Source organism: Taudactylus pleione, unplaced genomic scaffold, assembly GCF_031769625.1.
Source record: "Taudactylus pleione unplaced genomic scaffold, aTauple2 ptg000179l, whole genome shotgun sequence".
Taxonomy (NCBI): Eukaryota; Metazoa; Chordata; class Amphibia; order Anura; family Myobatrachidae; genus Taudactylus; species Taudactylus pleione.
Window position 1 is genome coordinate 3,604,667 of NW_028284581.1, and position 144,179 is coordinate 3,748,845.

At 45.1% G+C, this 144,179-nt stretch overlaps 1 protein-coding gene across 1 annotated transcript; it reads left to right on the top strand.

Moving 5' to 3' along the window:
* Positions 1-9,838: 9,838 nt before the first annotated feature.
* On the top strand, positions 9,839-64,887 carry LOC148519877 (protein kinase C delta type-like). The gene is made up of 10 exons (XM_088475824.1): positions 9,839-10,079; positions 17,265-17,353; positions 31,767-31,937; positions 35,120-35,211; positions 36,973-37,035; positions 39,352-39,481; positions 60,254-60,409; positions 61,841-61,969; positions 62,890-63,147; positions 64,617-64,887. The coding sequence occupies exons 1-9, from the start codon at positions 9,839-9,841 to the stop codon at positions 62,920-62,922; spliced, it is 1,104 nt and encodes a 367-aa protein (XP_088331950.1). The 3' UTR covers positions 62,923-63,147; positions 64,617-64,887.
* Positions 64,888-144,179: the final 79,292 nt, after the last annotated feature.

The window sequence follows — 144,179 nt, forward strand, 5'->3', positions numbered from 1 at the left end:
TCCACTTCTATAAACTGTCACTTTAGTACATTTACCCCTAGTAGTGTGAGTGTGTTGATGTGTGTGCTTGCTAACTTTTAGTGGGAACGTCTCACTGATCTGGTCGTCTTCTGGACTTTTACGCCACAGCAGAGAGGCAGGTGGTCCCCCAAACCCAAACAATAAATGACACAATTAATAAAATAAAGTCTGTTTTACAGTTTCCGGTTTTCCTTAAGCAAAAAGTGATAGTGACAACATATCGCACAATATTACACAGGATTATATATTTATGCATCTCATAAATATATACATCACAGTACCGATAATCAAAATTTGCTATCTCTGGTCAGGGCCGTAGCTAGGGTAGTGAGGCCGGTGCCATCGCACAGGGCGCCACAGGTCAGCGGGCGCTGTTTGGGCCTGTCAAATTTCTGTTTATTATAATTCTTGCTTGTAGCTTCCTCTTATTTCATCCCCAGCATCTCCTGGCCTCTCCTATCTCTTCCCTGGCCCTTCCCCATGAAGCCATGGCCCATGGGTGCATTATGTCCCTTTGAAAATTGAGGGGGGGCGCCAATGCTCTATCTGCACAGGGCACCAAAAAGTCTAGTTACGGCTCTGTCTCTGGTTACTAAGTCATTTAAAGTTTTTACAGCTAAATAGTGGTGATACTAGCAAAACCATGACAATGTTACAATGTCACCTATTAAGTATTTTAAACATCCATCTTAAACTTGGGATAAATAACCGGGGTTAACTATTACATTCAAGTATAAATAATACTTTAAATAGATACACTCTTTCCCATAATCTAATCCCATTAGTCTTCCATGGCCAGGCTTTCGGCGATGCACTTAAACAAAAAAGAATCTTGTTAATTGATTTCATACATTTGGTCAGAGTTCCCCCTTTGCTTCTCCGATAACAGCTTAATCCTGTTATAGGGCCTGATCCACTACGGATGACTATTGTGATAACGTACCCAGACGGACGATTGTTGCGTACTGCGTATGCGAATGCATCGCAGTGCGTGTGCATTGAACTGCGATCGCACAGCGATCACACAACTCATGCAAAACCATTGCAGAGTGAGTGACGGGTGGTCAGCGTTTGGGGGTGGTGATGGAAGTGGTCGGAGAAACGCAGACGTGCCTGTCCGTTTGAATGCCGTTACATGGGTGTGCATAAATTAGCCACTGCATACGCAGCTTGAGTAGTTATTGCGTGCAACGCGGTTAGCAATTTCTGAGTAATGGTGCGTACACACGGTACGACTTTTATGAGGGATTTGAGAGATATCGTTCATATCGTTATTGTTCATATAGTTTTTTGCAGTCACCAACCTGAAAACGACCAACGATGCGCGTTCTTGCATGAACGATAACTATATCGTTCAATCGTTAATTAATCGTTTACTAAAATGTCTAAAACGACCAGTGATGCGCGCTTCTGCTAGTCGTTTTTGACATCTATCATCGTGCAAACATGCTGGACAACCTGACGGTAATGTCAGGTTGAGCATGTTAGCAGATGATTGATGTTCCTACACTGAACTACAGCTCGTTCAGTGTATTCACATCACAGACTGACAAATGACTGCACGATTACAATGTCGTAATCGTGCAGTCGTTTTCATGTGCTTATAGTGGATGGGCAGCATTTAGCTGCATACACACAGTACGATATTCATGAATGATATGAATGATAATTTTATGGAGTGAACGACCAACGATGCACGTTCCCGCATGTACGATAACGATATCTATGATCGTCCGTACATGCAGGCCAACTTGCACGATATTGTCAACTTTGCCTGTTCAGAGATGTGGCAGGATGACTTCACTGAAAGATATCTTTCAAGTCATTGGTGGTACAGATCGTGCCGTGTGTACGCACCATAACAAATGTCCCCCTTTTAACTGTAGCAACCTAAATCAGTGTCAAGTGTTAATTTGTTAACCTCTTTAGGGCCAAATTAATGTTAGACGTATATATTTTTTTATTTCTAAATTTAATTGATAGCTGTTATTCCTGTAACCAGATTTTTAAAATGAATAGAATGACCAATGTTGTTAAAAATTTTGATTCAAAAGTAAAACATGAATGCATTTAAAAGTACGCATAAATGTTTAAAAAAATATATATATATTGCAGTATTCCTGAAGAGGTTAAAAGTTTGTGTTTTTACAAACGTATACCTGTGTGACACCCTAACAGAGTAAGTAAGGGTCCTTTGGTAATGTGTGCAATGTGCAGACTACAACCAAAAATCATTATTTGTGTAGGCAATGCCATTAGCACAGTGTGGACAAGTATTTTATACCATTGTGACATATTAAGGTATGCAACCATTACATAAAACAATTTTGTCACAACCATATCAGTGTATATTGTGTAGTGTCATACTTAAAACACACTGATATGTAAAGTAGTATTTTTTTAATTAAAAGGCCCCCTGAATTATAACTTTACAAATCATGCGTACATTGTGGTGTTTTACTTAATTGAATGAAGTCCCTACTGAATGCACCTGTCACCAAGCACAGATATATTTTACACGTGCATTGTTAGGTGACCAAAATTAATAGGAACAGTATCTTTTGCACAGTACAAGTATATTTACTTTGCATTTTTGTTTCTTTTTCAGGTCCTTCTCGTGTTTTGTTTCCACCGCAGCTCCCCATGCCACCAGCACCTCCGGTCCCGCCAACTCCAGTGACGCTGGTGTCATATTCGTCAGGGGAGGAGGAGGATGAGGACACCAAAATCCTCCCTCCTGTGGAGCTGACAAAACCCATGCCACCGCTACAGCAGCCGAAACCGCCACCACCCACCCCACAGGCCGCTGTGCCAAGTGTGGATGAGCTGGCAATGTCCCTCCACACTTTCTGAGAGCATCAGCTCACATTTATGGCAAGGGAGACGCACCTGCTGGACTACATTGGGCGGCAGTTCTGGAGGCTGAACCGCACAACGGTGGTGGCGCAGGGATCCCCTGCAACATTAACAATCGTTTGCAGAAGCTCACCTAGGCTACCCGTGAGCAACCACAGGCCACATGTGAGCAAACGCACGCAGCAAACACAGGCATTTGTGGCCCTGCAAAGGGAGATGGCCGCCCAAAGGACACTGAGGGAAGGGCCATTGACCTCAACCGGAAGCTCTCAACCAACCAGCCATAAGACTGTCTTGTCGGTGTTTTAAAAAAAAATTGTGTGTCTGTCTTCGTTATAAAGTAAGTTAAGTTGTTAGTATAATTTGGTATTCTATATTTGTTAATGTGTTTTTAATTGTAGATGTAGGTACACTATTTAGTGGGTACATTAAGGTAAATGGGTTTTTTAACACTTACATGTAGGTACACAGGGCCTGATTCAGACCCGCTCGCGAGCGCATAGCACTCACAAGTGGGTCGATGATGGGCCATTGCGCACACGCGGCATGCGTGAGCCCCGGAGCGTGTGAGAACATCACTCGCTCTGGGGCTCGCTAAAAGACGGGGCGGCTGTCGATGTTGATCGACAGCTCGCCCCGTTTTGTAGGCGGGTGGATTTATTCCCCCTTCATTCCTACTTGGATGGTAGGGAATGACGTTGGATGGTAGGAAATGACATTGGACACTGGACATCTTTACACTAATGTCCAACGTCATTCCCTACCATCCAAGTGGGCATGGAGGGGGAATAAATCCATGTGGCGAGCGAAGCGAGCCACCGTGCCCCCAGCGTGGCGAGCGCAGCGAGCCCACAAGGGGCCGAATAGTATTCCCTGGTTACGCTACTTACGTATCTTCACTATTCAGTGAAGATACGTAAGTAGCGTAACCAGGGGGCCGCAAAGATACGGAAGTACCGAAGATTCTTTATGTAAAAAACAAAACAAAGTAAACATTCTCCCTTTGCAGCGCAGTAACTAGGTATTTGAAAGTTTGTAAGGACCTCTGTGTACTAGCCATTGGTGAAAAATGTATATAACACATGTAATTTTGACAAGGAAGATTGGCCCCCTCAGCTCTGGGCCCCACAGTAGCTGCATTTATGGTAGTTACACCCATGCCTTCAGGTGCACCTTCAAAAAATTTTTTCATTTAGGAAATCCTGTTATATAATTACTGTAGATCTTGATCTCTCCATCTTATAAATGTATCCAAATGATTTTATCGTAAATACAAATCTGTGAATCTAATGGATGGTGACTTAGGGGCCTACTTATCAAGCCAATTTTTTATAAAGTTATGCAGAAACAGCTGTTTCGGCATTATTTTATGTATTTTTGCTATGTACTAATAGCCTAATGCAGGACATTCCACAGGAGATTTCACAGAAATCTCCTGCAAAAGGCTTATCGGTGTAGATCGCAGTCCCCATTATTATCAATGGGGACTACGGTCTGACCCTATGTACCAAACTCCAAAAAGCAAAGCTTTTTGTAGTTTGGCCCCATAGGTTTACGTCATTCTTATGGTGCATACACACGGTCAGATATGTCAGATGAACAATTGAATGATTTGCAAACGATTGAACAATTTCAGCCTGTATTAAAATGAATGAAATCGACCAAATCTGACTGCAAACACATCAGATGTCAGATATTGTTATCTGACAAACGGGAACGCGCATCGTTTATCGTTGCCCACATGTCAGATTTTCTTTCAGATATGAACGATTGAACGATTTTTAAAATTGTTATCGTTCAGATCTGAAGAAAAATCTGACCATGTGTATGCACCAATTGATGGCCGCTTTATGCTAATGAAAGCATATACGCAGGAGAGGGATCCCGGCTAAAAAATCTGACACTGTGCACATGCCGAGTGTCAGATTCCCCGGGGGAGCCTTCCACAAACATGCTAGGGACATAGGAGCTCATTCAGACCAGCTCGCTGGGAGCGATTTTCGCACATCTGCGCATGCGTATAATTCTGAGTGCGTGTGCGCAAGTCATTCGTTGCGATCTGATTTTGGTAGCTCGCAAGCCACTATCAGGTCACTGCTTTGAGTGACAGCGCTATTTGTGGGTGGTAACAGGGGAAGGTGCTTGTGAACGGGGAAGTGGATGTGCGAACGCAGGCGTGTCAGGATGCCAAAACACCTTTTAAAGGGCGTGCATAATTTACAAAATAGCGTCATGGTTCCACATCACCTGAATGTATTTCAGCCAACACTGATCGCAGTGCTTGCGGCAGGCTAAGGCAACCCCAAGGGCAACAAGCAGCTCCGATGGCTCTCGATGGTCCCGATTAATCCTTCATTTCCCAGACATGACGTCTGTTGCGAGAGGCAAGGGGGCGTTTTAGACACTTGCGAGCGCACTTTGCCGTAGCTCGTTAAAACATAGTGGGCGTCCTTACGCGACGCAGAGCGAGCACTTCATTACAATATCCGGCCCCATTTTGCCAGCGAGCGATCGCATCTTGCGAGCGGGTCTGAATGAGCTCCATAACGTGCAGGAACAGCGTTTATTGTTACTGCTGTCTCTGACAGTTACATACTACATAGCGAGGGCAATTTTGTAAAAAAGTCAGTCACTACATCGACTTAATAATGATGGCAGTGCTGCGATTATTAATACATAGACCCCTTAATTGTAGAATCAAGGTGACAGACACATATTAATTGCAGCCAATCATCTCAAGTTCTAACGGCACAGCCCAGCACAACTGATATTGATTTGGATTTTTTAATGTAGAGAAATATCAAAAGAAAGTTTTCTTTTCATAAAAGTCCCTAATAACCAACAGTTTATATAATGAGAGTGACGTCTACACAAACATATAATAGTAACTTATATGGAAGAAATATTTCCAAATCTATAACGTGAAGATATAGACTATGAGGGGATTCTTTAGGTAAAATTAAAACACACAAATTCTTTCCAGAACGCCTGCCGTAATCCAGCCTCAGTCGCAATTTGTGCGTGGACGGCAGATGTAAAATGCACTGGCCGGTGAGTGGCTCATTAGTATAGTTTTGCAATTGCAAATCCGTGATCAAATGCAGCTGAAATGGCATTTGAGTCCACATCTGAATTACGCCTTATATACATAGAATTCTTAATCTGGTTTCTTTCTGCAACTGTCGTCTCTGACTTTCCCACTCGTCTTTTAATTGTTCATGCTGTTAGGAGTTGCCGAAAGTGGAGGGAACAGGTACTAATCGCCCGGGCTTGTTGGAGAGGCCCAGTCAGGGCCCAACTCAACGCCACCACCCACTGCCCTCTTACATGTCAGCAGCCCAACACTCGCTGCTGTGTGCTGGGCTCCAGTGGGAGACCAGGCAGTCTCCTCTCCTCTGCATGTGTGGGGGAGCGATCACACTGATTGCCCCCCCCCCCCCCCCGGATTTTCACAACGCCCCCCCCTCCCCAGCAAGCAAATAGGGTTTATTATCCTAAGGGGGCGTGGCCATGCCTCCTGCGATTAGGCCATGCCCCTCGTTAGCAATGGGGCCAGGGCCAGCTCCCTAGGGCCATGCATGCCTGGATGTGTATGGAGTATGGTTTGGAGACTGTTGCACTTGGTATATCGGGTGTTTGTGATGCTGCCTACCAGTAGTTAATAAGGGTCCAGTCCCGGTTGTATATGGGTTGTTGTTATACCCAGTGGCATAACTGAGGGGGGTCGAGCAGGGCGTGTACCCTGGGTGCCGTAGGACCGCTCCGCCGGCCATGGTACCGGCCTGTCCTAGTTAGCCAGTGTAGAGCCGACCGCAGTGAGTGCGGTCAGCACTACACATTTACACAGGATCGGCGCTAGGCTTCCCTGCGCCCAGCGCCGTCCTGTGCTGCACAGCTGAGCCCCTTTCCTCCCCCTGAGCGCTTACCCAATAGTGCCAGATGGAGGGTGGGAGGCGGCAGCGATGTGTGTGTTAATCAGCAGCCAATGAGAGACAGACAGACTCTCATTGGCTGCTGCGCCTACTGCAAGAGCCGGGCTGGAGCTCACTCATGAGCTCCGCCTTCCGGCTCCTGCAGTGGGTAATGGGAGAGACGTCATGACGTCTCTCCCATAATGCAGAGTGCGCCATCCTGGGAGGACTGAAGTGCGGATGGCGGCAGGGGCAGTAGCCGAAGCCGGAGCGGGGATTCAGGTAATTTTTTTTTCTTTTTTACTTGTATTTGTCTGCACTGCACCGGGGGGAGGGGGGGGGGGAGGAAGGATTACTACTGGGGGCACTTCTGGGGGGACCTCTACTGGGGGCGACTACTGCTGGAGGCACTGCTTGGGAGGGGGGACCACTACTGGCGTGGACTACTACAGGGGGCACTGCATCGGGAGGGGGACCTCTACTGGGGACTACTACTGGGGGCACTATATAAGGGGCTTACTACTAGGGGCACAAAGGGCACTGCACTGGGGGGACCACTACTGGGGGCACTACATAGGGAAGATGTTTTACAGGGGGCACTGTATAAGGGGTACTGGGTAGGGGGGACCACTACTGGGGGCACTGTATAGCGGAGACTACTACTGGGGGCACCATATAAAGGGCACTGCATAGGGGGTACCACTCCTGGGGGCACTGCATAGGGGGGACTACTCCTGGGGGCACTATATAAAGGGCACTGCATAGGGGGTACCACTACTGGGGGCTCTGCATGGGGGACTACTACTGGGGGCACTATATAAGGGGGACCACTACTGGGGACACTGTATAAGGGGAACTAATGGGGGGCTGCATAAGGGGGACCACTACTGGGGGCACTTTATAAGGGGAACTAATGGGGGGCTGCATAAGGGGGACCACTAATGGGGGTACTGTATAAGGGGCACTACTAGGGGCCTGCATAAGAGGGACCACTACTGGGGACATTGCATACTGGGGGTACTGTATAAGGGGCACTACTGGGGTTAAGGTGCATATGGAAAGGAATGTTCAGAGTGACGAGAAAGAGGTGTGTGTCATGTTGACACGCCCCATTTTTAAGTGACCACGCCCATTTTTGCCACGTTCGACTTCGGCGAGCGCACATGGGGGGGCTCCATTTTTACATATTTGCCCTGAGCTCCAAATACCCTAGTTACGTCACTGGTTATACCATTTTGCTTCCAAGGTTGTGGTTTCTATGTAGAGGGAAAATTAGGAATAAGATGCTCCTACCTGTATTTTTCACTGTTGTTGCAAATATTTATAAGCATTCAAGAAACCTGTATTTGCATTACACAACTTATCCGTTTCCATATATCTTATAATTATATTATTCTATATGAAGCAGAAAATATACTGACGTGGGTGGGGGCTGGTGCACACTTAAGAGAAGGGAGGATAACAGTATGGCAAGTACAGTTTCTCCAACTGACTCTGGCCTACTACGGCTGCGTTTGTGGACACAGACGCGTCTCACTGACATGCCTGGGCTGCTACATTCCCAATACATCCATGAAATGGACATTTTTTGTATGCACTTCTACTCCCTCCCAAGAAACCCCCATAGCTTTTCTGCCTCATTTCTGATAGCGCCTGTACTGTTGGCAGCGGCATCTATGTGAGTACACTCTATGTAATGCATGCACCGTAAGCCTTTGTATAAATCTTCACTCATGCAGTTGCAACAAATGGTGAACTCCGTAAACTTCAGTATTGTGTGCAGAGGGAATGTATCTTGCAGGGGAAAGTGATATCAGCGCTAACTAATTTTATTTATATGGTTCCACAAGTAGTACGCAGCACCTTACAAGTGTAATTAACAGACGCAGTTCAGACATCACAAAATATAAAGCGCAAAAGACTTACAATTCAAAACAATGCAGAGCATAGCAGTATACAGGTAAAATAAGCCTTACTGTGCATACAGTCCACATACCCATAAAGGGAGCACCGGCTGAACACCCCTAGTCCAATGCCACTATTGGGAAGAAGTAGAGGCTGGTATGCATGTGGAGTTGGACAGCACATGAGGGCCAAAGGGCTTCTTCCCAGGGATTCTGTGTAATGCACCAGTTTTTTTTGTTACTATAATAAAAGCAGAAGAAACAGCTTAATTTAATAAAGATGAAAAACTTGCTACTGTAGATATATTGGAGACTGTTGAGTGACAGAATTTTTAGTAATAAAAATATTGAACTAAAATCCCAAACAAGTCTAAGCACTAATAGGGGTAGTTTGTACAAGGCTCTAATCTTAGTATATAAATATTAGACCTAATCCAAATGCCTTGAGAGCAGCACAAAGATAGAGCCATGTAATGGAACGCACAGGCCCAGATCGGCTGATGAATGGGCACCTTCATCCCTTACATAGAATAATACTCTCACATACTAGAAGAACATGTATATTTGTTTCATTGCAATGTAAATTTCTAGCTCTGCAGTCAGACCTCAATGTGCAATCCTTCCATTGTGGGGCATATGTGTTTGATCATGGGAGCCTATGTCATGTTACCGCACAATCTCACAGTCATTCACCAGACTATCTGGCTAGTAAATCATACCCAGGGTAAGGGGACACTCTGGACAAGTTGAATCATGTTAGGGTATCAGAGGACAGAGGGGGGATGATTCTCTTTTCTGTAGGGACATAATGCTGATTGAGGAGAAGTGATGACTAGTAAAAAAAATGAATATGAACATAGGCACCACTTCCAATTTAGATATAATTACATTGCATATTAGATGGGCTCCATCTTATATACAATTAGTAAAAAAAATTAAAGACAATCTACAAATTCTTCTAATCTCTAAAACACAGACCCTCTCTCATAGTAAACACATTATAGTGTATATGGGGGAGCAGCAAGACTGGTGAGATCACATGATGCCCGTGCGCTGGCATCACACACCTGTAGCCAGGGCAATGCAGCTGTTACTTTCAGAGTGGAGAACGGCAGTTGGAAGACTGAGCTCATCCTACTACTGGACATGGAAGCTGTTGGAGGAAAAGCGCAAGTGAGTGAGAAGATGGCAGGAAGACGGGCTCTGAAGAGGAAGCCGAGTGAGCCCAAGAAGACAACAAATCGTAATGCTGGTCATGGCAAGAAGAAGAAGCAATGGAATAGAAGAAGATGGACCGACGACTCGTCCAGCTCAAATTTGAAGAAGAAGAAGAAGAAGAGGGATGAGAGCAAGACGGAGTCATCAGACTGTAACCAGCCAAGATCAGGTAGAGAGGGGAAGGTAGTTCAATCAGGCCAAAAGTTTCTCAGTATAGGGCAGCTGTAGATCCCCTGCACTATCAGTCAGATTCAAATTGTAGCAAGATGTCTGTTAAAATTAGTTATGTTACTTGGCCAAGGTTGTATATGTTACGTGTTATGACATAATCAATATTGAGGGGATTTTTTTTAAAGTTTCATGTACTATGGGTGACTTAATACAGTTAAGGTACTAAAGAGACATTTATAAAAGGCTGGAGAAAGATAAAGCAGAGAAAGATTCAGTGGGAGATTTATCAGAGTTTGGAGAGAAGTCAAGTGAAGAGAGATAAAGTACCAATCAGTGGTGGCTCCAGAGGTGGGGCTGCAGCACAGTCCAAAATTCAAATAGGGGAGCCACACCAACTACCAGTGAGTCCCGGACAGCGATGTTTGGCAGCGTGTGAAATGGCAGTTGGTGTGGCTCCCCTATTTGAATTTTGAACTGTGCTGCACTCCCACCTCTGGTACCAACCATTAGCTCCTAACTGTCATATTTCAAACACAGGGCCTAATTTATCAATGAGTTTTAGTTCTCACAATGGGCGGAATTCAATTGTATTCGCGGCCCGCATCTCCCGTCTAAAGTGACAGGAGATCGCAGGCCGCTATGCAATTGTCCAAGATTTTCGTGCGCCCATAGAGGTCAGGTTTAGCCGCGTAAAACAGCTAAACCCTACCAAAGTGCTTCGCGCGATCGCGAAAAGTGATGTTTGGGTGCCCAAACATGTCACTTTTCGCACATTTCAGCTCTCATCCCTCAGGGGCTGCGAGCTGAAATGTAGCGCTGGCAGCTCATCGTGCCCGACAGGAGCAAGAATTGAATAGCTCCGTCGGGCGCGATAGGGGCTAGAAAGAATTGAATTCCGCCCAATGAGTAATAAAACTCATTGTGTATGATAATGGTGCTCCAGCCAATCAGCTCCCAACTGTAATTTTTGAAACAGATGACAGTTGGAAGCTGATTGCCTGGAGCACCATTATCATGCCCAATGAGTTGTATCACTCGTTATGAGAACTAAAACTCGTTGATAAATGAGGCCCACAGTCTGTAAACTGACATGAGCTGATTAATTGGTAATTTATCTCTCTTCACTTTATGTGTCTCCAAGCTTTGTAATAAATCTCCCACATAAATGTGGTGTAACTTGTAGCAGCCAATCAGATCCAACTGTCATTTTTTTTAGTTAAGTTTGAAAAATGAAAGCAGCTTCTATTTTGCATAAAGTACTCATCAAATCCTCTTCTACATCTCTATTGCGTTCATTGCATCCAACTGAGCAGCTCATCCAGTCAGCATTCTTCCACAACCTGCCTCCAGCTGTTAAATATGATTACTAGAATTATTACTATTATCTAAATAATTATTGTGCAAGGTCTGTCCCATCACTGATATGCATGCGCAGTTGGAGTAGTGGCCTGCACCCCAATGGTTCCCAGGGCTGCCATCATAAATTCTGGGGCCTGGTACTAACAAAATAGGCAGCCCTCCCCCCCATGGAGCTATAGCAGGGGTTTTGCCTAATTTGGTGCGTAAACCCGGGATGACTTAGCATCGGGAGGTGGGTGGCACAGGGCAGGGAAGACTGGACAAGGGGTGGCAAAGGGCAAGGAAAGCTGGTTGGTCCAGGGGGGCAAAGGGCAGTAGGAGAGGGGCAGAGAAGACAGGCAGGCTGGCTGGACATGGGGAAGGGGGTGCAGGGCAGACAGGTTGGCTGGCTGGAGTAGGAGGGGGGGCTCAGGGAACACTGGCTGGTCTGGGGAAAGGCAGGGAAGTTTAGCTGGCTGAACTGGGGGGGCGCAGGAGAGACTGGCTGGCTCTACTTGGGGTAACAGCGCTGGCTGGACAAGAGAAGAGGGGGGGTACAAGGCAGGGTCAACATACCTGCGTTCTAATGTCCTGAGAGAGATTGGGCCCATCTGGCTGCTGCGAGGAATGCACCCTGTGGCAGGCAAGGAGAAAGACAGAGCATCAGCGCCGCTGCAGCTTTTGAACTATGCAGCCGGCCGTGAGCCAATCAGCTCGCGGAACGGCAGCCAATCAGGAGTGGCCGCTCCTGATTGGCTAATCAGGAGCTGCTGCTCCTGATTGGATGCCTTTCCGCGAGTCAATCAAAGATCACGGCCAGCTCCAGTACATGATGGAGAAGAGGAGAACCTGCTGGGAACAGCGTAAATATGTAAATATGGGGGCGGAGGGGCGGTATAGAGTGGGAGAAGAGCGGGAGCGGATGGAAAGGAAGTAGAGAGGGAAGCGGATAGAAAGGAAGTGGGACTGGACTAGGCAGGGAGAGGAGCCAACGATAGATTGAGGTGACGGCATATGCCATGTCCTATTACTAATTATTATTATGTTTTCTACTTCAGGGTCCATAGGGTATCCACAGGATACCTTGGGTATAAGTGATGACGTCAGGCATTGGGCACCATAGAGTTAAAGCTTTCAGCCTCCCAGGATGCACTAGGGTCCCCCTCCTATACCCCGCCCCCGAGCCAAGGCATCTCAGTTTAGTTTGGTGCCCGGCCGGAGTCGGATGCACCTGTTAGAGGGGGGCCATGAAGAGCCCCTGAAAGTTTTCTTCAATGCAGCTGTGGCTGCACATCTGGAAGTACAGCATGGACAGTCAGTCCTGACATCCATGCTGTCTTCCCTACACCCCCGCCGGTACCAGAACGCCGGTACCGATCCGGGGATGCTGGTAGGCATCTGGGGTCACAGCTAGCGGTGACCCCAGATGTTTAGGACCATGGCCGGATTTAAGGGGGTTAGCAGGTAAGCAGCGGGGTCCCGCGGTGGGTCCCCGCTGATACATGGTCCAGAGTCCCCAGGCAGGGGGCTCCCTGGGGACTGGCTGCAGCGTGGAGCCAGGTTCTAACCTGCGCTTCCACTACCCCCCTGGGACAGCAGGACCGCGGCAGAGCGGTAGCGCTGCGGCATCCCAGGGGTTAAATGCATGCCAGGGGAGCGCGCCTTCCCTGTCTCACAGCCGGCGCCTCCCACGCTGCACACAGCCCTCTCTGCACACGCCGACTGGCCCTGTGGCAGCGCTCCTCCCCCAGGCCAGCCTCCTCTATGCTCCTCGGTGGCCATCTTCTAGAACGCATGGTGAACGCTGCTGGAAGTCTGGATGGAGGCATCGTGGTCTGGGTCCCCCCGCATACCTCTCCTCCGCTGTGGTCAGGTCTGCGTATGCAGCGCTGTGTCCTACCAGACTCTGTGTCTGTGTAGTTGATTTATCAGCGCTGTTAGTGCAGGAATTGATTTTCTTTGCATTGTATGTGACTGTGCTAGCGCTGCTGCCTGTACTTTTCCTTTCTAAAACTGTCAGCCTTATTACTGTCCCTGCTCTTTCTGCTAAAGCCCTTGCGGTGCGGTGCTGCAGGGTGGTCTCTCGCTATACTAAAAGTATTGGTGAGAGGGGTCACATACTTTCCACCATTATGTCTGAGAGTGACTTTCCTCTCCAGCTTCAGTGTACTACGTGTAAAGTACCTATAGCGGAGGAGGAGGGTAACGTGGAGGGCCTATGCCGGAAGTGTTTTTTATTGGCGCAGCCAATTACGGTCACAGCACCGGTACCGGAGCTGCCCTGGGCTTGTTTCGCTCAGGCGCTTACAACCTTAGTGGGCCAGTTAGCTCCGCAGCCCGTGTTCTCACAGATGGGATTGTCCCAGCAATCAGTGGTGTCGTCACCCATGCAGGGTTTCCCGAGGCAATTGGTGGGAATGGTCTCTGCACCCGGACGTTTTTCAACTACTGGTGGACAGGTGGGGTCTTCCAGAGATCGACCTTATGGCGTCCCGGCACAACAGCAAGTTACCGGTGTACGGGTCTCATACAAGAGACGAAAAGGCGTCTCTGGTGGATGCTCTGTCAGTCCGGTGGACGTTCCGGTTCGCGTATCTGTTTCCTCCGGTTTCCCTTCTTCCGCGAGTGATCCGGAAATTCAAACAGGAAGGAGGGACGCTCCTGTTGGTAGCTCCCGCATGGCCCAGTCGGCACTGGTTCTCAGACCTGCAGGGTCTGTCCGTGGACAGTCCTCTGCGGTTACCACTACGACCGGACCTTCTGTCACAGGGTCCTTGTCTTCACCTGGACCTGACTCGGCTGCCTTTGACGGCGTGGCTGTTGAGACGGCCATGTTGAGATCCAGGGGGTTTTCCAGCTCTGTAGTGCGAACCATGCTAAGAGCTCGGAAACCGTCTTCCGCAAGAATATACCATCGCGTGTGGCATACGTTCTTCCAATGGTGTCGACCGAGAGGTTATGCACCGCGGGAGTTTCGTCTGTCTAGAGTGCTAGCCTTCCTACAAGCGGGACTAGACCATGGGCTTCGCCTTGCTTCTTTGAAGGTGCAGGTTTCTGCTCTGTCTGTCTGGTTTCATCGTAGGATTGCTACAATCCCTGATGTGCGCACCTTTATGCAAGGTGTTCTGCGAATTCAGCCGCCATTTGTTCCACCTGTGGCGCCTTGGGACTTGGCTGTGGTCCTGAGGGCTCTCCAGGGACCGGCGTTTGAACCACTGGGCTCAGTGGATCTTAAACGGCTAACAGCTAAGACTGTTTTCCTTCTGGCCATAGCTTTGGCCAGACGTGTTTCTGATTTAGGGGCTCTCTCTTGTAGACCCCCTTTCTTGATTTTTCATGGGAACAGGGCAGTACTACGCACTCGACCTGAATTTCCTCCCAAAGTTGTTTCCCGGTTCATGTTAACGAGGAAATAGTTGTACCGGCTTTTAACTCACCTGGCCTTTCTGTGGGTGAGGCCACTTTGGATGTTGTGCGGGCCTTAAGGACTTATGTTGACCGCACTTCTTCGTTTAGGAAGTTGGACGCCTTGTTTGTCCTCTATGGCTTCCGTAAAAGGGGTTGGCCTGCTTCAAAGCAAACTTTGGCAGCCTGGATCCGTATGGCGATTTCAGAAGCTTATCTTCATGAAGGCCTGCCGGTTCCTCCTTCTGTGAAGGCTCATTCCACTAGGTCTGTGGGTCCTTCGTGGGCAGCTCGACGTGGTGCTTCTGCAGTCCAGATCTGCAAGGCGGCCACGTGATCCTCTGTCCATACCTTTGTGAGGTATTACTCGTTTGACACCTTTGCCTCACAGGATGCTTCCTTCGGGCGGCGGATTCTCCTTTCAGCACAGGAGCGTCCCCACCCTTAAAGGATACTGCTTTGGGACATCCCCAAGGTATCCTGTGGATACCCTATGGACCCTGAAGTAGAAAATATGAGATATGGTAAGAACTTACCCTTGTTATCTCTATTTCTACGAAGTCCATAGGGTTCCACAGGACTCCCGCCCTGTCGCACCTGTGCTGCAGATGGGCTTTGCTCTGGTCACCGTTTTTTCCGTCTCCCTTTGGTGAGAATGTGATTCTTGTGTGTGTCCAGATCTTTTTTCTCTCTCTTCCTTCTCCTCCTCCGGCCTATGGCTTGGTACGAAACTGAGATGCCTTGGCTCGGGGGCGGGGTATAGGAGGGGAACCCTAGTGCATCCTGGGAGGCTGAAAGCTTTAACTCTATGGTGCCTGATGCCTGACGTCATCACCTATACCCAAGGTATCCTGTGGAACCCTATGGACTTCGTAGAAATAGAGATAACAGGGGTAAGTTCTTACCATATCTCATATTTTATTAAGTGCTGACATATTATGAAAGTGCAAAAGCTATTACATTTCCCCCTAAATGTGATTATGTTTTTGTTTATTCTTTTATGAATCTATAAAATCTACTTTACGTGTTACAACTTTATATATTTTACTATGTTTGATCTAACGGAAGATATTTTAATATGAACAACGCAAATGGTAATCTAAAAAAAGTATACAAGGAAAATGACACATGGCATGAGATAATTTCAGGTGCTTTGTAGGATATTTTGGTATCTTATAAACACATTTTTAGATTGTACTATACACTTACACATAATTGTAAGTTGCTCTTTCAGTTATACCCCTTTAAGACATATGAACTGGGAAATTTCTTGATCAGACCCGGGAATTTCTCCTGTGCAAATTCCCGGGTATTGGGTCGATACCTCCCTTTCACACTATAGCATCCAGACATAAGCAGGATTTTTTAGTTTTTAATATTACCTGCCTCTCCTCTGCTCTTCCTAGTCTATCCCCTTTCCGGCTGCCGCTGATGATGTCATCATCATCCAGCAGGCAGCCGACCAATCACTACAGGCATTTTATTTTATTATTATTAAATTATTTAAATGTGCCCTGGTGGTCCAGCGGGAGTGCTGTGGCAGAGACCCGCCGGCGGGTGTCCCCGGCGTCTGGCTCTGGAGGTGGTGAGCAGCAGCGCTGAGCGTCCTATAGGACGCTGTGCACTGCCAACTCAAAGCAGCAGCGCTAAACGTCCGCACTGCCAACTCAAAGCAGCAGCAATGGGCGTCCTATAGGACGCTCTGCGCTGCCAAATCATTGTTTGCTGCAGCCCAGCAGTAGTAAATTCCCGGGTAGCACCATTCAGACATAAGCAGGGTAATTTCCCGGGACTTAAGTCCAGTCCCGGGAAATTCCCTGGTCAATTGAAGGGTCAGCTACCTGGGAACGTGTTCCCGGGTGGGTACCTTTCAGACATAACCGGCAACCCAGGAATTTGGCCAAATTGCTGGGATTCTCAGCATATCTGAAAGGGGTATAAGCTGCTGCAATTATGTTGTGAATTGTAATTTTATTTAAAAACAAACTAGAAAAGATGCTGCAGTCTTTAATATATAGTAAATAGTACTATTTTTGAAATATTAATTTCATGTATTACGTTTATTAAGCAAGGTTAATTATAAGAAAAAACAGCTAAGTAATTTATATCCAGACGGAGTAGTTTAATGATTTGATGGGTGATTAAATGAAACGAGACAATGTATATGTACATACCTAGGCTCTGGGAAGTTGTAACAATTAATAGGTGAATATGGATTGTAAAGAGATAACTGGGAACATTATGCACATTAAAGGTGGAGGTTATTATACAATTAGGCCTGTTGTATCCTAGTAACTAAAGGTGTCCAGCTACAATGCATTTTATTTAGTGGTCCCAATGAACCCACTTCTGTAATAGACAACACCATCTTTGCTGTGACCTTATTATGCATCTTGTTACACAGTAAATTAATCATCTTTTCCTTATTTTACTCCACAAGGTCCAAGCAGCGTCTCGGCAGCCTGCCCCGGTGATGTCATCGACCGGTTCACCATCCACCGTGAGCTGGGCCGGGGCGGCTTCGGAAAAGTAAGTTATATTACTTCCAATTTGTTCTGAGGGTTTATTATGGGTATGTATTGTATCTTATGCATATGCACACAGATATATTAGTCTGTGTATAATAATAGGTCCTAATCCTAATCAGAAACTAATCCTTCTGCAAATATGTGATTATTGAACCATTAAGGTAGTTTTAGCTGTGCCATAATAGACAGCTCTCTGTAGGTCATTTGTTCTCAGTTATTCCCCAGGGTTCCCCATGACAGCCTATTTGCTTTTTGTACCCCAGACATTTGCCAAGCAATACATTTGTCTATTATTATAAAATTGGCCCTTGATAAAATTAGGCCATGATGTTTGTGTGATGACCTAATGACACACATGTGCACATCTCACCTAACATGCACAGTACATGCCCCACCTCTCACTGCACACACCATGCACATTAGGTGTGACCTGAGAGTGCACACTACAGCAACGTGTCAGAAAGGGACTGGGAATGTTGGCATGGATGTATCTATGATGGGTGCAGGGTATGCAGTGCATACAAGCCCATGGATGATACTTGCCTATCCATCGGCATCACTAAAATCACAGTGGAAATGGCACTAGTGCTATGTTCCCAGAGACTAACACATGCACAGTAGACTCTGGCTGATTCTACTTTGCATATGTACCGGCGAGGAGGGCTGCATGGAAGCAGCACATAGCTAGAAACTGAAGAGATGGACCCACTTTTCTTAATCTGTACCTGTATGAAGGGTAATGAGACTGGAGAGGGCGGGGAATACATGGTAGTGGACCAGTAATGAATATATTGGATAAAATGTTTAGGTTCCACTAAAAATAGAAAAATATACAATAGAATGAATTGGACGAACACACCTACAAAAACACCTACACACACGCATACACACACACTTATTTCTTGCATATTACAATTTATGAAAAATGTCGAACTGACAATAAAACTATAGACCACATACAGAGCTTCAGGATCAGACATTTTAGTTTTGTTATCAGGGCCTTAGGACACTCTATAAATATTATTTTTACTAAAAAAGTGGAAAGGGGTATTTTCTTACCCTCATCACATTATTTTAGTATCACCAGTGGCGTATTTATATAGGGTGTACACAGCCCCTGTGTCCAGGGGGGCCCACACACCGCACACCCTGCACCCAATGAAATATACTCACCTCTCTGTTGGGCCGGCACTGGCTGCAGCACTGCAGAATCACCGGGAAAATGGGCACCGGTGATTTGCACATGCACAGTACAGATGTTTCGGGAACGTTGTACGCGCGCCAATTTTCCCGGAAACCTGCACATGTGCAGTAGACCCTGTCACAATGCCAGAGTCTACTGCACCGCCGGAGAGGAGGGGGCCCGGTCGAAGCTTGCACATGGACCCCCTCCTCTCTTAAAGTGGAGCCTGCACACGGTGCTCCTTCTGTCTTTAAGCGCTTCTGAGTAGCACATGTATTAAAGGGCTTTTGGAGCAGTTTTCCTGAAAAACTACTCCAAGCCCTTCAATCTGCATATTTTTACTAAGCAGATCACATTGCCCATACTTGTTATAGGAAATGTGATCTGCTTAGAGTTAATAAAATTAAATTGTAAAAAAATACCAGAGAAATCTCTTTGATAATAACGCCATTTTCCATGCTTTCCCCTGTTTCCCTGACTCCTGCTTTGCTCTAACTGGCGGTAGCCGGCACCTGTAATCAGCTTTACGGTCTATATAGACCACAAGCTGGTAACTTCAAATAAAAATAGTTTAAAAAAACAAACAAACACTCCAGTGAGGTTCTCTAGGACTCCAGTCAGCTGGTCTCTGGGCTTCTGCACTGTGACCCCCGATCACCGGGCAGGTAAGTGTAAACTGAACAGGGGGGTGGGGATCGCAAGGGGGAAGGCGGGGGGGGGGCTTTGGGAGCAATCACGTTCACAAGGGGGTGTAAACCAGCAGCGCATGCGCTGACACCTTGTCACTGTAGTGAAGTGTAAAAGGTAGATTTGCATTGCCAAAGCTTTATCACAAGCTCTGACCCTGCATACAATATCTGATACATCCTACTGATGTATTCAAATATCGCAATGCTAATTTGGGTGATATTATCACAACCCTTCTGCATCTTAGATGTGGATTGTGATAAATATAGCCCTTACTCTGGTGCATGGGGCTAGAGATCCCAGGACACTACTTTCCCTATATGTCCAATTATCACCTGGATGTTCCACACTGCCTCTCTATTCCAGAAAGTGCTTCATGGTACATTACAGCAAGTACCCCCATGTTGAGAACCACTGTAATAGGTGAATGTAAATGTAAGAAGACTGTGTACATGGGACTCTATTACTCTAGAATTCAGCAGTGACTTCTAAGGGAGAATAATTCATAAATTATATGTCTGTATAGTGTATGTCAATATGTCTAATGCTGGCCATACACGCTGCAATTATCGGGACGATCCGCCCGATACCGGCGGATCGCCGCGATAATTGTAGCGTGGGGGGGGGGGCGACCGAGGGTTAAATATTGCTCGTCGGGCATGCTGGATTGTCCAGCATGCCCGTCCAATGCGATATTTACCCGGTAACTGTCGGCCGCATCGGGCAGTGTATGCCCAGCGCGGCCGGCAGACAGACATTTCCTGTGTTCTTTCCTACGGAAGGAACAGAGAAATGTCTCCTTCCCCGGGGGCGGAGCGCAGATGTCGGGCTATACACTGTGAGATTTTTCTCACAGTGTATGCCGCGGACATCTGCGGCTGGCAGCCGGCCAGATAAAATGTCTGTCGGTCTGACAGACATTTTATCTTGCCGTGTATGCCCAGCATAAGTTATGTGTTTTACATGTTAGTGACTAATAAAAATTATTTAGAAATAAAAACATTGTGTAAATATTTATTGTATGGTTTGAAAATCCTCTTCTTTGGTATATTAGGTACCTCCCAGCAGGGGCGGATCTATACTTTTATCTCAGGGGGGGGCGTTTTATTGTTTAATCCTGACTCCTCCCCTCTCTAGCCCCAACTCCTCCCCTCTCCAGTCCCGACTCCTCCATCACATAAATAAATGTATTTAAAATGTATTTGCTTAATTTTAGATAAAACACTATATGCCCGCACACCTTTATACTCCTGCTATTTACATGCACATTTTTATACCCCTGCTATTTACCAGCACACCTGTATATTCCTGAATATATACCAGCACCTCTGTATATCCCTGCTATATACCCGCACACTTGTATACTCTTGTTATACACCTGCACACCTGTATACTCCTACTATATACCTTCACATCTGTATATCCCTGCTATATACCCGCACACCTGTATACTCCTGTGATACACCTGTATACTCCTGCTTTATACCCGCACACCTGTATACTCCTGTTATACACCCGCACACCTGTATACTCCTACTATATACCTTCACATCTGTATATCCCTGCTATATACCCGCACACCTGTATACTCCTGTGATACACCTGTATACTCCTGCTTTATACCCGCACACCTGTATACTCCTGTTATACACCCGCACACCTGTATACTCCTACTATATACCCTCACATCTGTAAATCCCTGCTATATACTCGCACACCTTTACAATCATGGAGTGTAGGCTAAAATAAGCAGAATGTGAAGAATCAGGCTTGTTGTTGCCATATAGTTTATAGCTGCGGCATACACAGAGCACTAAACCTACAATCTACATCCCCTAACGTACAGTGGTAGATTGAGTGTGTGCAGCCAGTGATGGAGATATAGGGGAGGGAAGGGGGGGCACTGGAGATACAGAAATAGCACTGTGATATAGCCCCAGAAATACAGTACACTAAATGGACAAAGCTACCACTCCACTTGGTTTTTAGATTGCTGGCAGACAGGTAGACTGGTCCCCCTTGCACGCTGGTAGGATGGTCCCCCTGGCAGGCAGGCAGACTGGTCTCACTGGCAGGTTGGACCCTCTGGCAGGCAGGTAGACTGGTCCCCCTGGCACGCAGGTAGGATGGTCCCACTAGCAGCAGGCTGGTCTTTAGATGCAGAAGTGCAACATGCGCTCAATAAGTAGCAAGAGTGAGTGGAATACAAGTAGAAATGGAAGGCACAGTTCTACTTCCACTTCCTGTGTACAGTGTACACCCTACACCAGTGTTGGCTAACCTTGACACTCCAGCTGTTGTGGAACTATATATCCCAGCATGCCCTGCCACAGTTTTAGCATGCCCTAATAGCAAAACTGTAGCAGTGCATGCTGGGTTATGTAGTTCCATAACAGCTGGAGTGTCAAGGTTAGCCAACACTGCCCTACACGTTCCACCCACCCAACACTATACTGTTTTTCATTGGTCAACTAGCCTGCCTGTCATGTAACTTTAGTCCCGCCCCCAACAAAAGACATTTCCTTGCCGGACGTCCTTTGATCAGTGCTGTGGAGACACTGGGGTTATGAATCCTGTTCCACAATCAACAAACTATGTTAATTCCCTGCCCTGTCAGCCAAAGGGGTGAGTGGGGAGGAGGAGGGACCTGCTGTGAGACGCTGCACCTGGGAGCTCTGCTCGGCAGGGGTGTACACATGCTGGCAGTCAGTGAGGGAGGAGGGAGCAGGATTGCTGAGACAGCGTGTCCCGTCGCTCTAAAGGTGGTAGTGTGCTAGGGGGGCAGTCACCCTAATCGCCCTCCTTAGATCCGCCACTGGTGCTCTCTCCCTCCTCAGTGTGACACTAACACCCCCCCGGATCATGCATTGAGTTGAGCAGGCTGTGTTCAGCCTGTGCTGTGATCGGAGACTATACCAATAGTGACCATAAATAGGCTTTTTATAATAAGTCACTATATATTAATTCTGTGAGGTCTGATTTTATTCCTTATTGTTTAAGAATACCCACATAGTTGCGCATAAAGGGTGTTGAGTTAATATGCAAAACCTTGGTATAAAAAGCTTTAATATGTGATTTTCCATATAAGGCTGTACCCCCATGGAAGACATCAACAGTGTTCATATATATTTATTGGTATGCAGAATATTTTTATCCACCATTTCCTAATATGCATATTTGCCTACTCTCCCTGGGTTGCTGGGAGCCTCCCGAAACTCGGGTGCCGCTCCTGGCCCCCCACAAGAGTAGGCAGGTCTCCGGAATAGCCTCTGCACCCCCCATGACTGCAAGTGAAAGTTGACAGTCCGGCGGGTGATGATGCGATTTGCACTGATTCGCGTAATCGTAGCTCCGCCCCCTGTTTTACAATGCTGGTAATATCAGCATTATAAAGTGGGGCTGCGATGTTGCAATTGCACCGACATGCCCCCGCAACACCTACTTGAGCCGCCCCCACACCCCCTGTTGCACCGACCTGGCAGCCCCTTCCTGGAGGGGGTTTCCAAAAGGTCGGTAAGTATGCTAATATGTAAGGTACAACAATCATTATGATAAATGTTTTTAAACTGCTTTGCTATATCTTTTGAAATTGTTATAATTAAGTTTAATAAAAGTTATGTTTTATACTCTTTCTTCCCTCTTTCTGATATTACCTAATGACTTCTACAGGATGTTCTTCCTAACCCTATAACAGCTCTATATCTCTCTCTATCCCTTTTCCACAAATATATACATATGTGCTGCCATTTGTACCCCTGACCCTATAATGTTTCTATAACTCTCTGTCCAGGGGCGTTTCTAGAGAGGAGGGGGCTCTCTTCTTCCAGGGGCTGGCTGTGCAATGAGCGGTGTGCGGCCAGCGCCGCACTTATAGACTCTGGGCACTAGAGTGTGCCCAGAGTCTATAACGCATCCACAGGTAACCGGGAAAATGGGCGTGGCGGCCATCATCCCTGTGCTGCGCATGCGCAAACGATGGGAAAATGGGTACGGCGGCCATTTTCCAGTCGTTTTTACAGGCTGAGACACCGGGGCTGACATGGTACTCCTGAGAGGTAAGTTTTATGGGTGCAGGGTGTGCGGTGCGGGCCCCCCTTGGGCCCATATGCCCCGCACACCCTGCACCCATTATAAATACGCCCCTGTCTCTGTCCAGTCAAATGTGTCCCTATTACACTAATATATACATCATACTTGCATACTTTTGAAAAACAGTTTCAGGGAGATTGAAGATAGCAGCTGAATGTGCCATTGAGGGGGCGTGGTCCACTCCGCCCAATGGGCGTGTCTAGCTCCACTTATGGGTTTATATATTCCTATAAGCTAAGCCCCCTGCTCCCCCACTGACATTAATATATCTCTGCCCTGCCACGTTTACATTAATACTCCCTCTCCCCCTGTCACATTCACATTACTAGATCCTCTCCACACACATTCACATTACTAGATGCCCTCCACACACACATTCACATTACTAGATGCCCTCCACACACACATTCACATTACTAGATGCCCTCCACACACACATTCACATTACTAGATGCCCTCCACACACACATTCACATTACTAGATGCCCTCCACACACACATTCACATTACTAGATGCCCTCCACACACACATTCACATTACTAGATGCCCTCCACACACACATTCACATTACTACTAGATCCCCTCCACACACACATTCACATTACTAGATCCCCTCCACACACATTCACATTACTAGATCCCCTCCACACACACATTCACATTACTAGATCCCCTCCACACACATTCACATTACTAGATCCCCTCCACACACACATTCACATTACTAGATGCCCTCCACACACACATTCACATTACTAGATGCCCTCCACACACACATTCACATTACTAGATGCCCTCCACACACACATTCACATTACTAGATGCCCTCCACACACACATTCACATTACTACTAGATCCCCTCCACACACACATTCACATTACTAGATCCCCTCCACACACATTCACATTACTAGATCCCCTCCACACACACATTCACATTACTAGATCCCCTCCACACACATTCACATTACTAGATCCCCTCCACACACACATTCACATTACTAGATGCCCTCCACACACACATTCACATTACTAGATGCCCTCCACACACACATTCACATTACTAGATGCCCTCCACACACACATTCACATTACTACTAGATCCCCTCCACATACGCATTCACATTACTAGATCCCCTCGACACACATTCACATTACTAGATCCCCTCCACACACACATCCACATTACTAGATCCCCTCCACACACACATTCACATTACTAGATCCCCTCCACACACACATCCACATTACTAGATCCCCTCCACACACACATTCACATTACTAGATGCCCTCCACACACACATTCACATTACTAGATGCCCTCCACACTCACATTCACATTACTACTAGATCCCCTCCACATACGCATTCACATTACTAGATCCCCTCGACACACATTCACATTACTAGATCCCCTCCACACACACATTCACATTACTAGATGCCCTCCACATACACATTCACATTACTAGATGCCCTCCACACACACATTCACATTACTAGATCCCCTCCACATACACATTCACATTACTAGATGCCCTCCACACACACATTCACATTACTACTAGATCCCCTCCACATACACATTCACATTACTAGATCCCCTCCACACACACATTCACATTACTAGATCCCCTCCACATACACATTCACATTACTAGATGCCCTCCACACACACATTCACATTACTACTAGATCCCCTCCACACACACATTCACATTACTAGATCCCCTCCACACACATTCACATTACTAGATCCCCTCCACACACACATTCACATTACTAGATCCCCTCCACACACATTCACATTACTAGATCCCCTCCACACACACATTCACATTACTAGATGCCCTCCACACACACATTCACATTACTAGATGCCCTCCACACACACATTCACATTACTAGATGCCCTCCACACACACATTCACATTACTACTAGATCCCCTCCACATACGCATTCACATTACTAGATCCCCTCGACACACATTCACATTACTAGATCCCCTCCACACACACATCCACATTACTAGATCCCCTCCACACACACATTCACATTACTAGATCCCCTCCACACACACATCCACATTACTAGATCCCCTCCACACACACATTCACATTACTAGATGCCCTCCACACACACATTCACATTACTAGATGCCCTCCACACTCACATTCACATTACTACTAGATCCCCTCCACATACGCATTCACATTACTAGATCCCCTCGACACACATTCACATTACTAGATCCCCTCCACACACACATTCACATTACTAGATGCCCTCCACATACACATTCACATTACTAGATGCCCTCCACACACACATTCACATTACTAGATCCCCTCCACATACACATTCACATTACTAGATGCCCTCCACACACACATTCACATTACTACTAGATCCCCTCCACATACACATTCACATTACTAGATCCCCTCCACACACACATTCACATTACTAGATCCCCTCCACATACACATTCACATTACTAGATGCCCTCCACACACACATTCACATTACTACTAGATCCCCTCCACACACACATTCACATTACTAGATCCCCTCCACACACACATTCACATTACTAGATCCCCTCCACATACACTTTCACATTACTAGATGCCCTCCACACACACATTCACATTACTACTAGATCCCCTCCACATACACATTCACATTACTAGATTCCCTCCACACACTCATTCACATTACTGGATCCCCTTCGCACACACATTCACATTACTAGATCCCCTTCGCACACACATTCACATTACTAGATCCCCTCCACATACGCGCATTAATTGCACTCTGAAATGGAACTCACTGACAGCCATACATTTATTGATTAAATGGATGGCTGTCAATGAGTGCCCTTTCAGAGTGCAGTTTATGCCTGTGACACACTTACCACCGCTAGTCACCACGGTGTATAATATATGAGTCTGTGACGCAGTTCACTTTAAATCTCCTTACATTTGAGGCCACCTTGGGGATAGAAAAGGCCACCCACCTGTGCCACTGATCAGTCCAGCGGCAGCGCCACTAATCAGTGCAGCCACAGCACCGCTGATACCGCGACTGTGCTAGGGTGTTCGCTGCCCCCCTGCAAACTATAAATTTGCACCCTCCTACAAATGCGATAGGCAGTGGATGATGCTGGAAAGAGGCAGTGGGTGACAGTCAATAGGTGACAGGTAGTGGGTGATGCTGGGGAGAGGCAGTGGGTGACACTGGGAAGAAGCAGTAGGTGACACTGGGAAGAGATTAGAGGGTGACAGAGAGGGAAACAGGGAGAGGGAGTGAGTGATGAGAAGCAAAGATGCAGAGGGTGACAGCGAGAGGGCGATGTGAAGAGGCAGTGGGTGACGGGCAGAGACTGACAGCGAGAGGCAGGAGGTTACAGGGAGAGGCAGTGGGTGAAAGACCGTGGGTGACTGGAGAGGAAGGGTGATGGAGAGAGGCAGTAGGAAGTAGGAAGAGAGGCTGGCGCAAACAACAGATGGGCAGAAAGGCTGGTGCAGAGGATGGACAGAAAGGCTGGGGCACAGAGGAAAAAGTCAGAATGCTTGCACAGGAAAGAAAAGAGCTGAGAGGCTGACATAGGCAAGAACAGATACCACTTAGACCACCTTACGTGTCTCCACACGCCACTTCATGTGCCGCCACCGCACATGCCTCCACAAGTCACTCAGACCACCACATGCAACTTTGACCTCCCGCTCTTACAAGAAATACCACACTGACCCTCCTCACATCCCCCAACGAATACCCCTATTATTGTCCCCAATTACTGTTTTTCTAAAAAAAAACCTCTCACCTCCTAAGAGCTCTCTGTGGATCTAGCAGGTGCTGGGTCGGGGCGGCAGCTGCTTTATACGCTGTCTAGTGGACCTCCTCAGCTCCTACTGCTGTTGCATTCAGACTCCTGCTCCACCCTCTCTTTTCTGATGGGTCTAAACGGCCAGGTGCTGCACACTAGACTAGCCTGCACACAGAAGCCCATTATGTTTATGGTGGAGGGACTGATGTAGACAGCCCCACACATCACAGTCCCCTTCATCACAACCCCTCACATCACAGCCCCCCTTTAGCACAGCTCCTCACATCACAGCCCCACTTTAGCACAGCTCCTCACATCACAGCCCCCTTCAGCACAGCCCCTCACATCACAGCCCTTCACATGACAGCCCCTCACACCACAGTCCCCTTCACATGACAGTCCCTCACATCACAGCCCCTCTCAGCACAGACCCTCACACCACAGCCCCCTTCAAATGACAGTCCCTCACATGACAGCCCCCCTCACACCACAGCCCCCCTTAGCACAGCCCCTCACATCACAGCACCCTTCAGCACAACCCCTCACATCACAGCCCTTCACATGACAGTCCCTCACATGACAGCCCCTCTCAGCACAGCCCCTCACACCACAGTCCCCTTCATCTTAGCCCCTCACACCACATCCCCCTTCAGCACAGCCCGCCTCATATCACAGCTCTTCACATTACAGTCCTTCACATCACAGCCCCCCTCAGCACAGCCCACCTTAGCACAGCCCCCTCAGTAAAGCCCCCTTTCATGTCCCTGCCAGTAGCCAACTTACCTGTCGGGTCACGCACAGCAGGGAACTGGCAGCGACAGCGAGGGATTGGCATTGACAGTTCCATTGCGTCTCTGGAGTAATGGGCGGGCCGACAATGTAAGTGCTGTCTGCCTCTGAGGAGAGGGGAGGGAAGGGGAGGAGAGGGGATGGACCCAATCAGGGGTCACAAAGGCAGCCAGCAACAGCAACACTAAACTCAGCTGCAGCAGGCAGGGAGAGCACCTCTCTAGCCTGGCGTGTCTCCCTGCAATGCTGGCTTTGCTGAGTGTGTTATGCCAGCCCTGTCTCCGCCGATGCCGCCAAGCAGTCTGCCCGCTGGTCTCAAAGAGCACTGCTGGCTAGCCGGCCACCGCTACCGACAACCCTGCAACCCATAACCCCGTGGTGGCCGGCCTTTAAGTAACATGGTGTCACGCGTCATGATGTCATGACGTCCCCATGCAGCCCCCGCTCCTGGCATTCCCAGACTCGTGTATGTGCAGTCCGAAGTTTAAGAAATAAAAAATAAAACCAGGAGTTGATGTACACCTTGCGGGGCAGAGGGAGGCATCATTAAAAATCGGGAGCCTCCCGCTAAAATCGGGAGGGTAGTCAAGTCTGAGATACATATGTGCTGCCATTTGTACCCCTGACCCTGTAATATCCCTATATCTCTCTGTCCCATCACATGTATCCCTAGTACACTAATATGTACATATGTGCTGCCATTTGTGTCCCTGACCCTGTAATGTCCCTATATCTCTCTGTCCCATCACATGTATCCCTATTGCACTAATATATACATATGTGCTGCCATTGTACCCCTGACCATGTAATGTCCCTATATCTCTCTGTCCCATCACATGTATCCCTATTACACTAATATATACATATGTGCTTACATTTGTACCTCTGACCCTGTAACCTATCTATATCTCTCTGTCCCATCACATGTATCCCTATTACACTAATATATACATATATGCTGCCATTTGTACCCCTGACCCTGTAACCTATCTATATCTCTCTGTCCTATCACATGTATCCCTATTACACTAATATATACATATATGCTGCCATTTGTACCTTTGACCCTGTAACCTATCTATATAACTCTGTCCCATCACATGTATCCCTATTACACTAATATATATATATATGTGCTGCCAATTGTATCCCTGACCCTGTAAAGTCCCTATTTCTTTCTGTCCCATCACATGTAGCATATTACACTAATATATATATGTGCTGCCATTTGTATCCCTGACCCTGTAACCTATCTATATTTCTCTGTCCCATCACATGTATCCCTATTACACTGATATATGCATATGTGCTGCCATTTGTACCCCTGATCCTGTAATGTCCCTATATCTCTCTGGGCCTGATTCAGAGCCGGACGCTCTTTCAGAGCGCTCGCTCTGAATCAGTGCCCTCCCTCTCTTTTTTTAGAGCGGCCTCCTGGCCGCTCTCATAGCTGTGGGTGACCCCCCACAGCTATAGCGAGTGGCCAAAAAGATGGTCGCGATGGTCAAGACCATTGCGACCATCGGGCTTGCGACAAGACCCTTGTGGTAGGGTCTCGTCTGCCGCAAGCCCTGGAGTGCTTTTGGCTCTATCAGAGCCAAAAGCACTCCCACTGACATCATTTGTGATGTCAGTGGGGCCGGCCCCAGACGGTAGGCGTTCCCATGGGAATGCCTCCGTCTGGGCAGCAACGCCCGCGGCATGCCCACCAAAGGGGGCGTGCTGTCACTCAACATCGACAGCACGCCCCCTCGTATCGAGACCCATAGCGATGGTTTGCCCGTCGCTATGCGGGTCTCGCGCATGCACACGACGGAGCCGGCTCCCTCGTGCGCATGCGGACTTCGCCAACATGGACCCGCTTGCGATCGCTGAGCCCTCGCGAGTGGGTCTGATTCAGGCTCTCTGTCCCATCACATGTATCCTATTACACTAATATATACATATGTGCTGCCATATGTACCTTTGACCCTGTAATGTCCCCATATTACTCTGTCCCATCACATGTATCCCTATTACACTAATATATACATATGTGCTTACATTGGTACCTCTGACCCTGTAACCTATCTATATCTCTCTGTCCCATCACATGTATCCCTATTACACTAATATATACATATATGCTGCCATTTGTACCTCTGACCCTGTAACCTATCTATATCTCTCTGTCCCATCACATGTATCCCTATTACACTAATATATACATATGTGCTGCCATTTGTATCCCTGACCCTGTAATGTCCCTATATCTCTCTGTCCCATCACATGTATCCCTATTACACTAATATATACATATGTGCTTACATTTGTACCTCTGACCCTGTAACCTATCTATATCTCTCTGTCCCATCACATGTATCCCTATTACACTGATATATACATATATGCTGCCATTTGTACCCCTGACCCTGTAACCTATCTATATCTCTCTGTCCTATCAAATGTATCCCTATTACACAATATATACATATGTGCTGCCATTTGTACCCCTGACCCTGTAACCTATCTATATCTCTCTGTCCTATCACATGTATCCCTATTACACTAATATATACATATGTGCTGCCATTTGTACCCCTGACCCTGTAATGTCCCTATTTCTCTCTGTCCCATCACATGTATCCCTGTTACACTGATATATACATATGTGCTGCCATTTGTATCCCTGACCCTGTAATGTCCCTATATCTCTGTCCTATCACATGTATCCCTATTACACTAATATATATATATGTGCTGCCATTTGTATCCCTGACCATGTAATGTCCCTATATCTCTCTGTCCCATCACATGTATCCTGTTACACTGATATATACATATATGCTTCCATTTGTACCCCTGACCATGTAATGTCCCTATATCTCTCTGTCCCATCACATGTATCCCTATTACACTAATATATACATATGTGCTGCCATTTGTATCCCTGACCCTGTAATGTCCCTATATCTCTGTCCTATCACATGTATCCCTATTACACTAATATATACATATGTGCTGCCATTTGTATCCCTGACCCTGTAATGTCCCTATATCTCTGTCCCATCACATGTATCCCTATTACACTAATATATACATATGTGCTGCCATTTGTATCCCTGACCCTGTAATGTCCCTATATCTCTCTGTCCCATCACATGTATCCTGTTACACTAATATATACATATATGCTGCCATTTGTACCCCTGACTATGTAATGTCCCTCTTTATCTCTGTCCCATCACATGTATCCCTATTACACTAATATATACATATGTGCTTCCATTTGTATCCCTGACCCTGTAATGTCCCTATATCTCTGTCCTATCACATGTATCCCTATTACACTAATATATACATATGTGCTGCCATTTGTATCCCTGACCCTGTAATGTCCCTATATCTCTGTCCCATCACATGTATCCCTATTACACTAATATATACATATGTGCTGCCATTTGTATCCCTGACCCTGTAATGTCCCTATATCTCTCTGTCCCATCACATGTATCCTGTTACACTAATATATACATATATGCTGCCATTTGTACCCCTGACTATGTAATGTCCCTCTTTATCTCTGTCCCATCACATGTATCCCTATTACACTAATATATACATTTGTGCTGCCATTTGTACCCCTGACCATGTAATGTCCCTATATCTCTCTGTCCCATCACATGTATCCCTATTACACTAATATATACATATATGCTGCCATTTGTACCTCTGACCCTGTAACCTATCTATATCTTCTGTCCCATCACATGTATCCCTATTACACTAATATATATATATGTGCTGCCATTTGTACCTCTGACCCTGAAACCTATCTATATCTGTCACACACAGGTACTGCTGGCGTATGACGGTCTGAGCAAGAGGAAGGTGGCAATAAAGATCTTGAATAGCAGAGGCCGGTCGGAAGCAGAAGAACAGAGAGCTGAGGTGGAGAGGAGAGCTCTTCATGCCGCCTCAGGAAGCCCCTTCCTTATAAGCAGCCTGCTCACTGTCGAGACCAAGGTATTACCATGAGTGTAACACTGAGCCTTGTGCTGCTGAATTAGGAATAGGTCACACATGTTACACGTATAGTCTCTGTTCTTTGTGCCTGATTAAATCTTCCTGAGGATTTTGCACAATCAATCAAGAAGTGTAATTGAAATAATTATCCAAACAATAATAATCTAGAGTATGTCAAACATTTTTTATAACTTGCGCCAATTTAGAGAACGGAGTCTACGCAGGAAGGGACACAATGGAGCAGGTACAAGTCATGTCATGAGGATATGCCAATTGAAAACTGCATGACATTTTTGTCTTCCCAGATTTTAGTGACTCCCATAATGTGTAACTAGGTACAGGTTGAGTCTCCCATATCCAAATATTCCGAAATACGGAATATTCCGATATACGGAATATTTTTAGCATGACTGAGATAGTAAAACCTTTGTTTTTTTGATGGTTCAATGTACACAAACTTTGTTTAAAGCACAAATTATTAAAACTTTTGTATAAAATTACCTTCAGGCTTTGTGTATAAGGTAGAAAAAGGAGGGGGGTTTAACCCCCTATTGTTCCTCAGCACATTGAATAATACCTGCAACAATATATGAAGACTATATGGTCATAGAAATTCAGAGATATTAGTTGCATGCACTGCGCCTCGGACGTGAACCCCTTAGTGTTAGGGGCTGCTAGTAACAGAGAAGCCGTGACGTGACCTAGCAGCCTCCCATGTATTTGCAAATGCATGCAACTAATAACTCTGAATTTCTATGACCATATAGTCTTCATATATTGTTGCAGGTATTATTCAGTGTGCTGAGGAACAATAGGGGGTTAAACCCCCCTCCTTTTTCTACTTAGTATGACCCCTTTCATGCACCTGATTAGTACTGCTAGATTGATTGAGCAGCTGCCATTTTTGTTTGTTTGTGTATAGGGTGTATATGAAACATAAATAAAATTCATGTATGTACACAAACTGTGTTTGAGCCACAAAAGTATTGAAAATATTGTATAAAATTACCTGCAGGCTGTGTGTATAAGGTGTATATAATACATAAATGCATTCTGTGTTTTAGATTTGGGTCCTATTCCCAATATATTTCATCATAGTATGCAATTATTCCAAAATACTGAATATTCCGATATCCATAATACCCCTGGTCCCAAGCATTTTGGATATGGGAGACCCAACCTGTACTATAGGTGTATTTCTAGGGCTATTTTTCAAGCCTGACACTTCACAACTGACAAATATTTTTTTTTGAAAACTCGTAATCAAAAATTGTTGATGTTTTAATGATTTGATTAAGTCAAGATCATATTTTTATAAATGTAGTTAACTATCTTATTAAACAAAAAATGCACCTAGGTGGTGTCCCCCCCTGTGTCCATTGTAACATCACCCTACAACGCCCATTGGCAATAGATCCCCAAGTGGAAAGAGATTCCCAAGTGGTAATAGATCACTAGTGGCATTACTCACCCACCCCCTAGTGGTAATAGATCACCAGTGGCATTACTCACCCACCCCCTAGTGGTAATAGATCACCAGTGGCATTACTCACCCACCCCCTAGTGGGAATAGATCACCGACCCACCAGTGTCCATATGACACTACAAATGTACAAAACTGATTTCCTTCTAAAACACCAGGGAGTGGGGAAGGTGGGTGTAGTTACATGGAATGTGACTGTATCAGTAAAGACCATCTGGCTGCGGCGACATCATATGTGACCACACCAGTTATGTGGTTGAATGACTATAACAAGAGCTGATGCGGCAAGCTTGGAGCTGTTACCTACATTTGAATGGAAGACAAAGGGCTTTATAGAGGGCATAAGGCTGGCCTTATCCCTGTATGTATCATTATGGATTTCAGTTATAGTAATTATGCTCAGTACAGTGCATACATATAACTTGTACATAGGAAACTTCCTCTTTCCTTATAATGGGGCAGGTGCAGAGGTGATGATAGATCTGTTTGCTCAGTGTATCCTGTGGTATTACACACTGCGCTGCTCCAATACTGAGTGCACACAGGTACTATACAGGTGATGCAGAGCATTATGCGTTTCATTCACTCTTACACTTACATCTCAGGAGATGTAACTGGGCTGTAATGGTCAATGAGGACGTATCATTGCAACTGCAGCTTGTACTGAGCTGGGCATAAGCGCAAGGTGCATGTTTCCAGGCATATGTTTTGCCCCTAGTATAGGACTGGTGCAAGTGTGCATTGAGGATGATGACTAGCAGCAAACCCAGCATACACAGAGGGTGGTAACATCACAAGTATATCTCTGCATATAGGCGTATATACACATTTTTCCGTGCACGCAATGTGGGAACCACTCGATTACTGCGATCCATTGATGAAGGACTATTAACAGTACCTAGAATCTCCTGGGAATTCATCTGGGGATCGAGTTTTCAGCTTTGTGGCTCCGACTTTATGGAACTCGCTTCCCCGCACAGTTCGATAGGTCTCCTCTCTAAAGTCCTTCAAAATTAGTCTGAAGATTCACCTATTCACCCAAGCATTTCACTAAGGTCCCTTGTTAAGCTTATTTTGTATTTTTGCGCTGTAAAGGCAAATGTAAAACACTTTGAGTCCTTTTAGGAGAAAAGCGCTATATAAATAACTTTATTATTATTATTATTATTACATACTCCAGATTTACTTCCATCTCTGTAGCAGGCCTAATATCTTGCATTATCATTAAAGGAGACGAACAAACATATTATGCAGCCATATTTTGGAAAACGTTAATGTCAGGCAGCTGTGCTTAGGGCCTGAACCAGAGATGTAACCAGATGAATGATTATCGGCCATCTGTACATGCATCTGGGTCACACTGTATATAAGTAAAGGTCCCTCATCGTAATCGTTCGCAGTGTGACTGACAGTTAGGATGCGTTTGGGGGTGGTAACGGGGTGTGTCGGCTAAAAACACAGGCATGTTGTGACCGTTTCTGGTGCGTGCTAATAATGGCTAATACATTTTTACAGCTTGCTTTAAAATCATTTCCCCACACATTTATAATGGGATAGAGTATTTGTCACTCTGTAAAAGAGATTGGTGATTATTGTGACTGTTGTAGATTTTGAGCACCAGACCAGGATACTGTAAGAGGGAACACTGTGCTAGACTCAATAGCAAATATGTGACTCTACTGTCTGTGTCCTCTGATAGAACATCTTTGGTTTTGTGATGGAGTACGCCAGCAGAGGAGACTTACATCAGCTCCTGTGCCGAAGAGGCTGCCTTGAGATCAACGCTGCAACGTAAGATCTATCAATGAGCAGACATGATGCTCAGAGTAATTGTGTGTGAGAGAAAATCTTAGACATAGGAGATTGCAGTGTGAGAATGAGATGCATTATAGTAATACATTGCACTGGAAGAACAGTTGTCAGACTACTAACACCATTATATTTGCAGCACTGTCCCCACTGATTACCAAATTGTTTTCTCCCCTCTCCACTCGTTAGTCAGCTTTTATTTTGTCTCTTTGGCTCTTTCTTTGTCTTCCTTTCCCTGTTCTGTAGCCTTCTCACTCTCTCACCACTCCATACTGCTCTTGACCCAAATGGCTTTATCAATACGACCCCCATTTATTAATGATTGCATTTGCAATGCGATCTGGGCCTGGCATTACCGCCCATGATCGCAATGCAAGATGCGATCATAGCACCTGGATGTATCATCCGGCACATGCAGAGACAGGGGCTTCCGAAAGGAGCCCATCCCTGCAATGTGCCTGGAGAGCTGCCGGGGCTGCTGTGCATGTGCTGTCATGCTGACTGCACATGCACGGCCACCGTTGCCAGGGAGAGTTCCAGAGAAACCCTCCGCCGGCTAATTATGCGCAGTATAGCCCATAGGCTACAGCGGCTAATGCCATCTTCAGCTGGCGTTAGCTGCAAGGCATAGGCAAACGCAGGGGGAGTTTCCGTCTGCCTTACTCCAATAGTCTGGAATGGTGCCCACATCTAAAATAAAAACATCCAGCTCAGGCAGGATGGCCTACTGGCGCATCTAATGGGTTACTGTGATCACTGGTCCTGTATATGCTGGAATTATTACACACTGCACTTTGTATGACGCTTATTAAAGCTGGTTAAGTACTAATTATACCCTCTTCATTGACAGGCCACACTAGCTCTAAAATTAAGCATTTGGAAACCCCCCTCTGGAAATCCTGCGTTTGCCACTGCAAGGGCCAATATCTGGAATGCATCACATTCCAGATGTTGGTAAATTTGGCAGCATCGCATCCCCCATAGAAACCTATGGGGGATGTGGCTGCCTGCGGGAATGGAGGGATCGCAACAGGTATTGGAGATACCTCCTGCGGTTCCTCTTTCATAAATCCAGGGGAAACTTAATATTTGCGGTTAACCCCCGAAAATGGGTGTTTTCGGAGCTATATCCGCAAATATAGAATGATAAATTGGCTCCTATATGTCCTTACTCTTGATCACCTTCTATGTGTGAGAATAATAAATCCAGTAGGTGTGAGTTATTGAGAAGATATTAGTGCAGATTTGTGTAACAGTCCTCAGCATTGGCAGATTTTACCTAGGGGCATGCAGGACTGCAGCCCACAGTAAATTCCACCACTCACAGGGTCTGTCTAGCAGTGGCCGGAAGCACTCCCTGCTAATCAAAGCTGAACATGCAATCTCAGCGGGAGGTGTTTTCTGCTCCTGTGACTAGCAGTCCAGACTGCAATTAGCAGAGGCAGCGCTCCCAATGGGAAACCACTCCCCTGCTGTAGTGTAAGACAGTCCTATCTGGCTTCTAGGGGCTGCAGCTGATACAGTCCGTAGAAGCCTGGGTGTTGATTTGGGCACATGTGTGGATTGCGAACCCGCATATGCGCACATTTCAGACAAACCCCCCCCCAGTAATGGAAGGCAGAAGCTGACACTGGTCCTCAGGATTGCTTAAACCTTCCCAATTGACCTGTAAATGAGATATAACTTAAATGTACATGACTAATTTTGTATCTGAAATATTAATGCACATATCTTCTGTCACAGATTCTACGCTGCGGAGATGGTCTCTGGTCTCCAGTATCTACATCTGAGGGGCTTCATACATCGGTATGTACAGTACATTCATTCTCCCATTTTAATAAACAGAAGGAATGTCACTTCTAGTGTTAAAAATATATTGTTTAAAAGTCTCCCTAACACATTGGGGCTGCTTCTGAGTCACATGCAAAGTGGCTGCAGCTGCGGAAGCCTTACGCTATTGTGGGAATCCGTAGGGCCAATGCAAGCGGAAACATGTGCTGCCCGCTGACCTTACACTGGCTGCTGCAGACGTCATCATTAGTATCTGTTATTGCAGCTGCTCCATGCTAAGGTTAAGAGGGCCTGATTCAGCAAGGAACGCAAGTGAGAGAACGCATGCACTCGGCCAAGGTTTTTACACTGCGCATGCATATGAATCGCACTGCGCGTGCGTGAACTAACCAGTGCGATCAGGTAAGGGTACGCAGACCTTTCCGATATTGAATGACAGGAAGTGCCGTTTGTGGGGAGTGACCCCGTGAAGGTGGTTGGACGAACGCAGGCGTGCCTGTGCGTTGGGACTCCGTTATAGGGGCGTGCATAATTAAGGCAGTGCTGTGGCATATGTAGCCAGACGACTCGATGCACGCAGGAAGTGACCAAAATCCTGCACGACATCAGGTCAACCTCTATTGTGCATATGGTTCCGATGGTTCGCGATGTTAGCGATGTTTACGCTGTTTTTCAGACTACTCATGCATTGAGTAAAGGGAAGTGGGTGGCATTGTGTAGTGCTGGTCGCCTGCATTTTATGCTGCGGTTGCCATGCATATGCATTAATTAGCATATACACACAGCAGCCGAGTGCGTGCGTACTCTCACTTGCGTTCCTTGCTGAATCAGGCCCAGAGATCCGTCAGAGGCCAGCTTCCCTAGCAGAATAGCATGGAGCTTTAGCTACATGCCCACAGCACTCCTACAAGTAAGGGTGGTCAGGTCACATGCGATCACATAGTTACCACCCGAAACACCCTTTTTTACGGTAAGACAGATCCAGCCAAGTTCCATCCGACACAGAATAGGACAGAGCTATGCAACAATTTCAATATATGCGCAGACGCTGTTTACCAGTACTCGCTGTTTGTGCCCATGATCAGAGGGCCTGATTCACTACGGATCGCTATTCTGCTTATACGCACGCAACGTAGTTGCTAATATCAGCTGTGCTATGTAAATGTTTGCATTTGCATTGCGATCACAGCCTGACATAAAGACGCCCACTTCCCCTTACTCACATCCGTATACTTAGCAACATAGCGAAACAATCAGTAACTTCAGACCCATAAGCACAGTACAGGCAGGTCAGTCCTCACTCAGGAATTAATGACTTCTGCGTATGCTATGACACCGCAGGCGGCTAATGCACGCCCATGCAACGGTGTTGAAAGGCACTGGCGCACCTGCGTCCCCCCCATCACCACCCACAAACGGCATTTCCTGTCAATCACTTTGTCATGATTAAGTGCAGCGTCTTTGGCAATTTTGCAGCAGGAGCCTGTACTTTTGGCAAATCGGACGATCATATGACCCTTAAAGTTGTTGGGGTATATTTACTAAAGGTCAATTTTGCCATTTTGGTGTATTTGTAGTTGATTTTTTAATTCGATTTTGCAAATTGGGGATTTACTAAAGGCAAAATCTGATATAAAAGTGAATCCTGACTAAAATCGAACAGCGACCAAACATTAATACTCTCATATCGACCACTACTTGATCTCCTCACTTACTAACAGTCGGATTAAAAATCGAACTGAAATCGACCACAAAACCAACAGGTGTTATGATAGTGCCACTGAAGTGTTTGCATACACTGACACTTAATTGCTCACATTGGACCCCATACTAAGGCTGAAAATCTGCACTTACCATAGGACTGGTGCAAGTTTCCATGGTGCATATAAAGATGCACCATGTGGTATTCCAGCATTTGCAGACGCTGAACATGGGCCTCTCAGTCCTTGGGCATTTCAACACACTGATGAACACCAGCAAAGGGCTTTGTAGCCAGAATTGCATAAAGTCACAGACGTACCACCCACAAAAGATGCAGAAACAGACGTGGCTGCGTCAGACTCGGGCTCATAATACAGACCTGTGCTGCTTACACCTTTACACTCCCCTCACCAACCACACATGAAGGTGTCCACCTACTTTATGGTCCTTGGTACTGTCCATATAATAGAGGACCGCCATGATCCAGCCATGTGCAAAAGGCCTTTGTCCTCTGGGAGGCGCATTTCCTGCATTAGCATTAGTTTATTCAGATGCTTAGAATGCATATCATATACTGCCTATGCTCAAACAAGTCCTTAATTAAAAAAGTGCAAAATGTCCCTTTTACAGAGATATAAAACCAGAAAACATCCTGATTGATGATGCCGGCCATATTAAAATAGCCGACTTTGGGCTGGCAATAAATAACATTCATGGAGTGTCCGGTTACGTTGGAACACGAGGGTACATTGCCCCAGAGGTGAGACTAAATAGTTATAGTGTTAAGTTGTAGAGTATATTTGTGTATATCTTCGATTTCTACTTCAGGGTCCATAGGGGGTCCACAGGGTTGACCTTGGGGTATAGGTTGGGAACCAAATCCGGGCACCACGCAGTTAAAGCTTTTAGCTCCCAGGATGCACTTGGGTCCACTCTCCCTATAACCCCGCCCCCCAGCCAGAGGCACCTCAGTTTAAGTTGGTGCCCGGCCGGAGTCGGGTCACCGTTACTGCAGGGGGGCTGCTTAGCAGCCCCTAAGCTTAAAAGAGTTTTATTTTATTATTTTTTTACTACTCTTCAGAGCGGCAGCATCAGACTGTCCAATGGACGTCTGAGCTGCCGCTCCTACACCCCGCCGGCGCTGCGACGCCAGTACAGATCTGGGGATCGCAGCGGGACCCCAGAGTCTGTACTAGCCGGGCTCTGGAGGAATCCCTGGGCTGCTGCCGGATCGACGGGGACAGGTAAGTCGCGTGGTCACCGCTTGCGGTGACCCGCGTGTACATGCAGCCTTATGCCTCCGGTCTCTGGGGACAGACCGGAGGCGCTAGCGGTGGCGGCGGGCTCCCCCTCCATGGAGGCATACCCCGCGTGTCCACAGCCCACCAGGGATTATAGCGGCAGCGGGAGCCGGCATCCCGGGGGGTTAATTGCTAGCCAGGGGAGGAAGCCTTCCCTGTCTAGCGGCTCCTCCCCTCAGCTCAGCGCGCCTTTCAATAATACAGTCTGGCGTCGCTGAGCTGCTTCCTCCGCGGGCCACGCTTCTTCTGAGGTCTCCAGCGGCCATTTTCTCTCTGTGGTGCTGCAGAACTCTTAGGATGTCAGTGAGCCCAGTCCCCCTGCGTACCTGGCCATTTTGGGTGAGTGTACACAGCGCTATAGCCTTCCCAGACACTGAATCTGGGCAGTTGAATGTAGCGACATTGTGCAGTATATTATATGTCATGCTTATGTATGTATATATATTTTTCTGCATTGTATGTGACTTATGCTAGTGCTGACTGTCTGCTTTTTCTCTCACCTGTCAGTGTATATCTATCCCTTTTCTTTATCTGCCCTAATACAGGTGTACCTGGGGTGGTTCTGAGACCTCACATATATATATTTGTTAATATCTGTGAGGTTTGTCACATACTGTTGCGTGCTGCACGTTGCCATATTTTAGATGGAACTGTGAGTTGCGTACGCTGATAATGGGTTCCTGCAGCTAATCTTAGCGTCAGTCAGGACCGGTATGGCGCTGCTTAATATTTCCGTCAAGATAGTCAGATATATCTGACCAGGAGATTGCACACGATACTGCACCCATTATTGCTATCCTGCAAGTCATAGCCTGCAGGAATTAGTGCGGAGGATTTTAACTCAGAAAGGTTTACGTATGCGGCACCATCTGGTGCCGGGCCCCTTGCACGACCCCCTTAAAGGGCGTTGTTTCTCAGGATCCTCTCCTTTGAGGATCGCCGGGCGGGCCCCATTGTCGTCACTCGCTGGGAGTTACTTCACCATACTGCCCTTTTGAACTCGGGGTATCTCGCAATTTCTTGCAATTTACCCCTGTGTCACAGACTATCGCTCCCTGCCGGGGTTTTTCACAGTACATGAATTACCTCCGATACCACATCGGTCTGTCATTCCCCTTGCAGGGATTACCACAACGGCCACCCTGGTGGATGTCGTTTTATACGAAATACTAATTGGCGTGATATACGCCCTGTGGTTACTGACCAGTGGCTCTGCCGTGAACTGGATGGTATATTCGGCTCTTTCCCTCTCACATGGGGGGGAGCCGATCTCAAGTATTATTATCCCTGCTTTGGGGCTGGTAGCCAGGCTCATTCTGGATATAGAGAATGTCGATCCTGCACCAGTATCATACATCTCCCGTTTTCTGCCCAGCGGGTGGATCTCATAGCGGGAGTCTGGCTGTCCCCAGATACGAGGAGTCACAAAGGCCTCCTGTTTCCCATTCCCTGAGGGTCCTCACAAGTAATGGAAATCCCCTTCTGGGATGGATTTGTATGTTAATCATCGGGTTACGGGCATTGATACGCCTCCCATCCCGGCCTGGACGAATTTTACGGATCCGTAGGTGGTAACTTTGCCTGAAATCAATGTACTCAAGTTTTCAGGGCCTGTTGCCCGTCCTACCATGGCCATCGCATGGTGATGCTTTTGTGACGTTTTTCCCCTCCAACACGTCTGAGGTTCAAATATCTTTTTGCCGCTCACAAAATATGCAGTGGTCATATGTGGGATTACCTCATGGGATGCCGGTCTTCTAACTTTCAGGGTTTCGGCGGCGTCTGTATCCGCCGCAGTACCCTATGGCTGCGTTATGGGAAAGCAGAGGTGCACACTCCTTCCAGGGGGAAGTTCTTGTTTGGTCCTGACCTTGTCAAGATCGTTGCATCATTGGCAGTATCACTAATGGGGAGATACCGTCTTTAGCTACTCCCACTACATTCGGACTAACTCTGTTAAGTCTTTTTGTCCTCAGGGTCAGCCTAAAGGCCTGTTTTTTCCTAGGCTGTCGGCCTCCACGGGGGCCACCGTATCCAGTACCGAGCAGTCCTGGACTTCCGGACGACCCTGTTTCTACACCTGAGGATATACCCTCAGCCTGACGGGACAGGTCTACATCTGGGGAATTTCCAGAGTGAGGTACTGATTCTCAACGGCCTCTCATTGCTCATGCAGCCTCCTCACAGGCATTGTTACACGGGCCCTTCTTCAGAACTGATCAGGGCCTTACAATCCCAGAAAGCTATACAGTCTTTGTGGTAAGCAGAGCTATTTCGGCCAACCTCACTATCTCAGTGAGGGACTGGTTGTTCTACTTTCTTTTTGGGGCGGTGACCGACTGGTCCTCCTTTGCCTATACTCTGTCTCAAATCCCTGAATCAGATTCCAACGGTGCCTTGACTCAGGTGGAATCGTCCATGCTCCATCATCCGATGTTTGGAACCTGGGGATTTTATGGTATATCCGAGTATTCAGGATACGTACCTACGGGTACATACAGAGCCCTCTCATCAGCATGGGTTCAGGTTTGCTGTGCCACAGCAACACTTGTAAGTTTCGGGCTCTGCCTTTTGGGGCTGTCCTCAACTCCACCGGGGTTTACCAGCTTTATGGATTTTCTGACAGTTCACCTGTTCAGTGTATCCGAATGCTCCTTTCTCTGGACGGTCTCCTACTTTTAGCAGGATCACCAAGGTACTTTACCGCCAGGTCAGGATAACCGGGGCTTCTTCTCGTCACAGAAAAGTCCTCCCTGCATCCCTCACAGGGTTTTCTTCATCTGGGAGCACTGCTGGATTCTCAGAATCTGAGAATTTTTCTGGCGTAAGACAAGATCTCCACTCTTCAACTTCGAGTGTGCGGATATCTACGCAGTCGACATATGTCATTACTCTTTGTGATGCGCGGTCTACCAGAGTGTCTACCTTTTGGTAGGGTGGAATGTGCTCAGTTCCATTCCAGGCCTTGCCATAATTGACTCCCCTCCAGATGGATCGAGTTTTTTCCATCGGATCGCTGTTCGAACCATGATACTTTCTACGGAGGCGAGTTGGTCTCTGTCCGGGTGGCTATGGCCATCTCGTCCAGGGTGTTCTTTGCTAAAGACAGTGTCTGGTCCGCATTCATTTCGGGGCAGTTGGACGTCTGTCGCTTCTGCCCTGCCACTTAACTTGTTGATACTTTAAGCTGTCTTGGACTTTCACTCTGGCCTAACCCATTTGTCACGGTTAACCTGAATAGGTTCAGTCCGACAGTGTCACAACAGTGGCTTCCATCTAGGCAACACTGGTAGTTGGGTGGCAATGTTAGGAATGTCACCCATTCTGACATAGTCCAAGGGTCTTCTCCTGGCCAACTCTGCGGTGTTTATTCCCGGAGCTCTCCATTGGGAAGCGGGCTTCCTCAGCCGTCACGGCGTGCATCCCGGGGACTAGTCTCTTCTCCAAGAGAGGTTTCAACTCCTGGTGAGCAGAGGGGGCCTCCCTGAGGGGATTGATCCCCATGGCCTTCTGACTCGATCACACATTACCGGTGTTACAGTCCAGCTCTAGGAGTACTGAAGCTACCTTCAGTGACTCTTTGTCAGTGAAGTGGTCCTTCCACTTTGTGTACCTGTGTCCTCCGGTCTCCCTTCTTCCTCGAGGTCTTCGGAAGTTTAATTCGAGACGGAGGGGCTTTCCTTCTGGGGGCTCCAGGTCGTCCCAGACATCACTGGTACTAAGATTTTCGGAGTCTCCTCCTCGATGCTCCGTTCCTACTGCTTCACTATCTGGACCTGTTGTCTCAGGGTCCTTGTTTTTCCCTGGATCTGGATCGCTTGTCTTTAACTGCGCCCCTACTGTGGTCCTCGGGCTTCCCTGGCTCTGTCTTCATTGAGATGTTTAGAGCAGATAGGCCAGACTTTGCTGGGATCTGCCACGGACTGTGGCATACATAATTCTTATGGTATCGTACCTGTCGATACGATCCTCCGGTGTCCAGGATTTCCAGATATTCTGGCATTCCTTCCAGCTGGCTTGGGTTTCACCCTTGGTCTTGGCCTTCCTGACAGTGCGGATCTCTACACTGTCGGTATGGTTAAGATATGGAATTGCTCCGCTCTGATATCCAGTTCATCCTTTGGAGTGTTTTCTGGATTATGTCTCCACTTGTCCTCCCTAGGGACTCCTGGGGAGTTAGTAGTGGTTCTTTGTTCCCTCCGGGGACAGTCAATGGAACCGCTGGTTGTGATAGCCATTACATGGTCTATTGTTTAAGCTCTCTCTCTCTCTCTCAGGGTGTTTAAATCAACCAGGAGAGTGTCTGAATGGGGAGCGTTCTCATGTGGCTCCCTCTTCTGGAGGGCATCATGTCAGGGTGTGAGTTGCTCTCGCCCTGTGTTTCTTCTTAAAGTGGTTTTTAGGTTCCATATTATTCTGGAACTTATGGTATGGCCATTCAGTTCCCAGTCCTCTCGGCTGTTGTGGCCTCATGGACTGTGGTCCGGCCTCTTTGGCTTTATGTGATCCGTTCAAGTTCCTTATGGTAAGCGGACTCCTTATTGGTGGTCTGCGGTTTCTGGTTTTAACAGGAAACGATGGCCGGCCTATAATGAAATGTTGACTGGATGGCCTCGTATGTCTTCCTCAGGGGCCTACCCATGGGTGGGCATTTCTGTCGTTGAGGCTTGTTTTTTTCTCGGGCCGTGTAACCCTCGTGGGCGGCTCGTCGTGGCGCCTCGGCTGTTTTGCCTTACTAGGTGTCCACGTGGTCTTCTGTCCATACCTTTTTAAGGTTCTAGGCATTGGTTTCCTTTGCCTCTCAGGATGCTTCCTTTTTGGCGACGGATTCTCCTCTCAGCACAGGAGCGTCCCCACCCTTGGTTGAACTGCTTTGGGACATCCCCAAGGTCAACCCTGTGGACCCCCTATGGACCCTGAAGTAGAAAACAAGAGATATGGTAAGAACTTACCTTTGTTATCTCTGTTTCTACGAAGTCCATAGGGTCCACAGGGCGCCCGCCCTGACGCACCTGGCTTCATATGGGCTGTGTTACTGGTCACCGGCTTCCCGTCTCCTTTTCTGTGAGTATGGTTCTAGAGTGTTCCAGTTTTCTCTCTCTTTTTCTCTCCTCCTCCGGCCTTTGGCTACTTACAATCTGAGGTGCCTCTGGCTGGGGGGCGGGGTTATAGGGAGAGTGGACCCAAGTGCATCCTAGGAGCTAAAAGCTTTAACTGCGTGGTGCCCGGATTTGGTTCCCAACCTATACCCCAAGGTCAACCCTGTGGACCCTATGGACTTCGTAGAAACAGAGATAACAAAGGTAAGTTCTTACCATATCTCTTGTTATTTTGGGGTCAGCACATGTGCCAAATGGATCCTGCGATTTTGCTCGATGATCCCCCAAGCCCCAGCATGACTGACATACTGCAGCATTTGGGGGGTGGAGCGGGCTGGTCAGTGTTCTCAGAAATGGGAACGTGTTACCCCATTTTCCAGGAGGGATGAGGCCAGGGTCTACGTCGGTGGATGCAGATTTTCTCGCAAGCTGCCAGGAACCAGCCAGGCTGCATAAGCTTCAGCTGTTCAGTCTGGCCAAAGGAGCAACCATTTTGACCGATGGTCCTGATGGTTGCTGTTTAAGTTACCGTTAACCAGGTGTTGTTCCATAATAAGTAATATATTCCAATCCAGTATACTTAAGAATTTGTCATTTTATTAATTAATTAAATAAATAGATCAAGCCCTTAACTGGGACATATTCTCCCAGGGTTTAAGCAGCAAAACAACAACCATGGACATTGTCTCACAATATTTATACCCTATCACAATATTCAGATTATACGCCCCTTATACACCCACTAACATTATCAGATAGACAAAGCTTGTTCCTGCTAGCTCCTCCTTGACAATTAGAATCGAAACTGAATTCTTTTAAGAGATACTCATTGCTTGCTGTATCCCCATATTTAGTCTGAATATTTTTCTCATCACAAGCATACATAAATGGACAAGGTCTCATTCACTGTGTTAGATAAACAGTTTTCCTTGGGAGCGGCCTTAAAGACACACACTAATTTCCATTTAAATGTGAGTTTGGACAGAGAAACAAAATGGACGTACCAATGCCCTATTAATTCTCATGAGCTACTTCATTATACAGCATAAAGCATATGTAAATATGGAATTATGTAAATTAGTCTTCGACAGCTCCACCCTTAGATAAGCACATTAATTACATGTGCTATATCTCATCTCTTTTTCTTGTATGTTTTCATTCATTTTTTTTTTAAGTAGCCATCTGAATACAGCATAGGCCAACTACAAAAAAATCAGGATTAAGATTTCAAGAATAAACTTTGTCTGTACATAAAATATGTTAAAAAAACTTTTCTAAACCTGAAAATCAAAAATTAGTATCTAATCATGATCATCATAAATCACTTTAGAGTCTTTATCATAATGTATTCATAGAAATTCTTCTTTTATAGTGTAAACCTCATTTATGCAATTGATAATAATGGTTTCTTCATCTGTAGTATTATTAGTCAAATAACTTCAACATTGAATTCCAAGATTTGTATAAAAAGTTCGACAATATCCTCCAGTCTGTACAATTAAGCAATCAATTATGGCGGTGTTGTTGTAATTGTTCATTCCGGAATATTTTTAATAAATGTCCAACATATATGAATGTCTTATCATATAAAGTCCAGTACCATTGTCAATAAATTTGTCCAGTTCAATAATTTCATGTTGATTATACAAATATCCCCAATTATCATACGTAAGGATGTTAGCAAAGTTGTTTCCAACATGATGTCTCACTGAAGTATCAATCAGAGAAATTTATTTTTATTCACTGGATCAATATCTCTTGTAAAACGTCTGGCATCCTGCAAAAGAACTTATCACAAATTATTATGAGTTATAACATAAAATTGTAGTATCAGTTTGCCTAAAAAGGAAATATCTTCTGAAGTAATTGGCAATAATTTGTAAGCATACTTTCCTCATAGGTAATAAAGATCATCTGGTAACAAGAAAATAACATCAAACCCAAATATCATGGTAGTAACTAACATTCCTAACATGTCTGAACTATATGATCTGTATAACTATTTGGAACACTCACTATTTGAACTAATCCCTAGCAGTGTATAATCAAATGCCTCATTGTAAAAATACATTGTACATAATAAGCATCTAGTTCTTTAAATATCTTCCTTACATTGTTCATTATAGCAAGGAATTTAAGGTTTGTACACAGTAAAGATTTTATTACAATATTCTGATTCAACATTTTCTACTTGTGTTGGACTAGTAAACGTTCCTGTAGTTATTCAGGTCTGATGTGTAGTCTGCTTCATTTCATATACTTTCTTATTAAAACAAAATGGAATACGTTCACTTACATATGAAAATAACATAATTACTAGTGGTTTTGTCAAGTTATAGTTATCAGTAACCCCTTTTCCTTCTTTTTTTCAAATTTTTGTTCACAATTCTCAAATGTTTTATGTTAGTTATCTTAGTATTTTCAGTATATTTCAACTCAAGAATGGTAGCATTTAATACTTTACCCATCAATGAATATTTTTTAGAATTGGATAATCTTTTGAATAATATCCATACACTATAGTATACACCTTTCTTCTGGTTTAGTACAGTAAATGCAAATGCACTTTTCAATAGATGATAAATCAGATTTCTGATACCGATCATTTTCCCTGCTTAGAAAAAAGGAAGGAAAGGACTTCTTAGAATAACCCCATCATCCACACTACTGGATGTGTAGTCATACCAGACCATGAACCCTTGCTCGCCCTCTCTCCAAAATAAAAATAAGTCTCAATGTTGCAATAAACACGATTGTTTCCATCACGCAGCTAAGAAAAATGTAAAAGTTTTCTTTGTCACCAGTCTATATCATAGTCTATTGTGAGCAATAATCTCCATCTTGATTGAAGAGTTCTCATAGTCTTATATCACAGTCTTTATATCAGCACTTGAGTCTGAGAATAAGTCCCCTTTTAAGCTCGATCTCTCTCTGACCTTTTTTAATGCGAGCCATGGATCCAGGTGTCCTTCTCAGCAACCTTTATAGCTGTATCTGTTGTCAGCATCACTTTGCAATGTCAAGGACCATTCCATTGATCTGTAAGGGAACCAGAATGTAACAAACTTCTCATCATACCATCATAGTCTCTAGACTGTATTTTGTCTTCTGCATCAAATGCTGATGTTGGTTGAATATCCTGTTGAGCTTTCCTGAAAATCTTCTTGTTGTAGCTGCTTAGACAATTGTATAAAATATTGAACAGTCAAATCATGTTGTAATCTCAAATGAGTCTTTGGTTTAGTAACACATCTTGATTGTAATAAGGAGAGATTGAGATAAGGCTCAGGTGTGATTCTATTACTATGAAGCACCAAATGTAGGCCTTCAAACAATGCCATTCCTGTCTCTTTTGTAAGTTTAACTCATTTATTTTTTATAACACCATTGTGTGTAACTTTGATTCTATTCCCATCATTTCACTTATTTGAAAAACTTCCCCTGTAACTTTCAATAACACTTACAGTAAGCAAACTATACCTTACATACAAATTCCTCCAAAATCTCTTCTCTTAGCATTACGGAGCTATAAATTCAGTAAACTCCAAGAACATGCTAACACTATGTTTTAAAACATCCCAAAACCTTAACAAGAACATACTTTAATCCTCTTTTTAATCAACATACTCCACTCCTTTCTAATCAACATACTCCAATCCTTCTTTTTTCTTCATTGGTAACTAAATAAAACCAATTATCAATAGTACTTTGAAAATGTTTTAGTAGGTACCATTTCTCTACATTATTTATCAACCAAATTACATAAACATTCACATTTTCACTTTATCTCTGGCTCGAGCATACCAGTAAGATTGTACAATGCGATTCATATTGTCAGCTCTTAAATGTACTAACCCATGAACAACCTCTATAAGGCTTGTAATAATTTCAATTCCACTCAAATACCCATTATCATCCTCTCTTGTAACAATGCTCTAATTTCCAGACATTGACCTCATTGTGAGAAGTATTTTCCTGATATTGTCTTAATTGATCAAATTGTGATATTCTTAAACAACATCAACTGAGTTTCTATAACTGGTTCATCATATGTACTTAAAATTTCCTTTCATACTACCCTGTAATATGTTATCCATAAAAATAATATCAGTTTAGTATGTACCTGACACTTAATTACTGCAACTTATTTTTGGTAAACATATTGCTTCTTTCAGTTCTTTAACTGTTTGTACATGTAAAATTGTAGTTCTCAGAAGCTATGCGGTAACCCCTATGCTTCCAAGTGCTATAATCAATACTGTACATTACATCCAGCTAACTACGTTGAATGTGGTAGTCACTGTAATGCATATCCTGCAACCAAAAAAAACATTATGTATCTGTCTGAAACAGTTATCATCAGTAAAGAGAAACTTTCCATTACTGAAAAATATTTTTATATTTTCATTATTGCAAACATATTCATTGTCTTCCTTTTTCCTCACCATTAACTATTATCAACCATATTCCCCCCTGTTGAGGATAAAGAAGATCAATGTAACACAATTGAAATTATGACATATGTAAGATTGATATGAGTTTAACATATTATCCCCCATTGAGAAAATCTGACTGTAGGAACATGTTTAAGTTGAACATTATTAAATATCTGAATAACAGTATGTAAAACAAATAGATGCAATTCAACTTAACAATTAATGCCACCCTTTAAGGATATAAATGTCTTCGAGCTGGTGGAAATCAACGTCCTGTATATTTAAAATTATCAGTATACAATTGGATTTTGTCCCATTAAACTTTTAACTTGCTTCTGCAAAAGAAACATAATTGTTTGTTAATATCTCTTATTGAATTTTATAAATAACTTTGAATATAACCACAGGTCACTGTTAGATAAGGAACGTGTCATCTGTAAGAACAAAAAAAATTGCAGATTATTCATCAAATATTGTAAACTGTTTGTAAACGTTTTCAGAATATATCCTTTTGCTTTATTAAAACATTATATAGATACTGCGTATTTACTAAAAAGTATATCTCATAACCTTCTTTTATTAGTACCCTGAATGAGGTACAAAATAAACCTATGATGTAAGAATACAGACACAGGCCCTCATTCAGAGGCGGTCGGAGGATGCAAGCGGTCGCTCAGAAACTGGGCGGCCGCTTGCATCCTGACCGGCCGCCTCTGTTTCGGTCGTTAGGCTGTGGGCTAACACCCACAGCTCTAACGACCGCTAGGGTGATGGTCGCGATGGTCATTTGACCATCGCGACCATCGGGGCTTACGACGAGACCCTAGGGTAGGGTCTCACTTGTTGTAAGCCCAGGAGAGCTTCTGGCTCTGTCAGAGCCGGAAGCTCTCCACTGACATCACTAGTGATGTCAGTGGGGCCTCCCCCAAACGGCAGGCGTTCCCATGGGAACGCCTCTGTTTGGGCTGCCACCCCCCCGGCCCGCCTTCCAAACGGGGCGAGCTGTCAATCAACATCGACAGCTCGCCCCCTTTGGAAAGAGACCCGCTACGACGGCGCTGTCGGTCGTAGTGGGTCTCACGCATGCGCACGAAGGAGCCAGCTCCCTCGTGCGCATGCGCACTAGACAAACATCGAGGCGGCCGTGCGGTCGTAGACCGTACGGTCGCCTCTGAATAAAGCACTCAGTCTTATGCTCTGAGATAGTTAAAGCATTTCTTGTGAAACAAAACTTTTTTTTTCTTTTCTCAGTGCAATTTCTCGATCTGGGAGGGGTACACAGAGAGAGTGAAACTCACACTGACGCACTAGTTACACAGACGGACAGTTTCTCACTCTGAAAATATTGAAAGATTAAGTTAAACAGTTTGTCCTTAAAAAAGTTTACAATCCTGCTCTGAACATAGGAAGTATATAGGATGATATTTATTAGACCCCTCTAATATAGATGAAGTATCTACACTCTTCTCATCTCATTCCTAATATTCCACAGAAACAGCATTCTCTTCCTATACAAACAATATAATCCCTTTTTTGATTCTACCTCCATTCTGAGTAAACTAATCCGCTCCTTTGGTTTTCAGTATCATCTGTATGCAGAGGATACTCAAATTTTCCTTTTTCTCCCCAGATTTGTCACTAACTGCGCTCATCTGTGCCACTGTTATCTCTCCACCATTACATCTTGGAATGTCATCTCGCCACCTAAAAATTAATATATCCACAGCAGAATTAATTATATATCTACCAGCCAATAATAGTTACCATCTTAATATCTCTATAACTATTGACAACTCGACAATCAACCCCACTTCCCAAGCTCGCTGCCTAGCTGTCATTCTTGACTATAAACTGTCCTTTGTTCCTTACATTCAATCTGTCTCTAAATCCTGTTACATACATCTAAAAAACATAGCCAAAATTCGACCATATCTTATGCAAGACAATGCAACACATCTAACACATGGAGTCATTATTGTAATAGTTTGCTTATTGGTTTTCCCCACTATATGGCATTTTGAATATAGCTGCGAGGTTGAACTTTCTCACCAAACGTTCAGTGTCTGCTAATCTACTCTGTCAGGCTCTCTATTGACTGCCGGTCTTCTACCGTATTCAACTTAAAATACTTACACTCACGAATGACGCTATTAACCAAACCAAACCAACATACATATTTAGTCTGATATTATGTAGCATTAAACATTTGGCTTATGGTCATTAATAACATCAGTACTATTTATCTCAAAAATCACATTTCTAAAAATTAGCTGTTTTCCAAACATTCTCTATTGGTTTATGTAACAATGATAATATAACACATTTCTATTCATCTACAGTATTTACAGCTTTTTCCTTTTGTAAACTCTGGGCCTGATTCAGAGCCGCTCGTAAGCGGCCGCTCGTTCGCTCCGAGCGATGTTCGCACAACTGCGCACGCGTATGGGTTGTAATACGCATGCGCGAACCATTCATTGCGGTCGGAAATTGTGTGCTCGCAAAATAGCGAATGCCTGCTATTTTGAGTGACAGAATGAGGCGTTTGTGGGTGGTAACAGGGGAAGGTGCTTGAAAATGGGGAGTGGAGATCCGAACGCCGGCGTGCCAAAAGGTCAAAACGGGCGTTTTAAGGGTGTACATAATTAACAAAGCAGCGTCATCGACCACGTCACTAGGTTGTTTCTTAGCCTGAACTGTTCGCATGATTGCGGTAGGAAAATCCAACCACAAGCACTGCGAGCAGTTCAGATGCCTTTCGATGTACTCGATTAATCAAATAAATAGCGGAGATGACGTATGATGCGAGCGGCCAGGGGGCGTCTTTACAAAATAGTGAGCGCATATTTCGTTCGCTCGCTCGCTCAGACATAGAGGCGTCAACAGACCGCAAAGAGCGAACGGTCAATTTAAATAGCCAGCCCCTTTTTCTGGACGAGCGAGCGCAAATAGCGTCCGGCTCTGAATCAGGCCCTCTGTCTTTTGTCTGGGACATTCTGAACTTCTAAGAAATATTTCTTGCCAAACAATAACGTAAACTCTGCCTGTACTTTTTCAGATACTGTGACAGCGTTTTGTTTCACAGATACTAAACACTATTTTAAAGATTTTAAGAATATTTTTAAACATTACTGATACAATTATAGAAATAGCAATAGCAGCTGCAGCCTGCCATTGTGTTCCCAACAACTTACATTTGTTTAAGAAAGTGTAGAGTTTAAAGACATGAATTATGCAAGCGCGCGGGCTGATCTCTGCAATTAATTTAGAATTACTTATACCAATTACTTAAACATTACTTTACGCTGCACTTTTTATTTCCATCCACTGGAATACACATTTTATCATCTCTTGTAATTTTAACACTCACCATAGAAACGCATAGTCAGAATAAGCTTTCTATGATCACCTGTTTTTCTCCAAGCAAATACCAGAACTGATTTGTATTACCTCTTGCGACACGTCTGTCTGTCGAAAAACAGGTACATCTCCACATTTCATACATTCATAATTCATACATTCTTCACTACACAAATATTAAATAAACCTTGACCAGTGAGTGATCAGTTCACAGTCTAATATTATTAAAGCATCTTAATACAGTTAACTCTATTTTTAGCAATATTACTTAAATGCAACAACACACAATATAAAATAATCTCTGAGTTCAACTTTAGCTACACCCCCTCGTCACCCGGTTACCCGTTACCTCTCATTCTTACATAACATCTCGGAGCACAGAAATATACATATATATACATTATACACATTATACACACTCACAAAGATTTTGGAGATTGGATGTCCCAGCTGCTGGCCAGACAGCAGGTACAGCCACTCCTCTCCCAATGTTGAGGTAGTGAGGAAACCTGACAGGTGCACAGGTAGATGATGTAAAGCAATAGCAAGTGCCTCCAGCTGTTTAAGTTACCTTTAACCAGGTGTTGTTCCATAATAAGTAATATATTCCAATCCAGTTTACTTAAGACTTTGTCATTTTATTAATTAATTAATTAAATAAATAGATCAAGCCCTTAACTGGGACATATTCTCCCAGGGTTGAAGCAGCAAAACAACAACCATGGACATTGTCTCACAATATTTATACCCTATTACAATATTCAGATTATACGTCCCTTATACACCCACTAACATTATCAGATAGACAAAGCTTGTTCTTGCTAGCTCCTCCTTGGCAATCAGAATCGAAACTGAATTATTTTAAGAGATACTCATTGCTTGCTGTAGCCCCATATTTATTCTGAATATTTTTCTCATCACAAGCATACATAAATGGACAAGGTCTCATTCACTGTGTTAGATAAACAGTTTTCCTTGGGAGCGGCCTTAAAGACACACACTAATTTCCATTTAAATGTGAGTTTGGACAGAGAAACAAAATGGACGTACCAATGCCCTATTAAATCTCATGAGCTACTTCATTATACAGCATAAAGCATATGTAAATATGGAATTATGTAAATTAGTCTTCGACATTGCAATGGTGATCCGAGGCAGTATCTACACTCAGGAGCTCATTCAGACCCGGACGCAATGCAGCGTTTGCTCGTAGCTGGCCGGATTTTGCTTTTTCTGCGCATGCGTATAAGCCGCAGTGCACGTGCGCAAGCCAGTCTTAGCGATCGGGAATCGGCCGCTCGAAGTACACAGACTGAGCGCTACTTTGAGTGACAGATAGTACCTTTTGTGATGGTGTCAGGGGAAGGTCTATGTAAATGGGGGCGTGGATGTGTGAACGCATGCGTGCCTGTGTGTTCTAACGGCGTTTCATGGGCGTGCATAATTAGCATGGAGGCGTCACTGTACACGTCACCTGGTTGAATTTCAGCCTGCAGTGATCGCAGTGCTTGCGGCAGGGTAGGGTCTACCTCAAGGGCTATGAACATCTCCGATGGCTCTTGATGTTACTGATATTACATACACTTCCTGGAGATGACGTGCTGCGAAGGAAAAGGGGGCGTCTTTAGACTGGCGTGCGTTCACTCTGCCGTCGCTCTCCAAAACATAGAGGGCGTCCTTAAGCCTTGTCATGCGATTGCGGGAATTTGCATACCCTGCCCCTGATGGCTGCGAAAGTGCGCTGCATTGCGTCCGGGTCTGAATCGCCCCCTCAGATCACAGATGCAGAAAAGAGGTGTCTATTTCCTACAGACACCTCCTGCTGCATTTGCATATGAGTTGGATGGGATCATATAGACGCTTTTTTGCAGCTGTGCAATATCGTCCATCTCTAAATCAGGCCCTAAGAAACTACATCCTATCCTACACTGGACAGTTTGCAGCCCCAGTACTACTAGAAAACATTAGTGCAATCTTTTAAATACAGATGTGCTGCTGATTCTGTTTGTTTGTGATCAACACAGCAAGATAATCCTGCAGAACTTCTCATAAAATCTGACTAAACACATAGGAAGTAAAGAGCAAACATTGCAAATCATAGTTGCCTTTTAATAATATAACATTGTCTAAGGCCCTAATTGGCTATAGACATACAGTATATGATAAGAGGGGTGAAGGGAGAGACAGACACAAAATGGGGGGCAAAGAAAGTAAAGTTTCCAACAATGCAGAGACACAGAAATACAAAGTAAGGGCACAATGAGAGACAGACACACTCAAAGAGGAGACATAGATGCACATTCATAAATACAGATGGAGTGACAGAAAGACAGACTGGCATACCCAGGAATGGGGGTAAGAATTCCATAGATCTGAAGAAAGACTGACACAGACCGGGGAAGAGAGGCTGACATAGACAGGAGGAGACGTGTCTGTTTTTAAATACTTCTGGAATTAATCCATACTGCTATATATTTATTCTGATAAATGGGAAAAAAAGGTATACAAGAATTTTACTGAAAAGAAGGAATGTGCCTCCAAAAAATGCAGCATTGGAAACATGACACCCCCTTATCTCCTTATGGAGTATGTTTACGAAAGTGAGAGTTTTTAGAAATGGAGATGTTCCCCATAGCAACCAGATTCTACTTAACACTTAACTAGCACCTTCTAAAAGATAATAGCTAGAATCTGATTGGTTGCCATGGGCAACATCTTTTCTAAAAACTCTCACTTTAGTAAGTATACCCCTGTGTGTCTACATGAAGCTCTGGTCTGCACAGAATCAGATTAGTGACAGGGACGAGTAACTCTCCTATCACAGGCTTCACTCTTCTCACCTCTCCTTATCAGCTCAAATTCTCCTCCCCAACTTATAAAATATACGCCCCTTTTATATACATATAATTTTTCCCTAAGAATTGTGAGTGATTACACTATTAGTAGTGATTGTGTACCATGTATCACATTGCACTATTCACCAACTACAGTACCTCTCATTGGGCCCCATTTCTAAATGAACGAAAATACCAGCGGCAATTTTTTTAGTATCACTGTGATACAAACGAAAATGTCACTAGTATTAATACTTACCCCTCCGGCGAGGTCCCGCGAAGTCCAGCAACGGGGCTCCAGTGTAATGCGCATGCACGATGGTCCATCTGCACATGTGCATAACACGGGGACCCGGCAGTGCCTGAAAGGCTTCGCTGAAGCTGGAAAGGCACCGCCGGGTCTCCATTGCCGGCAATGGGGACTGCAATGGGGAGAGCGATGCTGTGAAAACAGCGGTAATCTTAGATTACCACTGTTTTAAATGCAGAAAGGTGGCATAACCCCTTTAGCAAGCGCTAAAGGGGTTATGTTTCATTAGTAAATGTAGCCCATCAGTGGTGTAAGTTCATGCCAGGTGCCCGGAGGCAAAATAGGGTGTGGTGCCCCCCTCCGTAGGCTCCGACCCCGTGTGTATTTAGCTCCAGCCATCCCTGAGTGTCTCTCCAGCCAGACCCCCCTCTGTCTTTCCAGCCAACCCGATTAGCACAGCACACATAGCAGCAGGGAGCTCACACACTACATACAGCACAGTACACACATGGCAGCAGGGAGCACACACTACATACAGCACAGTACACACATGGCAGCAGGGAGCACACACACTACATACAGCACAGTACACACATGGAAGCAGGGAGCACACACACTACATACAGCACAGTACACACATGGCAGCAGGTAGCACACACACACTACATACAGCACAGTACACACATGGCAGCAGGGAGCACACACACTACATACAGCACAGTACACACATGACAGCAAGGAGCACACGCACTACATACAGCACAGTGCACACATGGCAGCAGGGAGCACACACACTACATACAGCACAGTAGACATATGGCAGCAGGGAGCACACACACTACATACAGCACAGTACACACATGGAAGCAGGGAGCACACACTACATACAGCACAGTTCACACATGGCAGCAGGGAGCACACACACTACATACAACACAGTACACACATGGCAGCAGGGAGCACACACACTACATACAGCACAGTACACACATGGAAGCAGGGAGCACACACACTACATACAGCACAATACACACATGGCAGCAGGTAGCACACACACACTACATACAGCACAGTACACACATAGCAGCAGGGAGCACACACACTACATACAGCACAGTACACACATGACAGCAAGGAGCACACGCACTACATACAGCACAGTGCACACATGGCAGCAGGGAGCACACACACTACATACAGCACAGTAGACATATGGCAGCAGGGAGCACACACACTACATACAGCACAGTACACACATGGAAGCAGGGAGCACACACACTACATACAGCACAGTACACACATGGAAGCAGGGAGCACACACACTACATACAGCACAGTACACACATGGAAGCAGGGAGCACACACACTACATACAGCACAGTACACACATGGCAGCAGGTAGCACACACACACTACATACAGCACAGTACACACATGGCAGCAGGGAGCACACACACTACATACAGCACAGTACACACATGACAGCAAGGAGCACATGCACTACATACAGCACAGTGCACACATGGCAGCAGGGAGCACACACACTACATACAGCATAGTAGACATATGGCAGCAGGGAGCACACACTACATACAGCACAGTACACACATGGCAGCAGGGAGCACACACTACATACAGCACAGTAGGGAGCACACTACATACAGCACAGTACACACATGGCAGCAGGGAGCACACACTACATACAGCACAGTACACACATGGCAGCAGGGAGCACACACACTACATACAGCACAGTACACACATGGCAGCAGGGAGCACACACACTACATACAGCACAGTACACTCGTGGTATCAGGGAGCACACACACTACATACAGCACAGTACACACATGGAAGCAGGGAGCACACACACTACATACAGCACAGTACACACATGGCAGCAGGTAGCACACACACGCTACATACAGCACAGTACACACATGGCAGCAGGGAGCACACACACTACATACAGCACAGTACACACATGACAGCAAGGAGCACACGCACTACATACAGCACAGTGCACACATGGCAGCAGGGAGCACACACACTACATACAGCACAGTACACACATGGCAGCAGGGAGCACACACACTACATACAGCACAGTACACACATGGCAGCAGGGAGCACACACACTACATACAGCACAGTACACACATGGCAGCAGGGAGCACACACACTACATACAGCACAGTACACACATGGCAACAGGGAGCACACACACTACATGCAGCACAGTACACACATGGCGGCAGGGAGTACACACATGGCAGCAGGGAAGGATCACACACAAGGAGTGACATACAGACACAGGGAGGCCAGGGGTGGCAAGCACAGCAGCGCACACACAGCATGTATAGAAAGGCGGCTCACCTGCATGGCGCTGTTCAAAAAGCAGCTGTTCTGGCCGGGCTCATTGAAGAAGCCTTTGGCCTGGGGCAGAGAGAGGACCTTCCCTAGGTCCCGCCCCTGCCTATCGTCGGAACAGCTTAACCCAGACCATGAGACCCCCAGCGGCATGAGATGAGAAGCTGCGGTGCTGTTAGGACTGCTGCTCCTGGCTAGCGGCACCTGGAAGTGCCCGGTAGTCAAACATATGGTAACTTCCTGTTTGTGTTCCAAATGGAACGCACACAAGTACCCGAACCATGGCTGATGGGCAGCAGCATGAGCCAGCCTGGCCGGGGGGACTATAGGTCCGGGCCAGCGGGAACATTTTTCCGCTGTCCCGGTGGCCAATCCACCCATGAATGGATCCATCTATAACCGCTGGCAGAGGTTATAGATGGATTTATATGTGTGCCCCTGCTGCTAATGTCCCCCTAACAGGTGGCGCCTGGAGGCTGGTGACACCATTGCCTCCGGGAGTTCCCCCACAAGAGCCCATTATTTTAGTGGGGAAAATAAGTAGTGGGTAAACATAACAAAAACAAAATGGGTGAAATAAATATTCTTGCCAATCTGTTATGAATGTGCCACACAAGGACCTCAATCACCATAGCAGCACAGCAACCTGTAGGTTTCCCTGGTACTTGTCACTCACTATCAAATAAAGCAGGGTAAGGCATTACCAGGGACTGCAAGACCCCCATTGTTCATTTACTGTACACAGCAAATGAACAATGTTAAGGGGGTATCCACTTAGCGATTTAACCAAGCGATTGCACGAAAATGACGTCGCTTGCATCGGGCATGTTTTGGTCGGAAGCGACCAGCGATGCCCATGCCCGCAGGTTGCTTCCGACATCCGACATCGCCCGTACATGCTGGTCAACCTGACGATCTCGTCAGGTTCAGCATCTTCGGGGATGAGGGATGTGCCTGGACTGAACGAGTGAACGTTCAGTCTAGGCCCATCACTAGCTATACAAACGAGAGCACGATTGCAATGTCGTAATCGTGCTCTCATTTGTATATCTATAAGTGGATACCCGCCTTTACTGTTCAGTAATTATCTATGATGTGCTCAGCCGCACATCTGAGCACACATCACAGATAATTGAATTACCCCTTAATTCAATGTGATGTGATTTGCCCCCTAAATACAAGGTGAGTAACAGAATAGCCCAAAGTTAGAGGATAAGCTGATACTTGCTACTCTATACATTGTCACATCATTTACACTCCTACAGTCGAAGATAAGAAAGAGTGTAGGATGGGGGGATGTAGTTTATATCTCGGCATGCAGGATGCCGGCACTCAGTATGCTTGCTCCGGAATCCCGACACGAGTCAGAATCCCGCCGCTGCCATCCCAACTGACAGCATCCTGACCGGCATCATCCCATCCACCAGCATCCGTATGGTAAGTAGTGGGGTTAGAGGGAGGATTAGGGTTGGGCACTAGGGGGAGGGATAGGATTAGGTACTAAGGAGGGAGGGTTAGATATAAGCACTAGACAGGGAGGGTTAGGCACTAGTGAGGGAGGGTTAGGGTGCAGAGAGAGAGGGTTAGGGATAGGGGAGAGGGTTATTATACTTACCGACAGCTATCGGTATCTTAACCCTGTCGAAATGCCGGGGTCGGGATTTTGACCGCCGGGATCCCAAGCGTCGGCATCCCGTACCCAACCCGGGTGGGGATTACATGTTTATATGGTACAGGTATACATTAAATGTATATGGTTGTGGTGGATATATAACCACATATTTGTACATAGTCAATGTACAGTTGCACAGTGGTCACTTCCCAGTTGTACATACCCATATATAATAATGACTAATTTAGTGAACTTTTTCCCTCATTTTGACAGATGCTCTTCAAACATCAGTACGGCGCCGGTGTTGATTGGTACGCTCTTGGAGTAGTCCTTTTCCGCATGACAACTGGAAAATCCCGGTTTGCCTGTGAGCTCTCTGCATTACCAGGCTTCAACCTGGGCCCTGACACAAGGGATATCATTGAAGCGGTGAGTGATAATTAATATACAATGTTGACATGTGGAGTGTGCTAATGCGCAGTCCCCAAGATGCTCCTTTTAAGGCATCAATCCTTTACCAAGATGGTCGCCATCTTATCATTGTGTTAGAGCACCACAGTGGGTCATGGGCGTGTTCCACTTAGCTTCCAAACATATCCTGAGATACCTGCTACTGCTGTATATCGCTACCGCTTGCATATACACCGCTACCCTCATACATCACCGGCTGGTGCTCTGTATGTTCCACTTAAGCTCCACTCCATCGTCCAGATACTGAGTGTATGCAACTGTGAGTATGGCTGTACATACATACTACTGCTCAATAACCATACTGCTGGTTACGTACTGGGCTGTTTGGTGACATTGGACCCACTGATTACTCTGCTTATACCATCACTAAATAGTACACACATATTCAACATGTAGCACTAAGGGCTGATTCAGAGCTGCTCGCTAGATGCGATCACTCGCTCCCAGCGTATGCAAATCCAGCGCACGCCCAGCAAGGCAGGCGATCGCACGGCAAGTTATTAGCACGCCCACTATGTCTTGGCGAGCGATCACTTTGTGTATTCAGACGTCCACCAGCCATTTATAGGACGCCAACTTGTGCACGTCATGAAAACATTAGTACATCGAGCACCATCGGATGTGCTTGCAGCGCTTGAGGTTGACTATACCTGGCCGCAAGCACTGCGATAACTTCAGTGTAAAATACAACCAGGTGACGTGTACTATGACGCTGCCTGTTAATTATGCACGCCTCTGAAACAGCGTTAAGACGCTCAGACATGCCTTCGTTCGTACCTCCACTCCCCCGTTTCTAGTGGCCTGCCCCTGTTACTACCCACAAACGGCCTCACCTGTCACTCATTCAACTGGGCTGTCTATGCTGGGCGAGCAAGCGCTTCCCGATCTTTTGCAGTGGTTCGCGCACGCGCATTACGATGCACACGCATGCGCAGAATGCAAATATCAGCCAGCTACAAGCGAGCAAATCCTAGCGAGCAGGTCTGAATCAGGTCCTAAGTACAAAGATGTCTATTATATCTTTAAAACTCCCATTCTCTGGTATCTGTCATGTAGGTGTTGTTGCTATGAATGTACAGATAGTTATGAATGGAGAAACTGTATTACATATGTCAGGTTACTTTTAGTGGTGTCACCTTTCTGACGCAAATGGAGGCTGAAGAATACTCCAGCTCAGATCAATCATTGCTGCAGGAGTCACTGGACCTGTGACATATTCTATCCTAGATTTATTCTAAACTAGATGAACGTTCCTCTGATTAGGATAAAATAATAATGCTTTACTTGTTTGCCTCTGACAACACAATACTGAATTATATTGCTGCCATATACAGGCATAATTTTGCAGGTGAGCTGTCATTTTAGTTATGCTCATGTTGCTCTTTTCAGCTCCAGTGTGACGACCCTAAACGACGTCTGGGTGTGAACGGCCAAATTCGACTCCATCCGTTCTTCCAGGGTATAGATTGGGCAGAGCTAGAAGCTCTTCGTGTACAGCCCCCTTTCATACCCGGCAAAGTAAGTACATAGAACTGGTAGGTAAGGTATTTGACACTAATCCTGTTCACCTGCCGTTTATAACCTCAAATGTTATGTGAGCCATAGGAGGGACAGGCTACACCCTTCTATGAGGCCTGGTGCTGGGGTTATGTTGTGTGACCATACACTGGGCTTTTGTTGCCACATACTCTGAAAATCAGCAATTGCTTAATTCATAAATAAATAACATATACATAACATGTAGGGGTCTATGCAACATGTTAATTATCAGGGTCCGAATGGATCACGATAATTAACGTTTCGTCTTGACGCGAGGCCCGGAGCAATTCATCATTGCTACAGTGCGGAGACAGCTGATTTTCAGATCCCGAATGCTTTCACTGCTCCTTTCAAAGCAGTGAATCTTTTCACTGCATCTTTCGGAGAAGTGAAACTGGTGTGCATGTGTGACCTACAAGATTCCCTACGTCCGGTGGAAGGAGCCTGAGAGGGGCGGAGCAATCCATAAGGATCCCTTTTCGCAACCCGGGACTCCTTGCCATGAAGATGGCGAATGCTCCTGCAATGAAGCTCTGAAAATATTGTATTTTCTGAGCTTGATTAATTCTGTTCTCATACTAGTGAATGGGGACAGTGGGCCATTCCGCGAGAAGAAGGTATGCAGGAGATATCTGTGATATCTCCTACTTTACCTTCTTAATGAATGGCTCGATAACTTAATCTTTACAATTGCAGGTGAAAATGTTCATTCTCACCTGCTTTTGCACAAATTAAGTGATGATGAATATGCCCCTAAGTCAGAGCCAGTTGTACTTCTACTATAGTAAATAATTAATATGATAAAAACTGTAATGACATTTACCCTATTTGCCCCTATTTAGGTGTTTTTTTCTCACCTCTTTCATGTGAGCTATGTCTGATATTTCTTCTTCCTACAGCCACCAGTGAAGGTATTGGCTCCCCAGACGTAGGAGTAACCACCATCCACAGGAGCGGCTTGCAAGAAGATCTAAGTTCCGTCCATCAGGAACTTCTAGTTGATGTCCCTTAGGGTCCAGCATAAGATCCAGCCTGCGGTAATACTACCCGGCCTCGCTCCAGCAGCCCAGATTACATCAGTTGGCATAACATCACCCATCATCAGTCAGACTGGGTTTAATCTCTGAAGCCCAGGAAGATCTGGAGATAGAGAGAACGTAAGTAACATACAGTGCATCTGTGTGCATAATGTAAATATGTACAGTGTATGTGTGTGGTGCTTTAACACCAGCTAATTGTGTAACAGGTAAGATAATAACACGTGTTGTATGTGCAACCTTCGGGAGGAGGGGAGCAAATTTGATGAAACAAGTGTGAGGGTGGTGGGAAAGGAGAGGGAAAAGAGGGGAGACAAAAAGGGGGAAGGGAGAAAAGCAAAGGAGTCCCAAATGCAAACAGTCTATGAAGCATATTCCATTAAGTGCGAGAACACCAAAAATCCCACAACTGCTGTGTTTTTCCTGGAGATGATGGATTTTTGTTATGCAGATAGGTGCAGGGTTTTTGATTTTGTGAGCGTCTGGAGTTTTTTTTTTGCACCTCCACAGCACAACCAATTTTTCCTAAAATCCATATTTTTAGGAAAAATGGGTGGGAAGTGCTCTGGGACCCCCCCCATGACTAAATAAGCAATTGGAAGTATCCAATTACCTTAATTTAGTCAGTAAATACTCACCTTCCAAACTGCTGTCTCTACCACCAGCGTCGGAACCCGGTCTCCTGCAGCAGCGGTGTGTGTAAGTATGTTGTGTCAGTGTATGTAAGAATGTGTGAGTGTGTGTAAGTATGTGTGTGTGTGATTGTGTGTGTGTGTGATCCCCGTGTGTGTGAGCCCCGGGGGCAGCTGCAGAGAGGACTACATCTTCCAGCAGCCCCCTCCCCAGTGCAAAGATAAAGGGGAGGTGACCGGGATCCGTGGAGACCACAGGAGAACAACGGACCGGTATGTAGGATTGTTTTTCTGCACTGCGGGGTTCTCAGTGCTGAAAACCCTGCATGCATTTATTTAAAATTGCGTATGCTTACTCCCGATACCCGCGGTGTTCCATAATTGGACACGTGAGGTGTGAGGTTTTTTTACTTCACTAAACCTTGCCCCCATTTGGATATATCCCTTTAAGTCCCTCATAAATAGTACTAAATGGATCAGATCACTAACTCTGGATCAAACATTCTACTGTGTAGCATCCACCCGCACTTGTCCTTAAGCAAAGTCCAGTGTTGTGGTTCTGTGTTGAATTCTTGCTTTATTGTGTAAATTCTCACTCTGTCTCTAACACAAACCCATACCTCCACCACAGCACCTCCACCATATATACTGGAATGATATCAGTTCTTACAGAGATGCCATGCATTCCTTGTTGGTCTGTTCTCCTTTTCCTGTGGTCCAAATGGTTGCTGCATGCGGGTAGATGGTGTGTAGTATAAGTCAATTAATGAACATGTTATGTCAGCCGCCATACTCGCTGGTAAGGTTCATTAGTGTATATTTTACATCACTTGTTCATTTCCTTCTCCCATTACCTGAGACTGGGAACCACTTGGGGTTTATCAGCCTACAGCTCACAGCACAGGACTAATTTTATCACATCCTCTTGAACAAAGCTTAATTGAAATTCTTTATCAGCTCAGTGATGGATCAAGTTCATCAGCGGTACAGAGACCACCAGAGCTGAGACGGAGGAGTGGCGAACAGCACTGGAAACAGTTATGGACACCACTACGAAGATACACCTGGATTGTGACAGACGACCCTCATTGCCCGGAGGAAGCTGAAGTAATCGCTGAATGTCTTCCAGAAGACGTCACTGGTACCTGCCTAAAGGAAGCAAACATCGGGAGTACCGGGTGCGGTAAGTGTAAGGTGCCACGAGGTATCTTACATTTATTAATTTCATTTCCTGGAGTATATATATATATATATATATATATATATATAGTTATATGTTTATATTACTAGTATAATTAATAATAATACAGGAGTGTGATTGGCCGGCTATTGAGGGGAGAGGTGGAGGCCGGAAGTGTAAGGTGCCTTCTGGGTACCTTACATTTTAGAATAAATTTACTTTAGTTTATTATTAATTATATTACTAATATAATTAATAATAATACAGGAGTGTGATTGGCCGGCTATTGAGGGGAGAGGTGGAGGCCGGAAGTGTAAGGTGCCTTCTGGGTACCTTACATTTTAGAATAAATTTACTTTAGTTTATTATTAATTATATTACTAATATAATTAATTATAATACAGGAGTGTGATTGGCCGGCTATTGAGGGGAGAGGTGGAGGCCGGAAGTGTAAGGTACCTCCTGGGTATCTTACATTTATTTTTCATTTTTTTTACTATACTTTATTATTAATTATACAGTATTCATTTTGACAAGGATTTTAAATTTAATTTTAGTCTTAGGCACTTATTTAAAATTGATTTTTCAATAATTTTAGTTATTAAAATGTTTATATTATTGTTATTATTACAATTTAGTCCTCAAATAAAACTGTCGTCAATGATTACTATAAATTTTTGTTGACAAAACTAGCACTGTAATTCTATTACTAATGTAATTAATAATAATACAGGAGTGTGATTGGCCGGCTATTGAGGGGAGGTGGTGGCCGGAAGTGTAAGGTACCTCCTGGGTACCATACATTTTAGAATAAAATGTACTTTAGTCTATTATTAATTATATTACTAATATAATTAATAATAATACAGGAGTGTGATTGGCCGGCTATTGAGGGGAGGTGGAGGCCGGAAGTGTAAGGTGCCTCTTGGGTACCTTACATTTTAGAATAAAATTTACTAGATTTTATTATTAATTATATTACTAATATTTTTATTAATACTATAGGAGTGGGATTGGCCGGCTATGGAGGGGAGGTGGAGGCCGGAATTGTAAGGTGCCTCCTGGGTATCTTACATTTTAGATTTAGTTTTTTTATACTATACTTAATTATTAATTATACAGTATTAATTTTGACAAGGATTTTAAATTTAATTTTAGTCTTAGGCACTTATTTAAAATTGATTTTTCAATAATTTTAGTTATTAAAATGTTTATATTATTGTTATTATTACAATTTAGTCCTCAAATAAAACTGTCGTCAATGATTACTATAAATTTTTGTTGACAAAACTAGCACTGTAATTCTATTACTAATATAATTAATAATAATACAGGAGTGTGATTGGCCGGCTATTGAGGGGAGGTGGAGGCCGGAAGTGTAAGGTGCCTTCTGGGTACCTTACATTTTAGAATAAATTTACTTTAGTTTATTATTAATTATATTACTAATATAATTAATTATAATACAGGAGTGTGATTGGCCGGCTATTGAGGGGAGAGGTGGAGGCCGGAAGTGTAAGGTACCTCCTGGGTATCTTACATTTATTTTTCATTTTTTTTACTATACTTTATTATTAATTATACAGTATTCATTTTGACAAGGATTTTAAATTTAATTTTAGTCTTAGGCACTTATTTAAAATTGATTTTTCAATAATTTTAGTTATTAAAATGTTTATATTATTGTTATTATTACAATTTAGTCCTCAAATAAAACTGTCGTCAATGATTACTATAAATTTTTGTTGACAAAACTAGCACTGTAATTCTATTACTAATGTAATTAATAATAATACAGGAGTGTGATTGGCCGGCTATTGAGGGGAGGTGGAGGCCGGAAGTGTAAGGTGCCTCTTGGGTACCTTACATTTTAGAATAAAATTTACTAGATTTTATTATTAATTATATTACTAATATTTTTATTAATACTATAGGAGTGGGATTGGCCGGCTATGGAGGGGAGGTGGAGGCCGGAAGTGTAAGGTGCCTCCTGGGTATCTTACATTTTAGATTTAGTTTTTTTATACTATACTTAATTATTAATTATACAGTATTAATTTTGACAAGGATTTTAAATTTAGTTTTAGTCTTAGGCGCTTATTTCAAATTAATTTTCAATAATTTTAGTTATTAAAATGTTTATATTATTGTTATTATTACAATTTAATCCTCAAATAAAACTGTCGTCAACGATTACTATAAATTTTTGTTGACAAAATTAACACTTTAATTATATTACTAATATAATTAATAAAAATACAGGAGTGTGATTGGCCGGCTATTGAGGGGAGGAGGAGGAGGCCGAAAGTGTAAGGTGCCCCCTGGGTATCTTACATTTAAATTTTATTTTTTACTACACTTTATTATTAATTATACAGTATTAATTTTGATATGGATTTTAAATTTAATTTTAGGCTTAGGCGCTTATTTAAAATTAATTTTGTAATAATTTTAGTTATTAAAATGTTTATATTATTGTTATTATTACAATTTAGTCCTCAAATGAAAACTGTCATCGATTACTATAAATTTTTGTTGACAAAATTAACACTGAAATTATATTACTGATATAATTAATAATTATACAGGAGTGTGGTTGGCCAGCTACTGAGGGGAGGTGGAGGCTGGAAGTGTAAGGTGCCTCCTGGGTACCTTATATTTTAGATTTTTTTTTTACTATAGTTTATTAATTATAATACTAACATAATTAATAATAATTCAGGAGTGTGATTGGCCGGCTATTGAGGGGAGGTGGAGGCCGGAAGTGTAAGGTGCCTCCTGGGTACCTTACATTTTCAAATAAATTTACTTTAGTTTATTATTAATTATATTACTAATATAATTAATAATACAGGAGTGTGATTGGCCGGCTATTGAGGGGAGAGGTGGAGGCCGGAAGTGTAAGGTACCTCCTGGGTATCTTACATTTTTCTTTTTTACTATACTTTATTATTAATAATACAGTATTCATTTTGACAAGGATTTTAAATTTAGCTTTAGTCTTAGGCGCTTATTTAAAATTGATTTTTAATCATTTTAGTTATTAAAATGTTTATATTATTGTTATTATTACAATTTAATCCTCAAATAAAACTGTCGTCAATGATTACTATAAATTTTTGTTGACAAAACTAGCACTGTAATTCTATTACTAATATAATTAATAATAATACAGGAGTGTGATTGGCCGGCTATTGAGGGGAGGTGGAGGCCGGAAGTGTAAGGTACCTCCTGGGTACCATACATTTTAGAATAAAATGTACTTTAGTTTATTATTATTTATATTACTAATATAATTAATAATAATACAGGAGTGTGATTGGCCGGCTATTGAGGGGAGGTGGAGGCCGGAAGTGTAAGGTGCCTCTTGGGTACCTTACATTTTAGAATAAAATTTACTAGATTTTATTATTAATTATATTACTAATATTTTTATTAATACTATAGGAGTGGGATTGGCCGGCTATGGAGGGGAGGTGGAGGCCGGAATTGTAAGGTGCCTCCTGGGTATCTTACATTTTAGATTTTGTTTTTTTATACTATACTTAATTATTAATTATACAGTATTAATTTTGACAAGGATTTTAAATTTAATTTTAGTCTTAGGCACTTATTTAAAATTGATTTTTCAATAATTTTAGTTATTAAAATGTTTATATTATTGTTATTATTACAATTTAGTCCTCAAATAAAACTGTCGTCAATAATTACTATAAATTTTTGTTGACAAAACTAGCACTGTAATTCTATTACTAATATAATTAATAATAATACAGGAGTGTGATTGGCCGGCTATTGAGGGGAGGTGGAGGCCGGAAGTGTAAGGTGCCTCTTGGGTACCTTACATTTTAGAATAAAATTTACTAGATTTTATTATTAATTATATTACTAATATTTTTATTAATACTATAGGAGTGGGATTGGCCGGCTATGGAGGGGAGGTGGAGGCCGGAAGTGTAAGGTGCCTCCTGGGTATCTTACATTTTAGATTTAGTTTTTTTATACTATACTTTATTATTAATTATACAGTATTCATTTTGATAAGGATTTTAAATTTAGTTTTATTCTTAGGCGCTTATTTCAAATTAATTTTCAATAATTTTAGTTATTAAAATGTTTATATTATTGTTATTATTACAATTTAATCCTCAAATAAAACTCGTCAACGATTACTATAAATTTTTGTTGACAAAATATACACTTTAATTATATTACTAATATAATTAATAAAAATACAGGAGTGTGATTGGCCGGCTATTGAGGGGAGGAGGAGGAGGCCGAAAGTGTAAGGTGCCCCCTGGGTATCTTACATTTAAATTTTATTTTTTACTACACTTTTTTATTAATTATACAGTATTAATTTTGACATGGATTTTAAATTTAATTTTAGGCTTAGGCGCTTATTTAAAATTAATTTTGTAATAATTTTAGTTATTAAAATGTTTATATTATTGTTATTATTACAATTTAGTCCTCAAATGAAAACTGTCATCGATTACTATAAATTTTTGTTGACAAAATTAACACTGAAATTATATTACTGATATAATTAATAATTATACAGGAGTGTGGTTGGCCAGCTACTGAGGGGAGGTGGAGGCTGGAAGTGTAAGGTGCCTCCTGGGTACCTTATATTTTAGATTTTTTTTTTACTATAGTTTATTAATTATAATACTAACATAATTAATAATAATTCAGGAGTGTGATTGGCCGGCTATTGAGGGGAGGTGGAGGCCGGAAGTGTAAGGTGCCTCCTGGGTACCTTACATTTTCAAATAAATTTACTTTAGTTTATTATTAATTATATTACTAATATAATTAATAATACAGGAGTGTGATTGGCCGGCTATTGAGGGGAGAGGTGGAGGCCGGAAGTGTAAGGTACCTCCTGGGTATCTTACATTTTTCTTTTTTACTATACTTTATTATTAATAATACAGTATTCATTTTGACAAGGATTTTAAATTTAGCTTTAGTCTTAGGCGCTTATTTAAAATTGATTTTTAATCATTTTAGTTATTAAAATGTTTATATTATTGTTATTATTACAATTTAATCCTCAAATAAAACTGTCGTCAATGATTACTATAAATTTTTGTTGACAAAACTAGCACTGTAATTCTATTACTAATATAATTAATAATAATACAGGAGTGTGATTGGCCGGCTATTGAGGGGAGGTGGAGGCCGGAAGTGTAAGGTACCTCCTGGGTACCATACATTTTAGAATAAAATGTACTTTAGTTTATTATTATTTATATTACTAATATAATTAATAATAATACAGGAGTGTGATTGGCCGGCTATTGAGGGGAGGTGGAGGCCGGAAGTGTAAGGTGCCTCTTGGGTACCTTACATTTTAGAATAAAATTTACTAGATTTTATTATTAATTATATTACTAATATTTTTATTAATACTATAGGAGTGGGATTGGCCGGCTATGGAGGGGAGGTGGAGGCCGGAATTGTAAGGTGCCTCCTGGGTATCTTACATTTTAGATTTTGTTTTTTTATACTATACTTAATTATTAATTATACAGTATTAATTTTGACAAGGATTTTAAATTTAATTTTAGTCTTAGGCACTTATTTAAAATTGATTTTTCAATAATTTTAGTTATTAAAATGTTTATATTATTGTTATTATTACAATTTAGTCCTCAAATAAAACTGTCGTCAATAATTACTATAAATTTTTGTTGACAAAACTAGCACTGTAATTCTATTACTAATATAATTAATAATAATACAGGAGTGTGATTGGCCGGCTATTGAGGGGAGGTGGAGGCCGGAAGTGTAAGGTGCCTCTTGGGTACCTTACATTTTAGAATAAAATTTACTAGATTTTATTATTAATTATATTACTAATATTTTTATTAATACTATAGGAGTGGGATTGGCCGGCTATGGAGGGGAGGTGGAGGCCGGAAGTGTAAGGTGCCTCCTGGGTATCTTACATTTTAGATTTAGTTTTTTTATACTATACTTTATTATTAATTATACAGTATTCATTTTGATAAGGATTTTAAATTTAGTTTTATTCTTAGGCGCTTATTTCAAATTAATTTTCAATAATTTTAGTTATTAAAATGTTTATATTATTGTTATTATTACAATTTAATCCTCAAATAAAACTCGTCAACGATTACTATAAATTTTTGTTGACAAAATTAACACTTTAATTATATTACTAATATAATTAATAAAAATACAGGAGTGTGATTGGCCGGCTATTGAGAGGAGGAGGAGGAGGCCGAAAGTGTAAGGTGCCCCCTGGGTATCTTACATTTAAATTTTATTTTTTACTACACTTTTTTATTAATTATACAGTATTAATTTTGACATGGATTTTAAATTTAATTTTAGGCTTAGGCGCTTATTTAAAATTAATTTTGTAATAATTTTAGTTATTAAAATGTTTATATTATTGTTATTATTACAATTTAGTCCTCAAATGAAAACTGTCATCGATTACTATAAATTTTTGTTGACAAAATTAACACTGAAATTATATTACTGATATAATGTGGTTGGCCAGCTACTGAGGGGAGGTGGAGGCTGGAAGTGTAAGGTGCCTCCTGGGTACCTTACATTTTAGAATAAAATGTACTTAAATTTATTATATTATTACTAATATAATTAATAATAATACAGGAGTGTGATTGGCCGGATATTGAGGGGAGGTGGAGGCCGGAAGTGTAAGGTGCCTCCTGGGTATCTTACATTTTAGATTTTTTTGTTCTTTACTTTATTATTAATTATAGAGTATTCATTTTGATATGGATTTTAAATTTAGTTTTAGTCTTAGGCGCTTATTTAAAATTGTATTTGGTTTAATGTGACATTTTAGTCTCTTTGCTTTGTGTTAGTCAAGATTTATTCAGATGACCTCAGTTTTCATTTTAGTCTAATTTTAGTCATCATTTTTGCAGTTTAATGAGATTGTAATGGATTTTGCTGAAAAAACTTTTTTCTAAAATTCCCTTGAGAATGTGAAGTTAGCATACCTTTACCTATGTGTTTAGTAATCTAGGCTCCATGGGTGTAACTATAATGGGTACAAGGGGTGCAGTTAACACAGGCCCCTGGCGGGCCCACCATACACACCCTGCACACATATAGTTTCATACTTACCCGTCTATTGTCACCAGTATGCTGCTCTGCAGCATCGGCCGGAACTGCAGAGCAGCAAAAATAACTAAGCAAATGGTGGCGGCCATTTTCCCGGTGACTCTGAGCATGCGCAGCACTGCTGTCCCCGGGAAAACTAAGCCAGAATCTATCTCTGCACCACCCACTACGGCACCGCACGAGAGCGGGTGGGGCCCACACTAAGTCTACACACAAGCCCCCTCCTCTCTTAAATTTCCCCTGCCAAGCTTAGTAGGCTGAGTCTGCTTTACTTCTCCCATATATTCTGTATTATATATTGCAATATGTGCAATACACAATCATATTTCCTTTAAACAGGTTCTATTTATTTTCTGTAAATATCTAAAATACTTACTTGTTTTTTAAAAATTAAAAATAACCCAAAAAGTTCAAAAATAGAAAGTAGTTTATGTAGTATGTACACACGGAATCGGTATGTATTACCGCCGGCTGCATGGTTTGAAGATCCCGACAGGGGTTTTTGGGAAGTACTACTAACCCTGCCCCCCCCCCTCCTAACCCTCCCTTAGGGGTGCCTAACCCTAACCTCCCCCCTAGGGCCCAAACCTAACCCCCCATCCCAGCAGCCTAAACCTAAGTGTCCGGGGATGGGGGGTGCCAAACCCAAACCTCCCCCTAGGGGTGCCTAACCCTAACCCTCCCTTCCCCTAGCCTAATTATAACCCTCCCATGGGGTAGGGTGGGTAAGATGCACTCTTCCTGCTAGTAGTGGTGATGGTGATGACGTGTGTGTTTGTGAGTGGTGTTAATTGGAACGTTTCTTCTGGTGGTGGTGGTTGTGTTTTGGGAGTGAGAAGGAGGGTGTGATTGGGTATGGAGTGTAGTTTAGAGTAATGTGAAAAGGGGAATAAGATGGGATCAAAATGAGGCCAGCTAGACACAGTAGTTTGGGGCAAAAATCTTTTATTGAGTATTCACAATGCTGCTCTGTTGAGATCCCTGGCAGGTGGGTGGGGTTCAGTGATGAGTGGTGATGAGAATGGGGAGGTAGGTGGACCCTTTCAGGGGGCTCCTTCCTGTGCGGTTCAGTGACCTTGCACGTCACCCCTGCTGGACCTATGGTCGACAGTCTAGGAAGTCTCAGGGGGTGGGGGGATGTGCAGAGTGGTTGGAACACCTGTGCAGCATCCCGCGTGTTGGTGCGAGTCTTGGCAGTACTTACCTACCGGCAGGTTTTTTGTTATGGTGATGTGGGTCGACGTTGCGGCCGTTGCAGATAGGTTGGAAGCTGCAGGTTTGTTGGTGAGCTGGATCAGCATGTTGCTGGTGTGCTGCAGGTGCACGGCTGTTCTGATTGGTCTGCGGAGGTCTGCGACTGGAGTGTGCAGCTGAGGTTGGTTTTTGGTCGTGCCGCTGGTGGTGCGGAGCCAGAGGTGTGGATGGGTGAGCCGCTGGGAGGCTGGGTTGCAGCGTGTGTGCTAGGGCCACCCCTGATCTGACCAGGATACTGAGTGGAAAAAAAAGCCGGGGAGGAGGGGGGATATGGAAGGTTTGACCGGGATGGAGCTGGTCACTGGCGATGTTGGCTGTGCGGACTTGCGGCCAGATGTGAGGGGTGCTCTTTGCACTGACGGTCCCTCTTGGAAATAGGGATCGACAGTGGAGACAACCCTGGCCAGGAGTCAGTTGTTGAGCACGGCTCGGGGGGGGAGAGAGGCTGGTCTGGGGTGGAGCCGGTCACTGGAGGTGTGAGCACTGCGGACCTGCAGGCGGATGGGCTGAGAGCTTCCTGCACTGCCGGTCCCTGGTGGGGATGGGGATCTTAAGTGGAGGTCAGCCTGGATCGGTGTCAGGTTTGATGTGAGGGTCTCCAATGCGTTTCGGCACAGGTGCCTAACCCTAAGTCCCCCGGGAGCCCTGACACCTAACCCTCCCCCCCGGGGCTGTCCGCGCCCGCCACCTGGCTTACCTTCATTTGGTATGCCGGCTGTTGGGCTCCCGGCGTAGGTCTAATGACAGGCGTTGGGATTTCGACGCCTGTCATTAGTACCCTGCCGGGATTTGACATTAGTACACTGTCAGGAAGCCGGCGGTCGGCATTTCGACCGTCGGCTTCCTGACTGCATCCCAGTACACCCAGGCTCGGACTGTGCCACCGGGGAGTCGGGTAAATCCCTGGTGGGCCCTCCTGCTTTGTAACTCTTAAGTTTAACTGGGGGGCGTGGCGATGCTGGGGCAGACTGATTCTATGGGCAGGGCCGCAATCAGTGGCTACTGGCAACATATTGTATAGGGCACAAAGTGATAAGGAATCCCCAGACCTCATCATCGACAGTAGCGCCCCTCAGCCCCCCCCCTCCCTCAGCTATGGCAGCAGCAGGTCACTCCTGTCCTAATCGGCAGCAACATCGTGACCCCGTCATCAGCGCCGGTGGCAGAAGCGCTTCCCCTTACAATCATCAGCGGCAGCAGCAGGTCCTGTCTCCTGCAGAATGAGAGCTGGACTGACTCATGGGTGTTACAGTCAGACTGGGGACCTCTCTATCCAGGTACTGTATGTGAAGTTCTGACCTCTTCTCCTTACTGATCCCTGCAAATGTCTTATCCACACCCTACTGACCCCAACACTCAGTAATGGGCCCACTAGTCATCAGCCACAGAGATGGAGGGGTGGGATCTCATCTCTCTGAGGGCCCCCCAGATCAGATGTACTTCCTTCCTCCCCATATGAACCCCACCTCTAGCTCTAATCCTCCCACTTGCCAGCAGTGCTTCTGCTCCTTCACCAGCTGTCCCTCTACCCATCTACCCCTGCTGTCCCTTGCCCCTCTCCCTGGCTATCCCTTTGTCCCCTTTCCCAGCTGTCACTCTGCCACCTTCTTCACCTGTCCTGCTGTCCCTCTGCCACTTTCCACTGTTGTCCCTCTGTTACTTTCCCCACCTTTCTCTCTGCCACTTTCCCCATCTGTCTCTCTCCACCTCACCCGGGTGTCTCTCTGCACCTTACCCAGGTGTCCTTCTGCACCTTCCTCAGCTGTCCCTCTGCACCTCCCCCCAGCTGTTATTCTTCACAGTCCCCAGTTGTCCCTCTGCACCTTCCCCCAGCTGATCTTCTTCACAGTCCCCAGCTGTCCCTCTGCACCTTCCCCCAGCTGTTCTTCTTCACAGTCCCCAGCTGTCCCTCTGCACCTTCCCTAGCTATCCCTCTGCACCTTCCCTATCTGTCCCTCTGCACCTTCCCTAGCTGTCCCTCTGCACCTTCCCCAGCTTTCCCTCTGCACCTCCCCCCAGCTGTTCTTCTTCACAGTCCCCAGTTGTCCCTCTGCACCTTCCCCCAGCTGTTCTTCTTCACAGTCCCCAGCTGTCCCTCTGCACCTTCCCGCAGCTGTTCTTCTTCACAGTCCCCAGCTGTCCTTCTGCACCTCCCCCCAGCTGTTCTTCTTCACAGTCCCCAGCTGTCCCTCTGCACCTTCCCTAGCTGTCCCTCTGCACCTTCCCTATCTGTCCCTCTGCACCTACCCTAGCTGTCCCTCTGCACCTTCCCTAGCTGTCCCTCTGCACCTTCTCCAGCTGTCCCTCTGCACCTTCCCCCAGCTGTCCCTCTGCACCTTCCCCCAGCTGTCCCTCTGCACCTTCCCCCAGCTGTGCCTCTGCATCTTCGCTAGCTGTGCCTCTGCTCCTTCCCTAGCTGTCCCTCTGCACCTTCCCCCAGCTGTCCTTCTGCACCTTCCCTAGCTGTGCCTCTGCATCTTCCCTAGCTGTGCCTCTGCACCTTCCCTAGCTGTCCCTCTGCACCTTCCCCCAGCTGTCCCTCTGCACCTTCCCTATCTGTCCCTCTGCATCTTCCCTAGCTGTGCCTCTGCATCTTCCCTAGCTGTGCCTCTGCACCTTCCCCCAGCTGTCCCTCTGCATCTCCCTAGCTGTGCCTCTGCACCTTCCCTAGTTGTCCCTCTGCACCTTCCCTAGCTGTCCCTCTGCACCTTCCCTAGCTGTGCCTCTGCACCTTCCCTAGCTGTCCCTCTGCACCTTCCCTAGCTGTCCCTCTGCACCTTCTACAGCCATGCCTCTGCCCAAGTGTCATTTGTGCCTTTGCTCACTTTTCCATCTGTGCCTCTGGGGCCTATTCATAATCGTATTCATCCTTGCTGTGGGGAAACTTAACACTGGAGCAATTCAGTTGCCCTGAAAAGCAGCAGTCCCAACAATTAGTAACACTGCTATAGAAGTGGCATCGTCACTTACCTCCCCCCTCGGCCGGCTTCTGTGCATGTGTGACCTGAGGTGACACATGCGCAATGCCACTGGGGAGTCAGTGAGGAGGTGGCAGAGGGACCCGCTCGGATCCCTCTTTGCAGAACTCCTTCCCATAGGAAGGAGCGGGGCTCCAAGAGCAAGCGCCATCTAAAGATGAAGCTTGTTCTCCCAAGCAAACTCCAAAAACTTTTACGTTTTCGCAGTTTGCTGAATCACAGGTGAATGTGGCCCATTACCTTAAATATACGGAAACTAGCGTTTCCGCATGGTTAACGGGCCATTTTAGTTATGATCAATATTCCCCTCTGTCCTCCTACACATCTATTAGACTAAATTGGGCATTATGCTGCCGCCAATGTATAATATTATGATATTTCCTTTGTGAATCGGTCACGCCCCTCCCGTTAATGACCATACTTACACAGTGGTTAGGCACACCCTTTCAGCGTGCCCCTGCCTCTGCATTTCCCTGGTGGGCCTTTAATGTCTAACACTGTGTATACTTCAGAGCCGCCCCCTAAGCAATTTGGTGCCCTAAGCAAGATTTTTATTGGTGCCCCCTAGCAGATATTCCCACCACCAAGCTTAGTGTTTATACACGGACACCAAAATTAACACATTGTTTTATGGCTTATTTTTTATTGTTAAAGAAACACATGCTAAACGCACAAAATGTACAACTATCCAGGCATCCTCCTTTTTTTACGAGGTGAACGGCGTAAAATGAGTCAGTCAGACTCATTATACTGCTGCCTGCTGCGGGTCCCTTCATTGCGTTGGGCACAGGTAGGTGCAATGTAGCGGCTGCACTGCCGATAGTTCCGCCTTTGTCCCAGCACCCCTCCCCCGGTCTCACAGCACAGCACCCATCACTCAGCAGCCAACAACACACATCACCCCTGTCCCACACAGCAATCCTCATTCAGCACCCTTACCCACCACATCACCCCTCATACAGAACCACTCGGCCCATTCCCAGTACAGCACCACTCACCCAGCATCACAGCCACACTCAACATTCATCACCAATCACCCCTCAACCAGCCAGCACACAGCACCAGCAACCCTTACAGCAGTCAGCTCAGCACCCCTCATTACATGCTGAACAGACTTTAATCAAAACATTTTTATAACACAGTCACTTACTTTTTAAAACTGGCTGGCTGGTTGCCTGGGTGTCTACATCTGCAGTTTTGCAGCTCCTGCTGAATCCTACTAACTATGCTTTATGGGGCTGGCCCTGGCAGGCTGCAAGGAGTCAGTGCAGGCTCAGCGTGCTGGACTCCGCAAAGGCCCATTGGAGGAGGAGCTGCTGCGGCTGGGCATGTGTAGCAGCCCTCCTCCAGAGACCAGTGGCCATTTTGGTTCATGCCCAGAGCCCACTGCGCAGAGTCTGCTACTCTGCTCCAGCTTCCCTGGACCTGCTTGCTCCCGCAGCGCCAGCCCGCTGTTGCCGGCAATAAGCTGCCTGCTGCAGCTGCTGCCCAATCGGAGCTGAGAGCTGCGATCGCAGCCACCTAACTACTAGCAGAGCCCCGCCATCCACTGCAACCGTCGTCGGCTGTTCCGCCACCGCCTGCTCGCTCGCTCTTCGCTGCTGCTGTGCCCGATTGGAACTCAGGTGGCAGCTCTGTTCAGGCCCGGCAGCAGCAAAAAGTGGACTCTGCGCAGCGACAGTAGCAGCTGCCCCAGCCGGCAGCAGGTGCCCTGTGCCTCAGTGCCTGCCCCAAACCTCCGCCAGCCCTAGTCAGGCTTGAATGCCCCTAAGCATTTGCTTAGTTTGCCTAGGGCCGGCTCTGGTACACATAATGATAAAACTGTATAAAAGACAATATTAAAAAATACAAACTGACTGACTACAACCAAATTGCTGAAACTGCAAATAAGGGACACCAGCGACCTTTGCCCTGTTGTGATGGGCCTGTGTCAGGTCCCCTGTGCAACACTAAACACCTGCTTGGCAAAAGCCTGTGATGCAAGCAATGCAACTTGCAAGTAAATCTAGGGCCAGAGCAGAGTTAATTTTGACAAGGATTTTTAATTTAGTTTTAGTCTTAGGCACTTATTTAAAATTGATTTTGCCATAATTTTTGTTATTAAAATGTTTATATTATTGTTATCAATACAATTTAGTCCTCAAATAAAACTGTTATTGACGATTAATATACATTTTCGTTGACAAAATTAACACTGTAATTATATTACTAATATAATTAATAATTAAACAGGAGTGTGATTGGCCGGCAATTGAGGGGAGGTGGAGGCTGGAAGTGTTAGGTGCCCCCTGGGTACCTTACATTTTAGTATAAAATTAACTATAGTTTATTATTAATTATATTACTAATACAATTAATAATAATGCAGGAGTGTGATTGGCCGGCTATTGAGGGGAGGTGGAGGCCGGAAGTGTTAGGTGCCCCCTGGGTACCTTACATTTTAGTATAAAATTAACTATAGTTTATTATTAATTTTATTACTAATATAATTAATAATAATACAGGAGTGTGATTGGCCGGCTGTTGAGGGGAGGTGGAGGCCGGAAGTGTAAGGTACCTCCTGGGTATCTTACATTTTAGTATAAAATTTACTACAGTTTATTATTAATTATAGTACTAATGTAATTATTAATAATACAGGAGTGTGATTGGCCGGCTATTAAGGGGAGGTGGAGGCCGGAAGTAAATGGTGCCTCCTGTGTACCTTATGTTTTATAATTACATTTCCTATACTTTGTTATTTATTATATAAAAAATTAATGATTGAGCGGGGCAACATAAAATTGTTCCTGCGCCCAACCCCCCTCTCCAACTTCCCTCTCCCTCTCTCTCTCCTACCTGAGCAGCAGCCACGGACGGTCAGCGGCTGTGCTTTATAGCAATAGGCTGCACAGCCTTTGCACCGCAAAATGGACGAGGTGTTTTAACTTAAAGATGGTACTTTACACCTTTTCCTCCATGCGGTGCAGGGGCTGTGCAGCCTATTGCTATAAAGCACATCCCCTTTTACATGTTTGAGGGGCTGAGCCACCCCTTGCCCCCTTCCCCCAGTTCCGATGCCCATGTACATCATATACAAATTAGAGCCTTAAGTTTGTTAGAACAAGTGCAATACACAATCATATCCTTCACAAAGGTCATATTTATTTTCTGCAAATATAATTGTGGTTATAGGACCAGTGGGCCTGATTCAGAGGCGCTCGCTATTTGCGAGCGCTCGCTCTGAATCAGGGCGTGTTTTTTTTTTAGTTTCCGCCTCAAGGCCGCTCGCATAGCTGTGGGTGACCACCCATAGCTTGTGCGAACGGCCTGGCAATGGTAGCGATTATCGCGACCATCGGGCTTGCGACAAGACGCTGTGGTAGGGTCTCGGCTCCCGCAAGCCCAAGTGGAAGTCCACTACTGATATCACGAGTAATGTCAGTAGGACCGCCCACAAACGGAGGCGTTCCTAAGGGAACGCCTCCGTTTGTTCAGCCACCCCCCCACCCGCCTACAAAACGGGGCGAGCTGTCGATCAACATCGACAGCCGCCCCGTTTTGCTGCGAGCCCCGGAGTGAGTGAAGTTCTCATTCTCTCCGGGGCTCGCGCACGTGGCGCGTGTGCAATGGCCCACCATCGACCCGTTTGTGAACGCAATGCCCTTCCGAGCGGGTCTGAATCAGGCCCAGTGTTTTGAAATGTACTTAGTTGTCTAGACAGGTGGGCTCTTCACTAAGGAAGGATAGGTTTTAGTTTAGTAGTGTGGGTGGGTGTATTGTGTTTCTGCACAGGGTGTTAGAAGTTGAATCACAAGTAAGATGACAAGAGACCAGACGGTAAGTATACTGTGCTCTGTGTGTGTCCTGTCTTCCAACGCTCCTGTAGGGCTTAGGCAGGTCTTGCACAGGACCCCTCAGTTGGACACTTGAGGTGAGCACCCATCTTGGGTAACCTTAGGTACCTTACATTTTCAAAGTAAACTTAGTATATTTTATTATTAATTAAAGCTCTTATATAATTAATAACAATACAGGAGTGTGATAGGCTGTCTATTCAGCGGAAATGGAGGCCACCAATGCTTTGCAGTCATTTTACTATTGACTGGTTTTGTGTGTGATTTTTCAGCCCAAACTACAATAGGTGCAAGTTGTGCACATCCCACATAAGAAAGAACTGTATATAAAATGGACAATTAAAACATATTGGGCCAAATGTAATAGGGTGAGAGTTTAGAAAAGTGAGAGTTTCTGACACTTTTTAAACTTTGCCAATGTAATATAGTCCAAAAACAAAGTAACAGAGTGAACTTGCATGTTTTTTAGACTTAAAAAACTGTCACGATTTAAAATCTCATTCAGATGTTTTCCTATTTTGAAGATAAAACTCAACCAATGTGAGAGTTTACTGCTAAACTCTCACATTTTCTAAACTCTCACCCTATTACATTTGGCCCATAGAATGTAATATGAAATAAACTGAGAATAATCAATCATTTACATTTATATGCTATAAAAATATTGGCTGCGCGCTCAAAACAATCTTATAGTCCCATGAACATGTATGTAATGTTTTAATATAATTTAGACATTAACCAAGTCAGCATATACTGTCACAAATTAATACAAATGTATAAAAAAATATGTAAAAGAATTCATCCAGTTATAGATAACTAATATTTCACTTTGTAGCAAACTATGTTGCAATCCCGAAAGTGTAACTGTTCAATCCAAAAATTTAAAAAGGATCCAATAAAAGTCCCTGTCAAATAGAGCTATAGATTATCTGATATTATACAGCTTTATTTTTTATCCCGCTGTAAGGTGCAATGGTAAAAAAGGAGAGATTGCCTTGTATACAGGCTACTCACAGTCTCAATCCTTCTCCGTGTAAGGGAGCCCCCGGGGGTAAATGTTCCGGATCCATGACCCAGTAGATGCAGTATAGCGTGGGAAGATAATTGTAAAGTGTGAACACGGCAGTGTCACAAATAAATGTGAATTTGCTCTCTGGTGCACCAGAGTGACGTGCGCTAGTAGCCACAATCTTCTTTGCCGGCCGCGGGTGTCACTCAGTATCTACCTCCGCTGTGTGAGGTTAATCTCGGACCATGTGTGTGCTGTTGTGGAAAAAACGCTGGTAGAGTGCTATATCAGCTATATGCCAATGCAGAGCACTTCTCCTCCACGCTGTATACTGGTTATGGATTTGCTCATCGTGGTTCCGTGTCTCTGGACACCTTCGTCAGGTTTTTATAGCATTTACCTTGGAGATTTGGCACTTTCTTCTTGACTGGCAGCTGCACTCTAATAATAGATTACATTGGTGGCGCTAAAGGACAGCACACATATATATATTTACATTTATATTTAAGTGAAAGTGAAACAAGCAATATATTGATATCAAACAAGAAAATCTCTGATATGTGGTGGTTGCCCCCTTCCTCCCCAAAGGCTTCCACTGCTGGTGAGACATGACAGATGTGGAAAGTAATTATAATGGGGATGGAAGATGAATGGGGATGGATCAGGTATGGACCTGGGCCCATCATAGGATGGGTCCAGAACTACTACAGATGTGTCCACATACATCTTACTTCCTTGCACGTTAAACAGCCCTTCTAGTCGCACTATGCCGCGTGTGTCTTGGTAGCGCCAAGCTTCTTTTCTTGTGACTTTTTACTTTCAAATGGGTCTAATACACAGAGTGAATCTGATGCACGAGTCGCTTATGCTGATTACAATGATATGCAGCATGCCTATATTCTGTGTGTGACTGCGGATGTATCTGCATGCAAAATGCTACGTTATAGCGTCACAGCCGCAGTCGCACATAGAATATAGGCATGCCAATATATTATATTAATCAGAAGCTGCTTGTGTATCCTATTCACATCACTTGCGAATAAGCCACTTTTGAAGGTAAAAGTTGCACATAAGATGCTCAGCGCTACCGAGTCGCATGGTGCTCGTGCGTTATTTTTAACACAACTCATAGCGCAAGTAGGTAAGATGTATGTGGACACATCTGTAGAATTAAAATCTGAGAGGAGAGTCACAGGAGATAATGGTTCAAACGTATTGGTCATATTTTCACTTGTCTAAGGGCCTAACTTAGAGATGTATGTAAACTCGATGTTTACGCACATCTCCAATGTTTTTAGATCTGCACATGCCTGGAAGCCACACTGTGCATGCGCAGATCTGGGGCTCCGATGTCTGTCGCAGTGTCTTGAATTCTGCAGCATGACTGACATGCTGCTGGCATTTGGGGGCATCGACACGGAGAGTTCCAGAAAATGGGGTTGTGTTGGCCATGTTTTCTGGGCATGCCGAAACTAGAGACAGGTTCTGTGGACACAGCTTCACTAGCCCGGGGGCCGTTGCTTCGCCACTGCAACTGTGAACAGTGGCCTCTGAAGTGATCAGAGGCTAAGGAAGCCTACGATCGCTTCAGAGGCCAGTGTTCCCAGTGATGCAGTGCGCGGGTGACATCATGACTTCACCAACGACGTGAGGAGCCTGTGCGGCCGCGCCTGCTGGTTCAAGTTAGATCCAGTCAGCATGGCAGAGGGAGCGACAGCCCGGATGACGGTCACGTGGAGTCAGGTAAGTACCAGGATCAGGTAAGTAATGGGGGGGTCACAAGTTTAAGGGGCACAACTACAGGGGGCACTGCATATGGGCACAACTACAAGGGGCACTGCATATGAGATCAACTATGGTGGGCACTGCATATGGGCACAACTATAGGGGGCACTGCATATGGACACAGCTACAGGGGGCACTGCATATGGGCTCAACTACAGGGGGCACTTCATATGGGCACAGCTACAGGGGGCAATACATATGGGCTCAACTACAGGGGGCACTGCATATGGGCTCAACTACAGGGGCTCTGCATATGGGCACAACTACAGGGTCACTGCATATGGGTACTACTACAGAGGGCCCTGCATAAGGGGCATTACTACAGGGGGGATTTGCGTAAGGGGCACTACAACAGGGGGCATTGCAAAAGGACCACTATAACAGGGGCATTGCATAAGGGGCACTTCTACAGGGGGCATTGCATAAGGGGCACTACAACAGGGGGCATTGCAAAAGGAGCACTACAACAGGGGGCATTGCATACGGGGCACTGCTACAGGGGGCATTGCATAAGGGGCACTGCTTCAGGGGGCATTGCATAAGGGGCACCGCTTCAGGGGGCATTGCATAAGGGGCACCGCTTCAGGGGGCATTGCATAAGGGGCACTGCTATAACGGGGGTCTACATAATGGGCACTGCTACAGGGGGGGTCATTGCTTATGGGGGAACTACTGCAGGGGGCATTTCTAAATGGGGAATTGCGTAAGGGGCACTGCTACAGGGGGCATTGTATAAGGGGCGCTGCTACAGGGGGCCCTGTATAATGGGCACTACTACATAGTGCATTGCATAAGGGGTACTGCTACAGGGGCATTGCATAAGGGGCACTACTACAGGGGACATTGCATAAGGGGCACTGCTAAAGAGGGCATTGCATAATGGGCACTGCTACAGGGGGCCCTGCATAATGGGCACTACTACAGGGGGCATTTCATAAGGGGCACTGCTACAAGGGGCATTGCAAAGGGAGCACTACAACAGGGGGCATTGCATAAGGGGCACTACAACAGGGGGCATTGCAAAAGGAGCACTACAACAGGGGGCACTACTAAAGGGGCATTGCATAAGGGGCACAAGTACAGAGGGCATTGCATAAGGGTCACAACTACAGGAGGACTACTACAAGGGGCACTGTATAAGGGGAACTAACTTGATACACTCAGATTACAGGTTATAAGCCATGTTCCCAATAATCTGGTTCTACACGGACATAGAAACTGTGCAACCTGTCTTGAGCTGAGGTGACAGACTGGCTGGAGAGGATGGTTGGTGAAGTAGATATTTCAGAGTGAGATGTAATGGGCATTATTGTGTGGCATAATATGTAAGGGGCATTACTGTGTGGCACAACGTGCTATTAGGAGTATTAGTGTGGCATAATGTATTATAAAGGGCATTACTGTGTTGCTTACAACATGTGTTATAAGGGACATAATGTGTAAGGGGCATTACTGTGTGGCATAATGTGCTGTACGGGGTATTACGGTGTGGCATAATGTGTTATAAAGGGCATTATGGTGTGGCATAATGTGTTATAGGGGCTGTAAGGTGTGGCATAAATTGTTATACAGGCATTACAGTGTGGCATAATGTGTGATAAGGGGCATTACTTAGTGTGTTATAATGTGTAGGGGACATTACTGTATCATGAAACCACACACCTTAAACGACGTCTTTGGGTGTGGTTGTTTTATGAACGGGGACACCTGAAACATTTTTGGCAGGGGGGAGCAGAATTTATAGTTATGCCACTGTGCGGGTGCACCCACATATTTCTGTAATGGACTGGCACACTGCTTACATTTTTCCCCTGCCTTCAAAGCTATCATCTACTCTTTCAATAGCACTTAGGACCTCTATAATAGAAATTGGGATCCCTCCTCTTACACAACATCTTCCTTCACTGAGGTGTTCAAAAATAGAAGGTCAAACAGCTACCTCCCCAAGCAGAATAGGACTGTGTCACGGATCTTTAGCTCTCCCAAATTGTGCCTCATATCCGGGTCTATTTTTTCCTGAGACACAGACAATGGCTGAGTAAATTTCACACTTTAATCCAGAAATCCTCATCCACCTTCTGGGGCTGTATTGTTTTTTTGTGAAAAAAAGGATGGGGATGCTGATACTGATTATCAGGGTCTTTTGGCTACCACTCTGATACATAGATAGCCCATAGCCCTCATTTACAAGCTTTTCATTACAATTGAGGAAGTTAAGATCTTTACTAAACTAGATCTAAGGAGTGCCTATAATCTTATATGAATTATGAGTGGTGACAACTGGGAAAAATGCCTTTAACAATTGAGATGGACACTTTGTCCTTTGCAATCCCTGGCAGTGTTCTGTACCAAGTGCCGGATTACCAAATAGACAGAGTAGGCACCGGCCTATGAGTCTTACGCCTTTAGGGGCCTCGCAACAATGGAACAAAATAATATTGATCTGATCTTGAAATAAAATTACAATCAAGCTTTCTTAAATTGTTTCCAAAAGATAGAAAAAAATTATCAAGTCAAAGAAACAAAAACTGTACATTAAAGACTCTATAGAGAAATTACTGTATTAATGTAATTTACCCATTAACAACTTAAAGTACATAAACCATAGGTTTCCCCTGGCTGTGGCATTATCCCCCCGCTAGACAGAGTTCGGTGCTGGTTCTGGAATTTTCAGGGGACCCCTACTCATTTTGTCCCCTGATTATCCAGAACCAGGACCAGCTCAACAAAGCCCTGTGCTGGTTCTTAATATACAGGGGCCCCCTACGCATTTTAGCCGCTGTATTTTTATAACCAGAACAGGCTTTAAAAAAGCCCGGGGCTGGTTATGCTTTTGGGGAGGGGATGCACATTTTTTTTTTTTTTACACACACACAGAAGCCATCACGGATCTCACTGATCTGTGATGGCTTCTCTAAAACTCGCACCTTTTTATGCTACTCGCATTAAAAGATGTCAGTTTACATAGTCCTAAACTCGCCTGCACTCGCAAATGCAGTAGCCTCGAGCTGAAAAGTTCGCAGGCTATTGAATTTGCGAGTTTCAGTACAAACTCGCACTTTCTAAAAGTGCGAGAGTGCGAGTTTGTACTGTTACTAAAACAGACACCCTATTACATTTGGCCCTGGGGGTCTGATTTAGAGATGGACGCAATGCTGATGGTTAAGCAGTTCAGTGATTATCAGTGGTCTGCATGCACCTGAATAGCAATGCGCATACGTCAAATTTAATTATCGATATTGCTCGCAGCGAGAATTTATTTGCACAGTGGTTGACAGGAAGGGACCATTTGTGTGTGCTAATGTGGCGGGGGGAAAGATGGCAGTGAAGAAAATGCAGGTGTGTCGCAAAACCAGTTTTGTGGTGTGCCTCTGCCTGAGACTATTATCCCTCTGGCATCCATTCTGTGTGACTATAGGGTTACTCAAAAGTCTGATAATCAACTGATCTGTGACCGAAGCTGCATCTTTGTACACACACTTGAATTTGCGAAGCCGCCAGTGGGCATCTCAATACAGATCCAGGTGGCTGTGACAATTGCATATTTTCACATAGCCACTGTGTACAAATAGACACCTGACACCTGGTAGAACCCCGGCACTGACATTCTGACCGCTGGAATCCCAAAGGTAAGTAGCGGGGTTAGGGAGAGGGTTAGTGTCAGGAACTCCGTTACCAGGTCACGACGCAGAGCCCAGCCAGCAGCGTTACTTACCTGCGGTCTCCAGTTCGTGTGTCAGGTCAGCTGCCATTCATCTTCGCGACAGCACTCCAGCAGCAGGTCGCAGGCCTTCTCATCCACACTGACTAGCATCCCTAGAGCTGTATGATATCTTCCTCCAAAATTGCCCACGGAGTCTCCAGTTCATGGGCGCGGCCATCTTGTTGTAGCCAGTTTGGGTACAAAACCCACAGCACCCATTGATGCACATCTGTGTACTTTGTCCATATCACCGTGACACATCTCAGTACACTATATCTGGAGTTCGACGCAACATTGTGTACACAAGACTCACACTCCTCGCAACCCTAATATGTCACAGTCTAGCCGGATTTATCTCTACATCTTTGACCCAGGATTCCCCATCTCGTCTTACTGGCTGAACCCCGGTGACTCAGACTCAGGATTCCTGCCTCCGTCTATTGAGGATAACTCAGCATCATCTGACTAGTGTCCTGCTTGTGGAGTTCATGCACTAATACTAGTCGTCCCACTCCTACTACACTGCTGCATTCTTGTCACAGGTTCATGTTCGTATCGTTCTGGACTTTTGTTCTGATTCTGCCCATCATTCCCAATTCTGCGCTGTTTGTTCAATAAAACCTTGTGTTCTTTCAAAAGCTACTAAGATTCAAGTCTTAATTCTCCTATGAGGAAAAGCTATCTAAAACCTCCTCAGTTCTTGCTACCACAGTCTCAGCCCGCAGAGTCTGATTCATCTCAAGAGGCCAACTTTCCTAGAGTCATGACAGTTAGGTTTAGGGTGCAAGGAGGGGGAGATTAGGTTTAGGCACTAGTGGGGATGTTAGGTTTAGGCATCGGGGAGGGAGGGTTAGGGTAGAGGGTATCCTAACCCTGTCGGGATGCCTACCGCAGGGATCCTGAGTGCTGGCATCCCATACCAAACCCTATTTATGTGTAATATTAATAATATCATGCAAACATAGCAAATCTACATTATACTCGTACAAAAAAATATATATTAGATTTATGATGAAGCACTATGACCTCATTGTAGCAGCTATGTTTGAATAACTCTCTTATGTCAGGTATCATTTCATCTTCATACACCCTGTTGTAATATGAGTTACAGTGGGAAAATGACCTGGGGAATTCATGGTCCACAGTCCGAGAATGGGTCTCTAAATTGTCTATCTCTACACATATTAATGAAAATGTTTATAAGGTCTATTACTGTTGGTATATGTACCCACCAGATTGAATAAAATTTACCTGTCTACATCTCTGCTCTACTGGAGAGTGTGATGAAACTACTGCAGTATTACATAAGACCCCTAGAGTCCCTCTATGGAGAGTCTTCTGCCTATAACAGCCACCCGATTTTCCCTTACTGTTAGATGAACACTCCGGTACTTAGGCGGCCCCTAGGTCTTATACCTCTGAACAGTAGGGGCTTATGCAACAGACAGGAGATCACTTAGGTAATAACTGGAGTAGTAGTGTGTAAGCCACAGTAATATGGCAAGGACACACTTAACTGAAGTACTGACACTAATTTTGTCCAGTACACTGAAACAGGTAGTAGCAATGGTATAATATGCAGACAGAGGATATGGACCTCATGTAGAGTAATGCAATTCATGAAGTGCAGCACAGTTTTAACCACAGGTGAAATGCAAGAATAGTGCGATTAGATCTGCACAACAGTTCTTAATGCAGTAGCAATGATTAAGCACAGTCACGATTATTGTAGCAGCAGCTAAGTAAAAAGATATCTTGCGCTCCCAATTAGGTTTAAGCAGCTCTCTATTAATTTAGTCAGTACAACTGGCTAGTATCTAAAGTTAATATTTTGATAGAGACGCTTGTAATTATGTAGATTCGATGTGTAGTATAGTGGTGATGGTCTAAAGTTGAATGTTATGCAGTATTTAATATGTGGATCAGCAATGTTTGACATACGATACACTCAATACATAAACACAGACAAAAATGTTTATAGCACTTTCTGTGATACTTTGTGTAGTTTTAAAATGTTTCCCCGTCACTGACAATGCGGTAATTCAAAAGTAGCAGCGTGTAAGCACTTGCCCTACTTCCCTATCGGCGCTAATCTCCATTATCAGTTTTCATAGTTGCTGGTACCGGGTCAGTCAGCTGTGAATGCCCTCCGTCGGACCGCCGCTTGTACTTTTGCTGGGACAGAGTAATTTCCTCGGCTCTTTGCAGAAAGCCTCTGTGTCTTTCACTAAGGAGTTTGCTGCCTCGCGCTCACTCGGAGGTGATGTCAGTGGGGGGTCCACTTACACCAACGTGTCTCGTCACGTATGACTTTTTCAAGGTGCCTGCGTCATGAACTCTATCTTCTTTAATTCCTGTCTGTGTTTATGTATTGAGTGTATTGTATGTCAAACATTGCTGGTCCACATATTAAATACTGCATAACATTCAACTTTAGACCATCACCACTACACTACACATCGAAGCTACATAATTACAAGCGCCTCTATCAAAATATTATTTGTAGCAGCAGCAGCATAACACAACAACTCAATATAAAAAAGCAGTGGAATATAAAACAGTGATTCCAGCAAGGCACAGGTGGATTGCTCAGCAGATAATGAATGCACAGGTCACACAGCAGTATAATAAATAACACAAGAAATGACAGTCAGCGTTCACAGAAAAGGGACAGGTGTTACCACTAGCTGCTTACTCGGGAGGTGTCCTATCCTTCCCTAATAGCAATAAATACAAGAAAAAAGAGGAAAGCGCTCCGTGGTAGAGGAATATATAAATGTAAGAATTAGGGATGTGCAGGCTCGGTTCTACTCGGTTCCGTTCGGTTCTTTTTACCGAATCTTATTGGCTATCCAAAACTCGTGACAGCTGAAACCCAATAAGATCCGGTAAAAAGAACCGAACGGAACCGAGTAGAACCGAGCCTGCACATCCCTAGTAAGAATACGTATAAGATTTGTGTGTAATTATTAGTTTCTAATGGTTGTAGTGTTTCAGGTGAATAGAATAACTAGTTGTTTATAATTATGTGGTCTTTTGTGGAAACAAATTAATTGACATCAGTTGGGCAACAACTTGAGGCTGGATGTTGATAGGTAACCAGTGTCAAATTAATCCAACGGTAGATGAAAAGAAAATCTTTTGTAATTGAAGTCAATGCTTTCAGTCTACATGGCTGTAACAGGTAGGCAACAACTGTGGGCTGGATGTTGTGAAGTAAAGATGATGCGGTAAAAGCCTTGTATAATACTGGAAGCTGTATGCTGAAGGTGCCACTTCCTCCGCAGCCAACACCACCTCGAGGATAAGGAAACGCAGTATCAGGATGTCTTGTGACACTATATTGCAGTAGCAGTTAAGTGAAAACCTACTTACCCAGTCTGGATGTCTGCTGGTCTGACTCCTCCTTGCGTCCGGGTGAGCTGGGTGCATGTGAGTGAGGGGCCCAATGTATGCAGCACGTAATATAAGCCAGTATATAACTTAAAATGAATTATTTAATAATGAAGAAAAAAGGCAATTAACAAATAACCACACAAATTTATGGTGGTAATTCGCATATAGCATAGACATGTATAGGTAATGTCCCAATGCATTTCATCCCTAATTGGGACTATTTCAAGGGAAAATGGTCATTGCTGTGTCCTTACAGTTCATTTATAGGTGGTTAATCCCTTAAACAGCACCAGGTCGTGGTAATGAGCCGCACTTCCGGGTTCCGTATTGTGCGCATGCGCACATAGCGTGTGTTCATATAGAGGTAACCTGGGCTACAACTCCAATGGCAGACTTGTGTCCCCTCCGATGTAGATAAACGGAGCCTGCTGGGAGTGTAAGCTGTCCTTGAGGTATCACTATCTGCAGTATGTCTGTAGTAATGGAGGCGGCCTGTTACTGAAAGCATTAACTTCAATTACAAAAGATTTTCTTTTCATCTACCTTTGGATTAATTTGACACTGATTACCTATCAATATCCAGCCTCAAGTTGTTGTCCACCTGACGTCAAGTAATTAATTTCCACAAAAGACCACATAATTATAAACATCTAGTTATTCTATTCACATGAAACACTTATACGTATTCTTACATTTATATATTCCTCTACCACGGAGCGCTTTCCCCTTTTTTCTTGTATTTATCACACAGCAGTATACTAAGGAGTATATATCAGCAGAGGTAATGCATAGTAGTGAAACACTTAGCTGAGTAATAACTTCAGGAAGACAGGTAGAAACTCAGGAACACCAACCATGAACAGGGACCGAATGACAAGACTCCAAGAAGAACTATCATCAGCAAGAAGTGTAGGGCTGGCTGTAACGTAACAGAAGCAGGGACCAGTGAGAGCAAGCCCTGCAGAAAACCTTGATGACTGAATGAATTGCAGCTATGAGCTGCACACACACAAACACACACAGCATCCCAGCTGCCTTGCAACAGCCGAGACTGGAATCTAAGGCATAATGCAGCCTCCAGTTGGCTAATACGGCTGGGACCTGTAACCAAGATGATCCACTGCCTCCGATCATAACAGAGAGGTTGTCGAGAGATAGGAACCCTCATTGAAATCTGGTAGTCGTTCCCAAAGATTGTGGTGTCTGGTATAGGGTGGCGGCCCTAGTGCGTGATGTGACAAGTTCAACAATTGTCAGAGATCCGTGGTCTTTCCTTCTAGAGCTCCCTATTACAACTTTGGATAAACTTTCAGATAAATTAGTTTCCCAGATCCTTAATACAGCTAGATGCCTTATAGCCTCTCATTGGAAACACCTTGATCCTCCCTCCCTACAAGCAGTTATCAATAAAACATGGCATATAGCCGCTATGGAGAAGATTACTGCTTACCTTCATCATAAATCGTCCAAATTTGAAGTCCTTGGCTCACTTTCAACCAGCCCCTTCCCACCAATGCTGCTCCTGGAAATATTATGGATCTCCTCGTTTAATTACTCTCTCTTTTCTTATAGATCTCATTTGCTGTATATTTCTACTTCAGGGTCCATAGGGGTCCACAGGGTGACCTTGGGGTATAGCTGGATCCTGGATCCTCGGGCACCACGGAGTTAAAGCTTTCAGCTGCTCCCAGGATGCACTTGGGTCCAACCTCCCCTATACCCCGTCCCCGAGCCACAGGCACCTCAGTTTTAGATGGTGCCCGGCCGGAGTCGGGTCACCCTGCGGGGTGGGCTGCAGGAGCAGCCCCCTAAAGCTTTTAATTTTTTATTTAACTTAGTTAAATTTATTTATTTATTTTTTACTACAGTTTTTCTACAGAGCGGCAGCGCTGGGCTGTCTGTACAGACGCCCACGCTGCCGCTCCTTCTCCCTGCTGGCGCCGCGACGCCAGCACTGAACTGGGGATCGCGGCGGGGGAAGCCAGAGTCTGTACTAGCTGGACTCTGGTTTCCCCCGGGACTGCTGCCGGAAGACGCCGGGGAGATCAGGTAAGCCGCGCACCGCTGATTAGCGGCGGTGCGCGGGTTCCTTTCAAATGCAGTCCCATGCCCCCGGTTCTAGTGGACAGACCGGGGGCGCTAGCGGTGGCGGCGGGCCCCCCCTCCAGCGGAGGCATACCCTGCCAGACCACTAGACCACCAAGGTAAATTAAGCGGCAAGCGGGATGCCGGCAACCCGGGGGTTAATATGCTAGCCAGGGGAGGAAGCCTTCCCTGTCTAGCGGCTCCTCCCCTCAGCTCAGCGCGCCTTTCAGCACAGAGTCTGGCGTCGCTGAGCTGCAGTTACACGGCCACTCCTCCTCTGAGGTCTCCACCGGCCATTTTCTCTGTGGCAGCGTGGATACTCTCAGGGAGCACGCGGACCGGTCCCCCTGTGTACCTCTCCCCTGCAAAAGGACAGTGTACACAGCGCTATAGCCCTCCCAGACACTGAATCTGGGAGGTTGATTGTAGTGGAAAGGTGCAGTGAGTATATCTTCCTGCATGGTATGTGACTTTTGCTAGTGCTGCCTGTCTGTGTCTTTTTTCTACTTACTGTCAGCCTATACCTATCCCTTTCCTTCTCCTACAAGCCCTACAGGTGTGTGGGGGAAGGGTGTTTCTACTGACCTCACCTATATAGATCACGTATTTGTGAGGTCCGTCACATACAGTTGTGTGCTACACGGTGCCATATTGTGGGCTGTTGTCCAGCACACGGGTGAGTGCGCACGTTTTCTTCCAACGTCATGTCCGAGGAGGAGATTGAGCACTCCGGGGCTCCGGTATTGTTCTCCTGCAGGCGCTGTTCTGCAGGAGTGGATAGGGAGGATTTGTCACAGGACGGCCTGTGCGGACGGTGCCAGGCGCTCCCTGGTATGTCTAAACCTCCCATGTCGCAGGAGCCACCATGGGCGATGTTTTCCCAGGTGCTGGTGTCCATCGCGGACCGTCTGTCGGTCCCAACTGCCGCCCCTACTAGGGCGTTGCCCCAGCCTGCCATCCCCCATTCCCCGGGTGTCCCACAATTATTGCAGACTCCCCCGGGGTCTCAGCCTGTTGGTCCCTATGCGGGGTTGCCAATGTATATTCAGTCCACCCCTGTGGCACAGCAGGCTGTGGTGCCGTTTCAGGCTCCTGTGGCAACTCCTCCACCCTGGGTGGATGCGCTTTCCCACACTGTCCAAGATTTGGCGGCAACATCTTCGGCCTTTCAGTCGATGTTGCGCAGTGACGTGCCCTCCAGGGCGTCTAAATGCTCAGTCATGGCGCAGGCTGCGCATCTTCCGGATTCTGAGAGGTCCTCGGACGATGGTGAGGTGCAGGATGACTCAGCCTCAGATGCCTCAGTCCAGGAGGTAGACACTAAGTCTTCCATCAATGTGCGGGCTCTGGTTAAGGCGGTGCGGGCCATTCTTCTGATTGAGGATGAGGCACCCGCTCCCAAGTCGAGGTATCCTAGTTTTAAAAGAGCTAAGGTTACTTCTGCAGCGTTCCCCTTGTCTGATCAGTTGACTGATCACATGGCAGTTGCCTGGCAGACACCCAGTAAGCGTTTCCTGCCACAGAAACGCTTGGCGTCCAATTATCCATTCCCGGAGGCGCATTGTAAGAAATGGGAAACTCCGCCTGTAGTCGATTCCCATGTAACATGCCTCATCAGGAGTGCTACTTTGCCATTGCCGTCTATATCCTCGCTGAAGGATCCTACGGACAGGAAGGTGGAGACTTGTTTAAAGTCTATTTATTCTCTCTCAGGGGCGGTAGCCCGGCCGTCCATGGCCATCTCCTGGGTGGCCAAGGCCATTGAGGGGTGGGCCAACGCCTTGGAGGACGCGTTTACGGATGAAGCTCCGGACGTCCAGAGGGCGTTGTTAGGACAGATGAGAGATGCCGCCTCCTACATTGGAGAAGCATCTTTGGATGCTAGCCTGTTGACCTCTAGGGTTTCGGCGGCAGCAGTGTCTGCTCGTAGATCCTTGTGGTTGCGGTCTTGGAGAGCAGACGCGGATTCAAAGAAAGGCTTGGAGGCCTTACCTTTTAATGGAGAATTACTATTTGGTCCGGACCTGGACAAAATAGTAGATACCCTGGCGAAATCCAAGTCATCCTTCCTCCCTTCAGCTACTACACCTGCTAAGGTCCGGAGCTCGGCCTTTCGTTCCTTTCGGGTTCAGGGCAAGGCAAAGGGTCAGTCCTTCCCGAGGCAGTCAGCACCCAAGACCGCCTCAAAGCCAAAGAAGCAAGCCTGGAGTGCTAGGCGCCCTTCTTCCAAGCCAGAAGATAAGCCTTCTGCATGATGGGACGGGCCTCCCTCTGGGGGACCCCAGAGTGGGAGGCTGACTTCTTCAATTCGCCCAGTGCTGGCACAATACCACCACGGATGCCTGGGTGCGAGAAGTGGTCTCCCAGGGGTACGCCCTGTCTTTTCGGCACAGGCCGCCTTGCCAGTTTTTTTGCACAAGTCCTTCTCAGGACAAAACCAAGGCCTTGCAGGTTCAGGAAGCCATAGAGGCCTTGCTGACGGCGGGGGTCATTATACCCGTACCACAGTCTCAACGTGGGATGGGGTATTACTCTACGCTGTTTCTGGTGCAGAAACCCAATGGCTCTCATCGCCCCATCCTCAATTTGAAGTCCCTGAACAGGTTTCTCAGGGTTCCCAAATTCAGGATGGAAACTTTGCGTTCCATCATTCTGGCGATGGAACCGGGGGATTATATGGTCTCCCTGGATATCCAGGACGCCTACCTCCATGTGCCTATAGCAACATCGCACCAACAGTTTCTGCGGTTTGCTATTCTCCACAACCACTACCAATTCAGGGCTCTACCCTTTGGTCTTTCCACAGCACCAAGGGTATTTACCAAGGTGATGGCGGTCATGGCGGCTCACCTTCGGAGCCAGGGGATATGGTTGCTACCGTATCTAGACGACCTCCTCTTGCTGGCAAGCTCCCCGGAGGTACTGATCCAGCATCTCCACCTGACGGTCGCTTGTCTACAGGCACACGGCTGGTTGATCAACTGGAAGAAGTCCTCCCTCATCCCATCACAGCGGATGGTTCATTTGGGGGCCCTGCTGGACTCTCGTCAGCAACGGATTTTTCTGACTCCAGAGAAGGTCTCCTCCTTACAGCTGCGGATTCACAGCTGTCTGAGCAGTGGCAGAGTGTCGGTGCACTCAGCGATGAGAGTTTTGGGGTCCATGGTGTTGGCATTCGACATGGTGGAGTTTGCCCAGTTCCATTCCAGGCCTCTGCAGGGGCTGATTCTTTCGGAATGGAATGGATTGCCACACAGGATCCGCTCTCAGATGCTGGTGTTGTCCTCGGAGGTGCGTCTGTCCCTAGCCTGGTGGCTGCAGACAGCTCATCTCCTAGAGGGGCGCCCCTTTTGGATCCCGGAATGGGTTCTGCTCACGACAGATGCCAGTCTCCGGGGTTGGGGGGCGGTGACAGGCTCCTTGTCACTTCAGGGTCGTTGGTCGGCGGAGGAAGCGATTCTTCCCATCAACATCCTGGAACTGAGGGCAGTATACAGAGCCCTGCAGTCGTCCGGCACCGCTCTTCACGGAAGGGCCGTTCAGGTGCAGTAAGACAACGCCACCACGGTGGCGTACATCAATCACCAGGGAGGGACTTGCAGTCGAGCTGCGATGTCGGAGGTGTCCCGCGTCCTGGCTTGGGCGGAGCGCTATCTTCCAGCTCTCTCGGCAGTTTTCATCCCAGGAGTCCTCAATTGGGAGGCAGACTTCCTCAGCCGTTACGACGTGCATCCCGGGGAATGGTCGCTTCATCCAGAGGTATTCCAACTACTCGTGGACAAGTGGGGGCTGCCAGAGCTGGACCTGATGGCGTCCCGTCACAATCACAAGCTGCCCGTGTACGGGTCAAGGACAAGGGATGCAGGCGCAAGTCTGATAGACGCGCTGTCGGTGAGATGGCTGTTTCAACTGGCTTACTTGTTCCCTCCGATATCTCTGCTGCCTCGGGTCCTGCGCAAGTTCAAACAGGACGGAGGCACACTGATCCTGGTGGCCCCAGCGTGGCCCAGAAGGCCGTGGTACTCCGATCTGCGGAGCTTGTCCATCGACGCTCCGTTCCTCCTACCTCAACGGCGGGACCTGTTGTCTCAGGGGCCCTGCCTTCACCCGGATCTGGGTCGACTATCTTTGACGGCGTGGCTCTTGAGACAGCCGTCCTGAGGTCTCGGGGCTTTTCTAGCTCCGTTATTACCACCATGCTGAGGGCACGCAAGCCTGCTTCCGCGAGGATCTATCACAGAGTGTGGCACACTTACTTTCAGTGGTGCGAGGCCAGAAAATATGATCCCCAGGTGTTCCGGGTTTCGCGTATTTTGGCTTTCCTTCAGTCGGGTTTCGACTTAGGATTACGTCTTTCCTCACTGAAGGTGCACGTGTCTGCTCTGTCGGTGTGGTTCCAGCGCAGGATCGCTGCTATGCCGGACGTACACACCTTTTTCCAGGGAGTTTTAAGAATCCAGCCTCCCTTTGTGCCACCTGTGGCCCCGTGGGATTTGGCGGTGGTTCTTCGGGCCTTACAGGGTCCGCCTTTTGAGCCCTTGGAGTCAGTGGAGCTCAAGTGGCTAACTTTTAAGACTGTTTTCCTCTTGGCAATTGCTTCTGCCAGGAGGGTTTCAGATTTGGGGGCGCTTTCTTGTCGTCCCCCTTTTCTGATTTTTCATCAGGACAGAGCGGTGCTTCGCACTCGTCCTGATTTCCTGCCTAAGGTGGTTTCCAGGTTCCACATTAATCAGGAAATTGTTGTACCAGCCTTTCAGTCGCCTGATCTTTCGGCTGGGGAGACTTCCTTAGACGTTGTCCGTGCACTCCAGGTTTATGAGGACCGGACTAGTTCTGTGAGGAAGTCGGATTCTTTGTTTATCCTCTTTGGTTTTCACAATAGGGGTTGGCCTGCCAACAAACAGACTCTAGCCCGTTGGCTTCGTTCTGTTATTATTGAGGCTTATATGCAGGAGGGTTTACCTGTTCCAGCCTCTGTTAAGGCTCATTCCACTCGGTCTGTGGGTCCCTCTTGGGCTGCTAGACGTGGCGCCTCTGCTGTTCAGCTCTGTAAGGCGGCCACCTGGTCTTCCATTCAGACCTTTTTGAGGTTCTATGCGTTTGACACCTTTGCCTCTCAGGATGCATCCTTTGGGCGCCGGGTTCTCCTATCAGCACAGGAGCGTCCCCGCCCTTAGTTGGACTGCTTTGGGACATCCCCAAGGTACCCTGTGGACCCCTATGGACCCTGAAGTAGAAAACAAGAGATATGGTAAGAACTTACCTTTGTTATCTCTGTTTCTACGAAGTCCATAGGGTCCACAGGGCACCCGCCCTGACGCACCTGGCTTCATATGGGCTGTGTGACTGGTCACCGGTTTTCCGTCTCCCATTTCTGTGAGTATGGTTCTTGTGTGTTCCAGTCTTCCTTCTCTCTGTTTCGTCTCCTCCTCCGGCCTGGGCTGCTTACCAACTGAGGTGCCTGTGGCTCGGGGGCGGGGTATAGGGGAGGTTGGACCCAAGTGCATCCTGGGAGCAGCTGAAAGCTTTAACTCCGTGGTGCCCGAGGATCCAGCTATACCCCAAGGTCACCCTGTGGACCCTATGGACTTCGTAGAAACAGAGATAACAAAGGTAAGTTCTTACCATATCTCTTGTTTTTTGTGTGTGTTTTGAGCTGTCATTTCTCCCCTTTTGATATTCCATTTTCTCTTTTGACCCTGGGAATTAACCCCCCCTTCCTTCTTTTCCTCACCCCCTCCATTTCTTTATCTGTATTAGCATTTTTCTTTGTATGAACAATGTGTTACTAATTTCATCTTTAATATTTTACATGTTTGGGGGCATGGCCACAGAGGCGATGTAGTAGGATGCGCTGACTACAGGCTCTCCAGTGCAACATCCTTAAAACTCCTGTCCTGAGACCTTAGGACCGGCTCCGGAGGTGCACTTGCCTTCATCAGGTGCCTGTGGATCCGGTGAGCAGTTTTGCGGGTGCCGGCGCCGAGTGTGTGGTGCCCTGGGTCCTGTCAGCTGTGCCTCTGCTGGAAGTGTGGCTGTGTGCAGTGTTGCCGGGGTCAGTCAGTCGGTGCTAATACAGGGCGGGGAGCGGTGCTACCAGTTGTCCCATCCATCCTCCCTGAAACTTGTCTGGCCTCAAATCTGCTCCTCTGTCTCCTGAGTCGCCCTCTAATAGTGCCTGACTACAGGGTGTCGTTTTCGCGGGTGTGGCGGGCATTACTGGGTGAAACTTCAACTGAGCTCCCTTCTTCCTGAAGGCCCCCTGCTGGTGGAGTGTAGAATTGCACACCCTGCTTCTGAGCTCCCTTCTTTCTGAAGGCCCCTGCTGGTGGAGTGTAATATTGCACGCCCTCCTGATTTAGGTCTGCTACAATGGGTAAATCCGGAAATGCTGCTGCTGCAGCAGCAACCAGGTTGGAACGTTTTTCAAGATCCTCTACTCCTCAGCCACCCCAAGTGAGGACTCCCAGGGTCCCTCATCACCGGTTCAGGCTACTCAGCAGCCTCGCCTGGATCCCCAGTCTCACACCTCTTCCTCCTCACCTCCATCAGAGGTCACCCTGCAACAGCGTTTGGAAGCTGTTAACTCCAGTGAACAGAGGCTATGCGACAAAATAGAGAAAGTGCAGGCCGACTTATCCTTTTTACATCAAGATCTGCAGCGGGTCCGTGAGAGAGTTGGGGAAACCGAAACTCGTATTTCCACACTGGAGGACTCCCATGCTCTTTTGAAAACACAAGTATCCGCATTGACCCAAATATCTATAATGCAGAACAAAATTGCTGACATAGAGGGTAGTTTGAGACGAAACAACGTACGTTTTGTTGGATTTCCAGAAAAGGAGGAAGGGTCATCTCCGGAGCCCTTCTTGGAAAAATGGCTTGTGGATCAGTATGGCCGTGACTCATTCTTAGTTCAATTCGCAGTGGAAAGGGCGCACCGAGTTCATGCTAGACCATTGCCTCCTGGGGCCCCTCCGCGTACCTTCATAGCAAAATTCTTGCATTTTTTTTGACCGGGACTCTGTGCTTCGATTGGCTAGGGTGAAGGGCCCACTGGAATGTAATGGTGTGACAGTGTCTGCATTTCTGGATTTCGCTGCTGATGTCCAGAGAGATAGGGCTAAATTTATCCCCATTAAAAGACGCCTTCGTGATTTGAATATACAGTACGCCATGATGTTCCCATCCAAACTGACAGTTATAGCAGATGGAGAGTCCAACTTTTTTGTCCCCCCTTGTGAGGCTGCAGCATGGCTGGATCATAGGGTACCTGGCGTCAGACAATTGGCTCCTGACTGATATGTCTATCCGTGCTTGCCCGTAACCGGGTTATTTCTTTTTTAATATACATTAATATTCAGCTATTTGTTTTGTAAGTGCACTAGCCATGTAACGATAACTGTTATACAGATGCATGTGACCAGAAGAAACTTCCTCCTTCTTTATGTTTATATTTGAAGACATACTATAGATGGTTATGCACTGGATTACAGACAGTCTATGTCATGTTCTATTGGTCTTATATACGCTGGAGAGCCTCATTGCTTGGGTGGCTTCTGTTTTGTTTTTTTTTGCTCCGCCACTTAGCTGGGTTTGTACGGCATAGTGGGTAGTTAAGTTCAGGTTGTATTTTTGAGTCTAAGTATGCCAGTTTTTGGGGTGGTATACAGGGAGGGGGGAGATTATTGGGGTTATGTAAGGTTATGTCTTGTATGGTTTTTTGTATTGTTTTTTTTCTTGCCTGCACAGTACTGTTTATAATGTGATTATAATATTTTGGCTGGAGGGTCTGGTCTGGGCCTGATCTTATTCCTGTTACACACACTTCTTATTTATGTTAATGCTGAATTTATTGACATGGAATGTTCGTGTAGCTAATGACAGGATTAAGCGGTCACAAACTCCTTAAACAATATTGTCCAGATATTGCTTGCCTGATGGAAACTCACTTGGTGGGTAGCAGAGTTTTTTCATTAAAACGCCCTTGGGTAGGCTGGGCATATCATGCCTCCCACACTACACCATCTAGGGGGGTTTCCATACTCATAAATAAAAACGTGCCCTTTGTGCTAAATAGAGTCCAAACTGATAAATATGGGAGATTTGTATTTCTGGACTGTAAAATTTACTCTACCCCGCTTTTCTTGTTAGCAGTTTATATTCCTCCTCCGTTTACTTACGATGTACTAAAATTAGCAACTGGATTTATTGCTGACTCCCCTAATACTCATGTTATATGCCTGGGGGACTTCAGCAACATTATGAATGGGTATTTGGACAGATGGTGACAGAATTCGGGCACTCAGGGGTTTACTAATACTAGTTTTGCAAGGTTTATTGATGGGTTGATGCCTGGCGCAAAAAGCATCCTGAAGTGCACCAGTTTTCATGTTTCTCCTCCTCCTTTAACTCTTTTTCAAGGATTGACATGGCACTGGTCTCACCCGGCCTGGTCTCTGCGTTAAGTAAAATTGCGTATATGACTAGAGGGGTGTCAGACCACTCTGCGTTGGTAGTGGGATTAGATTTGGGTGGACCAAGAGGACAGAATATCTGGAAGTTGCATTCCTCCTGGTTGACGTAGATGGGGGCGGGGTCTGAGCTTGAGGTGCTTTGGACAAGTTATTTTGGAGATAACCTTGGGTCCGCTAGGTCTGATGTGATTTGGGACTCATTTAAAGCTTTCATGAGAGGGACTTTGTTAAAAAGGGTGGCCGAAATGAAAAAATATTATAGGGTCAAGGAGGCTAAGTTGGAATGCACTTGTAGAACTTCTGAACTACAGTTTCTACAAGATGGGCTTGATGCTTCTCGTATTAAATGGTTGGTCGCTCAGGAGGAGTGGTCTTCCCATTTATTAGACAGAACTAATCGTCAACTTCAATTTCGTGCTAACTGCCAGTATGTTTTTGCTGATAAACCTGGTAGTTATCTAGCAAGATTGGTCCAGTCCGCCCGACCTGCTATTACCATTTCGGAAATTGTGGTTGGAGATGGCTGTGTGGCCACGTCCATCTCTGACAGCTGGTGTCTTCCTATCATTTTACAAGGCAGTTTATAGATCCCATATGTTATGCGATTTGGAGGATTTGCATGCATATATTGCTTCAATTGGGCTGCAACGTCTTTCTCCAGAGGCTAAAACCTTTCTTGATGCTCCACTGACTTTAGAGGAGGTGGATCCGGCCATTAATTCTTTCCCTAGGGGTAGAGCACCGGCTACAGACAGTAGCCCAGTAGAGGTTTATAAAAAGCATGCCAATGTATTTGTCCCTAAATTACAAGAATTATACAATGACCTGTTTGAATTGAACTCCCTCCCACCATCTATGTCAGAAGCACTAATTATTGTCCTTTAAAGCCTGACAAAGACCCCAGGCTCCCTGAGTCGTATCGTCCTATTTCTTTAATACCAATGGATGTGAAAATCCTGGCCAAAATTCTGTCTTTATGAATAAATCAGGTTATCACCTCTGTGGTCCACTCGGATCAGACAGGCTTTATGCCGGGCAAGTCCACCTCTATAAATGTGAGACGTGTGTTCACTCATGTTCAGGCCTCTTATGGGGACAAGCCCTCCTCAGTCATTGGGTCTTTGGACGCAGCTAAGGCTTTTGATTCTGTGGAGTGGCCGTTCCTATGGTAGGTCATGAAATGTATGGGTTTTGGCCCTGTTTCTTTACGGTGGTTTCAGCTGTTATACTATAGGCCTGTTGCTAGGATCTCTGTAAATGGATTTCTTTCCTCACTCTTCTTATTAGAAAGGGGTACGAGGCAGGGCTGTCCACTGTCCACGGCCCTCTTTGCCCTGTCAATTGAGCCCCTTGCTTGTGCTCTGAGCTCACACCCTAAGATTGTGGGCCTTCAATTAGATACCAGAACAGACACTGTGGCTTTATATGCTGGCGATCTACTTTTATTTTTAACTAATTATATAGAGGCCATGCCTATAGCTCTTCAAGTTATTAATTTATTTGGCGATTACTCTGGATTAAAAATTAATTGGAATAAATCCTTTATCCTCCCTCTTAGAGGACAACCATCTTTACCTTCTCCCATATCTCTTCCCCTGAGGTGGGTATCCCAGTTTAAATATTTGGGCATTCACATTACAAACTCCCCGCATGACTATATAAGGCTTAACCTGGACCCTCTATTTGAGTACTTAAGGGACAAAACTAAAACCTGGATTAAATTACCCCTCACGGTCACAGGCAGGATCAACCTGATTAAGATGATAGTACAACCTAAACTATTATTTATATTTCAGCAGTCCCAAGTGTTTATCCCTGCCTCAAAATTTCATAAGTTAAACAGTATGATATCTTCTCTGATATGGGCGAATAGACGACCTCGCGTTAGATTAAAAATATTGATGAGACCTAAATCTGCTGGAGGGTTGGCGCTTCCTAACTTTCGACTATATTATAACATGGCACAACTTACACATGTGAGGAAATGGCTCCAGGACAATTCTCCTACTGCTCTACACTCACTGCTGGTGTCTCAGGCTTCCCCTGGTCACACGCCCCTACAGACCTTGTTGAGTGATACGGTTAATAGATCCCTTCCCCAAATACTAATACAGGCTGTTAAGATTTGGCAGTCTGCCCTTGATATTACGCAATCTACTGGGCTGGATCCTGATATACGTCTGTGGAACTATAGGGCATTGTCTGAACTGAGATCACTTCAAATTAGACAAGTGTGGGGCAACAAGTGTATTCATTCTTTAGGACAGCTATATGTTGGTTCTACACTTAAATCCTTTTCTCAAGTGCAGGAGGAGTTTTCCCTACCTAAAGCATATTTCTACAGTTTTTTGCAGCTTAGGCATGCCCTTAGTGTTCAGTTCAGTGCTGGCCCATGCACCATGATGTGGGTTAGATCTGTGGACAGAAACATGTATTTGTAGGTTAAAAACTTCTTAAAAATGACCAGCATTTGAACATTAAACATTAGTCAATGTTCCAAAAAGTGGGAAAACACAATGATGTTAGGGTGTGTTTGAAAGTTTCATCCACACAACATTATTAATATCTTGATACTTTTATGGTGTAAAAACAATTGGAAACCCTAACTATGTGGCATAAGCAAAAAACCCCTATGATGTTGTTAAAAAAAAATGGGAGGTGTATTCTTAAATCATGATGGCCATATCCTTAAAACACAATGCACGTATTCACTTCTAGAATGTTCTTGATAATCCAAAAATACAATGTGTTTGTTTGCATTGGCAAACATAACTTTTCCTAATGAAGTTACATCTTAGTACATTTTAAACACAGTGTACACAACATTAACAAGGGTAGTCTGGTTCCTATCACCTTCCCAAGTTTTCTGACATGTTTTATCTAAATATAAAATACTAATCCAAATGTAATCATTTTTTACACCAATAAAAAAGCATTTTGTAGACCCCAAAAGGCATACATTTATGGGCTTCCCCCCCCCCCCAAAAAAAGGCCCAGACACAAAACATAAGCACGAAATATTGAATAACAGCATTACTGCGCAATGATTTTGACACCCATACTGAAATAAAAAATAAAAAAAACAACGCAAAAAATGTTTAAAAAAAACATGGATAACAACAACACCAAAAAAAAAAAAAAATATTACAAAACACATACCATCAGAGCGTTGTAGCAAAACCCCCGATGTAGATGGTGCAGGAGATGGTGCTGGAGATGGGGAGTAGTTTGGAGTTGGGGGAATGGTGGGAGGGGAAATAGAGTTTCAAACATCAAAGGGAGGGGATATTTGGGATGAGGACTTGGGCACAGGAGTGGATATTTGGGATGAGTGGGCAGGGGAGGGAGGAATACTCGGGGAGGATTGGAAGAGGGAGGGAGGGTTACTGGGGGAGTATGGTGGTGGGGAGGGAGGGCTGGGTTGAGCGGATGGGGAAGGTGAGGGCTGCAGGTTGGGACCTGCATTTCCTCCAAAGCGGCGGGCCCTTCTCTGTCTCTGCTGTGTTTCTAAAATTTAAAGATATTAAAAAAAAAAAAGTTTAATTTCAATTTCAGCTACACAATACAAGTACACTTTACACATTCAGGACAATAGGGACAACATACAGGAGGGTTTTTTTACATTGACTAAAAGAATTGGAAAAGGAACATACATTTTTAACAGTCCACTAATTATAACATTTATACAAACTCAGACTTACGTCTGCGTAGTCGCACCCGCAAATTCCGCAAAAGGACAGGCGACCGGCGGCGCAGATCTGACCACTGCCTCTCGAGTTGCGCTATATTGCGCCTGTATCCCGCACTTCGAAGGACTCGCCTCACCTCCGCATAGGCCGCCCGCATTATGCGGTTTGAAATAGGAGGCTGGGCGTAATCCGCCTGTCCACGGGTAAAGGCCGCGACTCTCATGATGGCAATGGCCGATTTTACAGAAAACATGAAATATACATGGGGTAAAATAAATATGATTGGCTAAAATATTTACTCAGTTTCCTAAAAAAAAACCACTATTGGCCAATCCTTTAAGCATGTGACCCAAAAAATAAGGTCAGATTTAATTGGATAAAACACGCAGTGTGCAATTGCAAACATAAGAGTGCAAATGATCCTAACGCAAAATGCACATGTATTTTTAAAGTTAGCACAATTAGCAACAGTACATTCACAGATAATAAACATTACTTTGTTTTGGAAATTTAGAAAAAAAAAGAGAACGGAGAAAACACCCACGAAAAAAACAATAAAGTTTATTGACACATGAAAAAAAACTCGTTAAAAAGAACAGCAAGAGTTAAACAATCTTAATTAGATAATTGACAACGAGCTAATAACAAGCTGATCGATAGTCCAGGTAAACATGACATGTGACCATCAATACAACACATACGGCCGCAAACATCAGAACATAATTAGCATACAGCGACTGATAGCACCTGACTACGATTGTCTCAGTCGTTCAATCAGATCAGTCGGTAGCTAGAGGAGGTGCAGTGCTAACGAATGGGCATCACTTTGTTTACGATCGTCCTTCCGAACGATCGGATTTTGCGGTCGTAGCCCGTACGACCATGCGGCCGCTACGACCGACTCTGAATGAGGTCCACTGTATCTGCATACAACCTTCTGTACAATTAAACCCTGTTATTAATAGCTATTGCTCTAGGTAGTGTCATAGCCCCTGGGTTAGGACAGTTTCCCAAGTACTTGACCTTAGCCTGGCATGGCTGCAATTTGTCCTTAGCAACCTTGTGTCCTGTGTGTGAGAGATGAACAGTTTAGTATAATTTAAACATGGCATGAATGGAACAGGGCACATAAATAAATCGTCCACATATTGTATCAGAACAGATCCATTGACAGGTTGAAAAGATTGTAAACAGTCGTATAAGGCCTGGGAGAAGATACTGGGGTTGTCTAGAAACCCATGGGACACTCGTGTCCATGTGTGGTGTACACCTCCCCCTGCAATTTGTCCTTAGCAACCTTGTGTCCTGTGTGTGAGAGATGAACAGTTTAGTATAATTTAAACATGGCATGAATGGAACAGGGCACATAAATAAATCGTCCACATATTGTATCAGAACAGATCCATTGACAGGTTGAAAAGATTGTAAACAGTCGTATAAGGCCTGGGAGAAGATACTGGGGTTGTCTAGAAACCCATGGGACACTCGTGTCCATGTGTGGTGTACACCTCCCCCTATGTGAAAGCAAAGAGATACTGACAGTCAGGATGTTAGGACACAGGGAAGAAAGCAGAACAGAGATTGGGTATCAGTTACATCAATTACCATTACCGGTTTTTCCCTAGTACTTCCCGTCAACCTGACTATCTGTAGACCACAGGTATGACCCGACCCCTAGATCCTTTACGGGGATATCCAGGTACTTCCCTGGTTAGGGGGTCCTACCCTCTTTGCTGTACAGTACTTACTTACTTACATGTCCTGACTGGTTGCAATTAAAACACTTTCGTGGGTGAAGTGGATGAAAGGATTGTTGTGTGGGTTGAGCAGGAGGGAAAGGTGGTGGGTATGGGTAAGGATATTGAGGGAGGGTATATTGTGGGAGATATGGGGTTTGTGGATAGTATGGGTCTTGTGGCTGTGTGTGATAAGTGGGGTAGGGCTGTGTTTGCGGTGGTGTAGAATTAGTGAGGACATGTAACTGTTCAGGTGTAGGTGTGGATGCAGGTGTGTCTGCTGGCTGTGATGTTACCGTTATTCTAGAGCTTGAATACTGACAGCCATTAGTTTCTCGCTCTTGATCTCTCTCTTCTTAGAGATGTTCTTGTCATGTTCAATTGCGGATTGTATGAGGGTGTCTGTTGTGACTCCCCTCCAGCCAGGCTGTGAGGTCTGAACCCGGGTCTTTAGATTCTCTTTAAGACCATCCATGAGTACAGTGACGATCATTCCCCTGTGGTGAGTGCTATCTTTAATATCTTGTAACCCAGTGTACTGGGTGATAGCCTGCAGACCCCGGTCACAATAATCTTCTGCAGATTTTCTCTTTTTGTTTTTTGGTGAAGATTTTATTCCAGTTAACTACTACTGGAAAATATACACCCAATTGAGTTACAATGCAGGAAATGTTACCTTGATTAATTTAGTCTGTTAAGGGAACATCTCCATCCAATACACAATCTGTGATAAATTTTGTCACATCGATATTGCATGGTAGACAGGCCCTTAACACCACTTGCCAATCTTTGTTGGTTGGCTCGTGAGAACTACCCAAATTTCTCAAAAATCTTTGACATTTGGCTAATTCCTTTTTGGGATCGGGGAAATCATTCATTATGGAATTTAGCTCTGCTCTTGTCCAGGGACAATGCATTACTACTTCCCTTGTGGGCACTACTCTGTTCGCATCCGCATTCCCACTCGGAACAGTTATTGTCCGGATGGGATGCAGACCGGCCGCACTGCTACTTTTGACCTTATTACCTGGCTGGGGGTTTAGTCTGTTACTGCAATGTATAGGGTTAGCAACTTCCTCTATGGGTGTAGTGGATGTTAACACTTCCTGTACTATCACTGATGGAGATGATAGCACCACTTGTGATTGTCGTGGTGGAGCATCTAACCTGTGCACAGCATGGGAAATGGCAGACATAACAATAGGCTCATCATCCACATCATAAACATTTTCCTTATGGTTACTCAAGAGAGGGTACAAATTACTTGTTAAATTTTTATGGGTTTTTTCAATAACTGTACCTGCACCCCCATCCGCATAGGGCGGTGGTGGTGCGAGTGAACCACCGGCAATACCTTCCACAACGCTACCTTGCTGCACGTGCGCGCCATTTCGCGGCTCGCACGCATTGCAATTTAGCGCTGCGGGTGTACTCTCTGGTAATGCGTTCGCAACGCTAGTTGGCGTCGCTTGCACACCTTTAAGCCACGCATCCCCTTCATGCTGCCACAGTTTAAACATTTGTTATATTTTACCTTTTTCACTCGAGAACGAACCAGGCTGATGTGATCTCGGATATAATTGCCACATTTCCAGCTACATTTAATCAGATGTCCTATATACTGGTACAGTGCCATATTGGAGGCAATAATATATTTAGTCATTTGGCTCTATATTGCACATTGACAGTATTCCGATACATTTTTTGTTTTTTTCCTTTTTATATGTGTTTTTATATGTGTGTATATCTAATTGTAATATTGAACTGCAGTTCATTTATATATTCCTAATATATGTACAATAAATTTTTATGATATATTTATCTATGCATGTGTTTATGTATTGACATCAGCGCAGACACCTACCGTGTTGTTTATTTAATTTTTGTGTGAGGTCATTCTGCAGGAATTCCTCTGGTGTCAGCTGCAGGTGTTTATACTAGATAGTATCTGAACAAAAGCGCGCCATATTTTCTTTTATACATCTTGATGTGATCTCGGACATTGGCCCTCATTCAGAGCCGTACGCTCTGAGCAGAGCGCACGCTCTGAATGAGGGCCGTCCTCCATAACTATGGAGCGTCCTCCTGGACGCTCGTATAGCTGTGGGTCACCACCCACAGCCTATACGAGCGTGCAGTTTGATGGCCGCGATGGTCTTGACCATCGCGACCATCGAAACTGCGAGCCGGAGCCTGCGGTTGAGGTTTTCAACCGCAAGGCCCGGAGTGATTTTGGTTCTATCAGAGCCAAAATCACTCCCACTGACATCACTAGTGATGTCAGTGGGCCGGCTTCTGACGGTAGGCGTTCCCTTAGGAACGCCCCCGTCAGGGACGCACGCCCCCGGCACGCCCACCAAAGGGGGCGTGCTGTCAATCAACATCGACAGCACGCACCCTTTGATCAGACACAACGAGCGAAGGAAAGTCCTTCGCTCGTCGCGTCTGGCGCATGCGCACTACGGAGCTCCCTCCGTCGTGCGCATGCTCAGTACAGAACATCGACCCACTTGCGAGCGGACAGCCGCTCGCGAGTGGGTCTGAATCAGGCCCATTGTTCAATACATCCTTATCAAAGCTACCAATTCTGGGAAACGGTCTAACACTCTTCGTCGTCATTTTACACCATACGTCACAGTACCTGCTACCATAAACACCGTACTTAGGGCCTGATTCAGAGCCGGACGCTCTGACCAGAGCGCTCGCTCTGAGGGCCTGATTCAGAGCTGAACGCTCTGACCAGAGCGCTCGCTCTGAATCAGGGCCCTCCTACCTTTTTTTGGAGTGTCCTCATGGATGCTCGCATAGCTGTGGCTTACCACCCACAGCTATAGCGAGCGTCCATGATGATGGTCGCGATGGTCTTGATCATCGCGACCATCGGGCTTGCGACGGAGACCCTACGGTAGGGTCTCGCTGCCGCAAGCCCCGGAGTGATTTTGGCTTTATCAGAGCCAAAATCACTCCCACTGACATCACTAGTGATGTCAGTGGGGCCGGCTTGAGACGGTAGGCGTTCCCATCTGGCAGGCACGCCCCCGGCATGCCCACCAAGGGGGGCGTGCTGTCAATCAACATCGACAGCACGCCCCCTTTGGTGCGAGACCCAGAGCGATGGTGAGCCCGTCGCTCGCCGGGTCTTGCGCATGCGCACAACGGAGCTCCCTCCATCGTGCGCATGCGCAGTGGGGAACATCGACCCGCTTGCGAGCGTCCTGCCGCTCGTGAGCGGGTCTGAATGACCCCCTGAATCAGGGCTCTCCTACCTAAAAATGGAGCGGCCTCCTGGCCACTCGCATTGCTGTGGGTGACCACCCACAGCTTATGCGAGCGGCCAAAAAGATGGTCACGATGGTCATGACCATCGCGACCATCGGGCTTGCAACGAGACCCTGCGGTAGGGTCTTGCTGCCGCAAGCCCAGGAGTGCTTTTGGCTCTATCAGAGCCAAAAGCACTCCCACTGACATCACTAGTGATGTCAGTGGGGCCGGACCCAGACGGTAGTCGTTCCCATGGGAATGCCTCCGTCTGGGTAGCAACGCCCCCGGCACGCCCACCAAAGGGTCACTCACCATCGACAGCACGCCCCCTTTGGTGCGAGACCCATAGCGACAGCTTGGCTGTCGCTATGCGGGTCTCGCGCATGCGCACGACAGAGCTCCCTCCGTCGTGCGCATTAGGGCACCATCGAACCGCTTGCGAGCGCTCGGCGCTCGCGAGCGGGTCTGAATTAGGCCCTTAGTATGCATAATCCGGCGTGCCGATCCAAGCGGCGCCTCACATAGCAGCACATCATTGTCTAACATCTCTATAGTTTGCGTGGCTCCCAACCTGGGAGAACCCTATGTTTTTCGATAAAGATTTAAACTGGTGAAAGACAGTCAAGATACTTTCACTTACCTGCAGACGTCTTGGAAAAAGGGTGTATCCACGAACCCTATGGAGGATATCTAGACGCCTCCACTCACCTATGGAAGAAAGGCCGCGTCCACTCAGAAATCCCCTTTTGACTACGTTTCAACTGCTAGGGGGCAATATATACCCTTTGTTTTCCAGTTGATTTCGTCCACCCTCTCACCAGTTCACAATCATAGTTTAGCCCAAAACTATTCGGTTCAATTATAGTGCTCAAATAAGCCTAACCGATTACTGAATTCTATAATCACACTGGGAGCCGAACCCTAACAAAAATAACAACCCATACACCTGCCTTGTGTAAAGTAAATGGTAAGCTGCTACCGAGTCACTAGGCCATTCGTTACGCTAGCACTTAAGGGTCCTACGATACTCTTAACATTTAGGTCCTGTGTTGCACCCTAAACAAATACTCACAGTTACACACTTTTTTCCTGCGTAGAAAAAATACACGTTAACCCAGTTATTAGCAACAATTGATAATGTAATCTCAACGGCTTTGTTTAAAACACGTGGCAGCAAGACCGTAAATACGCATAGGCTATTGTGTGACTAGTCGCATACACAATAATGCGGCTATTACACAACCGTATTATGACTCTTACACTTAGCTGCGTATGCAAAAAATGCGTCTCAGCTGCGTACGCAAAACTGCGACCCAGCCGTGTACGCAAAATTCGGCACCCCTTTTTTTAACACACAAAATAAAACGGAAAAACAACCTATCAACGAAGGAAAACAAACTTTTTCCTTCCCCGTCCCTGGATTCTTAATCAGCGCTCCTAAAGTCACAGTAACCGGTAGCGCACTCTCAGCAACAACAGTGGTAACAGATTCCGAACGCACAATGCCTGTCAGGCGCTTCCACCCTTTTGCTGGAAGTTCGATACCGAGTGTTACAGACCGGTTGCGTGATTACACTGCGAGCCCCCAACTAACGATACTGGATGTAAACCTCTATACACTCCTGCCTATACCTTCTAAATCCTGCCTATATCTTCTAGAATTGTCACTATTTGCGTACGCAGTCGTACAGTAAATAAATGCCTTTAGACTTTGAAATGTGTTTCCAACGCACAAAGGTTATTATTCAACATAAAAACAGTAGGTTACATGCTGTGATCTAAAGACAATTTAGCGCAAAGAAATCATACAGACCCAAGGTACAGTTATACATACGCACGCGCACTGGGTCCAGTTACCAGCATCAACAAGAAACCTCCATCAACAACATCAGCAAGAAGACTCCAGATTGGAGTCTGGGCCTGATTCAGACCCGCTCGCGAGCGCTGAGCGCTCGCAAGCGGGTCGATGTTGGGCCAGTGCGCATGCGCACAACGGAGGCGGATCCGTCGTGCGCATGCGCGAGACCCGGATAGCAACGGGCAAGCCGTTACTATGGGTCTCGCTACAAAGGGGGCGTGCTGTCGATGGTGAGTGACAGCACGCCCCCTTTGGTGGGCGTGCCGGGGGCGTGGCTGGCCAGACGGAGGCGTTCCCATGGGAACGCCTACCATCTGGGGCCGGCCCCACTGACATCACAAGTGATGTCAGTGGGTGTGCTTTTGGCTCTGATAGAGCCAAAAGCACTCCAGGGCTTGCGGCAGACGAGACCCTACCACAAGGGTCTCGTCACAAGCCCGATGGTCGCGATGGTCTTGACCATCGCGACCATCTTTTTGGCCGCTCGCTATAGCTGTGGGTGGTCACCTGATTTGGATGTAATTACCCTCAAATTAAATCTGAAAGTCTGCAGTTAAAGCACATCTTGGTTGTTTCATTTCAAAGCCATGGTGGTGAATAGAGTCCAAAATATGAAAATTCTGTCAATGTCCCAATATTTATGCACCTGACTGTATTTATGACCTACAGTATATGAATGTGAAATGTATCAATGACTTAAAAGAGTAGAAGGTGCCTTCTGTTGTTTGTATCAAAATTCAGATTAACACATTTATTTACAAAGCTGCAAACTTGTTCTGTGATGTCAGTTCCCCATTTTGGTATAAATGTACCAGTTTATATGGAAAATATAAAAAGATACAATTGGGCATTTCTCGGTGCATTACAGTAGGCAGATTCTGTTTGCACGACCATTGAATGCAGAAGACAACACATGGAAGCCGGCGGGAACCAATTACAGTTGCTTCAGAATTTGTATCCAAATTGCAAGCATGAAATGTATATCCATCAGGATCATTGCTAGGGCTGCTGAGTTGTCCTTATCTGCAAGATGCGCTCAGCTCAGCCAGTGTAACATATGCAGCTCATTTTCTCCTGGAGACAAAGGGCCTGATTCAGAGATGGACACAATGCTGATGACTACGTAGATAAGTAACTATCAGTGCTCTTTGCATGCATCTGAATCGCACTGCGCATGTGTAAAGTTTCTTCACCGATGTCACTCCCAGTGAGGATTTATTCACAAAGTGAATGGGGTGGGGACAAAAACATAGGTGTGTCGGGCCGGGTTTCTGGACGCGCCGAGGCTAGTGTCTGACATAGCTTTGCTGGCCCCAGCAGCGTGAAAACACTGCCCATCCTGAGTACCTTGAGCGTTACTCAGATGACCGATGTTCATGCACAGTGGTCCGATGCTGCGTTTTCGGACTAAGCAGCAGATCACAGTAGCCGGCAGGAGGTGTCTATTTACATAAGACGTCTCCTGCGCCATTAGCATATGTTAGCACAGCCACTGTGTAGAAATTTGCAGCTGTGATGGCATTAGTCTACTTCTCTGACTCAGACCCAAAGGTAATATCTGCACCCGATGGCTTTACAGCGAGTTATTACTTAAAGTACAGTACACAATTCATACAGAATACAGTGTGCGGCTGGACAGTGTTATTAATAACTAATAACGTCACATTTACCCTGTAAACTGACGTTAGAATGAGACGCAAGGACAAAATGAAAGTTATTATTAAGTTCAAAACAATTCACACGTCACACACATACCTCAGTTACCTTTTTAAAGTCGGTGTCCAAATATACAGTACATGTATGGCCGGTGCAAGGTGTGAAGCACCCCAGGCTAAGCTTAAGTCTACTGCCCCAGCTCCTTTCAATACATTCTTCCCAGTTCTACACAGCAAGACACGGCCACATTTAACTATTGAAATCAAGGCTTACCTGACAAGAATTTGTTCCAGGAGGCGTCATCTGCAAACCATAAAAGAATTTCACTGACGCGTCTCATACTGACACTTCCAAATGTTATCCAGACTTTATGTCATTCCACGGACAACTTCTTGACAGATAAGCCTTGTCTGAATGCTTTATTGTGTGGAGTTTTTTATATATTAAATGCAATAAATACTACACTATGGTCTCAATGTATATATTGTTCTGTCTGAGGCCTTCCCCACTCCATGATATATATTGAAGGAAGAAAGACGTTCACAACTGGATACGTCTATTTACCTGCTAGTTCAGAAAGGCTCATATTTTTTTTTTTATGTTTTTATTAAAGCCGTAATCTTACAATAAAGAACAATCAATTGAATCAACAGAGTGTCCAGCAGTTTGTAATCTTCATGAAGATCAGAGTGTTGTGAAATTACCATCAGATACACAATAGGTGGAAGTTTGTCCAAAATCCATCACTAAAATTGTCAGATACAGAAGATAAACATGGGAGTAGCATTAATTACATACATAAAAACAGTTGTTCAAAAGGATAAAAAAGAAGATAAAAAATGAGCTCGCCTGCTCCCCTTCCCCCCGGTCTGAAGTTACCATCCCCTTCAGCACAATCCCTGCTTATAGAAATTGGGAAAGTCACATTGGGGGATCATTATCTACCATACGGAGCATATACCAAGTTGTATGTGAAAGTGAATTATGGATTTGGGATTTAATGACTGCAGAAAGCGTCACTATGTAGCTTTCCCATACCTCAAAGAATTGTTTAACTTTCACGTCCCTGTCCAGCATAGTCCCCACCAACTCCATTCTAAAGACATAAAAAAGCTTAGCCTTAATAAGGGATACAGAGGGGGGGAGGGGGGGGGTAGTCAGGATGTAACCAGGTTTGTAGTATGGCTTTGCGTGATGCTGCGCTAACTGCTAGTAGTAGTTTCCTACATCCCTAAAGGCAGCCGCTGTGGTAGTATTCTGAAAAGCTCCCATTCCCGTGTTAGAGGTAAATAGTTAATTAAACGTTCAACAGAATAAGTGCGTATTAGTACTCAGAACTGGCGGACACGCCCAAAGGCAGTGCAACAGATCTGCTGAGGGTGCGCCACATTTGAAACACAGGTGGGAGGTGGAGAGGCCAGTCAGAAACCTTCTGTGTGGAGAAAGGTATGCTCTGTGAAGTATGTTTAGCAACATCTCCATATACATTACAGAAGATAAGGACCACAAATGGGCCTTTAGTAAGTCATCAATTTGTAAACTTGGGATCTGGGAAGACCAAACTGCAAGGCCCTTTTGGGATTATGGGTGGGATGTACTAAAGTGTAAAATGCGATAAAACCCCTGAAAATGCTGTTTTCGGGGGTTTTACTGCATTTTCAAGATGTACTAAGCACTGGAATGTGCTTCGTCCTGGTGGATAATGCCATCTTCAGGTGGCGCTACCCAATAGAAGCTTCTTTTCAGGATGCTCCCACTGAGAAAGACCCAATCGGATCCCTCCCGCGTCCTTCTGCGCACGCCCAGAAGGATGCCAGGGGGACTTCTGGGTGTTAAACCCTGAAGTCCCTCTATCCGAGTGCATTGCACAGGACAGCTTTTGTCAGGAGAGATGTCCTTTGTGATTTTATTTGCATTTGTAGGTACATACCACGGTAATCAACTGCAGTATGTACCTGACGATAGGTGAGATGTACCGCATCGCGGATGCGACAAAGACCTGAGTTTACAAGGCAGCCAATAAAAACCACACTGCCCAGTATCCAAAAATAAAATGGTTATTGAGCTTGTACTTCCTGAAAATCAAGATGGGAAACAAGAGGAAGCTATAAAGGTTTGTAAGCATTTACATTTTGTCCATTTCACAGGCTATGCCCTAGTTTCCTAACAGACCAGATGAGTTTTCCTGAATATGAGGTGGGGTTTCTTAGTCGTGTAAGTAGGGTTGGACTGGCCCAAATGGGTACAGGGGAATCCCCCAGTGTGCCCCACTGTCTGAGGACCCACCCCCTCCTCAAGGAATTAGGTTAACTTGAACTATACATTATACATATGTTACATTATACTGCACAGAACTATGGTGTATTTTCTACAATGCATTGCTATTAAGCTGGTACATTATCATGAATGCACTAGCAGTATTTACTATATATACATTTTTAAGGGTCCCAGTCCATGCACTCTCTAATGGCTAGCCAAGCCTCTGTGGAGGCTGGCCACACCCCTCTGAAGGCTGGCCATGCCCCTAAGTATAGGCCCCTATAACTGTAGTAAGCTTTTCATGCCTCAGTCCGACACTGCGTGTGAATGTAAAAAAATACAAGGTCTCATCCCTTAAGGATTTCTCTATAAAGATGTGTTAGTGTAATTGTAATGACAATGAAACCATTCTTTGAGGTTCCTCAGGTGAGCAGCTTGATATTGATAGCACAGCTAAACATTGGGAAAATTACTGCCCCCATTAGGGACTGATTGTTGCAGTTTAATGAGTTCTATGTGCAACAGTCGGCCCTGCCATATGAACCACCGGAACATTGTCACAAGCCGCCGTGCTGCCAATGGTGTGCGGTGTGAATGCCAGGCAAGCGTTCGCTGAAGTCTCCTCCTTCCTCCTGTTAGGATATGTGGTTGCAGCATATTGTTTGCAGTTCCAGCCTTAGTTGCTACTGAGGCTCTGCACTAATTACTTCCTGTCTGTGCAGTATCAGGTGCACACTAATGAGTCTCCTGTCTGTGCACAGCCCAGCTGCACACTAGTCTGTCATTAGGGAGGCTTGTTCTGGTTGGGCCCTGTTTCTGTTAAATTCCAGCCAGCCCTTCACTCCATGCTGGTGATAGCGTTTCTCAAGTATAAAGTTGTGCCCAGTCTCCTGTTCATCAGTCGAGTTCCAGAATCCTGTTTTGCTGTGTTTACCCACTGCCATTTGTTCCATCCAGGCGGTCTGGCTTGCACGCTGTCTGCTAGTGCTGCTTGTGTCATCTAGGCGGCATGGCGTGCATTCTCATCCTTGGGCGCATGCCAGCGTCCAGTGGCTAGTGTCAACCCGGCGACATTGGCTGAACCTCAGCGTCCAAAGTGCGCAGTCCAGTGCACCCTCGCCAGTGTCAACCTGGTGACATTGGCCGCACCTCAGCGTCCAAAGTGCGCAGTCCGGTACACCATCGCTAATGTCAACACGGCGACATTGGCCACACCTCAGCGTCTAAAGTGTGCAGTACGGGCGCACCATCGCTAGTGTAAACCCTGCGGCACTCACCGCACCTCAGCGTCCAAAGTGTGCAGTCTGGTGCACCGTCGCCAGTGTCAACCCGACAGCATTGGTTGCACCTTAGCGTCTAAAGTGCGCAATCCGCTGCACCACCGCCAGTGTCAACCCGGTGACATTGGTCTCATCTCAGCATCTAGGGTGCGTAATCCAGCGCACCACCACCAGTGTCAACCCGGCGACACTGGTCGCACCTCCACGCCCTTTGGCATATTATGCCAGAGACTTACCAGCTCTCAAGGCTGTCTCCACAGCCCAAAGGCTGCATCCAGCCCTCAAGGCTGCCTCCACAGCCCAAAGACTGCGTCCAGCCCTCAAGGCTGCCTCGACAGCCCAAAAGCTGCATAACACCCTTGGCCCTCAGGCCACAACTAGTCAAGACATAGAAGCCCTCAAGGCTGCTCCCACAGCATATACCAAGTGGTATGTGAAAGTGAATTATGGATTTGGGATTTAATGACTGCAGAAAACGTCACTATGTAACTTTCCCATACCTCAAAGAATTGTTTAACTTTCACATCCGTGTCCAGCATAGTCCCCACTAACTCCATTCTTAAGACATAAAAAAGCTTAGCCTTAATAAGGGATACAGAGAGGAGGGGGGTAGTCAGGATGTAACCAGGTCTGTAGTATGGCTTTGCATGATGCTGGGCTCACTGCTAGTGGTAGTTTCCTACATCCCTACAGGCAGCCTCTGTGGCAGTATTCTGAAAAGCTCCCATTCCCATGTTAGAGGTAAATAGTTAATTAAACGCCCAAAGGCAGTGCAACAGAACTGCTGAGGGTGCGCCACATTTGAAACACAGGTGGGAGGTGGAGAGGCCAGTCAGAAACCTGTGTGGAGAAAGGTATGTTCTGTGAAGTATGTTTAGCAACATCTCCATATACATTACAGAAGATAAGGACCACAAATGGGCCTTTAGTAAGTCATCAATTTGTAAACTTGGGATCTGGGAAGACCAAACCGCAAGGCCCTTTTGGGAAGGCCCGGTTTCCTAGGTATGGTAATCCCCAAGTAGGTGATGGAATCGGACCTCCATGATAATTGTACGTTACCCACACCATTTCTGAGAAGGTCTCCCGATCCCAAACGGAGCGCGACTTATTTTGTCCAATTAACTTGAAACACAGACTTTCCCAAACTGCTGTAATATCTGGATAATATCTGAATAAATATGAGGCAAGGAGTCGGAAGGCTGTGATACATACAATAAGATATCGTCATTTGTTTTATTTCCAATCGCAATCCCATGAAACATAGTATTTTGAGGGATACGTAGTAGAGGGTCAATGGCTATGTTACATTAGAGTGGAGAGAGGGGACGCCCCTGACGGGTGCCATGGGACATAGTTATTGGATTAATCTGGAGGGATGTAGATGTTGGTAACGGATTATCTCAATAAGAGAAGGGGGGAAACTTCTAAGCTACAAGACTGAAAACAGGTGAGGCCATAGCAATGTATTGAATGCTTTCGTGGTGTTGAGGCTAAGCAATATATTTTGTGTTACTTGTGACTGGGAAGAAGTAACAGTTGCAGCTATTGCTGGCCGTACTCCCTTAACTGAGTGAGTTTTGTGCACAAAGCCAAGTTGATGGTTAGTTAAAATTTAAAGTAGTAGGCACTGAATTTGATCTGCCATTATTTTTGCAAATAGTTTAATATAATTGTTGAGTAACGAAATCAGTCGCTATAAGTCTATCATTTTGGGTCACAGTTAGGGTTTGGGAGAAGTTGGGAGGGTTTGTGTGCGCTGTGTTAAAATATGGAAAAGGGGTATGATTTTGGAGGATGTCATTAAAAACTTCTAATAAAGTAGGTACAATATGTAGTTGTAATATTTTATACTATTCGTTGGAGAGGCCATCAGGACACGGTGATTTATGAAGGTGGAGTTTGGATATGGCTGTTGTAACATCCAGGATAGTAATAGGCTTAATAAGCGATTCAGATTTGTCTTGTGTAAGAGGGGGCAGATGCGCCTCCTGAAGTAATCTGCCATGATGTTCCACATCAAATGGGAGGGCGGTATATAGGGTAGTGTAGTATGATTCAAGTTGTTCCAAGATATAACGGGAGTCGTGAGTATTTCACCATTCTGGGGATGTTTGAGCACTGTAACAAATTGGAGGATTTAGATTTGGACATCGCCGCTAGAAGATGTCCAGTTTTATAACCCCATTTGTAATATTTAAATCTAATAAAAATAGGGCTCTATATATTAATATTATTTTTACTAAAATAAAGTGAAAAAGGGTTTCACACCTTTTTCACATTATTTTAATTTCACCTAAATTAATTTAATTTCACCTAAATCTACTAAAGGGCAATTGGAGTAGAATTCGTAAAATTCTACTCCAAGCCCTAATTATCACATATTTTTAGTAAATCAGATCGCATTTCCCATAATTGTAATGGGAAATGCGATCTGCCTGAGATTTACTAAAAATAAAATGTGAAAAATACCGGGGGAAGCTCTGCGATAATAACGCCACCTGGAGGTGGCGTTATCCAGGCTTTCCCCCGGTTACTGGACTCCTTGCTCTGCTCTAACAGGTAAAAAAAAAAAAAAGTAAAAAAAAAACTTACCTGAGTCAAGGGCCAGTGATCGGTGCTCTGGTGATGTCCTCCCTCCGGTCAGCTGGTCTCACGGCTCCTGCACTGTGACCCTGGTCAGCTGCTGCATTAAACAGCTGACTGGGTTACAGTGCAGGATGGGAGATCAGCTGACCGAAGCCCCGGAAGGAGGACATCACCGGAGCAGCGATGACCTGACTGTAGGTAAGTAACAGTAGGGGAGGGTCGCAGGAGGCTGCCAAGGGTAAAGGGGGGGTAGGGAGATAGCGGTGGCGGTCAGCGCATGCGCGGAACCTTGTCACTGTAATATAAGGCTGCAGAGGGGATTTGCAGGGACAGAGCTTTATTGCAAGCTCTGTCCCTGCAAGGGATTTTTAATAAATCCCTGTGATATTGCCTGAATTCGCAATGCGAATTCAGTCGGTAATATCACACTACAATCTGCATTTTAATGTGGATTGTAGTAAATAGAGCCCAATGTCTCTTTTAGCTTGAGTCAGCGAGAAATCATTCAACAATTGTTTTGCCTCTGTGTAGTGATTTAGTGTTTCATTTGATGGAGAGGCTATGTGTTCATGCAGAGCAGCAGTTAGGGAGTCATGCAGTGTGTGCAGGGGCATTTCTAGGGACGAGGGGGCCCGTGTGCAGTCTCCAACACAGGCCCCCTCCTCTCTGTCCGGCGGCTGACAGTGCTCTGAGCTGTGCGCAGCCAGCGCCGGAGTTATAGACTCTGGGCACTAGAGTGCGCCTAGAGTCTATATAGTATGCGCAGGTCACCGGGAAAATGGCCGCGGCGGCCATTTCCCCTGTACTGCGCATACGACGGGAAAATGGCCATGGCGGCCATTTTCCAGTCATTTTTACAGCGCCGGTCCCCCGCACCGATGTGAAACTCCGGAGAGGTAAGTAATACTATGAGTGCAGGGTGTGCTGTGCGGAGCCCGTGTGTCCTGCACACCCTACACCCATTATAGATAGGCTCCTGAGTGTGTGATATTCCGCATCCACTTTTTTCAGCCTGGACATGTAATCTATTATGCTAAAGCATGGAAGACAGTCTTGGATGCGCCCCAAAACATAGCGGATCTGTCCAAGTAATCTAGATTGTTGTCCTTGTAGTTCATCCATTTATCAATAAGGAACATGCGAAAGTCCTCTGACCAATAAAGGTAGCTTGGGAAATAACAACCCCGTGTTCCCCCAGCTGCACTACGCTTTCCAGCATTACTGAAATCGGAGCATGGTCAGAAACCACTATGTTGTGAATATCAGTGTTTGACCCGTGTTACCAAACAATCTGCCACTAAAATGGTGTCTATTCTTGACCAAGATTTATGAACCCCTAAACAGAACGTAAAACACTTATCTGTGAGTTGGAGGGTGGACCTCATGAGTTGGACTTGCTTCCATGTAGGAGAAGCTGGGTGTCTTGGGGTCAGCTTTTTATCCATGAGAGGGTTGTCAACTGAATTCAGGACACCGTCAACAGTAAGAGTAAAGTTGTGGTGTGTTGTACCAGTAAATGTGTAATGACCTGTAAAAATTGGGAGGTTGCATTGTTAGGAGAATAAACATTAACCAAGATATAAGTAGAGTCCCAAACCTCAAAATTTAAAAGAATATTGCAACCATCAGGGCAAACCATTATGTTCAAAATGGCATACTGAAGATCCTTATGGAATAATATCACCACCCCTCTTGTTTTCCTTTGAAAATTGGGCATTCGGTATGATTTACCGCCGGCCGCACGGTTCAAATCCCAGCAGCGGCAGTCCGACAGAGGAGGAAATCCCGATCATCCTAAAGGTAAGTATAAACTAACCTAATTCTACCCCCTAACCCTAACCCTCCTTTAGGGTGCCTAACCTTAGCCTCCCCCTCCTGTGCCTATCCCTTATCCCCCCTCTAAGTGCCTAAACCTAACCCCCCCTTTCCCCGCTGCCTAAAGCTAAGTCCACCGGGGGGTGCCTAACCCTAACCTCCCCCCGGGGGTGCCTAAGCCTAACTCCCCCTTCCCCTAGCCTGACCCTAACCCTCCCTCCTCCCACAGCTGTCCGCGCCTGGTCTCCCGGCGTCGGTAAAATGACAGGTGTCTAACGCGACAGACGCCTGTCATTTAACCCTTGCCAGGATTAAGTAGTCGGGAAGCCAGTGGTTGGCATTGCGTCCGCTGGCGTCCTGAACGTATACCGAAAATTGGCTGAAACACATTGGCCCAACTATGGAGCAGGGAGGGAAAAACCACCACCCGCTACCCAATGCATCTCCTGAAGGAAGATTGGGCGCGAAAATGTATTAAATGAGAAACCACTCTCTTGCATTTAATGGGGGAGTTCAGGCCTCTCACATTCCAGGACAGAATTTTAAAGTGTGTAGCTAAGGGGAGAGGAGTTACTTTTGGGGAAGCTACCACCATACTAGCCAATCCCCACATAGGGGTATATATACAAAGTAATAGATTACAGGTTAGGTGGAGAGATTCCAATATAGAGGGGGGAGAGCGAGCAGAATGAACATACATTTCTTATATTTTTTTCTAAATGTTCCAATCAATACCATAAACCAAGAGGGTACCATAAAGCATAATGGTGGTCACAGAAAACAGTGCAACATATTGTTTTGCAAATAATCAACCTGAGTAGCTCTAGGAAATGAACATAGCCTTTAAAATGATATAACACTGTGTATTAGGTGAAGGACAAAAAGAGATCAGCGATGAGGCAACCTTCCCTGATCTAGCATGCGGGTAACATGGGATTTAGCCTCAGCAGGATCAGTAAAAAACAATGTACAGCCATTATCCTGAATCGTGAGCTTAGCCGCATACATCAGGGCAAACCTAGTATTGTTGTCAGTAGATTGTACACGTCTGAAAATTTCCTGTGTTTTTGGGACACCAAGGCAGAGAAAACCTGAAAAATGAGGATACGTGCACCATCAACAGTAAGGTGGGGAAGTTTACGGTAAGCACGTAAACCTTGTTCCTTCATACGAAAATCTAGGAATTTTGCTTTGACCGGCCTGGGTTCAGTGGGATCATCTGGTAGGTCGGGGCCAATACAGTGTGTTCATTCAATATGTGAGAGCAACGAGGTATCAGAAATATTCAGGGCCCCAATAACAGTAGTAAAGAGAAACTCTGATAACTGTGGATCCCAAATTCTCTTAGAAAATGAAAATGCTTATAAAGTGGAGGTCATTCCTCCTGTGTCTGTTTTCTAAGTTACCATTGTTAGCCTGTAATGCCTGAACATAGACTGCTTAGGTGTCTAAGGCTTGTTGGAGAGTATGGACCTGGGGCCTGATTCAGACCCGCTCGTGAGCCCATAGAGCTCGCAAACGGGTTGATGGCCGGGCAATGCGCATTCGCGGCATGCGCACTGCGCGTGCGTGAGCCCCGTAGTGAGCGAATTTTCACTTGCTGCGGGACTCTCTACAAGACGGGGCGGCTGTTGATTGTGATTGACAGCTCGCCCCGTTTTGTAGTCGTGCAGGGGGGGGTGGCTGGACAAACAGAGGCATTCCTGAAGGAACGCCTGCTGTTTGTGGGCGGCCCTACTGACATCACCAGTGATGTCAGTAGTGAACATCCTGCTCTATCTAGGAATGGTGAGTGCCATGGATTAGTGCTTTTTGTTTATTTTGATTAATTTTTATAATTAATCATGAGTTTAACACTAATGTGATGGCTATGTCCATGTTATATTTCTGAGCAATAGAGTAGGGACTTGCAGTAAAGTGACGCAGGCTGCAAGCTTAAATGCATTGATCAATTCATGAACCAAAACCCCACTGTTTATTATGTCTATTATTATTATTAGTTATTATGGTGAGTGCAGAGCCCCTGTGATTTCTATTTAAACAATGTGGTCACATACCATGTTGCACTCCAAATCTAGGAATGGTGAGTGCCGTGGATTAGTGTTTTTTTTAATATATATATATATATATATATATATATATATATATATATATATATATATTTTATACATTATATTGTAATGCACTTTTTTTTTCACGGTTTGCACTATATTACTGCAATTTGCACATATATTTAGGTTTGGCAACTGTATATATTAACTCATTTATATTTATTTATTGCAACATTGCACATACTTGCACAGTGAGCGCTTTATATCAGTTTTACTAGTTCTACATTTTCTTAATAACAAATCACCATTGTTATTACAATACTGATGAGCTGACACCCACACCAATGGGGAGTGCTTTTTATTAATACTTGGACACCCTAACAATACGGGCTGCTTTTAATTGTTAGAAACAAGGGATCTCAATTCTCCTTGGCTATAATCTCCCATATATATATATATATATATATATATATATAATTATATATATATATATAAAGCAGTAAATTTTCTTCACGAGTACACAGTCTGTGAGTGCCGCTCTGTTTGTTTGGGATATGCACCGCAGCCAGAAAGATTTTGCATGCTCAGTACAGTGGAGAGCCGGTAATATGGATAGTCTGTATATACTGTATATATACTAAATAATACCCCCACCCGGTGGTATTAGAGGATAATTATCTCATTGATGTGCACCATTTTTCACTTGTAAAACGTATTAATCCTATATCCTATAATTGTGTGCCTAATGGCACTTGCCTCTGGTGCAGTGGTTCCCAAACTGTGCACCGTGGCACCCTGGGGTGCCTCGGGACACTTACAGGGGTGCCTCAGGTTGGTGGTCCAGCACCAAGTGACATTTTTTATGGTCAATGTAATGTAAATATGTGTAAAAACAGAAGCGCAAAGCTGTACACCACCACATAACTGAGCCTAAGGATGATAAGTAGCAAAAATTTACGTCACTACTACTTTACTAAATTATTTTCTGAATTTCTGAATAACAAACTTTTGGCTTAGGGGTGCTGTGAAAACAATGCTGATACACTAGGGTGCCGTGATTCAAAAAAGTTTGGGAATCACTGCTCTGGTATATTCATGTGAAACGACCCATCATCACACCACTGTGATATTACACTGCCATCTGGTGTCCATATTGTGTAATTGTTAAATTTTCTGTGTTAAGTAATTTTGTGAACAGCTCTATTTACATTTCTTGCTCTAGCTACAGTTTACACCTGAAGTAAATCTGGTAAAACATAGACTGGGTGACATTTTACTATTTGATAGTATCTGTATTATTCTGTAATGTAACTTTACGGTTTAACAAAAGTCACAATCCTGACACTCAGAGAGAGAATTGTTTTGTAGTTTACTTTCTCTAGTCCCAGAAATATATTGCTATCCTAATAATGATTTATATTTTATGTGACTACACAAATGATTGGGAAGGCACCAGTTGTAAGTGCAGTGCAAAATTTTTAAGTTAATTGATAAATTGGTTTAATCTCACCTATTATTTTATAATGTAAAGGTTATCCTAATATTTTCAGTAGCTTCAATTCTTTATTAGTTCAGTTGCATAATTACAAGCCTGTGATAGAAAAACAGTGGTAATTGATTATCTGTTTACTACCAAGTGCTGCAATCTGCACTCTTTTTGGCCCAGTAGAACGTGATATGGACAAATACGTCCATAAGAATTATTCTAATAAAGCATTCCAAGCAACTGTCAATACCATAATGAACCGTTCTAATAAGTCATCAGGGAAATCTAATCCTCCACCCTCCCCTCCTGGAGATGACCAATGTGTAGCCCAGCTCCCGAGGACACCCATATTGGGTATCCTTCGATAACATAAATGGTACAAGAAATTAAAAAATGTATTATGCCTCAAATAGAAAAAAATTGAGAAAAAGCTTGAGAATATACAAACATCATTTGATACTACTTTGGGTTCAATTCCCACTACGGCCCTAACTGTGCGGAGTTTGTATATTCTCCCTGTGTTTGCGTGGGTTTCCTCCGGGTACTCCGGTTTCCTCCCACACTCCAAAATATACTGGTAGGTTAATTGGCTGCCCACAAAATTGACCATAGTGTGTATGTGTGTATGTGCATGTGGTAGGGAATATAGACTGTAAGCTCCACTGGGGCAGGGAATGATGTGAATGGTAAGATATTCTCTGTAAAGCGCTGCGGAATATGTGTGCGCTATATAAATAACTGGTAATAAATAAGTGAAAAGACAAAAACAAAAATGGGGGTGCTCCAGGACGAATTAATATCTCAGAAGCAGCACACCTACAAGGATAGGTCAATCCTAAATGTGAGACAAACAAAAAAATAAAAAAGGGAGCTCTAATGAAACCACTGATGTCGTCAATGAATAATTGATTTAATACGTTAAATATAAAAAAGTTGAATTAAATGAAATATTGGGGTATAAATGAACCTTAATAGTCTTGATGATTCAGGTGTATAGGTTAGCAATAAACTGAACATACATGTATCACATATAACATGACATTTAATAACATAAGTGAGATAAAATGAAAGAAACAGATTATATATATTGGTGAAAATATGTATATAAAAATAGTCCTTTTAGAAAACCATATAATCCCAAAATTTGGTATTGAATTTTAAAATAGAAAATAAAAATGAATAGAAACTATATATAGCTGGTTATCAATATAACCTGGAATCAAGCATAGTATATTGTTGTTGACGCTTGGTAGTAATAATCTTATGCTTTGATTATAAAATATTGGAATACAAGAAAAAAGAGTTCTTACTGATGGGTAAGTGGATATTCCGGTATCACCAAAATTGCATGCTGTCTATCAGACAGTCCTTCCCGGCCGGGATTGCTGAATGCTGTGTATAGTTATGACAGTGCTGGCAGGTGATGCAGTAAATGTAGCGGCTGCTACAACCGACGTCTGGTGATCCTCATGTTCTGTTGAACAGTGGTTGCGGCTTGGATTTGTGCAGTGAAGGAGCTGCACGTGCCGTGCTGTAGGTGATGTAGTCACCGTAGTGACGGGTAAACCTGCCGGTGATGCCGGTAATCTTGTATAAAGTATAAGCGAGTTCTAATTGGCAAGTGTGCCGTAATGTGGGATGGTGAGAAGAACTCCACGATGCATATGTCAAATAAAGATGACTCTTCAAAATACGAGTGAGAACAATGTCCTAACGCGTTTCTCAGCCTTGTAACACTGGCCGTTTCCTCAGAGGCAATAAATAAATAAAATAAATTTGATACTACTTTAACTAAAATGCTACCAACAAATCTAGGCCAGTCATAGCAAGGTTTTTAGATTACATAATGAAAGAGCATATTCTTCGTGCTTATCGTAAAATTTTTCAATTGATGGTAGATGGTATTTGCATTCTAATCTTCCAAGACTAGTTTTTCTATCATCCTCAGTTTATCCATACAGAGTATTTTTTCATACTGGAACTGCAGTTTATCCTGTATACTTTAAGAGGACTATCAACCATTTTGCATACTACCATCTTTATCAATAGTCCCTATTAAGAGATTTATGCATATTTTATATATATTCTTTCATTTTTATTTTTTGTGCCAAATCCTTTACCTGTTTATTTAATGGTAAACTAACCACCTTTTTGTGCATTCATCCTATATATTTTTTCTTTTAATCTCTTTACACTTTATATCAATTTAAATCTTGTAAATTTTATACCATTTAAATAAACAAATATATATTTTAATTTTATCCAGTATTTCATATTATTAGATGTGCGCCCATTAAGACTAAAACCCACAACCTATTGACAGCATCCGACACTACCTTCACCAAGACACGACCTTAGACCCCCAACAGACAACCTTCATCCTCACAGGTATACACTACATCCTCACGCACAATTACTTCTAGTTCTATGGCGACTTCTTCCTACAGAAGACAGGGATCGCTATGGGGACCAAGTTTGCCCCCAGTTATGCTAACCTGTTCATTAGCAGGTGGGAGGACTCCCACATATGGACGTGTCATAACAGGCAGGCGAACTTGGACTAGATATATAGACGACGTCTTTTGCATATGGAAAGGACCCTCATCCACACTTGTAGACTTCATCAAACACATCAACAGCAATGACAGGAATGTCCAATTCACCACACAATACAGCCAGACCTCCATCAACTTACTCGACCTACAGATATTCATTGACAACAAATGCATCCACACCAAAACCTTCCAAAAACATGTAGACGTAAACAGCTATATCCTGTTGAGCAGTGGTCATCATCCCAACTGGCTTCACAACATCCCCACAGAACAGTTTAAATGGATAAGGAAAAACTGCATCGGACTCTCAGACTACATGGAACAGGGGGGGGGGGAACTGAAACAGCAATTTATGGAAAAGGCATACTACACGGACACATTGCAGGAGGCCCTGATTAAAATAGGGTAGGAAGACAGACTACCACTCCTAGAATACAAAGGGGATGAAAGAAAACACACACAAGACCACATCTCCTTCATCACACAACACAACACTCATGCAAACAATATCAAAAGGATTATCAACAGACATTGGCAGCTATTGCAGAAGAACGAACAACTTTCAGACATATTACCAGCCAAAGCAAAAGTGATAAACATCCACAACAAATTAGTCCAGAACCACATCCCCCCACCAAGACTCATACAAACAACACTAGACAACAGCACAATCAGAGGAGTTTTTTTCCACTGTGGAATATGCTCCAACTGTAAGACCCTACACTGCAGAAGCACCAAACCCACCACTACTTTCAGATCCACACAGACAGGAACCTACAAAATAAAGGAACACACATATTGCCACACAAAAGATGTCATCTACCCCATCCAGTGCCCTTGCAATAAACAGTATATAGGTAGAACAACCAGACCACTGAAAAACAGAATCACCGAGCACTTAAGAAACATCACCAACAGGTCAGATAACCACAGCATCCCGATACATTTCCTTGAACACCACCAGAGCAACCCAGCAGGTTTGAGCTACATAGGGATCAAACACATGAAAAAGAACTAGAGAGGGGGAGACCACACAAAAATCTTGAATAAGGAAGAATAATGTATAGTCACACTGCAGACCCTCACTCCCAGTGGACTGAATATAGACAACAAAATTAAGTCAGTAATCGCCTAGTAACCACCCACCAGGAATGTCCCCATCCAGCTACTTGCACATCCCCGACCACCCCCACACGGTCCCTACACCACCACCAACCACACACTCCAGCCACTGTCCCCAAAACACCCCCCCAACCACCACCACTTGAACACATCACACCACATCTACCCGCCCTACACTGCCAACCTCTTCCCGCCCGTACATCAGACGCCCTATTCATACATCCCCCAGACCATCAAGCCACAACCACCCTCGACACTGCCCCCTCACACCCATTGCCCACTCCACCATCCTACTACCCTGTGGCCCCCTCTTTTCTGCACTACTGCGCCCACCACTCCCCCTGCCCCAATCCCCCCACCTACCATCCAACATACTGTCCATCCCATTCACCTATCATCACACAACACCCCCAACCCACACACACTACATTCTACACCACATGCCAGTCCACATCACATCCCCATCTTAACACGAACAACCACCCCTCTGTAAACATGACCCGCCCCTTTCTACTCACACATCGCAATAACCACCTGCACATCACACTGCTTACCCACACACCACAGTGAGCACACGGCACCACCCCTCCACCACCAATATAGCACAGCCTGATTCAGCTATCCCCTTTGACCTTGTGACCGGAGTCACCCCTCGTGCCCAGATGCGCACCTCCACAGCTGCAGCACGCATCGTGACTGCCCTCATCCATCGCCCATGCACCTGCTGCACATGAGAACCATCAGTCCAGGCAGTCGCTAGCACCTTCAGCGAATGGCACCAAGTCCTGGTCCGCGGCATGCTCCTATCCCCCGGCCCCGCTGGCTGCACCAGTCTGCACACTTACCAATGGCCATCACGCCCAGCACACGTCGACTCACAGGGACTGGCCCTCCAGACCGGACCTCGATGCCAAGATTTACCATTCGCAAGGCACCGCCAGCGGCCACCCACAGACTGAAGCACATCATCACCCACAACAAGGGGAAGCCACATACCCCAGGCGTGTCGCAGACCGCAGCTTCGCCCACACAGCACCGGCATCGTGTGCCCTAGCCAGGACAAGACTTTTATCGCCCCCACACAAAATACCTCATCTGCAATGCCACATCGAAGGCACCCTACTGGCAGGTAAGCTGCATGCATGCTACACTGTGTGGGACACCCCCACAACATTATACATGCCCCAGCAATCACACCATCCTTCTGATGGCTCCCAAGACTGTAGACCAGCAGGGAAGATGTGCCGATCTAGAACCGCACGGTAAGGAGCCCCCTAAAAGGGTCCACCCACATTCCCCCACTGAGTCAGTCACATCGTGCCACCACCCCACACCCTCCATGGGACCATTCCGGAGCAGCATTGTACTTTTCCATTAAACGGTTTGGCCCAATACCAGTTTGTCTTTCTCTTATTTCCACACAAGCACCACATAACACGCACACATCCCTTTCCCGCATATATTAGAGAGCGCACCAGACCCACCCTTTTTCCAGCTACTAAATGATGTTTTGTTGTCCCAGGCTAAGCAAGATTTGATGTTCTCCTGGTATAAATATTATAGATGGGGAAACAAAATTGGGCGTCTCCTAGCGACAATGTCCAAATCTAGCTCCCATAAACACTTTATTACCGCGCTCAAACACCACCAGACCGGTCAACTACTAAATGATTCTCGTAGTATTGTGGAACAGTTTGAAGTTTACTTTCTCTATCTATACTCAGCCCTCCCGTTTAATACAGAACTGCATAGTAGATTAATTCAGGAGGAGCACCTACCCCCGCCTTTCTTCAGAATAATCAGAATCTCTTAGTGAACCGGTCACTCTTTTATAGGTTACCACAGCCATCTCACAACTTCGTCTTCAGAAATCTCCGGGTCCGGATGGGTTCTATAAAATACTCCAACTTCATGTGGCTCATACTTTAGTTGAATTGTTTAATGACATTCTACAAAATCACACTCCCTTTCTCTATTTTAATTCTGCACACACCATTTTACACCCAAAACCCAATCGGAATACACAGGCACTAGACTCATACAGCCCAATCACGCTACTGAACACAGACATAAAATTATTTGCCAAAATAATGGCAGATCGATTACAGTGTGTTCTCAAATTTTAACAAGCCACCAAATAGGTTTTGTGCGCAACACCCATTCGGTTAGAGGCATACAGCAACGATTATTTCTTCCCATTCACAGCTTCAAAAAATATATTACTTAGTGTTGATACCACAAAAGCATTCGACACAGTACTTTGGCCCCATTTATACTCCATTCTACAATCTAGGAACTTCCACCCCTCCTTTATTGAAATGATTTGGTAATTCGGTATTTGTACACATCACCCTCTACTACCCTTCAGATTAATGGACATAGTAGCAACCCAATACTTATGTCCCGTGGAACCCGTCAGGGGTGCCCCTCTCCCCGCTTTTATTCAAATAGCCATTGATCCATTATTACACATCCTTCAGACTGACTCTAACTTTCAAGGGATCACAATAGGTACCAAAGTAATCAAGCTAACTGCATTCACAGATTATATTTTTTTTATATGTGTCACAACCCTCTGATTCAATGCCTAGGATACTCCAGATCCTAGAACAATTTGGACATTGTCTTTACAGTAGAACTGCAGGTCCCAGCAAGCCTCCCCCACATGCTGGTACTTAGAGAACCACAAGTACCAGCATGCGGAGCATTAAGGGCCCACTGGTACCTGTAGTTCACCCGTAAAGAAATGTTGAAAGAAACACACACCTTACACAGTATAAATTTAATACATACATACATACACACTCACACATACTCACCTATATAACCTTGAGTGGTCCCCTTATCCATGGGTCTTCTTAAAATAACAAAACGATAAACGCGACCATCGTACTTAGCAATATTCATCCTAACCAGGATGAATATTCCTTCCCGAATGAAGCACACAGACGCGGCTTCCTCCCTAGAAGCTCCGGGTCAGAGCGTTCATTGGCTGAGAGAGGTCAGGCCCCACCTCTCAGCCAATGAACGTCTCCCTTCATTGAACTCAATGGTGGGAACCACAAGATAAAGTTTAGTTACCCTGCGGCTCCCACCACTAACACAATCAACCCGCCACCCACAGCCCAGGGGTGGCAGGGATAGCCCCGGGCTATCAGCCTAGGCTAGGAGTGCCCTGGAGAGGGAGACCCCTTTATTGGGGGGTCTCCAACTCCACAGGGATCCCTGGCCTGGGCTGACTAGCGGTCAGGGCTGATGCTGCGGCTGGGGGGCCCGGTGATAGGGTTCCCTTGGCTGTGGCATCAGTCCCCCTTTAGAAAGGGTCCAGGGCTGGTTCTGTGAATTACAGGGAGACCCTACGCAAATTTTTCCCTGTAATTCCAGAACCAGCCCTGCTTCCCATAGCCCAGTGCTGGTTGTACTGAGTACAGGGAGACCCTACATGATTTTTTCCCTGTACTTAGTCAACTAGACCTGGGTTTGAACAGTCCGGGGCTGGTTCTGTTTTTGGGGGGGCCTCACGTCAATTATTTTTTACTTTTAACTGTTTAATTACTTTTTACAGTCAGATACATACAGGCATCTCACTGATGTCTGCATGTATCTGTGTCAATCCAACCTGCTCATGCTCAATCGAAAGCATGAAGCAAGTCTATTCATTTGGTGATTTGAAGTTCGATTTGAAGTCGATTATGAGGTCGATTTCAAATCTAAATATAGTAAATAAGTGTTTAGTGTGTTGGGCTATGTAAAAGTACCAATGTTTTTCTGATGGTTGATTTGAGGCCGATTTGACAAAAAATTTGATTTGAAATTCGATTTTACATTCGATTTGGCCTTTAATAAATACCCAAAAGCAAAAACGAATACAAATCGAATGAAAATCGCACCTCAAATCACTCAAAATGCCAAATCGACCTTTGATAAATTTACCCCCTAGTGTCATTTTTACATCTCCATGACCAAGAAATTCTACCTCAAATTCAAGAGAACCCACTGCTGTGGTTGGTTAGGAAACTGTGGCATGTGTTACGCCACAAAAATAATCTAAACACACATAAAACTTTATATCTCCTTCAAATCCTGATTTTCAGGATGTACAGGCCAGATATCCTTTTAATGTGTGGCGAATAGGTGGGTGACCAATATTGGTTTTCTTGTCGACGCAAGGCGCCATCGACCTCTCACGTTCCAGGAGGCATCCGAGAAATATCCAGTTCTAGTGGGACACCCAGTGGCATTTCTTTTAGCTCAGCACTATACCAGTTCAATTATCAGTTCATGTTTTTCTCCAGATGATTGGGATTATTCATTTGATAAACTGTTGCAACAACAACCTTCAGGTAGAGGGGCTCTCTCTTTTGCTTACCAGAGACTTCAGACTCAGATTGATCACTCCAAATTTCAAGGAGGCATTAAGGTTTGGTCCACCCAAAATCCGAGCTTACAAATAGAAGATCTACTGAAAACCCAGTTTAGATCATGTAGAGCATTTTCCTCTATAATGTACACGGAGATGTTTCTCAATATCCTCCATAGAACTTACTTCTCAACTCATAGACGGTTTCAGTTTGGCCTCTCCACGTCGCATATGTGCTTTAAATGCGGTGCCCCTCAGGCAGATCTGTTACACTGTCTTTGGATCTGTCCCATAATATGCCAGTTTGAGCTCGTGTTCGCTCATGCTCAGTGGAACATCTAACTATCTATTTACCTCTAACACCAGAATGGGCTCTTTTTGGAATCATCTCCCAAGATTTGCGAGTAACTAGAGGGTGTCAAAAACTATTATTGGCGGTAAGCGCAGCGGCAAGAAAAGCTATATTACAAACCTTGATACATCCTGAACCTCCTTCCACTGGCCTATTTAAAGCCAAACTTTTTTATCTTTTTAGGGTGGAGTGGGTGGGAACTACATTAGAGAAGGAAACAAAAGTCGTACAATTTTTTGCAGCATGGGAGAGCTATACAGCGTCTCTTTCTGTAGCTGTTAAATCCCAAATTCATAATTCTTTTTCAAATACCACATGGTATATGCTTTGCATGGTGGAGAATGACCCTCCCATTGCTGTGCAATCGTATATTGTTCTGCAGACATGGGGGGTTGCTTTGGGTCGGGAGGGGTTGGGGCAAGCGAGCGGATTTCTTTTATAATGATACATTTCATTAATGTAATCTTTTGATTTGTTGTAAACAATGATGCATTTTTGGATGTTCAAAAACAGAACAAAGTATCAGTTGATGTTTATTCTGCGCATTGTTTGCATGATATTCTTATGTAACACTCATTGCTTATACAAAAATATATAAAAAAGAAAAAAGCATGCATGCACATATTAATGAGGCTGATACAGAGTGAGCACTATGAGTGACGTACATTGGAGTAGTCTAACTTAGCTGAAAGAAACGAGTGAGCGTGCTCAGAAATCCTCTCCTTTCCCAACAAATGAAAGCAGAGGTTTCTTTAGCCTCCAATAGCAAATTATAACATGGAGTGTATTATATATGAAGTAAGTATATTAGTATCTTGCAAATGTGTCCTATCTATATGTTATGTGTGTAATTAGCAGCAGTGAGGGGGCCAGATGTACGAAGCTCTGGGAAGTGATAAACTGGAGAGTGATAAACCACCCACCAGCCAATCAGCTCCCAACTGTCATTTTTCAACACACAGCCTGTAACATGACATTGGGAGCTGAGTGGCTGGTCATTTATCACTCTCCAGTTTATCACTTCCCAGAGCTTAGTACATCTGGCCCTATGTATTTGATTTGGTATATAGCTTCAATTAAATTAGAATTCATATTTTTTTATATATATATATTGTTATTACAGGATGTGTTTGCAAGACATGCAGCTAAAACAACATCACTAGCACAGGGACAGTACCTAGAGGTCTTTGGGATGCCAGATGACAAGGCTGAGGGGCGAATAGACCCCCTGCTGAGTGACAAAGGGGTAAATTTACTAAAGTGAGAGTTTTTAGAAGTGAGTTTTAGAAGAGATGTTGCCTATAGCAACCAATCAGATTAAACTTAACATTTAACTAGCACCTTCTAGAAGATAATAGCTAGAATCTGATTGGTTGCTATGGGCAACATCTCTTCTAAAACTCACTTCTAAAAACTCTCACTTTAGTAAATTTACCCCATAGAGTCAATGATCAGCAATGTCACAACTAACGTAACTGACTTGGCTGTGTTATATGTCAGGTTCTTTTCATACGTTACTTCTGCAGAAGGAATGCCTCACTGAAGTGGGTACTGTGGGCAGTTTTTTTTTTATTACTCAATCTTTTTTTTTCTCTGCCACTGGAGTCCCTAGTTCCAATAAAGTAATAGCTTCAGCACTTTGCAGGCTTCCACTCATTATAAGGGCCATGGATGGTACATACATTGCCTTATACCAAAGGGAAGAAGTGCAACTATTTTTCAAATGTAAAACTTTTACACTCAATAAATATACTAGCTGTAGGAGATGCATCTCTCCCTACTCCAAGTCTGGTTGCCAAATTACTGGACAGTATCATTACTGTTTTGTGATGTGACTTAGGGTTAGGCACCCCCCCGGGAGGGTTAGGTTTAGGTTAGGGGAAGGGAGGTTAGGGTTAGGCACCCCCGCGGGGAGGTTGGGGTTACGCACCCCCCGGGATACTTAGGTTTAGGCTGCGGGGAAGGGGGGGTTAGGTTTAGGCACTTAGAGGGGGGATAGGGTTAGGCACTAGGGAGGGAGGTTAGGCACCCCTAAAGGAGGGTTAGGGTTAGGAGTATGGTTAGTAAATATTTACCTATGGAGCTGTCGGGATCTTCACTGCTGCCGGTCTTCTGGCGTCGGGATCACACCGATCCCTACACGGCTGTGCTCAGTTAGACAATTATGCAATTAAACATTGGATATTGGTGTATTTTGTGGCATATAATTTTTTTATTGAAGTATTTAAATCAATAAGGAAGCATACAGAACAACAGGTCATATAAAAATACAATGACACTGAAGAACAGCATAAGGTCAACAAATGAATACTGCAATCAACCACAACATACAAAGATATTCATGAATGTCTAGTGCGGGTCACTGCTATGGAACAGTGCATGTAAGTGCTATGGAACAGTGCAGGTAAGTGCTATGGAACAGTGCAGGTGTTATGGAACTCCAAATGTTTTTACAGCATTTATCTCACTCACACCAGTAATATTATTTTTTAACTAATATAATATCCAAATATTTTGTCTTCAAATTAAATCAATAGAAAACTATTTTTTTTTTCATTTTAAAGGTACATTAGTGTGGATCAGATCTGTTTTTTTATATATGGACATACTTAACTTTCTTGATCCTTAATCTCAGTGATAATATGGCATATGGTGGCCTTTGCATTGACCTGTCATATTCTTAGTTTTGCCCCAGCAACGAGCTGCCTGATAAAGTGGTGCAGCTTTTCCACTATTAGTTGCACCAGCACCTCAACTTTGGCCTTTTGCCACTTTATGGGTACAGGGCTGAGGTCAGAGTCATCAAATGGGGAAACAAATTTGGAAAAAAAAAATCATCAGTAAAGTAGTTAAATTGTTTAGGTGGCTGACCAGTGTATTCTATTGGTTTAGTAATACAGACTGAATAAAAGTAACTTCGCAATCCTACTGTATAAAAACTTGTCAAATGCTCCACAAAAGGCTCTAAAGGAAAAGCATTTTCCACTAGCTTACACAGAATGGGAATCGCTCATTCAATGTATTGGCTCATCGCAGGTACAGTACATGTAAGGGAAGGATTAATCAAGATAAGAAAAAACAAATGATCCCAGCACACTACAATGGGTCAGAGCAGAGACACCTTGAAGTGGCTTGTAGCTTGCCATATGTTTGCAAATGTATGTAATTGAGGGCCTGATTCAGGGATGTATGCCTCTTTGTACACAGTGACTGTGCTAAAATAGGCATCCTCAGTAAAAAGATGCCCACTGCTGGCTTCTGTGATCCGCTGTTGTGTCCGTACACACATCATCGGATCAACTGGTTGAACATTGGACATGTGAGTAACCCTTAGGTTACTCAGGATGTCTGGCAAAAATCACAGTGGTGGGGCCAGTGAGGTTGCATGCAAGGACGCAGCCACGGGCTTTGGCATACCCAGAAAACTGGGCCAACGCTCCTTGTCACCACCCTGCTGCCCAAAAACAGCAGCCGCATGTCAATCATGCTGCAGCTTTTGAGTACTGTGTCTAATGTTTCTGGGGCACTGCGAGGGGCATCACAGAAACAGATCTGCACTTTTGGCAGTGCGGCTCCTGCTCATGTCCAGATCTGTAAATATCGAATTTACGCACATCTCTGAATTAGGCCGTGAGTCCTCTGCATTTTATTATTATGTTGGATGCAAGTCTCTTTTGCTGGCTTGTTACAGAGTGCTGGGGGAATTTGATCTGTTTTTATTTGTCTAGATTAACCACTCCTTTACATGGACCTGTGATGAGCCAATATGTTGATTGGGATGCAGGGCATGTCAGAAGTGGCTCCATGGTTTCCCTACTGTAAGAGCAAAAAAACCAAGCTGTACATGTATATTCAACAGGTTTCGTCCAAGAAGTTATATTATGCACCAACACTGCGTGCTGAGGCATGCGAGTCTGTCTCATGATGGACGAAGGCCCATTGTTTGCTACTCATAGTAACAGAATCACCAGAGAACCACCCTTTGTCCCTTCTTGCACTGCTGCCACGGGAGTAAACTTACAGGAGGTCCCAGAGACTTTGCATGTGCTATGGAGAAAAGAGGCTTTGTTTTGTACCTGTTCCAAGCATCTGAGAAGTGCCAGTGCCTAGGTGTCCTTGGGATAACTCAACTATGCAGGCTCCTGTCTGCTCTCCAACCTTCTCTTCAGCAAATCCATCCATTCATTCCATAACGACATGAAAGCCCTGTGGCAAGCTTTTGCGTGTTGGGTAATATTAACCTTCCATGAACCAGGTGGAAAAAAAAATCAACATTGCTAAGCATGTGGGGTATCTCATACCCCATGCTATACTTCACCATACAGTAAGTATACTAATTTAGTACGACAGTGATAACGATTGTCATAACATTGATTATTGTCCCTTAACGTTCAAATATAAAACAAAATTAAAAAAGGTAATAAACTCTTTAATCTTTCAAAACAGGAAAACAAAAATGAAAATATTTTTTACAAGCTCATTTTATAAGTCTTCTAGTAACCATTTTTGTGAAAAAGATCTTTGGAACACGTTTGAATCACAATCGTTAGTAAAAATAAAATTTATGAAAAATTACAAATAATTAAAATTAACTTAATCACCTCAGTCCTAATGAGATCACTCTTGGCTGACATCAAGGCAGGTGCAGAACGAGGTGAGGTAAGAGATGCCCACACACACTTTACGTACATGTACTTGCTGCGGTACCACTTGCAACACTAAACTGCCATCACTACGCAAACAGGCAATGTTGCAACTTCAGCTACATGAAACGGCAACTTGCGAGCAGTATTTTGAAAAAAGTTAAGCTGGGTACACACTGACAGATATTGATTGGCCAATATATCTGGTGCCCGTTGGCCAGTGTGTACCAGCAATATGACTGTGAACGATGTCGATCGCAGACATATCGTGTCGGCTGTTCTGCACAGGCAATGGACAGATATATTTGCAGACATATCTGTCCATTGGCATCGACACGTATCATTAAGCTCCGCCCCTATTCAATTTATTGTGACCAGGGCCGGACTGGGACTAAAAATAGGCTCTGGCATTTTAAAGCACACAGGCCCACCTCGCGTCAGCACCTGGCTCCTGGCATGGACTCCTCCCCTTACTAATCCTGACTCCTCCCACATCTTAGTCTATGCGCTTACACATCTAATTATTAGAACATAAAAGTGTACATCATTCTCTGTATTAAAATACACACAAAAGAGCACATCCTGCAAGGGATTTAAACATGTGCCATATTTAAACATTTGGTTAGTTCTGTTAGGTAAAGCTGGCGCTACATTGGTATATGTCACGCACAAAGTAAAGGAAAGGCATTTCCCCAATTGACCAAAGACTAGCCTAGCAGTTGTAGAGGATTAGATGGTGATCACTGTAGGAATTTTTTTAGGGCAGGGGAGCTGAGCAGAGGAGGGCACGTCTTACTACACATTTTGATGCCCTGTAGACATAAAGAGCTTTGGTTTCCCCTGACACAAAAGAATATGGTAGTATGCGCACCGTAGGCGCGCGTAAAAAAAAACAGTTATTTGTTCGCTGAGAAGGGGCGTGAGCACACAATAGTACCCCCAATTCAAATTATTCCATACCATAGTGCCCCTTTGTCACATTACACTGCAGAGTAGTGCCCCTTATTCAAGTTACACACAGTAATGCCCCTTACACCTAGAAATCACGCTAAATGAAAAAAAGTGTGGGTCCAGGGACCCCTCACTTTAAAAAAAATGGGGTCCTACTCCATTGTGTCTGGGTCCTATGGCAATTTATGCCTCACTGCGTGTAGCCCATAAAAAAAGCACAGAACAGCAGAAGGGGTACAGACATGAGGAGAATAGGAGGCACTTAGTACACAGAAAAGCAGAAGGGGTACAGACATGGGGAGAGGGGAACAGGGGTCACAAAGGTGGGAGGGCAGAATACACGGGAGAGCAGAAGGGGTACAGACATGGGGAGAAGGGAACAGGGGTCACAGAGGTGTGAGGGCAGAATACACGGGAGAGCAGAAGGGGTACAGACATGGGGAGAAGGGAACGAGTCACAGAGGTGGGAGGGCAGAATACACGGGAGAGCAGAAGGGGTACAGACATGAGGAGAGGGGAATGGGGGGCACAGCGGTGGGAGGGCAGAGTACACGGGAGAGCAGAAGGGGTACAGACATGGGGAGAGGGGAACAAGGGTCACAGAGGTGGAAGGCAGAGTATACGGGAGAGCAGAAGGTACAGACATGGGGAGAGGGGAACAGGGGGCACAGAGGTGGGAGGGCAGAAGGGGTATAGACATGGGGAGAGGGGAACAGGGCTCACAGAGGTGGAAGGGCAGAGTACACGGGAGAGCAGAACATGTACAGGCATGGGGAGAGGGGAACAGGGGGCACAGGTGGGAGGGCAGAGTACACAGGAGAGCAGAACATGTACAGACATGGGGAGAGGGGAACGGGGCATAATGGAGCTGGAGAGCAGAATGAGTACAGAAATAGGGGGAGGGTTAGGTTTAGGTATGAAGGGTGGAGGGCAGTGGCGTAACTAGGGCAGAGCGAATGGGGTTCATGCCCTGGGCGCCGTTGGACTGGCCGCCCTAGTTAGCCGGTGTAGCGCCTCATTGCGGTCAGCGCTACACATTTGCACAGGACCGGTGCTAGGCTTCCAGCGCCGGTCCTGTGCTGCACGCCTGAGCCCGTTCCCTCCCCCTGAGCGCTTGCCCAATAGCGCTAGGAGGCGGGCTCAGGCTGTGCATAACACACGCATCGCCGCCAGCGCTGGCGGCGATGCGTGTGTTAAACAGCAGCCAATGACAGTCAGATAGACTCTCATTGACTACTGCAGCACCCACTGCAAGAGCCAGACTTCCGTCCGGCTCCTGCAGTGGGTAATGGGACTGACGTCATGACGTCTGTCCCATAATGCTGAGCGCGCCAGTCCGGGCAGACTGGCAGGCGGGAGCGGCATCGCGGACAGGAGCAGGAGCAGCGTGGAATCAGGTAAGTATATTTTATATATATATATTTTTTTTAACCTATCTGCACAACGGGGGAGGGGGGTGGCTACTACTGGGGGGACCTCTACTGGGGGAGGTGTGGCTACTACTGGGGGCGCCATTGGGAGGACCTATACTGGGGGGGGCTACTCTACTTGGGACTACTACTTGGGGGGGGGAACTACCACTGGGGGCATTCTAAAAGGGGCCTATTACTAGAGGCACTGCACTCGGGGGACCACTACTGGGGGCAATAATAGGAAGGGCCACTATAGGGACCACTGGATAGGGGGGTCACTACTGCATCAGGGGGACCACTACTGGGGGCACTGCATGGGAGGGGGGGGACTACTGCTGGGGGCACTATATAAGGGGCTTACTGCTAGGGGCACTGCAGGGACCACTACAGGGGGCACTAGATAGGGGGGATCACTACAGGGTGCCTGCATAAGGGGACCAATACTGGGAAAACTGCATGGGGGGGAATACTGCTGGGGGCACTATATAAAGGGCACTGCATAGGGGGGACTACTACTGGGGGCACTATATAAAGGGCACTGCACAAGGGGATACCGCTACTGGGCGCACTGCATTGTGGGGACTGCTACTGGGGGCACTGCATAAGGGGGAACACTACGTGGGGCACTGCATTTGGGGGGCCACTACTGGGGCTACTGAGTAAGGGCAACTAATTGGGGGCTGTATAAGAGGGACCACTACTGGGGATACTGTATAAGGGGCACTACTATGGGCCTGCATGAGAGGGACCACAACTGCGTACTGGGGGTACTGTATAAGGGGTACTACTGGGGTTAAGGTGCATATGGATAGGAATGTTCAGTTTGAAAATAAAGGGGTGTGTCATGTTGTGTCATTTTTAAGTGACCACGCCCATTTTTTGGCGCACGCGCCTTCGTCGCGCGCACATCAGTGGGAGGGGGGGCTCCCTTTTCAAATTTGCCCTGGGCTCCAAATACCCTAGTTACACCACTGGTGGAGGGTTAAGGTGCCCACACATATACCGATGTGCTCACGATATGATTTTATGGCCAATTTCCTCATGAACTTTCACGGGAGCTCCCTTGCCGTCGTGATCACGATTTGGGAAAAAAGACACCCAATCTGTCTTACGATCTCACGATCTATCGGATCGTACGCATTGTGAGGTTGGCCATAACAAATCGTGAGTTGAAAAAAAAAATAAAACAGGCTCTTGACTATTGGAGGGAAATTTAAATAGCCATAACAATGGGAGGGGCTAGCTTGGGAGTATAAAAAAAGCAGGCACCCTAAACTCTGTGTACATTCTGCTCTGCTACTAGATGAGGCTAGGTGTATTCCTGCTGAATCCTGTACATTGCTACTGTGCTCTTTGTATTTGGCTTGCCTTATACAAAGTTTATTCTACCTGCAAGGGTGTGCTACCTACCTGCATTCTATCCTGTTCCTGAATTCTGTACTGATGCGTCCCTATCAGTATAGAGTGTTGGTCGCTGAAGCCGGGGTCCGGGAGATTAGGAAGAGGGCCCAGCGAAGAAGGACGAGAGCATGCTGGACCAAGGAGTGGCTGCTACAAAGGGATACCCGCTCTCACATGTCCCTGCTGATAGAGATCAAGGAGAACAACCCGGAGGACTATTGGAACTACCTGCGCATGGATGACGCCAGCTTCCAAGAATTGCTGCATCTGGTGACCCCCCACATCAAGAGACAGGACACAAGGTGGCGGAGGGCAATCCCTGCTGAAGACAGACTGGTGGCTACCCTAAGGTACCTGGCTACAGGAGGTCACTGGAAGACCTAAAGTTTGGGACACTCATCTCACCTCAGTCCTTGGGCGTAATCTTTCCGGAGACCTGCAAAGCCATCGTAAAAAAGTGCTACAGTACCAGTATTGCAAGGTAAGTTAAAAAAAAACACCACACATTGGTTTCTTGTGCAAAGAAAAAATTTTATTTTTATTTTTTACTCAACATAAAGCAAAAAATTGCCTTCTTTTAGTACAATGTGCACTGACCTGCAGGCAACTGAAAGTGTGCACTAAACTGTGTGCAAAATACTTTTTTTATTACAACTTTACAAAAGAACATTATCACCAAATACACACATGGCACAAGTACACATTGTGGCCCCGGCTTCCAGCAATGTGTACTTGTGCCATGTGCGTAGTGACCTTGTTCAAATGGCGTCATCACCACCCTATCCCATGCAGCAAGCACCGATTGGAATTCATAAAATTTGGTGACATTAAAAGCAAGACAAAAAAACAACCAAATTAAATATCACCAAATTTTATGAATCCCAATAGGTAGCCGGCTGTATGTGATAGGGTGGGTCAGACGCCAGTTTGAACAGGCCAATACACACATGGCACAAGTACACATTGTGGCCTCGGCTTCCAGCAATGTGTTCTTGTGCCATGTGCGTAGTGACCTTGTCCAAATGGCGTCATCACCACCCTATCCCATGCAGCAAGCAGCTATTGGAATTCATAAAATTTGGTGATATTACAATCAAGAAAAAATTTACATCTGTGTATATTGGGGCGACTCATCTGCTGCATCCAGCAGAGCATTATACAAGGTGGTGCTGGTGCTTGGGGTGCTTGGTGGGGGAGTAATATGTAACTGGGCAGGGGGGGCGGACATACCTATTTGGGGCAGGGGAAAATAGCATTGGATCTGCAATGTATGTCGAATTTGAGATATTTTTGCTCATACAGCGACTCAAGAGGTCGTAGTTTGACCTTAAAAAATTTCGTTGGATATCTGCATCCAGATTTCTCAATGTGCTGTTCACATGAGCTGTGAAATCATCAATTGCATCTGGGGGTTTCTGCAGCAGCCGTTCTGCGTTTTGTAAAAAATGGTCCTCTCCTTCTGTAAAATTCTCCTTTCTGCCTTTTTTTTTCTTTTTTTGGGGTTGTTGAGAAGATGAGGGTCCAGGTGGAACTTGACTTTCCACTTGTGTGCTATTCTCCGGATCACTGTCGCCAGCGAGCAGACTGAGGTCCGGTGTTGATGTTAAATCAGGGTCTTGGGTGGGAGTCTATATAGGAAAAAAATATATAAAAAATATTATAGTCATGTTTTAACATCTTTTTTACTATTTTTACAGTTTCCTAACACCGTGGAGGAGTGGACCAGCATCATGGAAGATTTTGAACAACATTGGAATTTCCCTAACTGCGGAGGAGCCATCGATGGGAAACACATCCGCATCAACCCACCTGCCAACACCGGATCATATTACTACAACTACAAAGGATTCTTCAGCATCGTTCTCATGGCAGTGGTGAATGCCAACTACGAATTTCTGTTTGTGGATGTCGGCAAGAATGGGCGTGCTTCTGATGGTGGGTCCTTCAAAAAGACGGCTTTCTACCAGAGACTCGCCAACAAAACCCTCAACCTGCCCTCACTGGACCAGACAAAGCACGGCCTAAATTACGTTTTCGTTTGCAGACGAGGCTTTTGCATTACATGAACATGTGATGAAGCCATTTGCACACAGGGGCCTGACCAGAGAGAAAAGGATATACAACTACCATCTATCCCGGGCACGGCGCATTGTGGAAAATGCATTTGGAATAATGAGCAACCGCTTCCGCATTTTCCACACCACCATCAATCTACATGTGGAGAAGATAGACTGGGTCGTGATGGCGTGCTGTGTGCTGCACAACTTTCTGCGAAGAAAATCTACTCAACGAGGACCAGTCCCAGCTAGACCAGAAGATGTAGGACCCCTGGAGGACATTGAACATTTGACATCTGTGTCTGCACCAACAATTACAACAACATCCACAGCACGTGCCAAAGAAGTGAGGGAGGAGTACATGACCTATTCAATGGACAAGGTACTGTACCATGGCAGGAGGACTATCTGTGAACTACTGACTAAATTGGACATTTGGGATTTAACAACAAAAACATTAAGGATTTTGGTTTAAACTGTGTCACTACTTACCAAGACTTCTGCAACCTCCTCATCTCCTTCACGCTCAGACATCAAGATGATTGATTCCCTTTGAGGCTCTTGTTCACAAGGAGTATATATTTCATCTGTAGCCGCTCCTGATTTTTTGGAGTCATCCACCTTCTTTTTTTCTTTGATGTATACTGTCCTGAGATTTTGTATCTTTTGCTGTACAGTTTTCAGGTCTGCATCAGATATGTATTTTTTTGTATACACCAACAGTTCCTCGAGTGCGGCCAACTTCTGCGACTTATTGTGGTACTTCCGAGAACTGATCTTCCAAAGACAGTCTTTCGAGTGCAGGATTTCAATGAATCCTGTAACGAATTCACGTTGTGAATCCATGGACATTATCTATGAATAAGAAAAAAAAGGACATTTAAATATTTGTGTATATAGTTTTGTTAAATGTAATGTTGTTATAGTTCACATATTTAATGTTTTAATATTTTCTTTTTTCAGGTTTTTAAAGGTTTGTTATGGTATTCTAATCATGTTTTCTTTTACAGGAATGTTATGTGTTTATTGCTTGGTAATATAATGTTTTTCTTTGTTTGACAGTATGGGTTTTCCACCTTTGGGCCTGTCGTTGTGGTAGAACTACAGATCCCAGGATGCCCTAAAAACAGTTTCAAAGGTGGGTGGCAGGTCA

Bases quoted from the DNA above. Each gene is read 5' to 3' on its own strand.
- LOC148519877 (XM_088475824.1), top strand. From the start codon at position 9,839: ATGGAAGCTGTTGGAGGAAAAGCGCAAGTGAGTGAGAAGATGGCAGGA. The intron at 10,080-17,264 runs GTAGAGAGGGGA...TTACTCCACAAG, and splicing joins CTGTAACCAGCCAAGATCAG to GTCCAAGCAGCGTCTCGGCA. The intron at 39,482-60,253 runs GTGAGACTAAAT...TCATTTTGACAG, and splicing joins GAGGGTACATTGCCCCAGAG to ATGCTCTTCAAACATCAGTA.